At 45.3% G+C, this 110,564-nt stretch overlaps 8 protein-coding genes and 3 long non-coding RNA genes across 18 annotated transcripts; 7 read left to right on the forward strand and 4 right to left on the reverse strand.

Moving 5' to 3' along the window:
* The first annotated feature begins 23,863 nt into the window (after positions 1-23,863).
* Positions 23,864-25,656, forward strand: LOC124689000 (F-box/FBD/LRR-repeat protein At1g13570-like). Its single transcript, XM_047222608.1, has 3 exons — positions 23,864-24,814; positions 24,988-25,131; positions 25,236-25,656. Exons 1-3 carry the CDS (start codon positions 23,864-23,866, stop codon positions 25,599-25,601), a joined length of 1,461 nt encoding a protein of 486 aa, XP_047078564.1. The 3' UTR covers positions 25,602-25,656.
* A 1,292-nt stretch (positions 25,657-26,948) lies between these two features.
* LOC124691083 lies at positions 26,949-28,427 on the forward strand. Its single transcript, XM_047224363.1, has one exon. The coding sequence runs from the start codon at positions 26,949-26,951 to the stop codon at positions 28,425-28,427; it is 1,479 nt and encodes a 492-aa protein (XP_047080319.1).
* Positions 28,428-30,265: 1,838 nt separating this feature from the next.
* On the reverse strand, positions 30,266-31,985 carry LOC124691084 (remorin 1.4-like). Its single transcript, XM_047224364.1, has 4 exons — positions 31,805-31,985; positions 31,632-31,719; positions 31,455-31,536; positions 30,266-30,582 (listed from the first exon to the last, which is right to left on the reverse strand). The coding sequence occupies exons 1-4, from the start codon at positions 31,983-31,985 to the stop codon at positions 30,382-30,384; spliced, it is 552 nt and encodes a 183-aa protein (XP_047080320.1). The 3' UTR covers positions 30,266-30,381.
* A 1,232-nt stretch (positions 31,986-33,217) lies between these two features.
* On the reverse strand, positions 33,218-34,693 carry LOC124689002. Its single transcript, XR_006998687.1, has 2 exons — positions 34,569-34,693; positions 33,218-33,488 (listed from the first exon to the last, which is right to left on the reverse strand). It is a non-coding gene; the product is annotated as an uncharacterized LOC124689002 (long non-coding RNA).
* A 2,085-nt stretch (positions 34,694-36,778) lies between these two features.
* On the forward strand, positions 36,779-38,374 carry LOC124689003. Its single transcript, XM_047222609.1, has 3 exons — positions 36,779-36,935; positions 37,058-37,119; positions 37,886-38,374. Exons 1-3 carry the CDS (start codon positions 36,878-36,880, stop codon positions 38,006-38,008), a joined length of 243 nt encoding a protein of 80 aa, XP_047078565.1. The 5' UTR covers positions 36,779-36,877; the 3' UTR covers positions 38,009-38,374.
* A 731-nt stretch (positions 38,375-39,105) lies between these two features.
* On the reverse strand, positions 39,106-48,652 carry LOC124691085 (cadmium/zinc-transporting ATPase HMA3-like). The gene is made up of 7 exons (XM_047224367.1): positions 48,382-48,652; positions 47,930-48,285; positions 47,593-47,848; positions 47,370-47,507; positions 46,139-46,466; positions 42,391-42,599; positions 39,106-40,256 (listed from the first exon to the last, which is right to left on the reverse strand). The coding sequence occupies exons 1-7, from the start codon at positions 48,650-48,652 to the stop codon at positions 39,319-39,321; spliced, it is 2,496 nt and encodes an 831-aa protein (XP_047080323.1). The 3' UTR covers positions 39,106-39,318.
* Positions 48,653-52,441: 3,789 nt separating this feature from the next.
* Positions 52,442-57,396, forward strand: LOC124691086. The gene is made up of 8 exons (XM_047224368.1): positions 52,442-52,530; positions 52,948-53,204; positions 53,691-53,846; positions 53,928-54,027; positions 56,323-56,404; positions 56,751-56,782; positions 56,878-56,929; positions 57,183-57,396. Exons 1-8 carry the CDS (start codon positions 52,442-52,444, stop codon positions 57,255-57,257), a joined length of 843 nt encoding a protein of 280 aa, XP_047080324.1. The 3' UTR covers positions 57,258-57,396.
* Positions 57,397-62,391: 4,995 nt separating this feature from the next.
* Positions 62,392-66,236, forward strand: LOC124693594 (AT-hook motif nuclear-localized protein 9-like). Its single transcript, XM_047227078.1, has 5 exons — positions 62,392-63,075; positions 63,836-63,903; positions 64,561-64,689; positions 65,202-65,363; positions 65,549-66,236. Exons 1-5 carry the CDS (start codon positions 62,433-62,435, stop codon positions 65,966-65,968), a joined length of 1,422 nt encoding a protein of 473 aa, XP_047083034.1. The 5' UTR covers positions 62,392-62,432; the 3' UTR covers positions 65,969-66,236.
* Positions 66,237-74,106: 7,870 nt separating this feature from the next.
* LOC124689004 lies at positions 74,107-76,006 on the reverse strand. Its single transcript, XR_006998688.1, has 3 exons — positions 75,685-76,006; positions 75,210-75,280; positions 74,107-74,844 (listed from the first exon to the last, which is right to left on the reverse strand). It is a non-coding gene; the product is annotated as an uncharacterized LOC124689004 (long non-coding RNA).
* Positions 76,007-84,073: 8,067 nt separating this feature from the next.
* On the forward strand, positions 84,074-85,691 carry LOC124693595. 7 transcript variants are annotated; one of them, XR_007000101.1, is made up of 4 exons: positions 84,074-84,316; positions 84,454-84,498; positions 84,581-84,622; positions 84,797-85,592. XR_007000101.1 is itself a non-coding variant. In XM_047227079.1 (4 exons), exons 2-4 carry the CDS (start codon positions 84,528-84,530, stop codon positions 85,273-85,275), a joined length of 501 nt encoding a protein of 166 aa, XP_047083035.1. In that variant the 5' UTR covers positions 84,074-84,248; positions 84,356-84,527; the 3' UTR covers positions 85,276-85,592. The 7 variants fall into 7 exon arrangements, 1 of the variants encoding a protein (XP_047083035.1); XM_047227079.1 differs by having other exon boundaries at positions 84,074-84,248; positions 84,356-84,622; positions 84,797-84,892; positions 84,966-85,592; XR_007000096.1 differs by adding an exon at positions 85,624-85,691 and having other exon boundaries at positions 84,074-84,622; positions 84,797-85,558.
* LOC124693596 lies at positions 85,691-87,559 on the forward strand. 2 transcript variants are annotated; one of them, XR_007000103.1, is made up of 5 exons: positions 85,691-85,751; positions 85,843-86,084; positions 86,158-86,338; positions 86,505-86,921; positions 87,005-87,559. It is a non-coding gene; the product is annotated as an uncharacterized LOC124693596 (long non-coding RNA). The 2 variants fall into 2 exon arrangements; XR_007000102.1 differs by having other exon boundaries at positions 85,697-86,084.
* Positions 87,560-110,564: the final 23,005 nt, after the last annotated feature.

The following is a 110,564-nucleotide window of genomic DNA, read 5'->3' on the forward strand; positions in this document are numbered from 1 at the left end:
ATAAAACAGTGTCTAAGTACAAAGCAATCAATAGGCATGTGTTCCAATTATAGTCGTACGTGCTCACAATAAGAAACTTGCACAACATCTTTTGTCCTACCAGCCGGTGGCAGCCGGGCCTCAAGGGAATCTACTGGATATTAAGGTACTCCTTTTAATAGAGTACCGGAGCAAAGCATTAACACTCCGTGAACACATGTGATCCTCACATCACTACCATCCCCTCCTGTTGTCCCGATTTACGTCACTTCGGGCCATTGGTTCCGGACAGCGACATGTGTATACAACTTGCGAGTAAGACCATAAACAATGAATATCATGATGAAACAATAACATGTTCAGATCTGAGATCATGGCACTCGGGCCCTAGTGACAAACATTAAGCATAACAAGTTGCAACAATATCATCAAAGTACCGATTACGGACACTAGGCACTATGCCCTAACAATCTTACACTATTACATGACCAATCTCATCCAATCCCTACCATCCCCTTCGGCCTACAGCGGGGGAATTACTCACACATGGATGGGGGAAACATGGCTGGTTGATGTAGAGGCGTCGGTGGTGATGGCGGCGATGATCTCCTCCAATTCCCCGTTCCGGCGGAGTGCCAGAACGGAGACTTCTGGCTCCCGAGACGGAGTTTCGCGATGTTGCGGCGTTCTGGAGGGTTTCTGGCGACTTCGACTTCTCCCCGTGCGTTTTTAGGTCGAGGCCGATAAGTAGTCCGAAGGAGGGCGTCGGAGGCCGACCGAGGGGGCCACACGCTAGGGCCGCGCCCCCCTCCTGGGCCGCGCCGCCCTAGGGTGTGGGGCCCTCGGGCCTCCACCTGACTTGCCCTTCTGGCTCCGTGAGTTTTCTGGGAAAATAGGGCATTCTGTCAAAATCCCGAGGTTTTCCTGAAAGTTGGATTTCTGCACAAAACGAGACACCAGAACAGTTCTGCTGAAAACAGCGTTAGTCCGTGTTAGTTGCATCCAAAATACACAAATTAGAGGTAAAATAATAGCAAAAGTGTTCGGGAAAGTAGATACGTTTTGGACGTATCAACTCCCCCCAAGCTTAGCTTATTGCTTGTCCTCAAGCAATTCGGTTAACAACCGAGCGATAAAAGAACTTTCACGAACACATTTGTTCATATGATGTAAATATTCTCATGCTATGGCTAACACTTAGGCAGTTCATAATAAGATACATGCAAATAAGATCATCTAATAGCTATGTCAATCATGGAAAGGTACCAACAATTAATAATAAGCATCATGAATAATGTATATAAGCAGGATTGCAATGTTCATAAAAGAGTATGATAGAGTGGTATCTCGCTTGCCCATATTTGATCAGCAAAACATAAATGCTCGAGCACCTCCGAAGTTCATAGAAAGACTAGAAATAGTGATTGTCAAAGATAAAAGCATCAAAGTTATACCACAATCAATCATATTTTGAGACAAGCATATTACACTAAGAATGACAGTTGTGCTCTCAAGAAAGTGCTCAAAGAAAGGATGGAGACACAACATAAAAGTAAAAGATTGACCCTTCGCGAGAGGAAGCAGGGATTAACATGCGCTAGAGCTTTTCATTTGTAAAGCAGGAGTAAAATTATTTTGAGAGGTGTTTGTTGTTGTCAACGAATGGTAATGGGTACACCAACTACCTCGCCAACCGGACTTTCAAGAGCGGCTCCCATGAAGGACGTTATCTCTACCAGCAAGGTAGATCATCCCTCTTCTCTTTTGTTTACACATGTATTTTAGTTTTATTATGGGTGACACTCCCCCAATCTTTGCTTACACAAGCCATGGCTAACCGAATCCTCGGGTGCCCTCCAACAATCACATACCATGGAGGAGTGTCTATTTGCAAAATTAAGTTGCTTACTGATGAATCAGAGCAAAACATGTGAAGAGAATTATTAGTGAAAGTTGATTAATCGGGGCTGGGAACCCCATTGCCAGCTCTTTTTGCAAAATTATTGGATAAGCGGATGCGCCACTAGTCCATATGAAAGTCCGTCAAGAGTAAATGACAAGGTTGAAAGTTAAACACCACATACTTCCTCATGAGCTATGAAACATTAACACAAATTGAGAAGCATTTTGAAGGTTTAAAGGTAGCGCATGAGAATTTACTTGGAATGGTTTGAAATGCCATGCATAGGTATTTATGGTGGACACTCTGGAATAACTTGGTTTTCATGTGTTTGGAAGCACGAGCAGCGTTCCCGCTCAGTACAGGTGAAGGCTAGCAAAAGACTAGGGAGCAACCAATCAAGAGAGCAATGAATCGTCATAATCATGCTTGCGGCAAAATAAATTAACCGAGGCATAAAAGTGATACCGTAACTCCGAAGCAATGTAAATCATTGAGGCTTAATTGACTCTTGTTCAGTCATATGCATGCGTGAGCATGTGCCAAGTTAATTCAAACGAATTATTCGGAGGAGGATACCACAATATCATACCTATCTATGAATAAAACAATGCAAGCAAACATCCATGACATGCTACTCATATTAATAAATTGGAGCTAAACATGAGAGATCATGAACTACTAGACTTTCTTAAATGACATATACCTCACATGAACCAACTAAGCATGCTCACATGGATGAGTATATGTACAAAAATGAAAACAAATAGAGTTCATACCAGCCTCTCACCACAATCAGATTGTCGTAGATCGTCATTATTGCCTTTTCACTTGTGTAGCTTGGATAATATGAAATGAAAACCACGCTCCAGCCACCGAAGACCATTTAACTCATAATGAACTTTACAAAACCAAAGAAGAACAGCAAATATTTTTGGTGTTTTCGAATTTGAGAACAAGAATAAAAGGAAACAAGCAAACAAAGAAAAAAAAATAGGTTTTCTTATAGCAAACTAGCAATAGCAAGTAAAGCGAAACAAATGCAAGAAACCAAAATAAACAAATGGTGAAGAGAAACAACAGAAATATTTTTGGTCTTTTTGTGTTTTAGGAAAGAAACAAGGCAAAAACAAGAAATGGCAAACTAAAAGAAACACAGAAAAGCGAGATGGCAGAAATCTGCCAAATTAACCTGACAGCAGTACAGAAATCGATTTTTACAAAAATCTTCTGTTGCTCAGATCGAAAAGTGTTCAACTAATGAAAGTTAGATAACAACCTGGGGAACATGCACAAAAATTGGCAGCTCAAAATAACGTTCTGGCTGTGCGCACGAATTTTCTAGTAACAGTCCAGTAATCTGTTTTCAGCAGCACTTCCCCAAATATCATCTCCCGCTCATTAGAAAACCACTCAAAGAAACTAAACAAGTATGTACAAGTATCCAGAAACCATAATATGCAAAGAATGAGTGATGCCGGTATACCTCCCCCCAAGCTTAGGCTTTTGGCCTAAGTGGAGTTCAATCCCATGGTGTCCATGAAGTGGCACTTGGTTCAAACTTCTAAATAACTAAAGCATCTTGCAAAACAAATAGTGCTACAGCAAGTAAAGCAAATGAAGGAAGAAAGAGATGTTTTTTAGTTCCTCTATGCATATAAAAAGTATTTGTTAACAAGGTTGATCAAGTCTTGCCACCAAATAAATTTTACATAGCATAAGAAGAAATAAACCTCAAATCAATCATGTTACCTTGCATTGTATTGATATGGATCCAATCATAAGAGTTTGATATTCTTCTTTAGGCTCATATATTGGACAATCAATAGTTCCCACTTTGATAGTTCTCACATTAGAAATAGTATTAACTCCGCATGCTTTTTCAATCCTCTTGGGGAAATAGACGGTGTGCTCCTTATCATCAACATTGAAAGTAACCTTTCCTTTATTGCAATCGATAACAGCCCCTGCGGTGTTAAGAAAAGGTCTCCCAAGAATAATAGATATATTATCATCTTCAGGCATTTCCAACACAACAAAATCAGTTAATATCAAGCAGTTATTAGTAACTTGAACAGAAACATCCTCACATATACCAACAGGAATAACAGTAGATTTATCAGCCATTTGCAAAGATATATCAGTAGGTATCAACTTATCTTAGTAAAGTCTCTTATAAAGAGAAAAAGGCATAACACTAACACCGGCTCCCAAGTCACATAGAGCAGTTTTAACATAATTATTCTTAATAGAACAAGGAATAGTAGATATACCTGGGTCGCCCAACTTCTTTGGAACTTTGCCATTGAAAGAGTAATTAGCAAGCATAGTGGAAATTTCCTCATTGGGGATTTTCCTTTTGTTAGTAACAATAATATCTTTCATATACTTTGAATAAGGAGGCAATTTAATAGCATCAGTCAAAGGGATTTGCAAGAATAAAGGTTTCATCCAATCACAAAATTTATTATAGTGTTCTTCTTCCTTTGATTTTAGTTTCTTAGCAGGAAAAGGCATTTGCTTTTGCACCCAAGGTTCCCTTTCATTACCATGTTTCTTAGCAATAAAATCTTCTTTAGTATACTTTTTATTTTTATCTTGCTTTTCAGGTTCATCTTCAACTTCTTCTTTATCAGAAACATCATTCTTATCATTATCATTATTATTATCATGTTCATTACAACTTTCAGTTTCAGCATCAGAAATAGAATACAATTAGGATCATTAGCAGGTTCAGAGGATTCTACAACATTTTTATGTTTCTTCTTCTTTTTCTTAGAAGGAGCTCTAGGTTCAATGCGTTGAGAATCTTGTTCAATTCTTTTGGGATGCCCTTCGAGATAAAGAGGATCCTGGGTAGAGACACCACCTCTAGTTGTTACTTCATAAGCATGTTTCTCTTTAGAATTATTTTGTAATAAGTCATTTTGCACTTTAGTAAGCTGATCAATTTGAGTTTGAACCATTTGAAAATGTTTAACAAGCATCTTAACATCATTGGAGGTTCTCTCCACAATATCATGCAAATTGCTAATAGCTTGAGAATTTTCCATTAGATGATTCTCTACTCTCATATTAAAATTTTCTTGCTTAACAATATAATTATCAAACTCATCTAAGCATTGCGCAGGAGGTTTTGAATACGGAATATCTTCCCTAGTAAAGCGCTGTCGCGACCCCGGAGGTCAGGGCTAGACAAACCCAGATATCAGATCTGGCATAAGCCTAACCTAGATCTCTAGGGCCTACAGGGTGAGAATCGGTAACACAACAGTGACTCTACGACTGAAAGGAAATATATTACAACTCTTAGCAGAGTTAAGATCCAAAATTATTACACGCAGAGGTCACCGACCACAATTCAACAAGCAACGGAAAGCAAATTATGTTATCTAGATAACAAGATCGCAAAGGGCCTAAGAGGCCATAACATAAGGCGACGTCCCAGCCCATAAGTCTCAGTGCTGCCGCCCGAGGAACTCCAAACTACTCGTCGACGTCAAGGTAGAAGCCACCATCTGTTGGAAGGACTTCGTCTGAAACAAAGCATGCAAGGCTGAGTACAGGGACTCAGCAAGACTTAGTACAACCTCTTAGCAAAGCGGGTATGCGAGGCTTTATGTGGAGCTTATTTTGCGGAAAGCTAGTTTTTCTTTGTAAACGGGAGGGAGCAGAAGCTCGTCTATTCAGATCATTTTAAAAAGAGGTAAGAGAGCGATATCAACTCTAGCTCTAAGATCATCATGTTGAATCCACCGAATCTTCATCATCACCTGAACCTATCACCTAGGATCACCCCCTCGACACCCTGAGAGGGGATCCTTATCACACATTGACATCAAGTTTTACGATTAAGTTCAAGTTGTCTATGATCACAGAATCCATCACCAAGTCGTCCATAACCGTGGACACGGCTTTTCGAAAAGATTTACCCTGCAGGGGTGTACAACTTTACCCACACGCGCCGACCGACTCTTAATGCCACTATAGATTAACACACTTCCTTGGTGTGCTAGCAGAGGGTGGTCGACCAAAACCTTTCCCTTACTTCGCCTATTCCATGAGTCAAACTAACTGGGGAACTCCGTCATCGTAGGTAGCCACTCTCCGAGGCGGTCCCGGTCATTATGCGCGGGGATCCAGTTCAATGCCTCCGAGCATCCTTCACCCTAGCCACGCCCTGTATGATGCACTTTGAAAACCTTTTCCACCTTTCCCCATGCGTATGGCAAATGGAACTCGCAAACTAATTGACTCATGGGTAAGCTAGGTAAGTTCGGGCCAAGGGGTTCCCATGGGCCCCGTGTGGCTGTACGCTCGGTCTTGGTTCCGAAGGCGAGAACTCAGGTCCTAGTATCGGCGAGAACGAGTCAAATCACCACATCCCCATGTGGCGGCCCATCCAAGCCTTTAGCATGTTTATTAACATCATCACCGATCTTACCACGTCATCCCGTCAAACTAGGTTCATTCGTAGCTCGATTCATCAACCGGATGGATCGGACTTCAACGACTAAGCATGGCTAAGCATAACACATAAACGGATCTAGCGATGCGAACAAGCTCGGACCTAGTTTTGTTGGGAGCGGTGGATCGATAACTCCGGGCTACAAGGATGGAATTATGCACACATAGGATATCTACAACTCGCCGATAAAACATATTTGAAGCGGATGCAATATGTAAGAACCAGAAGTAAAGCATTTCGAAACCATATATGAACCAGGTTAGGGCTTGCCTTGTCCCTCGTTGTTCCGACGTCGCTCTTCGGTGGCGTTGATCTCAGGCTCGCGTTCGGTCCCTATCGAGAAGAACCAAATACCGGAAAGGAAGAGCACAATCAAGACAAGGTACAATGCAATGCACATAAAATATGATGACATGTCATATTAAAGGGGTTTGGGTAACCCTAGGTGCATCGATGGAAATTAAAGGGGTTCGGCTTCGACTCCGACATAAGAGAGGGGTCGGTTTAGGGTTTCTACAAAGGCTCACATTTAATTGGTTCAAAGATGTATGAAACATGGATAAACAATTAGGAAATGTTTTTCTGATCATTTTGATATATAATTTTATATTTTTCTGATTTAAAATGAATTACTTATGAATTTCCAAAATTTAATTCATTTTAAATCAAATTCGAAAAATTATATAAATAATAATAAAGTTGGACCCACATGTAAGAATTTTATTATTTTCTAAAATATTTCCTAAATTATTAAAATCCTGACATATGGGGTCCACATGTCATTATTTTTCTATTTACAGAAATTACAGAAATTATTTACTGAAAATACAGAAAAAATGGAAAAGGTATTTATGGCGTCAGCATGACGTCATGCTGACGTCATCATGGCCACGAGCTCACAGAGGAGCTCGGCCCGAGCTCAATCGAGCGATTTGGGCGCGATTGAGGGCGCGCGTGAGGGGGAATCGGCGCGGGGCGACGCGCTGAGGCGATTGGTGGTGGCGCCGCCCATTATTGGCCGCCTGAGCGTGGCCGGCGGCGAGGTGCGGCGGCGGCCGGGGCAGTAGCCCGTTGCGGGCATGGCTACAGGGCGAGAGGGGCCAAGGCGAGGGCATGGGGAGAACGAGGAGCTCACCCCGAGCGCGTTGGCGGGGTCGGCGACCGCCGGGGAAGCTCGCCGGCGGCGAATCGAGCGGCGGCCGGCCGTCTCTGTGGAGCTAGGGTTAGCTCTGGGAGGGCGCGGGAGAGCGTCGGGGAAGGGGAAAAGGAGGGCTAGGGTTCGGGCGGCGGCCGACGAGGCTTTATAGCCGCCGGGGGGCGGCGGGGAGCATCTGGGCCGGCCGGAGAATCGGGTGGCCGGCCGTGCGCCACCCAGCTGCTTGGAGGCGCGGGGAGACGACGGCAAAATTGCAAAAACCCCCCTGGGGAAGTTTGGGCTGGGGGTGCGGCTGCTGTTCGGCCACCTGGGCCGAGATGGGCTTCGGCCAGAGAGGAAAAAAGAAAGGGAGGAGGTGGGCTGAGCCCAGGGAGAGAGAAGAGAGTTCTCTCTCTAACTTTTCTGGTTTTATTTCTCCAAAACTAAACCAATTTCAAATCTATTTTTGAATGGAGTTTGAAACTCAAATTTTTCCAGAGAATTTATTAAACACACATGACTTATTGTATGACAACAAGTCTATGTTGCCTAATATTAAAAACTTGCAAGATTTGAATGAGGAAGAAATAGAGAAGAATTTGCACATTAGAAAATGGAGATGCAAATTTGGCTCAAATTCAAACTATATGCATGCAATGCTCATGAACACTCATTTATTTATAAACACAAGGTTGGGATGTTACAACTCTACCCCCTTACAAGAATCTCGTCCTCGAGATTCCTAGATTTTAGAAAAGAAGGAAGGGTACTCGGATCGTAAACGATCTTCTCGTTCCCAGAGTTGCTTCTTGCTCGAATGATTAGACCACCGAACTTTCAGGAACTTGATGCTCGACGTCGAGTTTTACGCTCGGCTTCATCAAGGATACGAACAGGATGTTCTCGATAGGTTAGATCCTCTTGAAGGTCAAGAGTCTCGTGATCAACACCACGGATAGGATCTTTGAAGCAACGCTTGAGTTGAGACACATGGAAGACATCATGAACTTCAGGAAAGTTGGAAGGTAACTCCAACTTGTAGGAAACATTACCACGCTTGGCAAGGACGCGGAAAGGACCAACATAGCGAGGTGCTAGTTTTCCTTTGATACCGAAGCGACGGACACCCTTGAGAGGAGTGACTCGAAGATAAGCTTGATCACCAATTTCATACTTCACTTCTTGATGATGGCGATCAAAGTAGCTCTTTTGACGTGATGGCGAGTTTTCGGACGCTCGCGAATGATGCGAACTTGATCTTACTGCTTCATTAATTATATCCGGTCCAAAGAACTTTCTTTCTCCGGTTTCGGACCAGTTCAAAGGAGTTCTACACCTTCGCCATACAAAGCTTCAAAAGGTGCCATGCCCGAGCTAGATTGGAAGCTCGTTGTTATAGGTGAACTCGGCAAATGGAAGGCACTTTTCCCAATCTTTACCGAAGGATATAACACGAGGCCCCGAGCATGTCTTCAAGAATTTGATTCACTCTTTCGGTTTGACCACCGGTTTGAGGATGATAGGTCTGTGCTTGAAGGAAAGACGAGTTCCCATAGCTTGTTGAAAGCTAGACCGGAACTTTGAGGTGAAAAGACTTCCACGATCGAGAGATGATCTTCTTAGGAACACCATGAAGATCGACTATCCGTGAGACATACGGATCTCGCTAGTTGACTAGCTTTTATGTCTTCTCGGATAGGAAGGAAGTGAGCAACCTTGGATAGACGATCAATGACTACCCATATAGCATCTCTTCCATTTTTGGTCTTGGGGAGACCGGTAATGAAATCCATGCCAATTTCATCCCATTTCCACTCCGGAATTGATAGAGGTTGGAGAGTGCCAGCAGGTCTTTGATGTTCAGCTTTTACGCGACGACAAACGTCGCATTCAGCAACAAACTTAGCGATCTCTTGCTTCATCCCAGACCACCAGAATCTTTGTCGGAGATCCCGATACATTTTGGTACTACCAGGATGGATGGAGAGGGGTGATTCATGAGCTTCTTTAAGGATTAGCTCTTTGAGATCCGATTTATCCGGCACGACTAGACGCTTACCGAAATAAACGGTACCTTGATCATCGATGGAGAAACATTTAGCAACTCCGCTAGCAATGTTCTTCTTGATCTCGGTAATGCCGAATCTTGCTTCTGAGCCTTATTGATCTGGTCTTCAAGAGAGGGCTTCACCTCAAGATTAGCAAGGAATCCACTAGGAACAATCTCAAGGTTGAGTTTTGCAAGTTCCTCATAGAGAGAAGGTTGCGCTTGCTTAACCATCAGATTGTTGCAATAGGACTTCCGACTTAGCGCATCAGCAACGACATTGGCTTTGCCGGGTTTATAGTTGAGACCCAGGTCATAATCTTTTATGACTTCCAACCATCTTCTCTCGTCCGTTATTCAGATCCGGTTGGGTGAAAAGATACTTCGGACTTTGATGATCTGAGTACAACTCGCAACGATTACCATAAAGGTAAGGTCGCCATTGCTTAAGAGCATGGATCACAGTCGCAAGCTCGAGATCATGAGTAGGATAATTGAGCTCATGTGGTTTCAAGCTGTCGAGAGGCATAGGCCACCACATGGCCATCTTGCATCAACACACATCCGAGCCCTTGGAGAGAGGCATCGCAATAGACAACGAAGTCTTTGCTTGTGTCCGGAAGGACGAGCACAGGAGCAGTAGTCAGCTTGGTTTTCAAAACCTGGAAACTTTCTTCAGCCTTTTCTGACCATTCAAACTTCTTATCTTTCTTGAGAAGATCGGTCATTGGCTTGGCAATCTTGGAGAAATTTGCAATGAATCGGCGGTAATAACCCGCCAGACCGAGAAAACTTCGAATTTCCTTAGCTGACTTAGGTGTCTTCCAGTCAAGAACGGCTTGAACTTTATCTGGAATGACTGCAACACCTTTTTCAGAGATAACATGGCCAAGGAATATGAGCTCTTTTAACAAGAACTCACATTTGGAGAATTTGGCGTAGAGACGGTGCTCACGAAGTTTGGTTAGCACCAGACGGAGATGTTCATCATGTTCATCTTCGGTTTTGGAGTAGATCAGAATATCGTCGATGTAGACCACGACGAACTTGTCAAGATACTCCATGAAAACAGAGTTCATGAGCCGCATAAAAGTGGCAGGAGCATTTGTAAGGCCAAAGGACATGACAGTGTACTCGTAAAGACCATAACGAGTTGTGAACGCTGTTTTTGGAATGTCCTCCTTGCGGATTTTGATCTGATGGTACCCTGATCTCAAATCCATCTTTGAGAAGACTGTGGCACCGGACAACTGATCAAAAAGATCATTAATTATAGGAAGAGGGTATTTGTTCTTGATTGTCACTGCATTGAGCGGACGGTAATCAACAACCGACCGCGGAATGTTGGTATCTCTCTTCTTGACAAAGAGGGCGGGGCAACCCCGGGAGGAAGTACTTGGGTTGTATGAAGTTCTTCTCTTCTAACTCCTCTAACTCGCTTCTTCGGTTCAACCAACTCTTCCGGAGGCATACGATATGGTCTCCGGGAAACGGGAGCGAGTTCCGGGAACCAACTCAATGACAAAATCCACACTTCGATCAGGTGGCATGCCAGGTAACTCTTCAGGGAAGACATCTGGAAAGTCACGGACCACCCAGACATCAGAGATTTCGTGTTTAGGTAGGGCTTCAATGGCATACAACTCGGCTTCAGGGGTAAACCTTGCCGATGGAGATATTGCGGATGAAGCCCAGTATGCGAACACTTTTGCCGGAAAGATTGGTCGAGTACAATAGACCTAGCCGAGCAATCAATGACGAGTCTTATGCTTTACTAGCCAATCCATGCCCAAGATGACATCAATGTCGGTTGACTTGAGGGCAATGAGAGAGGTGGGGAACCACACCGGCCCTATACCGATTATAACCTCGGGGTAATCCGGATAGTTTGCCAATGAGAACCAGGAGTTGTGATCTCTAGAGGGGAGGGCATTGTCTCGAAGGGTATATCATGCTTTCTTGCAAACTCTTGAGATATGAACGTATGCGATGCTCCGGAATCAAACAGAACTGTAGCTAGGATTGAGTTTATATAGAGCGTACCCATTAGGACGCTTGGATCCTCTTCAGCCTCATCGGCAGAGACATGGGTCAGACGAGCACGACCAGAGGGATATTTGTCATCCTTCTTGGGCTGAGAATATCCACGACCAGCAGACTTATGGGGGCACTCCTTAGAGTAGTGGCCAGGCTGACCACAAGAGTAGCAAGCACCACTAGGCACAGTACCCATGGCAGGACGATAGCTTGAACCACCAGAGGGTGGCTTTGAGTTATTGCCAGAAGACCTTGGTGCATAGGGAGCACGAGGTACGAGCATTGTAAGGGATCCGGACTCGGCACTTCTTGTTGTGAGAGGAAGACGCACGAGAATCACCTTCTTCACGCTTCTTGGATTTTTCCATTTCCTTTCTTCCGTTCTCCATCGAAGAGCACGGTTATGCGGGTCTTGGAATGACTCGAAGGTGAAAGGAAGCATCTCATAGCGAAGCTCGGGATTAAGTCCCTTGCGGAACGGATCTTGCTTGTCGGCATCATCAACCACATCCCGTGGTGCATAGCGAGACAAGCGAGTGAACTCACGTCCATATGTCTCCACATCCAGCCTTCCCCCGACCGAAATCCAGGAATTCCCTCCTTTTGATGTCCATGACGAGTCTTGGGGATATAGGTCGCACGGAAAGCTGTGACGAACTCCTCCCAGGTAACATCATGTCCTGGCGCTTGAAGAGCTAGAAAACCTTCCCACCAAGAACCAGCGACACCTTCTAACTGGTAGGTGGCGAAGTTCACGCGTTCACCTGGTGGAACATGAAGAGCATTGAACTTGCGCTCGATGGTGCGAAGCCAATCATCAGCATCAAGAGGCTCCTTGGGGTGGGTGAAGACAGGAGGCAATGCACGGATGAAGTCCCCAAGTGTGACACAGTTGTCGGGACGACGTTCTGTGTTTTGAGCTACACGCTCCAGGAGTTGTTCATTCCTCAGGCGGTTGGTCTCAATGTTGTTAAGAACCTGCGCCATTGTGGGAGGTGGCGGCAGTTCCTGTTCAGCATTGTTTTGTCCACGTCGGTTACGACCACGACCACGACCAGCCATCCTGAAGAGAAAGACAAAGATCATGAGAAACAGATTCCTTAGAAAGAATTCAACGGAATGATAACATTCACTGAATGAAAGGAGCAAGATTCCGATCAACTGATGTAACTTTAGGAACACTGAGTTAAGCAACCAAGTACGGAGTACTTTTAGAGAAAACAACCCAAACCCGTAGATCCTATAATTTTGGAAACAACAGGGTAGAGGTAAAACCTTTTTCAATCAAAACAAGGTAAGTGACTCAGCATTAGAATGACCCAGATAAGGAGTAAAAAGAATCCTATTCAGATGCTTTTACAAATACTTTTAGGTTTCAAATAGTTTTCACAACTACTAGACTCAACATCGACCAGTCGAAAGGGTTTCCTATAGGCAGTCCTGCTCTGATACCAAAACCTGTCGCGACCCCGGAGGTCAGGGCTAGACAAACCCGGATATCGGATCCGGCATAAGCCTAACCTAGATCTCTAGGGCCTACGGGGTGAGAATCGGTAACACAACGGTGACTCTACGACCGAAAGGAAATATATTACAACTCTTAGCAGAGTTAAGATCCAAAATTATTACACGCAGAGGTCACCGACCACAATTCAACAAGCAACGGAAAGCAAATTATGTTATCTAGATAACAAGATTGCAAAGGGCCTAAGAGGCCATAACATAAGGCGACGTCCCAGCCCATAAGTCTCAGGCTGCCGCCTGAGGAACTCCAAACTACTCGTCGACGTCAAGGTAGAAGCCACCATCTGTTGGAAGGACTTCGTCTGAAACAAAGCATGCAAGGCTGAGTACAGGGACTCAGCAAGACTTAGTACAACCTGTTAGCAAAGCGGGTATGCGAGGCTTTATGTGGAGCTTATTTTGCGGAAAGCTAGTTTTTCTTTGTAAACAGGAGGGAGCAGAAGCTCGTCTATTCAGATCATTTTAAAAAGAGGTAAGAGAGCGATATCAACTCTAGCTCTAAGATCATCATGTTGAATCCACCGAATCTTCATCATCACCTGAACCTATCACCTAGGATCACCCCCTCGACACCCTGAGAGGGGATCCTTATCACACATTGACATCAAGTTTTACGATTAAGTTCAAGTTGTCTATGATCACAGAATCCATCACCAAGTCGTCCATAACCGTGGACACGGCTTTTCGAAAAGATTTACCTTGCAGGGGTGTACAACTTTACCCACACGCGCCGACCGACTCTTAATTGCCACTATAGATTAACACACTTCCTTGGTGTGCTGGCAGAGGGTGGTCGACCAAAACCTTTCCCTTACTTCGCCTATTCCATGAGTCAAACTAGCGGGGAACTCCGTCATCGTAGGTAGCCACTCTCCGAGGCGGTCCCGGTCATTATGCGCAGGGATCCAGTTCAATGCCTCCGGCATCCTTCACCCTAGCCACGCCCCGTATGATGCACTTTGAAAACCTTTTCCACCTTTCCCCCATGCGTATGGCAAATGGAACTCGCAAACTAATTGACTCATGGGTAAGCTAGGTAAGTTCGGGCCAAGGGGTTCCCATGGGCCCCGTGTGGCTGTACGCTCAGTCTTGGTTCCGAAGGCGAGAACTCAGGTCCTAGTATCGGCGAGAACGAGTCAAATCACCACATCCCCATGTGGCGGCCCATCCAAGCCTTTAGCATGTTTATTAACATCATCAACGATCTTACCACGTCATCCTGTCAAACTAGGTTCATTCGTAGCTCTGATTCATCAACCGGATGGATCAGACTTCAACAGCTAAGCATGGCTAAGCATAACACATAAACGGATCTAGCGATGCGAACAAGCTCAGACCTAGTTTTGCTGGGAGCGGTGGATCAGTAACTCTGGGCTACAAGGATGGAATTATGCACACATAGGATATCTACAACTGCCGATAAAACATATTTGAAGCGGATGCAATATGTAAGAACCAGAAGTAAAGCATTTCGAAACCATATATGAACCAGGTTAGGGCTTGCCTTGTCCCTCGTTGTTACGACGTTGCTCTTCGGTGGCGTTGATCTCAGGCTCGCGTTCGGTCCCTATCGAGAAGAACCAAATACCGGAAAGGAAGAGCACAATCAAGACAAGGTACAATGCAATGCACATAAAATATGATGACATGTCATATTAAAGGGGTTTGGGTAACCCTAGGTGCATCGATGGAAATTAAAGGGGTTCGGCTTCGACTCCGACATAAGAGAGGGGTTGGTTTAGGGTTTCTACAAAGGCTCACATTTAATTGGTTCAAAGATGTATGAAACATGGATAAACAATTAGGAAATGTTTTTCTGATCATTTTGATATATAATTTTATATTTTTCTGATTTAAAATGAATTACTTATGAATTTCCAAAATTTAATTCATTTTAAATCAAATTCGAAAAATTATATAAATAATAATAAAGTTGGACCCACATGTAAGAATTTTATTATTTTCTAAAATATTTCCTAAATTATTAAAATCCCGACATATGGGGTCCACATGTCATTATTTTTCTATTTACGAAATTACGAAATTATTTACGAAAATACGGAAAAAATGGAAAAGGTATTTATGGCGTCAGCATGACGTCATGCTGACGTCATCATGGCCACGAGCTCACAGAGGAGCTCGGCCCGAGCTCAATCGAGCGATTTGGGCGCGATTGAGGGCGCGCGTGAGGGGGAATCGGCGCGGGGCGACGCGCTGAGGCGATTGGTGGTGGCGCCGCCCATTATTGGCCGCCTGAGCGTGGCCGACGGCGAGGTGCGGCGGCGGCCGGGGCAGTAGCCCGTTGCGGGCATGGCTACAGGGCGAGAGGGGCCAAGGCGAGGGCATGGGGAGAACGAGGAGCTCACCCCGAGCGCGTTGGCGGGGTCGGCGACCGCCGGGGAAGCTCGCCGGCGGCGAATCGAGCGGCGGCCGGCCGTCTCTGTGGAGCTAGGGTTAGCTCTGGGAGGGCGCGGGAGAGCGTCGGGGAAGGGGAAAAGGAGGGCTAGGGTTCGGGCGGCGGCCGACGAGGCTTTATAGCCGCCGGGGGGCGGCGGGGAGCATCTGGGCCGGCCGGAGAATCGGGTGGCCGGCCGTGCGCCACCCAGCTGCTTGGAGGCGCGGGGAGACGACGGCAAAATTGCAAAACCCCCACGGGGAAGTTTGGGCTGGGGGTGCGGCTGTCGTTGGGCCACCCGGGCCGAGCCGGGCTTCGGCCGAGAGAGGAAAAAAGAAAGGGAGGAGGTGGGCTGAGCCCAGGGAGAGAGAAGAGAGTTCTCTCTCTAACTTTTATGGTTTTATTTCTCCAAAACTAAACCAATTTCAAATCTATTTTTGAATGGAGTTTGAAACTCAAATTTTTCCAGAGAATTTATTAAACACACATGACTTATTGTATGACAACAAGTCTATATTGCCTAATATTAAAAACTTGCAAGATTTGAATGAGGAAGAAATAGAGAAGAATTTGCACATTAGAAAATGGAGATGCAAATTTGGCTCAAATTCAAACTATATGCATGCAATGCTCATGAACACTCATTTATTTATAAACACAAGGTTGGGATGTTACAAGCGCTGAAGGGAGTTTACCTCAATCATGGATGAAGAGGGAATTATCTCACATATATCTTCTATGGGAGGTAGATTCTTCACATCTTCAGATTTAATACCTTTCTCCTTGAGAGACTTCTTGGCTTCCCTCATATCTTCATCATTCAATTTAATTAAACCCCTCTTCTTCAATATTGACGTTGGAATTGGTTCAGGCGTAGTCCAATCATCATGATTCCGGCCTATTTTAGCCAATAATTCTTCGACTTCGTCCGGAGTTCTTTTCCTGAAAACACAACCAGCACAACTATCCAAATATGCCCTAGACTCAATGGTTAGTCCACTATAAAATATATCAAGTAGATCATTCTTTTCTAAATCATGCCCAGGTCGAGCTCTGATAAAAGAACAAAATCTTGCCCAAGCCTCAGGCAATTTCTCTTCATCTCCCTGGTCAAATCTATAAATTCTCTGTAAAGCAACATGTTGAGCACTAGCGAGGAAAGTATTTTCGAAAGAAAACATCACGCAAATCAGTTGGATTTTTAATAGAACCAGGAGGCAAATTATTATACCAAGTTTTAGCATCATCCTTTAATGAGAAAGGAAAAATTTTAACGACAAAGTAAGTACGCATCTTGATATCATCGGAAAACAAACTACTCATAGAAGAAAGTTCAATCATGTGTTCTACATCACTTTCTTTTTCACCACAAAAGGGTGCTTTCTCTACAATAGCTATATGAGATAGATCAAGAGAAAAATCATAATCTTTATCCTTAATGCATATAGGAGATGTTGCAAATTTAGGATCAGGAGATAACTTATGTCTAACGAGTATATTGTGTGAGAAACTTTTAATTTTACTTGCATCAGCAGTAGCATTGCATCTATTAATAAGATCATCATTAAGCTCCACATAATCTTCATCAGGATCATCACTAGAATAATCAAGTTCAAGTGAACTAACAGGTGTAGTAGCATCAAGAGTTTCAGCATTTTCAATTTGTCTAGATCTAGCAATTGTAGCATCTAGAAAGGATCTCAATGAACCACTATCATCAAGCACAGCAGAAATATTATCAATATTATGAGAGTTTTCAGATTCAGCAGAAGTACCAGCATGTGAAGCATGTGGTGGTGAAACAAGTTTATCAATCACGAGATGGTGAATCAAGAGCAGCGAGAGGTACTCGAGTTGTACATTTTCTTGTAGTGGATGGTAATATGGCGACTTTAGGATCGCGAGATTTACCCATGATGGAGAATTTGCAGCGAACAATATCAATCCAAGTGAACTTCCAAATAAAGCTATGCTCCCGACAACGGCGCCGGAAACATGATCTTGATAACCCACAAGTATAGGGGATCGCAGCAGTCTTCGCGGGTAGTAAAACCCAATTTATTGATTCGACACAAGGGGAGACAAAGAATACTTGAAAGCCTTAACAGCGGAGTTGTCAATTCAGCTGCACTGGAAACGGACTTGCTCGCAAGAGTTTATCGAGTAGTAACGGTTTTATGCCGATAGCGATAGTGAAATAACGAGCGAGCGGGGTAACGAAACGAGCAGTAGTGATTATAGTAAACAGCGAGGATTAAAATACTGTAGGCACGGGGACGGATAACGGGCGTTGCATGGATGAGAGAAACTCATGTAACAATCAAGCGGGGCATTTGCGAGATAATAATAAAACGGTGTCTAAGTACAAAGCAATCAATAGGCATGTGTTCCAATTATAGTCGTACGTGCTCACAATGAGAAACTTGCACAAGATCTTTTGTCCTACCAGCCGGTGGCCGCCGGGCCTCAAGGGAATCTACTGGATATTAAGGTACTCCTTTTAATAGAGTACCGGAGCAAAGCATTAACACTCCGTGAACACATGTGATCCTCACATCACTACCACCCCCTCCGGTTGTCCCGATTTCTGTCACTTCGGGGCCATTGGTTCCGGACAGCGACATGTGTATACAACTTGCAGGTAAGACCATAAACAATGAATATCATGATGAAACAATAACATGTTCAGATCTGAGATCATGACACTCGGGCCCTAGTGACAAGCATTAAGCATAACAAGTTGCAACAATATCATCAAAGTACCAATTACGGACACTAGGCACTATGCCCTAACAATCTTACACTATTACATGGCCAATCTCATCCAATCCCTACCATCCCCTTCGGCCTACAGCGGGGAATTACTCACACATGGATGGGGAAAACATGGCTGGTTGATGTAGAGGCGTCGGTGGTGATGGCGGCGATGATCTCCTCCAATTCCCCGTCCCGGCGGAGTGCCAGAACGGAGACTTCTGGCTCCCAAGACGGAGTTTCGCGATGTGGCGGCGTTCTGGAGGGTTTATGGCGACTTCGACTTCTCCCCGTGCGTTTTTAGGTCGAGGCCGATAAGTAGTCCGAAGGAGGGCGTCGGAGGCCGACCGAGGGGGCCACACGCTAGGGCCGCGCGCCCTCTCCGGGCCGCGCCGCCCTAGGGTGTGGGGCCCTCGGGCCTCCACCTGACTTGCCCTTTTGGCTCCGTGAGTTTTCTGAGCCTTCTGTCAAAATCCCGAGGTTTTTCCTGAAAGTTGGATTTCTGCACAAAAACGAGACACCAGAACAGTTCTGCTGAAAACAGCGTTAGTCCGTGTTAGTTGCATCCAAAATACACAAATTAGAGGCAAAAAAATAGCAAAAGTGTTCGGGAAAGTAGATACGTTTTGGACGTATCAAGGCGCCGCGCGCAGCTGCCGGCGGACCTCCAGGAGGACCCCGCGTACGGCGACGCAAGTCCCAACTAGGACTTGTGGTTCGAGGTGGAGCACGATGCGCGCCGGCACACGTGCTTCACGTCGGCGACGGCGCGGCCTCGCGCGCAGCCGCGCACACCTGCAAGGCGGGCTGGCCGCCGCCCCGGCGGCCTCGTACATCGACGAGCCGCAGCCGCAGCCCTAGCGGCAGCCCCTCGCCGCAGCCCCGCGCGCGGGAGGACGAAGACGACCCGGAGCTGCAGGCGGCGCTCGCGGCGTCCCGCGAGCAGTGCGACCTCGACGAGCTGGCCAAATGGCCGCACCTCGCCGAGACGCTGCGCGCCTCCGCCCTGGCGGAGAAAGCCAGGAAGGCTCACGAGAACGCCCAGGCGGAGGCGTGGGCCTTCCTGGAGATGTTGCGCCGGCAGGAGGAGGACACGCGCCAGGCGGCGCTCCGGGAGGAGGAGGAGCGCCATGCCGCGCTCCTGGCGGAGGAGGAGCGCCGTGCCGCGCTCCGGGCGGAGGAGGAGGAGCAGCTCCGCAAGGAGTCCGCGCGGAGGGCGCGGCTCGCGCGAGCCGGCGAGCCCGCCGAACCCGCACTCCGGCTGGGAAAGGGCGCGGTGGTCGCCACGGCCGGAGTCCCCGCCGCCCTCCGGCGTTTCTAGCCGAACGGCCGCTTCGCCGCCGGGGGCGTCGTCGTCATCGACGCCGACGACGACGAGTACTACTGCGGGGTAGTACGCCGGCGGCCACCGCTCGCTCGCAAACCCTCGCTAGGGTTTGTTTTTTTTAGTTTAAAGCCCATATAGGGCTTTCTTTTGTGTAAAAAATGCTCAAAATAGGGCTAAGTTTAATTACCAACTAGTTTAAATTTATGTTTTGTTGTTTTTCCTTTTTCATTTTAATTTTTGTTTCATTTAATTTCATATGCGTTGCGTCCGCGCGTTGGGCGCAGCGCGCGACCCAAACGGACACGCGGACGCGGTCCGCTGTCCGCGTGTCCGCTCGGCCACCCAAACGGCTAAAACGGACGGCCCAGCGCGTCCGTTTGGGTCAGCCGGTTGGAGATGCCCTTACTTTATCAGTTGTGTGGTGTACTGGTGTATCGTATTTAGACGTGTGGTTAGTCCGAAATAAGTCCATGTCTTGTCCTCCCTATCTATTTATCTTGTGTTAGGTGTGTAATCCGTATTGTTCCAAAAAAAATGAGTGTGTAAACCGTATGAAGATTTCCGTGCTCCACGTATGTTAATCCTCACTTACATCTTGTTCTTCTTGTTGTTAATTATTTATGCCGCTAGAATGTGCAACTCTTCCATTTCAACTTCTGTTTCAATTCAAGGAAAAAAGAATGTGTATCTGCTTATTGGTTGCCATGATGCCAATTTTGCCAAGCTCGCATCACCAGATTTTGAAAGGGTTGTTGGTATCCCAGGACGGTGTACAAAGTTTACGCTGCTTATGTTCTTGTCGCGACAAGAAAAAACCTTACACTAATTTTCTGCATTAAAATGATTTAGAAATCAATCAGCAATGACAACCACTTAACTTTATATTATAAATGCCCATGCATGTTTCAAATGGTATGATTTTGGTAGCATGTAGATGGCCACCTATCTCTTCCCCAAGAGAACAAGGACATTAGTAAAAATTCCCCGCAACAAAGGACATTAATACAAACCGCCAACGAGCGTGAATGAAAGAAGGGATGTAGGACTAACAACTTCTTGCCATCTCAAACACTCTGGGCTCTTCTATTTAGTTGTAATAAAGCTTGATAGGATTACGCTCCATAAAAACTATCTGGTTTCTTTGACAGATCTGTTTGTTCTAAATTAATGTACCAAAAAAATTATATATAATTAAGGATATCATGGATAAGTGAGCATTTAACACACTACATTGTACTGAGTGTACTGTTTATTTCTGCTGCAATGTGATACTACCTTTAGTTTCATTCAATTTAGAATGAAACCCATTTCAAAACAAGCTTTTCTTAAATATATCTCTAACTATTTTAAAATTTTAAAAAGCTTTTTAAGAAAAGGCACTTCCCTTTCAACACAAGAAAATGGAAATGAAGCTAAAATATTACATTGCATGATAAATATGCATGTTGATATGTATTTAATATTGGATATTATGTTAATTATCTATGACCAAAATTATTGAAGATATTATATCAATAGATGTATTAACCAAAATAGCATTAATTTATTAGCAACATTAGTTGTGATGAAGTAAAAAAGTTAAATATAAATTAGCGAGAATGATATATTGTAAATTAAATTAGGACAAAAAAATCAACTGCCGTTTGTAACTAATATAGCTAATATGAGTTAATTCATTCATATTTGAAAAACACATATTGTTTCAGGGATGAAAACTTAATAACATTGTAAAAGTAAAGAAAAATCATTCGGACAAAAATGCACTTCCAAATCAACACACAAAATGCACTTCCGTGTGTGTGATAGATATGCACCTTACTATGTATTTACCATATTTTATATTATGTTAATTATGTATGACAAAACTTATTTAAGATAGTATATCAATATATGTATGAACCAAAATAGCATTAATTTATTGGGAACATTAGTTGTGATGAAGCAAATAAATTCGATATAAATTTGTGAGAACAATATATTATAATTTGGCTTAGGCCAAAGAATCAACAATTTACTATTAGTTTGTTATATAAACTAATCAAGACAACTCTTGAAACGAGAACTGGCTTAAGGGAGGAACATTCAACTAACAATCATAATTAACTATAATTTTAATTCTTAAATGTAACTTTTATATAGGGTTTAGAGTAAAGCACAATATATCTCCAGTGAATCGAGGGTTAATCATTGATCAGGTGTTCTAGTATTCGGATTCCTTATCGGTATCTCAAAGTGGCGGTATCTTAGCATTCATTTAATGTCCAATGTTTAGTTGCAGCGGTAGATCTCTTGTTCACTAACCTCACACTCTCTCCACTATCTATTTTATTGTTTATTTTGTAAATAGTGATATGAATAGAGGTTATAGAATGAATTATGAACAAAACAACGTTGATATACTTTAGCGCAACATGGGGATGGGCTTGGTGCTTTAACTCTCAACCAAAAACACATGTGTAGTTAATCTCTTACACCTTATCGGTCTCCCATATTTCTCAAGTTCCAACCTGGTGCGACATGAAACATTTTGAAATTCGGAACTAAATAATTTTGTATTCTATGTTTGATTGAGTTGTATGCATGATGATGATATCCGTACTACATTTAAAAACACAACATCTACAACTGCACATACCAAAGGTATCTAAACTAAAAAGGACCAATCACTAGTGTTGCACACGGTAACTCAGTAACGCACTTCAGTTTCTAGAAAATGTTGGAAATGTTCATGAGAATATGATGCTAACTAAATAACTTGTGTTTTTCTTATCCGTGAATGAAGTATCTTGCAGGGACAAGTAGAATAAAATTAAAACATGGTCAACCATGGAGATTGAAGCAAGCACACATGGAGTTGGAGACTTTCGATCAACAATAATGATGCATGAAGGCATGCACAAAACATACATGATGTCACTTTATAATTACAATATTACATATAAATGAGATGTATATTTAGGAATTTCGTAGGTAAATTAAAATGAAATGACAATGTTCTAATCATGGCGAAGCTATAGCAACAGATTATTGGCTTCAGCTCTATTTTTTATGGTGCAATCTTCCACTAAAAATAAATAGAATACTAATTTAATGAAGGATTTGGCAAAATGTGTTGGGTTCATCTTCACCCAATCTTTGTAGACCAGCTCCGCCAATGGTTCTAGGACTAGTCACAATGCATAGTATCATATACTAGTATCATACTCTTCTTATATTAATTGATTTGTAAAATCTCAATGCAAATATATGTATAAGATTTACTTGACATTAATTTTTTCTAGTAGTATGTGTTATGATACCGTATCTACCTATGATACTAGTATCATCTCTCATCCTTAATTGCACTGCCACATCAGCATTTTGCATGCATGAAATGCATGATACTACCCATGATACTCCCATTGTGGGTAGTCTAATGACACTTGAACTAGTTAGGGTTGTACCATGGTCCTTAATTTTTTTCCTAAGCGCTAGTAATCCTTTAGTGATACCAATGTTCCAATGAATAAGGTTCATATTATTTTTTAAAACTCAAATCATGTAAAGTTTGATCATGTAAAGAAGCGCGATGTTATTGATGTTGTAATCTCTCTCTCGCCTGAGTCCAACATGAGACGGTTCTTCGTGATGATGGGGCTCCTAAGTCTGGATTGTTGTCAGCGGTGTCTGGAGCTATCGTCGCCGGGGAAGTTTGCGATTTTCTTGCCACCTTAGCTATTGCCTACCATAGATCCGCAGTTGGTTGATGGGTGCCCCCAATGTCGTAGTCTGTCCTTCACGGCTTGGTGTTGGAGTGTCTTGCATGAGTGTTTATTAGTGTTGCGGTGTTGAAGTGTTGGAGCGTCTTGTTTGTCGGTGGGTTCTTTGTGTGGGCTTAGCCTTGTCATTGTAGGTTTTTGCCCGGTTTTCTCCTAAAAACTGGGCTATCTCTTCTTAATTAATTGATGAGGCAAAGCTTTTGCTTTTGTTTCAAAAAAAATACAATATAAAAAATCTAATAATTATAGATGTTATAATGTAGATGTCAATATTTTTCTATAAATCTTTTATCAAACTTTATAAAATTTAATTTTGACTAAACCAAAAATGCGGAGTAATTGCGAATGAACGGATTACCTATGCTTTTTATTAGCAGACATTATTAGCGCATCATTCTATTACCATCTTTCTTTGTTTTTGAGCAGACATTCCATTACTCTTCCCGGTGGTCGGTGGAGGCATGCAGCTTCACGGGCCCAACAGGCCCATTCCCTACACCTCCACGCCGCCGCGTCGCCGCTCCCCATTCCATTCCGCCATGGCCGGCAGCGTCGAGCAAGTCCTGGGCTGGTTCCCCGGCGGAGACGCCATCGCCAGGTGCAGCGCCACCTCCCTCTCCTTCTCCTCCGCCGCCGCGTCCCACGACGGCGAGGACCGCATCAGCGCCCTCGGCGACCACATCCTCTGCGACATCGTGTCCCGCCTCCCCGTCAAGGACGCCGCCCGCACCGCCGCGCTCGCCTCCCGCTGGCGCCACATCTGGCGCTCCACCCCGCTCGTCCTCTACGACGCCCACCTCCTCCCCTCCGACCGGGACCGCGTCGCCGCCGCCGTCGCCCGCGTCCTCGCCAACCACCCGGGCCCCTTCCGCACCGTCAGCATCTCCTCCTGCGACTTCGCGTCCCGTGAGCCGGAGCTCGTCGCCGAGTGCGCGCGCCTCCTCGCCGCCAAGGGCGTCGAGAACCTCGTCCTCGTCAACGACCTCGACGACTGCAGCCGCCTCCCCGCCGTCCCTTCCGACGTCCTCCGCTGCGCCTCGCTCCGCCGCCTCTTCCTGGGGTTCTGGAGGTTCCGCAGCAACTCCGCCGCCGGCCCACCCCCACCCACCGATGGGTTCCCGCACCTCCTGGAGCTCACCGTGTTCGGCACCCACATGCCCGGCCACAGCCTCGACCACCTGCTCGCCTCCAGCCCCGCCCTGGGCACCCTCGCCCTCGTCCTCAGCAGAACCCGCGAGCGCGTCCACCTCCAAAGCCTCAGCCTCAAGTGCGTGCTCCTCTGGCATTACTCAACGCAAGAGGTCGTCATATCCATGGACTCCCCGCTCCTTGAGCGTCTCATCCTGTGGAAGACACTTCACGATGGCGACGACAATGTGGTGGTGCCTATGAGGGTCAAGATTGATGGCCCGACCAACCTACGGTTGCTTGGCTACCTGGATATGGATATCAGAGTTCATCAGCTGCAGATTGGCGACAATGTCATCGAGGTACTACCCTTTTCTGCAAGCATCTCACCTTCAAGTTTCTGTAATGTAATCACATATACTACCATATGCTCATCCACATTTCAGAAGGATCATGGTCTCTTCATTATGCAATGCAAGTTGTGCATCATCACGTATGTGCCAACTAAGTATGATCTCTCTTTCTGTTGGTGCAGCCTGACACAGAGGTGAGCCCAAGCACCGTGGTTCCAAGTGTAAAAGTACTAGCCTTGCGGGTGAACTTTGGTGTCTTGGAGGAGGTCAAGACCATGGCCAACATCCTCAGATGCTTTCCCAATGTTCGCAAGCTGCACATCGAGGTGACATTTCAGTACCTGTCTGGCACATTCAGTCACTCGATTCACATTCATATCTTCAATTGTTTATCAGTCAGGTGATTGAACAAGTAGGTGTGATTTTGCAGTCTGTCCTAGCCGCAGATGAACCCACTGCAAGTCACAATGCCAACTTCTGGCGAGAGCTCCGCCCCATCGAATGCCTCAAGTCGCGTGTCAGGAAGATATTCATCCATGAATTCCGCGGGGAGCAAAGCGAAATGGAATTCCTTGGGTTCGTTGCCAGGAGTGCCGTGAAGGTGCGGAATCTGCTTTTTGGGGTTACCAAAGAAATATTTGCTTCGGGGCCTATGGTGAATGAGGCGATAAGTAAGGTGGCGGCTCTGTCGCGTGGATCATGGAACTGCGACAACTGTAACGTGGCGGTGGTGAGGCCCAACGGTTGGAGCTTCCACACAGCATCTGATCTCTCCATTAAGGACCCTTTCCACTGATGCACCTGAAGCAGCTTGTTGATTCTAGCCTCATGAGGTATCATGTATGCACACTTGTATGTGCGCTGAACACTTATTCAGCTTGTTGGCATGGATGATTTTGACTCTTGAGAATGGAGGTTTCAGGTAGCATGAGGAGCTGCTGAATGTATTAGCAGAAACTGAGATTTTATCATGGTATCTACTGTTTGTGATTGACATTGATCTGTGTTTTACCGATGCTGCTAGAAGTAAAGGACATGCAGTTAGTCCTGTCATATTGCTTACAATCCCATCGTTTTTTTTTTGGCTGTAATGCTCTTTCTATTTTCTGTTCCATTCAGCAGTACACAGCACTATATGACATGCACCTCTGCCAAGTCAACTATCATCTAAAATTGAACTTACTAATTAAGTACCAGGAAAATGATATGGATTGTGTACCACATATCATGGGATAAGCTGCAGTTTTGTTTTTAGTTGTATCGACCATAAGAGAAGCGATGATTGAAGAAATCACTGCTAACACATAAAATCCAACTTGGTATTAAAAAACGATTAGTCTTTTTGCTGCTATAAAATAAATTAGATCCCGGGAACACACCGAGGATAAAGCTATTTCAGCAACTGAGTTCAGATAAGTCTGAAGAGAGGAGAAGAGAAAGGTTCATGTACAAGTTCTTCGATGACTCTAGCCCATGCCACCTTAAAAGGTTATACAGATACACAGTGGGCCGACTTACACACATGTTGATCTTGTGAACTCTTCTGTACATTTGCTCCTTTGGTTCTTCAGGACCTCAATCAGGAGCAAATATACAGACAAACTGACCAAGAACAGTTCTCCTGCCGATGAGTGGTGATTGTCATCACTGACCAAGAACAGTTTTCTTGTCGACAAGTTGCCGCGCACTGCTTCTCCACCGATGTGCAACTGGAAAAGTCCAAATAAAACTCCAGGGTTAAACCCTGCTACAGTAGAGAGCACATTTGCGGGGTAGCATTTCCTGATATGTAAAATGTGATAGGAGCAACGCCAAGATAATTATGTAAACATTTAGCAAATAATTAGTGTGAACCTACCTACTACAGATATTGCTAATACTGGTCAATGTTTTCATGCTGCTTGGACAGTTGGCTTGTCCTTGTCACAGGTTTGGACGTTTACACAGGTATCTAACAAAATGAAAGACGATCTAGAATCTACCCAAGAAAATAGAGAGTCCCACGTACGAGAAAAGGTCAGTGTGTCAGCCAACCACATTCGCATAGTCGCAGTCAACAGTTTAGTCATCGTTGGAGACTTGCTCCGTAGAGGCCATACAGACCAACCAGCAGCTTCCCACATCAATCATCTTCTCACTAGCCATGGAGGTTGCCATATCTGCAGTTACAGGTGAACTCGTCACCCGGTTCATCTCCTTCCTGATGAACAAGTACAACTCCTCCTTGGGCCACGCACAATCAGTGGAGGAGAAGATGGTGGTGGACAGGTTGCAGCACCTCCTGATGAGAGCTAGCACCATCATTGAGGAGGCCGACACGCGATACATAACCAACTCCAGGATGCTGATGCAGCTCAAGATGCTCTCGGAGGCCATGTACCGAGGACACCGCATGCTGGACCAATCAAGGTACCGAGCCCTCCAAGATGGTGCAGGCTTCAGTGAGGTTAGCAGTAACGACTTATTTAGCAGCAGCTTGTATTCAGCAAAGCGTTCTAGAGCAACAACTCATAAAGCCACGCACCTCGAGTCACATGGTGCCTTGGAAAGCTTAGAAACTGCTTTTGCTAACATGAAGGAATTTGTTGTGCTCCTGGGTGGATGCGAGCGCATGTCTCGTAGGCCGTATGATGTTTATCTTTACACCGATAACTTCATGTTCGGGCGACACGCCGAGAAGCAAGAGCTCTCGAGCTTCTTGCTGCACCACAACAACACTCCTGGTGATCATGCACCGGCCATCCTTCCGATCATAGGTGGCGCTGCAGTTGGGAAGAAAACTTTGGTTGCACATGTGTGTGGCGACGAAAGAGTTCGCTCGCGCTTCTCCTCTGTTTTGCATTTGAATGGAGGCAACCTTATGAGGATACTTGACCATGGAAAGACCATGGAAGAGATGATGTTGGTAATTATTGAATTCTCCTCTGATATAGGCCAAGATGACTGGGAAAAGTTCCACTCGTTTGCCACGAGAATGCACAGAGGAAGTAAGATCATCATCATAAGTAGACATAGAACATTAGCCCAACTTGGATCGGTGAAACCTATTTTTCTAAGTGCTCTGTCTTACGACGAGTTGAGGCACCTTTTCAAGATGCTTACATTCGGGAGTGTAGACCCTGCAGAACATCCAAGACTAGTACGAATAGCAGATGAATTTTCCAAGGTGTTGCAAAATATGCAAGGTTCACTAGTCGCAATGAATGTGCTAGCAGATTTGTTGAGAAGGAACCTCGATGTTCAATTTTGGCTTCACATATTGGACAAGGGGATAAGAATGGTCAAAAGAAACATCTCCATATATGGTGTGCACCCGAGCATGCTTTGCCTCCATATAGGACAAGGTCGTCCAATCGACATAACAGACCTTGCTTTGCATCCACTTAGCATGACACCTTATACTGCTAATGTTTCAATCAAGAAGGAATCGCCAAGTGTGACATTTGGGGACCTTATAACAGATCCTAGTGTTAGACCGAAAGGAGACTTCACTCTAATTGCATGGGAATCAAGGATGCGCCCTCATCATTCATTTGCTAATTTTGTTACAAGTTGTGCTGAAGATACAAATGAAGGCAATAGTGCCTTACCTGGGAGGAAGCGACGAGGAGTGCCATTCTAATTTTTATTTCAAAACTCGTGTAATGTGTAACTCTTCTTGTATTTTCTGATACATGAAAAATGGATGTGTTCACGTGGCCATGGACAAATCTGTTTTAAGTAGTGATACTTGGGGAACTTCTAGCAGATCCAAGTGTTAGGCCAGAACAAGACTTCATTCTCGTTTCATGGGAATCAAGGATACCCCCTCATAATTCGTTTGCTTATTTTGTTACAAGTCGTGCGCAGGATGCAGATGAAGGTAGTTCCTTGCTAGGGACGAAGCGATGAGGAGTGCCGATGTAATTTTGTTGTAAAACTTGTGTATGTAACTAATCCTGTATTGTTTGATACAGGATAAATGGATATGTTCATGTATACCATTCAACTAGATGTATCATGGATCTCAATTAATGTTAAAATTGTTTGTTTGATCATATCCAACAGCCCCCCCTGATCTTCCACCAAAAATGGCAATCCCTACTACCACTCCTCGGCAGCTCTAATCAGTTTCAGTAAGGTGGCTATTAAAATTCTGTGTTTCATCATATCCAACAGACCCCTGTTCTTCTATCAAAAGTGTCAATCCCTACTACCACTCATCAGCTGCTCTAGCCAGTTTCAGACTTTCAGTAAGGTGGCCAAGTAATTAAACAGAAATTGAACCAACAGAGTAACAGGACAGAGGTCCATGCATCAACATAATCATTACTATCAATCTATCATCATAACATAGTTTCTGATTAGCAATTTGTTTTTGTTGATACCATGAAGGTGTACAAGCTTGAATGGACGAACGGATCAAGAATATATCTGTGTAACTCCATGATACAATTCCATCCAATCGGCAACGCTGCATATAAAAAGAGGACGAAGTTCCATGTGTGTTGTGGTGTTTTCTTGTGTGGATGCCAAAGAAAACCTCAGTTCAGATCAGACTACAGTTGCATACACAGGACAAGTGCTAGTGCTAGGCACCGTGGTCCTTCCCGGACCAGCGCCTCGCGTTAATATTTAGCGAGTTTTGGGAAATCAGAACAGGTTTAGATTCGAATTACCGAGGTTCCCGAAGAACTAGCGGAGCACCGCGGCCGCGCATTGCATCTGTGAGGCGCAGATTGCCGCCAGCGAGGCTCTCGCGGCAGCGCTTCAGGCACGGAGGCCCCGAATTTGACGCCCGGCATTACCCTGGCTCCAACGACTTGCGAGTCTGCGACGGGGGAAATTACACGCTGGGCGGAGCGGTTCGCCGGCGGCCTTTGCAGGGGAGAGGGCCTCGGTGGCTCTGGGGCAGAAGGGGATCGCTGGTAGACACTGCCGATAGTTTTCTGTTTTCGATCTGAGACACTGACGATATGGTCCCACTGGAAAACAGCAACGGTATGGTTTGGGATAAATCATCTGCTGGCTAGGTCCGCACTCAAGGATCAAGGGTGTTTAGAAAATAAATTATTAGTTTTATACAAATACTAATGCTTATTCATGCTTGTTTGAATAGTGCATAGTAGAAGAAAGTGGTGAATATGATAAATCTATTTACATGTTGTACTACCTAAAGAGTCTTAACAGACTATAGCATACCAAACATGCTAGGACATCTACAACTTTATTTTATGCCCGCTAAAAAAAGAGTTGTTCATCCCTATATGTACTTTCAGATAGTTATAAAATAGATGAGAGATACAACATATTAATAGCAGCAGGTAGAGGGTTTGTTCTCGTGTATTATAATACTCCTACACTCCTCCCAATTATAGTGATATACAGGTATTACATATGTCCATTACACTACACAAGAGCAGCATACATAACTCGCCCAAGTGATCCCAGCTAGTATACAATATACAACCATGATCTCTTATCATGTTCCAACCAACCAAACAAAGCCAAGAGCACATCTTCTAGCTAGCTATATATAGCAGACAACTTCACTCGTGGTATATATATTCATTCACTTATCTAATATGTGTATGCGCTTAGCCGAAACACTGGAGAAATTTCTTCTTGGGCGTGGTCCCTGTTGACCGGTGCTTGGCCGCCGTCTCCTGGTACTTGAGCACCTCCTCCTGCCGCTTCGCCTCCACGGACGCCCTCTTCTCCTCAGCCTCCTTGTGGATCGTCGCCATCCGGTTCCTCATCTTCTCCGCGTACTCGGCCTTCTTCTTCTCCAGCTTCTCCTGCATATTGATCGATCAGCGGGTTCAGAATAGGCGCCATACTGGACCATGATCCTTTTACAAAGCGACAGCTTGAATGAAATGAGCCGCACACAGGACTTAACATGACCTTTGTCCCACTGCTAACTAACGTGTGCAGGGCCGGCCCATAGGGTGGGGAACAGTTAGGGCCCTAGTCCAAGATTTATTTGTATACTTACTACACTTATATTTATACTCTTTAGGTAGTAGATTTTGGAATAATTCTAGAAAATATAGAAGGTTGAAGTTGTAACTTAATGTGCCTATACTCTGACTCCTTCTCAAACATGCAAAATAAAACCGACCCTCATATATTTTTCTCTGATTATTTTTATTTCTCGCAAACAATACACGTGTACACAAGTAGCCATTGGTAGAAATAATAATCATGGTATATAGTTCGTGCGATCAATAGAAATAAATTGTTTCAAACATCTTCACCAATATTCTGAAGACCATTCAAACGTAAATATTATTTCGTTTGTTATTGCATTACCCTAATATTTATCGTGCTGAATAATAATTTTTTAGTTTTTTTGTGTGTGAGCAAGCGGTGAAGCTTGACTGAGATTGTTAAGGGGTCTAGAAACATAATCATGCTTAAAAATTAAGTAAGATATATAAATTTAACATAAATGAATATTTTTAAGGAATTTTTCAGAGTAGGGGGGCCATCGCCCCCGCCCTAGAAAAGCTTAGCCACTATGAGAAGGGGTCCTTGGTGTCGTTTCGCCCTAGGGCCCCCGAAATCTATGAACCGGCCCTGAACGTGCGACAACACCGACTGAATTTTACAACTAAAGGGTCACTGGGTTAGGACTTAGGAGTAAGGCAGAGTTCAGAGCCGAGACCTCCCGTGTTCGCAGCTTGGCTTCGATCGAAGCCTTCTTGGTGTTCTCCCACGACAGGATGGAGGACATCTTGTGCTCAGCCCTGAAGCGTAACGATCTCCACTTAATTACATTGCGGCCAAACATACATGGGGAAACAGGATATTCTTGTGCAAAATTCAGTTTGAGTTGGGTCACCTGTTGTCGACTTTGCTCCTCTCGTGCTCCTCCCACGCCTTGACCATCGACAGCTTCCTCTCCATCTCCACCTTGGCGAGCACGGCATCTGCGAGTTAATCAGTTTCTTGGATGTGACTAAATTGATTTATCGCATCGCAGGGGAAGATTACTGAAAGTTAACGATACTGTACCTCGGTCAGTTGCTGAACTCGCTGCTGCTGGTGCTGGTGCTTCAGGGTGCAAGCGGGACGCTCTGCGGGGGCCCGCTGGTGCGCCGCAGATGACCGCAACTTTATGTTGTGTGCCGCGTATGAGCCGCGTGCCTACGGAGCGTTTTTGCGGCGCCGTGCATACGCCGCGTATGCCGCGCATTGGCTGCGTCGCGCAGCCAGCGTGCGCTAGCTAGGCTAGCTCGTTTTTCATCCTGATCACTAGCTAGCACCCTGATCGCTAGCTAGCTCGGATAAAAAAAAAAGTCAGCTCTCTTTATACACTAAAGATCAATTAGTTTAGCAGTAATATTTCGTCACAACACAATATTAATATTTCTGAATATTTTTTCTGAACAATCCTATCCAGAAGCTGCCTTAGAGCACCAGTCGCGTCCCCCAAACCGTTCCCCAAAGCAATTTGGAGCGCATCGGACCAAAAAACCGTTCCAGCCGCGTTCCCCAAAGCTAATTTTGTCCGGCGCGGCCCGATACGGTGTCCGGCGCCCCGAGCCCGTCCCCGTCCCACAGGGGACGTTCCGGGCACGCCGGACACACCGAAAAGCGAGGCGAAGCGACGCGGGCCCGACGCGTCGGCCGGCTCGAAGGCTAAACCCCGTCGCCTACCTTTGGTCAAGCGACGTTAATGGCGTCCCTGTTTTCCCAGGCGACGCAGGGACGCGTCTCGTCGTGCATGGCCGCGTGGCCGTCCGCGCCGGCGTTATTGCGTGCAACCACCCGCTGCCGCCGATGTACATTAAGACGCCCTGCAGTTCGTCCCAATTTCTCACCGCTCCCGAACCTTCTCGTCTTCCGCCGCCTCCCCCCTCGCAGATCTTCTCCTCGCCGCTCCAAAAATGTCGAGTTCGTCCTCCCGTAAGATCGCCGCGGCGAACGGCTTCGGCCGCGGCAGCCTAACCGTGGTGGAGGCGTGGGCGCTGTACCACGCCCGATATCCAGTCCCGTCAGACATGCGGCTGCCAAGCAGCGGCGGCTGGAAGATGGCCGTGAACGGCCTTGGCGTCCCGCCGCCGCCGAAGCCGGGCACGGACCAATGGAGGGACGGCATCCAGACGTAAGTTTAGACGAATCTAATCGAATCTCGCTTAAGTTTAAAATTTCCGAAATTTTGTTTGGGGGGTGCGACTGGGGAGCGACGTCCCCCAAACGCGGCACGAACGAAACACGTCCCCCAAACACTCAATCCGGCGCGTTTTAGGGGACGCGACCGGAGATGCTCTTATTTCTTCAAGATCAACATCACAATAGCAGATGAACATGAAAATTGCTTCTTCATCTTGACTGAAAATAAGACAATCTTGTGCATTCAAACATGGAAAGGCAACATTACAGTACCCCTCCCTGAATTCAAACATCCAGAGTTGCTTCTTCATCTTGACTGAAAATAAAGCGATCTTGTGCATTCAAACATGGAAAGTTGCCATTGTCACTTGCTACCAAAACATGGAAATTAGCTCTGCTCTTATCTAGCTAGCTCAAATGCAAAAAGAGTCAACTCTCATACTGCATTACAACACAACAATAGAAACCAGTGGCTGATAATGTGTAGTAGCTCCCAGACTTACTCGCCATCCTCCCTGAACAAGTGCTGGCCATCCAGTTGTTGTTGCTCCCTTCAGGTCGTCGCTGAAGAAGCACATTCAGCCTGAAAGAAAATTCAGGTTAGATAGTTTCCTTTCTCAAGATACTCTACTGCCTGTTGCAAGTAGACCAAGTGTTCAGGGAATGGTGGATTTGCACACACTCCTAGAGAGGGTTGTTAAAACAAGGAATTTGCTGCTACTAGTTCAAGTAGACCAAGTGTCCATGCTCTATTACACAGTTACAGAAAAAAAAAATTAGAGGAACAGTTACAGAAATTTTAACACATAAATATTGCTGCAAACATTTCTAATGATGATTAAATTTCAAGTAGACCAAGTGTTAGAGAGGGTTCTTTCAAACAGTGTAGGATCCATGAGCACCACATGTTTAAAATCACAGAAAAACAAGTGTACATCCTTGCATAGTTTACTAGAAGCTTGATCAAAAATACTGATTAATTGTATGCACAGGTAATTGTCAAAATCAAAAATAGTACTGTAGAAGCTAGGAAACTAGAAGCTTGATCAGTTTGAATGGTTATCCTTGCATAGTGTACTATGCAGTTGAATCTCACAGCTGCACCCCTGGGCACTCAAACTGAAGAATAGCCATGCATTAATTCAAGCTGAAGAGTGAGCATGCAAATAATTTCAGTTCAGTGGTAAGGTTCAGACATAATTGAATTGGCCAAAGTTACTGCTGAAATCAATAGGTATAAGTACACCCTTCCATCTCGAGAAAGATGTCTGATTTCAGATGCAACAGTCATGCAAGAACAATGCAATGCACTCAAGTTAATATGATGTCATTTTTTTCTGCACCAAATCGATCAAGCAATGCAATGAACAATGCAAACAGTCTGATCCATCAATCACCCATAATCGATTCATTGAGAAAGATAAAATCACATACACATTCAGAGTTCGGAACCACGGGATTACTGTTAATGAATGAATTGTCATATTTATACCAGGGATCAAAGTCTATGCTTGTCGTTTATTCGCAGACAAGGTAGCTACTTTATTTCTGTAACCTCATTTTTACAAGAATTTCATGATCTATGCCCGGTACATCAAACTAGTCTAAGGGCTTACAGCATGATCATGGATGCATGGCAATTGGGAGGATTGGTAGTAGTTACCTTGATGAGGGAGCTACCGTTGAGCTTCTTGCGCTGATTTTGCTTCATGTTCTTGCACTGCGTCCCCTTCCCGCGGCCGGCGTGTGTGCCCATCTTGAGACCACCGTCATCGGCCGTGGCCGCGACCCTTGACCAGTGGTGCTGCCGCTTTGTCTGCTGGTGCTGGTACTGGTTTTGGGGGCACGCCTGCAGCAAAACGGGTTCAGTTAGAACCGAAATAAGGTGATCCCTGGGTTTCGAAATGCTTGACCAACTCTTGCGTTAATTAACCACCATGCTAGGATACTAAGCTAAGTGAGACCGGAATTCATCGTAGCGACTGAAATTTTAAGCAAAGATCGAAGACACGCACCGCCGTCAGTCACTGAACCCGGCGCCTGTGCTGTCCGTGCTGGTGGCGGAGGCCCATCTGCAAAGGTCGATCGGTTTAGCAAATGAATGGCGATCTACCAAAATCCCAGCACTCTGGGCGGGTAAAACTGAAGCAGAAGGAAGATGGGTTTCTTTCTCACTCTGGACAACTCCACCAACGCCGGCAGGCTTGCCGGCCTCAACGGCAGTCGGCGGCGGCGCCACCGCGTGCGCTCCCTTTGGCTCCTGCATCTCCATCTTCTCCCTGGCGAGTAGTACCACACTCTCCTGCCGCTCTTCGAACTTGGAAGGTTGTCGAATCTGGCTGAGCCTGAGCTGTATTAGTAGCAGCACGCCGAGCGTACGCTTTCCCCCTAACAAGGCGTCTTTCTCCTGTGCGACCTGCCTCGCTGGCGCCGGCGGGCAGCGGCTAATGAGCTGAGCTGTGCTGCTAATCGCGTGCCTAATCGCGAAAGTTTACTTGCTAAGTCCTCGCGTCCTCGGTGGTAGGGAGGTGCGGCGAGGCGCGACACGCCGGCGGCCGGTCACGCAGCACGTGTCCGCCGTGCTCGGTGGTGTGTCTCTCCCGGGCCACGTGTCCCTGCCGGCCGCCATTTTTTTTTTGTCCCACGTCGCCGTCAAGTCTCTCGGTGGCGGACATCATCGGTACGGTAATCATGAGTTTCACAGGGCATCTCCAACCGGCGACCCGAACGGACGCGCTGGACCGTCCATTTTACGCTGTTTGGGTGGCTGAGCGGACATGTAGACGGAACCCCGCGTCCGCGTGTCTGTTTGGGTCGCGCGCGGTGCGCCCAACGCGCGGACGCAGCGCATAATCAAGGAAATAGAAAAAGAAAAGTAAAAATGCGAATTTAAACGAAATTTGATTAAACATATACCCTATTTTGGGCAAATTTGTACATAGCCCTATTTTGGGCAAATAACTAAAAAGAAGCCCTCTATATGGGCTTTAACATTTAAACTAAAAACCCTCTATTAGGGTTTGGTCGACGGCGGTGGCCGCCGGTGCGCCGCCTAGCCCCTGTGGGCGTCGTCGGCGTCGACGACGTCCCCGGGCGGCGAGGCACTGTTGTGGCTCGACCTCGCCGGGGACTCCGGCCACGGAGACCATAGGGCCTCCTCCCAGGCCGAGTGAGGGTCCGGAGCCACCCGAGGATGCGGCGGCGCACGGAGCAGCGCCTCCTCCCTGAGGCGCTGCTCCCTCTCCTGCCAGGCGCGGCGCTTGGCCTCCTGCCGCCGCTGCTCCTCCGCGCGGCGCCTAGCCTCCTACCGCCGCTGCTCCTCGCGCCGCTCCTCGTCGGCGCGGCGCCTGGCCTCCTCCCGCCGCGCCGCTTCCTCCTCCTCCCGTCGCGCCTGCGCCGGCCCGGGCGTACAGCCTCCCGAGCCTCGGCTTCCTCGACCTCCCGCAGGGCCGCTTTCTCCATCTCGGAGGTGCGAATGGTCGCATGGAGGTGCGGCCATTTCGCGTCCTCCTCCGCCGAGATGAGCAGCGCGGCTCGGAGGTCGGGGTCCTCCTCCGAGGACTCGGACTTGGGCTCGAGCAGCGGCGGCGGTTGCGGCAATGCCGCGCCGCCGCGAGGAGGCCTCGGTTTCCTCCCGATGGCCGCAGCGCCGGCGGACGATGGCGGCTGAAGCCTAATGATCGAGAGAGCTTAGGCGGTGACACGAGAGGGCCGCATTGTAGTCGAGACATTGCGGCCCAGTGAAATATTTGTAGATGTGGGCTAGAACTTGGGCTGGGCTCGTAGATGGGCCCTAAGCCAAGTTTGTCTTAGATCGTCGGTCAAAAGTCTATCGACTAGGCCCGGACAGAGCCACAGAGGGAAGGCGGAGGAGAGAAGAGAGGAAGAGAAATCTTGGCTAGGGTTCGTCTGTCTGCGCGGCCGGCGGCTAGGGAGAAAGCACTCGCTCGATCGAGGAAGGAAGGGAGGGCGATGTCGAAGAAGAACAACCTAGCCACGAGGAGGAGGGCGCACGAGTTCGACCTCCAGAGTAAGATTACACACACTCTCTCTCTCTCCATGGACTTGTGGCTGCCGAGAGGGACGAGCTCTCTGGATCAAGACGGGCACCTGATATTATTCTGTTTTGTTCACGTGTGGTGTGTTAACCAGGGGAGAAGGCGGCCAAGGAGGAGCGAGCCAAGAAGCTGCAGGCCAAGAAATCCAAGATGAAGGTATCCGCCATCCACCCCTTATTATGCTCTGCTCTACACTAATTGGTCTTCTCGGTTTCTCAAACGGCGCCACGATGCGGCTGGATGCCTCTGTCCGTGAAATTTGCATATCGTGTAATGGTGTATTTGTACATGGAGGTCTCACTGGTAATGGTTCAGCTTTGCCGTAGGAGTCTGCCGTCTGAATATCATCGGGTTGTTTGGGTGTTGGAAAAAGAATAGCAGAGCTGTTAGGTCTTATACTACAACGGCCTGAGATACTATTTTGCTGGAGTTAATAGAAAATAAACATGGTAATTTGGTAGGGCATTTTATTCCAAGCCTGAGTCTGTCTATTAGACGGTGGGTCTAGGCCTCAGGGCAGATACAGCTAACAATTTATCTCTCTAATTCTTGTCCTTTCCAACACGAAGCACAAGAAGAGATGCGTGAACTGTTGGAGGTTATTGGTATTATTTTCAGTTCATAGTGCCCTCACTTTTCCTTTCCTTCACAAGCTCACCCTTCTGGAAACATATTTTGGTTCCTAGATTTTTCTCCCGATGCATAGGCTTCCTGGAGTTCGTAAGGCACCTGACCGTGTAGTCCCCGTTGTCATCTCTTAAATTATGTTGGGCTATGATACTGCCACTGCACTTTGTTTTCCCCACCGGCTCTTCAGATTTCATCCTCTATCGCTTGGTGCTGTAATGTGGCATGAATTTTGATCTGAATAACCAAAATTGCTATATTTGTGCTAACACTATTTTTTTCTCTGTCTGTTCAGATTGATGGCAGTGATAAGAAAAAGAAGGGCAGTAGTTTTAAGGTCGGCAAGAAAAAGGTCAAGACAAAGCTTTCAGCCTTAACAAAAGCCAAGGCCGCACAAGCCATGGAGGTTGACAAGTGATTCCATCGTCTGAACTGTTCGACTCATGCTGGTTGTTTTGATGCAATCATGGAAGAAAGGAAGTAGTTCCATGCTCATATCAGTAGCATTTGCTCTGTCCGAGTCCCATGTGACCAAGCAACTCCTTTTCTTTTGTGATGCATGGCTTGTACGCCTGCAATGTTAGAGTTTGGACTTAGTATCTCCAAAGATATCCTTCAAATATAATATTTTCTGTAGCTGGAATTTGCAGCTGATGTGTCTGATAAATTACATGTTTTTGCCTCTGCATACTGTATCAGATGCATCAGCAGGAAGAATCTGTTCTTACCTAGTTGTCTGACCACCAGTAACTCTGTGTTGAGAATGAGCACAAGCCTTCTTTTCTCTCTAGTTTCCATGATGCTTCTGAATTTTATCAGGCTAGACAAAGTTTGGCAAGCACATTGTTTGCATATTCTGCTGGCTTAGTTCCGCTGTACATGCACAGTATATGAGCACATTGTTGCTGCTACATTTATTAAAATTTTGTTTCCTGGTATTTGTGACAGGACGTCAAAACTGTACTGGCGCATCACATGTATACATCTTTAGGCTGTATATACTCCTCCGTTGGAGCTCATTGGTGGCCTCTTTAGAATTCAGGTATAACAATTTTGAAGAGCTGGGCAGATTCCAGAATGTGTTGAAAGTATGTATAGGTTATTAACATTCTAGATTTTCCCACCTCCAGCTTGTATTATAGAATTTCTGAAGTTCAACTCAGCCTAACTGCGCAAGATAAGTTTGAACCAGCCAGCGCAGAGCAAATGACAAACTAAAGGTTATACTGCCACTGGCATAGCATCGAGAAGTTATGCCCAAGCGAAAAGTGGCGCATAGAGTGTGTACTGAACAAAAGGATAGGCAGCACTATAGCCAGCCAAGACTGATAACCGCATATAATACAAGCACCTTGATAATGACCCGAGGGCCGAGGTTTTCTGGTAGTGAGAAGAAGAGAAAAGTCCATATCAACACCTTCATCATAATATAAAGTATAACTAAAGATAGAAAACACCGTACTTTCTTCAGAAAAGGAAGGGACAGAATATGCAAACTAGCCGCGACATGTGAATTGTGATTTGTGAAGGCGATCAAATTCGACTCGAGACATGCGTTAGCACACCTACGGAAGTATACACAATGCATCGGTTGAATTTTGAGAGTTGTTGTAACACCACCCTAGAACTTTACACAATGCATCAGTTGAATTTCCGGAGCTCTTTGCGACACTCATGCTATCTGATCAGCGATCGCCATTTTCTTGCACTTTTCCCATGCTACCTGATTCATTCACCAGAGCAGCATCCTTGGGACGCGCAGCTCGAAGAAGTAGGCATCACGGAAGGGTTAGATCCGGTGACTTGTCCATTCGTTGGCGCACATGTCAGCTCTTCCTGGCGGTGCTCGTCGGCTGGTATGTCGATGGCAACCGAGTCCTCATTAGACTCGCTTTGCTTCTGACAGCAGTGGCAGTCTTTCTCGCCGCTAGCAGTGGCAGGGGCAGCAGTGTTGGATGATGCAAGGGCGGCGAGCTGAGACCTTCTCATGTCCAGCGACCTCGCCGTAGCGCGGCACGCCTCCTCCTTCCCGCGGCCCGTGGTCCCCTCTCCAAGCAGCAGCATGCTGTTGAGCACCACGAGCAGGCACGTGCCGACGTCGGCGAGCACCGCCGCCCACAGCAGCGGGCGCCACGCCAGGGCGAGCACGAGGACGGCGGCCTTGGCGGCCACCGACGCCACCACGTTGACGAGGATGGTCCGGCGCGCGCGCCTCCCGAGCCTGATGGCCTCCGGGACTCTGAGGATGTCGCTGGACATGAGCGTGGCGTGGCTGGTCTCCATCGCGGCCGCGGAGCCGGAGATGCCCATGGAGACGCCCACGTCCGCCATCGCCAGCGCCGGCGCATCGTTGATGCCGTCGCCGACCATCATCGTGGGGCCGGCCCTGGCCTTCAAGGCGGCCACGAGCCGGACCTTGTCCTCCGGGAAGAGCGCGGAGTGGAGCTCCTCCAGGACGCCGCCGAGTTGCTGCTGCGCGTGCCTGGCTGCCTCCGCGCTATCCCCAGTGAGCATCACTGAAGTGATGCCCATGGATCTCAACTCCTGAATCGCTTCGGACGCGCCGGTCCGGCAGTCGTCCGAAAGCGAGAACACCCCGACGAGGTCCCCGTCGCAGATCACGTAGCCGATGGACACGCCTTTCAGATCGTCAATTTTCTCTGGAACTGGAAATTAAACGTCACAACAAATGAGTTGAACTTGTTGTGAAGTTTCATTTTTTGCTGTTCAGTGCTTGCTATAGACTCACCTGTGGGGAACGGTTTTTCTAACGCATCCGGTAACTACCGGACAAACATCTACCGCAGAAAGTTTCATGATTCGTGCAAACAGCCACACCCTAGGGTCAGTATTCCTTACGTAAACAGCGTATTTTAATTTGTTGCTATTCGGTGGATCCCACCCATGTGGCTCTGTCGGCTGCAACTTGCAAGCTGACCGGATGTATGGGCGTTCTCTCTCTCATCGCTTATTGCGCTGACTACACCACACCTAGCTAATATTCTTCAATTGTTTTGAGTAACTCAAATCAAACGAAAAAGTTTTCTATTATGTATGGGTTCATACAAATTTTTAAGAAAATTTGGTAAAAGTTTACTTCATTTTTCACGCATACTCTGTTATTTTTCCTGTTTCTCATAAATATGATTCACACATATTATAGTTCTATATTTCGTGTAAAAATAGTTTAAGTCTGTTTCAGGATTTTTAAAAAAAATTGTTAGAAATTCAAATCAAGCGAACAAGATATTTGTCTAAGTATGGGTTCATATAATTTTTAAGAAAAATTTGTAAAAGTTCAGTTTGTTTTTTCACACATACTCTAGTTATTTCGTGTTCACACAAATGTAATTAGATCATTTTTGGTATGACTCAAATTTTAGTAAATAGAAAAAATATATATAATATGTGCCATATTTCTTTGGCATCAAGACGTTACTGATCCCATACTTAGGAAATATATTGATCATACGATTTGAGTTGCTCACAAAAATTTGGACATATTTTAAATGGACTAAAATTATTTAAATAAATCACTACTAGAAAAAGGCCTAGCCGTAAGATCACTAGTAGTGGCGCACCCCTCTAGTGGTGCTCCACTGCTATGAAAATACTAGTGGCGCAGCACAACAACCATGCGCCATTGCTACTTGAGTTAGCAATGGCGCATGAGTGGTGCGCCACTACTAATCGCTAGCGTGGCGCACCAAAAACAGGTGCCCCACTGCTATGAAAATACTAGTGACGCACCACAACAACCATGCGCCATTGCTACTTGAGTTAGCAATGGCGCATGAGTGGTGCGCCACAACTAACTGTTAGCAGTGGCGCACCAAAAACAGGTGCCCCACTGCTATGAAAATACTAGTGGTGCACCACAACAACCATGCGCCATTGCTACTTGAGTTAGCAATGGCGCATGAGTGGTGCGCCACTACTAACTGTTAGCAGTGGCGTGATAGTAGTGGCGCACCACTAGTGCGCCCGGCGCACTAGTGGTGCGCCACTGATGGAAAACTGATAGCCTGTTTTCTAGTAGTAAACTATAATATATGTGAATCCCGCCGCCGCGCGGGCTTTGCCCGGCGACGCTTGCCGGCGGCGGCGAGGGAGGAAGGTGGAGGCGGAGCTTCTCCCGACGGCTAGCTAGGTTAGCGCCCAGGTCGCTCGCGGGGAGCGACCGAGGCGCCTCTAGGTCAGGTGGTGCTCTATGACACAATATTTATTGGATACCAAAATATTACTGAACTCATACTTGATAAAAATATCTTTTTGTTTGATTTGGTGAGCTCGCAAAATTTTGATTGTATTTTGATTTTGTCCTAAAACGAATTGATTTCTGAAACCTAATTGGCTTCAGTTCGGTATGATCTCTTTTCCAGTAATATAAGAGATATATGCCATATCTCTTTGATTCCCAAATATTACTTAACCTATACTTGAAATATTACAAACTTCCAAATTTCTCGAAAAGTTATTACTATTTTTTGTGGAAATCTAACAAAAATATATTTCATAACTTCAAATTTGTATTGAAAATAGTTAGAATATATTTCACCATCAAATGTGATACAAGTTGTGTGGTGGGCGTGGAGATCAATAATTAAGGAGAGAGTATGGAAAGCAGATGGGTGAGAATGCAGACACATCCACGTGGGTGGGCTCCACAGACATGCAGGAAATCAAGATACAAAGATTTCAGAAGGAATACCCATGTGATACTAGATGATGTGGCAGTAGTTGATTGGTGGGAGAGACTCCGGTAGTTACCGGTTCCGTTAGAATTCACTTTCCGCTCACCTGTGTCTGTGTGGCATGATCTCCTTGCCAATGCCCTGTTGTTCCCAATGTAGATGTGTTTACCGTCCATCTCTCCGTAGATTCCCTCCCCGGGAAGGATGCGAAACTCGGCGACGTTTTCCGGCTTGGGCTGGATAGATTTGGACTGGGCGTACTCCACAAGTGCAGCTGCCATTGGGTGGCTCGACTTGCTCTCAATGCTTGAAATCCTGCATTATCAGTGAAGGAAGCTTTCTCAGACAGAAGAAATCCATTTTTATGTCGGGTGGTTTTTACACTTGGTCAAATAGACAAATTAACCCAACTCTTGAGGTTCGCAAAAAAAAAAAAAAAAAAAACCCGCAAGTCTTGAGAAGTTAGACAGAGTTCTTATGTTTTCTGATTGGGAAATTTTATTTCCTCTTGTGCAAGTTAAGAAAATTGTACGAGAACTTTCTGATCATAATCCCCTGATACTTGATATACTGGTGATATTATGGCTCAAAATAAAACAAGGGAATTCAAATTTGATGTCTTGGCTAAAAAATTCTGATTCCTTATTAATGTGGGAAAATTTTGGCAGAAAGAGGTGTGTAGTGGGGATCCTATTGATGTTTTGAACATCAAAATAAAAAGGATAAGAAAAGTATTTCAAAGGTTGGGGTTCTAATATTTTTGGACATAAGAGGATGAAAAAAAATGAGTTAAAATCTGAGTTGGACACTTTAGATCTGTTGGAGGAAACGGAGCCTTTGTCCCCTGATGATTGTTGAGGGTATAATGGTAGGAAAATAAAAAAAATACCATGCAAACCCTTACAGCTAATGGAAATATTGTTGAGGGTACCAAGAATCTCCTGGAACATGCTACAACTTATTATAAGGATCTTTTTGGTCCCGCTCCTGGTATTATGTTTCAAATATCCCCTTTTTATGGAACGAAAATGACAAAATGAATGATATGGATAATCCTGATATTATTAAACCTTTCGAGATGGAAGAGGTCAAAAATTCTTTATTTGCCATAAAAAAAAATAGGGCGCCAGACCTGACAACATTCCGGTTAAATTTTTCAACACTGCTGGGTAGTGGTTAAAGGGGATGTTATGCATATATTTGAGTGCTTCTTTGCTGGGTTCTTAGATGTTCAATGACTGAATTACGAAGTGATAACTCGTTTGCTTAAAATGGCTAATGCTGACAAGATCCAACAATTTAGACCCATTTGTATGTTGCGTGTATAAGCTGATAACTAAAACCCTCGCTCATAGGTTGGATCCATATGCTGACAAACTTTTCAGCATACAGCAAAACATGTTTATTAAGAAACGTAGTATAATGGATGGATTCATGACTTTGCATGAAGTGATGCATCATACTCGTGTAAAAAAAAGAGATTAGCATTATTTTGAAATCGGATTTCGAGAAAACCTACGGTAAAGTGAATTGGGATTTACTTTTGGAGTGACATAAATTGAAAGGCTTTGTGAACTGTGGTGCAAATGGGTGATTTTTTTAATTCAATGGTACTGTGAGTGCTAAGATCAACAACGAAGTGGAGCCCTATTTACGAAGTGTGAAAGGTGTTCGACCCTTTGTCCCCTACTTTTTTTAATATGGCGGGTGAATGTGTGACGAAAATGGTCTTACAAGCTCAAACCAATGGTGTTATATCACTGGTTTAGCTTCAGATCTAGTTGAAAATGGTATTGCGATTTTGCAATATGCAGACGATACATTCTTATGTTTGAAACATGACCCTGTTCAAGCTATAAATATAAAACTCCTTTACATGTTTGAGATGATGTCTGGTTTGAAAATTAATTATATTAAGAGTGAAGAGTTTTCTATTGGTGGGGATTATTCTATATTAGATTTTTTACTCTAAGTTCTTCAATTGTCAAATTGGCAGTCTTCCTCTTAAATACCTGGGGGTACCAGTAACCTTCTCGAATCTCAAAAATAATAATTGGGATTTTGTTGATGTGAAGTTCATAAAAAAAACTCGAATCTTGGATTTATGATTGAGGTTCTTCCGAAGCGAGATTAACTTTATTAGATGTGTGTGTCTCATGTATCACGTCCTATTATATGTCTATGTTTCTTTTAAATTTGACCTTTATTGAAAAGTTGTACAAACGTAGACGAAAGGTTCTTTTGGGCTGGTATAAAGAAAAGAAGAAGTGTCATTTAGTAAAATAGAAAATGATTTGTAGATCCACGGAAAAAGGTGGTCTGGGTATGAAGGATTTGCATAAACAAAATGTAAGTCTCATTTGCAAATGGTGGTGGAAGCTAGATACTCAAAATGACCTTTGTCACAGTATTGTGAGACCTAAGCATCTGAGGAGAAGTAGTTGGCTTCGGTAAAGATGAAGGCAAACGATTCACCTTGAAGACAAATATTTTGAGGGGAGGAAAATTATTCTAAAAAGTCTTAACATGGTTCGGTTCTGGTTAGATCCATGGTTGGATGAGAACCCTTTATGCATTAGTTGCCCTTTGTTGTCTGATATTTCTCAAGAGGTTACCTTTGATAAAGTGTTGGAGTCGGATTGCAATATTCTTATCAGGCGGAGGTTGTTCCCCTTGTTGCTATTTCCATGGGAGGAATTAAAAAATAGGGCGAGGGGTTTTGTAAGAAATTTGGAACAGACAAAATGGTTTGGTCTTTGCCATCGAATCAGATGTTCTCTTTCAGCTCCATGTATTGTTTCTTGGAAAAAAATCTAGCTGGGTCATATAATAAGTGGATTTGGAAGGCTAAACTCTCTCTTAAAATAAAGAATTTCCTCTAGCAACTTTTTCAAGATGCAATTTTGATTAGAGAAAACCTAAAGAAAAGAAATTGGCCTGGATGTCCGCTATGCTCCTTCTGTTGAAACTGCCAACCATATTTTCTTTACTTGCAGTTTTGGTAGATGTGTTTGGGGTCTTTTGGGGTTATTTTTTTGGTTCTAGTTTGTGCTATGCATGGCTTTATTCTTTTTTCCTGATGGTGAAAGGTTTTACACTTTCTTCATTGGGGTTGTTTGTTGGTCCATTTGGACAGTTAGGAACAAAGTCACCTTTGATGGTTACTAGTATATGATGAGATCCCCTTCAGTGATAGTGTTTACTATGTGCTCCTTCTTTGTATACTAGGTGTGTCTGCACAAGGGAACATATGGTGAGCAGCTCAAGAACGGAGCACAGCAGGCGATGATGATAACGGCGAATATGGTGGCTTCTTCTCAGGAGAATTTGCTTCAGATCGCCTGTCCGTAATCATGCAAATCTAACGCTGACGGAAGCTGAAGGATTTGTAACGTGCTCGCCTGTGTGGGTCTGTTCTTTTGTCTAGGTTTCGGAACTGTTGAGTGGTGGTTTCATGTAATTCGGATGTTGTTCGCATGCTCTGTTTTGGGGTTCTTAGTCTGTAGTGCAGGCACGTTTTTGCCCCGTAGCGGGTGTTTCAATGCCTAAACGCTCACATCAGATTTCCTGACCTGTGCGAGGGTGTCCCTTCTTTCCCCTCTCCTTTCATAACAAAATGCCTGAACTTCGTTAAAATTTAGATGTATCTAGACCTATTTTGGTATCTTTTTTTAGGTGCCTATTTTGGTATCTAGATACATTCAAATTTATCAGAAATTGAGATATCTTTTTATAGACGGAGGAAGTAGCAAACAATGTATTTCCGTTATGCTGAGTAATGGAAAGTAGAGTAGCCCAATTTGAAAAAAAAAAAACTGGACAGATCGATGTGAGTGAATGAAAGCGTAACGTACCAGTAGAGAAGATTGGTCACCTGAACCTTGTCCCCAACCACGCGGAAGGCGTCGATGGTGAACTCCCCTCTGGTGATGGTGCCGGTCTTGTCGAACGCGACGGCGGTGATCTCGCCCAGCGACTCGAGGATGTCCCCTCCCTTGACGAGGATCCCCATCCTCGCCGCCGTCAGGAGAGCGCAGAAGGTGGCCACGGGCGTCGACAGCACCAGCGCGCACGGGCACGCGCTCACCAGCAGCACCAGCGACAGCCTGAACCATCGTTCCGGATCACCCGCTCCCAGCAGCAGCGGCAGCAGGGCCACCCCTGCTCCCAGAACAACCACAGCTGCCCAGGCAAAGAACGGCAGAATCATTTAAAAGAAAACAGAGACAAAAGATTTTCACTCTTTTCATTAATTAAGGAGAAATAAGTTTTGGTGCACAGAAAGTAAAAAAAGTTCAACAAAGAGATTACTCTCTCAAAATTACAACTCTCAATTTTTTTTTTTGCATCCGCAGTGATCTAAATGTTTGCCTCCCTCTTCTTTAGCAAGAAGGATAGTCGGTGGCATGGCTTTGTTGCGGAGGATTCTCGTGTTACCGCTCGTTTCGAATTGTCCAACAAACAAACATGGTGATAGAAGCCATGCCTCTACGGTTTGCCACGGTTCTATTGGACATACCCGTCCACCACTCCATGATGGAAAGCTAAGGCATCCAAGTGAAAGTATGAACGGAGGGAAGCCCAATCCGTTCTTTCATCATCCCGCATGCTCTCTTGAAATACCAGCAATAGACAAAGAGGTACACCGCTAGCTTTTGGGTTTGCCTACAAAGGGCATAGCCGACAATTTGTCCATCCTCTTTTCTCAAGATGGTTCGGAGTTCATAGCCTATTTTAAATTTCTAACCAAGCAAATAATTTTATCTTTGGAGGTACCCAAAATTTTTAAGCTGACTCGTTCATGCATGTGTGGGATGACCCAAAGAATTGCGCTTTGTAGGTCGAATCAAACCCGAAATCCTGATTTATCAGAATGACATGATTAGTTCTACTATGTTAGGCTAATTTAATCCCCACTCCAAGTGCATTTTTTCCCCTATAACTCAATACACTACCTCTATATAGTGGATCAGAGATTTGGAAAGATTTGGTAAAGCAGTGGTTTCACTCAATCCCCACGGAGATTATCCCTGCTAATCCACAAATATTCATTCTACTACCAGCAACAGCAAGGCCTCAAGGTACCTGGCGTGTAGTACTTGGCGCAGGAATCGATGAGCCGCTGCGTCTTGGACCTGCTGTTCTGGGCCTCTTCCACCAGCTTCTCCATCTTGGCCACCGTGGAGTTCTCGGCGAGCGCGGTCGTCCTCACGGCAATGTAACCTGGAATCGAAGCAGAGAAACACACATTGCTTTCAGGCATTTATGTGCAACAAATTGCAGCTGAGGAGGCAGTTGTTTGTTGTACCGTCCAGGTTGAGCGTGCCGGCCCAGACTTCGGACTGCGGCTGCTTCGGCACCGGGTAAGACTCCCCGGTGAGGCTCCTCTCGTCGACCTCGCTCTGCCCGTCGACCACCACGCCATCCACCGGGACCACCTCCCCGGCCCTCACCGCGATGACGGCGCCTACGCCGATGTCGCGCACATTGACTACCTCACCCGTCTCAGCGAGCACCGCCTTGGGAGGGATCATGCTCATCAGCGACGACATCCCGGCGCTGGCCTGGCATCACATTCACATCACTGTGTGTTAAGGAAACTAACTGAAAATCGCTCAGGTGTTTGTACTGTGTGTGTATGGTACCTTGGTGCAAGCCAGGGTCTCGAGCCATTCTGCGGTTGTGAAGAGGAAGACGATCGCGCCTGCCTCCGTGTAGTCCTTGAGCGCCACGGCTCCGGCGACGGCGATGAGCATGAGGAGGTTGATGTCCAACGTGAGCCTGCTGGCGGCGGCGAAGCCCCGGAGGATCATCGGGGGAGCGCCGGCGCAGGCCGCCCCGAGGGCCAGCCACCGCAGGGCAGGCAGGAGCCAGCTGAAGGAAGACGCGAGGAGGAGGACGCCGCAGGCGACGATGTACGGGCTGGGCCACCGGCTGATGATCCCGCTGCTGCCGTAGGCGCGCACCGACGCCTCCAGGCCTGCCCCGTTCAGAACCTTCACTGAAAATCCATGCCGGACCGGGCAGAGCAGCACGCTGACAATCGTAAGGTTTCTCGATGGTCATGGAGATTTTGGTCGAGAGGAAGAGGGGTTACCGATGCGGGACTGCGAGGTGGCCTCCGGGTCATGCTCGACGATGACGGTCCGGGAGGGGACGACGACCGACACCGCCCTCACGCCGTCGAGCGGCGCCAGCAGCCTCTCCACCAGCGCGACCTCCGCCGAGCAGCACACGCCCAGCACGTCCAGGTATGTCTTTTCGTACTTGCTCGTCGTCCTCGCCGCCGCGGCTTCCTGGGGCAGAAGGCTCTCCTCGAGCGCCGCGTCCGACGTCGCTCCCCGCCGGTTCTCGCCACCGTCCGACATCGGTCCGATCGCGGATCGCCCGCGAGCCTACCACGCTGATGCAGCTGCCCAAGAAACGCAAGCAGAGGAACAGCGAGAAACAAAGCCAACAGCCCAAACGAGAATTAACAACAAGTCAACGGGAGCAGAAATGATTTGGAGAAGGAGGAGTAGAGGTTTGAGCTACACGATGCACGCAACCCCGTCAACGAGAGCGAAGAGCTCAGGGCGCACGAGTCAGGACAACTTAGAGCATCTCCACCATAGGCGCTATACTGCAGCGCGCTGGATGGTGCTGTAAGGGCATCTCCAACCGAGCGATCCAAATGGACGCACTGGACCATCCGTTTTGGGCTGTTTGGGTGGCCGTTTGGGTTGCGCGGTGCGGCAACGCTGCAGAAATGGGTCGCGGCGCCGTATGGTATGTTTTTGCTTGTAAATTGACTATAAACGTCAAATAAATTATAGAAAATATAGAAAATAGTTTAAATGCTCAAAATTTATTACACAGTACATTGTCCACGTAATCAATGATAAAGTATTATTCAAATAAAATGTAAAAACGTTACAAATGCTTTAGGCTTCGGGATTTCCATCATCATTGTTGTTTGCAGCATTGTTGCCTACATGCTGCCACACGTGCTCGATCAAATCAGCCTGCAGTGTGGTTGTGTACAGCTAGATCTCGAATTTCATGGTGTGCATGAAGAATGTCCTGGAATGATGCTCGGACCACCTTGAGGAGTAACCAACTCTCCCCGGCCCTCCCGGTCATTATCAAAGAGTGAATCATCCTGCTCTACCTCAACAATCATGTTATGCATGATTACACAAGCGGTCATCACCTCCCACGAGTTTGCACATCCCAGGCTCGCGGCGGGTGTCCGACGATAGCCCAACGAGTTTGGAGGATGCCAAACGCCCGCTCGACATCTTTCCGGGCTGCCTCTTGCTCTTTGGCAAACCTTGCCTCCTCGCTCCGAGTTGGGTTTTCGGATTGTCTTTACGAGTGTAGCCCAAGGTGGATAGATACCATCAGCAAGGTAGTACCCCTTGGTGTAGTGGTGGCCATTGATCTCAAAATCCACATCAGGGGACTGACCGTACGCCCTATCAAACACCGGAGAGCGCTGCAGCACATTGATGTCATTGTGCGAGCCAGCCATTCCGAAGAATGAGTGCCAAATCCATGTATCATGTGAAGCAACAGCTTCAAGAATGACTGTGCACCCCTTAGAATGACCGTTGTATGCCCCCTGCCAACCAAAGGGGCAGTTCTTCCACTCCCAGTGCATGCAGTCTATGCTGCCAAGCATCCCAGGAAACCCCCTGGAAGCGTTGATTGACAACAGACGAGCTGTATCCTCTGCATTAGGTTGCCGGAGGTATTGTTCTCCGAACGAACCGATCACTGCTCTGCAGAACCTGTACATCGCTTCCAAGCCGGTAGATTCACTCATGCGCGTGTACTCATCTACGAAATCACCGGCAACGCCATATGCGAGCATCCTAATCGCTAACATGCATTTCTGGTACGAAGAGAGGCCTACCTTGCCAATTGCATCCACTTTCGTGTTGAAGTAGTCGTCGTAGAGCTTGACGCCATCCATTATCCGGTGGAACAACGGTCTGGACATCCGAAAACGACGGCGAAACATGGCCGGCGTGAACAATGCCTTTGGTTGGAAGTAGTCGGTGAAGAGCTGGTCGTGGCCGCGTTCTCTTTTGCGGTCCAAGGCGGCCGCGCGCCCCGGCAAGGACCCCCGGTGCACGGGGATCTGCGAGACAATGTGCTCGTGGATGATCAACGCAGCATCCGTGAAAAATTCGTCGTCGGAGTCCTCGTCTGACGACGTGTCGATGAAGTTCTTGAAGAAGTAGTCGTCGTCGGCTGTCCACCATGATCTACGGATGAAAACGGACAAATTTTAGTATGCCCATTTCAACGAACACCTCGCAGGCGGAGGCCATCCAATGTGTCCGTAGGGACCTGCGGAGCCATGGCCGTCTCGGCCGACTTGCGGTCCGCAAACACGGTGCACGAGAGCTCACCTCCGGTGGCAACGGCGCGCGCTGCGAACGGCGGGACGTCTCGAGACGGTGGGAGGACAACAGCGACGGCGACGGCGTCCTCCGACTCTGCTACGACGCGGCGAAAGCAGCGCGGGGCCGCGACCTATGCTTCCGCCCCGCTTGCCGGCGTCTCGACGACGGTGGCCGGCGTCGACGCCGCTCACAAATCGCCGGTCCTTGGCTGGCGGCGGAGCGGCGGGAGATGTATGCGAGGGGTTTGTGTTTTGGGAGACAGACAGGCGGGCAAGGGGTGACAAGGGGAGGACGCGAGCGACCAGCATTCGGCGTCCGCGGCCACGCAAACTCGTCCCAGATTTGGGCCGGGGTTTGGGTCGTCCTGGACGCCGCGGCCATCCGTTTTAGGGATGGGTCCACGCGCTGGGACACGCGGCGTGATTTAGGTCACCCCGTTGGAGATGCCCTAACATACGACACCTGCTGATTCTCCACGGGAAACGCTAAAATACAGCCCGAAAATTTCCTCAGCAAGCGTGCTAAAATGCAGCGCGTTGCACGGACGTGACATGTTTTGCAATACGATGAATGAACATCTCAATGATCAAACAAATCAAAATAAGAACATCAATTTGTTCAAATCTCAACCTAGATAGTTCAACACACGTGGACATAGTTCAACTGACATAGTTTAAATGCAAAGGACAAGTTCAACACAAATGTAATTCAAACACAAAGAAAACACATCACTTGCCGCTATTTTGTTGTTCCTCTTCTTCGGAATCTTGGACAACGGTGCTGGCATGAACCGTTGAAGGTGATGGATCTATCAACGAGGCCATGAATCCTCCCGGTGGCGCACACGTGAGCTCTATATGCCACCCATGTCGTTCATGCCTCCATACCCACCAATACCTTCAAATCTTGCTGGTGCCGCTCCCATGCCGCCCATGCCATCATACCCTCTGATGCCTCCAAAGCCTCTCATCGTTTCACTTTGAGCTTTCAAGTAGTTTGTCATTATCCTTTTTTGGCCAACACTTTATCGCGCGCAAGGTTTATGTACTCATTTTTTCCTTTCATCCATGTTAGAAGTGTCAATACAAAAGAGATTCCTCTCTTCATCCACTAGGTGTTCATGTTCAACATTTGCCACCTTCTTCTCCTCCAATGCCGCCATCCTCTCCTCCAATGTGATCCTACGTGCCTCGGTCGCGGCCTCCAAACTCCTAGGCTCCTTCCTCTCCCCGTTTGCTTGTTGTGTCGGCAACCGAGTGTGGAGCGGAGCTTCTCCTTTTGTTGTCATCACTTGATCCATCATCAACTACACAACCCCTACAAGAGTGAGGCTGGCAAAGGATGAGGCCGGCGAGGCCGCCACGGGCCAGCCGAGCGCGGGGCCAGTGACGGTAGGGCGAGGGCGGTGCGGGCAGCACATGCATGCAGGTGGGCACACGTCGCGGCCAGGGGCGTCGCGTGGTGTCCAGGGGCGGGGCGGCCAGGGGCTGGGACGGGGCAGGTGCGGCTAGGCGAGGTGCGGGGGCGACGCTGGGCAGGGAGCGACCGTGCGTGCCATGGCAAGGCGTGGGGGCGGGGGGGCTTGGGCGAGTGCTGCTAGCTCGCGTCGACGCACGCGCATGCTGTTGCTGCTTGCGCGCCATGGTGATGCGCTTGTTGTCGCACGCACACTAACGAGGAAAAGCGTCGCTGACACGTGCCACACGTGTGCGGGAAGACGAGGCTGGCGAACCGCGACACCGCAAGACGACAACAACCTAGTCCATGGAGGCGAGCGCGGCGGCCGGCGAAGCTGGCAAGGCGGATGGCGGACGTGGGCACTGGGGCAACGTGGTGCAGCTGGCCCCGGGACGGTGGGGCCGGCCAGGCGCATGGCGAGCGAGGGCCGGCGAGCAGTCCATGGCGGAGCTCCTTCATAGCCGACACCATGTCCATGGCGGAGCTTCTTTGTGGTCGAGAAGCTTTCTTGTATAGCCATGGAGTAGATTAAGGAGAGAGATTAAATAGGCTCCTGAAAACATACGTTCTGCACGTCAGCTTTTACGTCGTGGAGCCAAAGTTTGCATCAGTGGAAATAAAAAGAGACAACAACGGAACATACCCGCTAGAAATTACCGAACTAAAATGCTTTAAAATCCGTGCCATGCAAGAATCGAGTGAGCCCAGATAACCAAACATCCCATTTTTTTCTTCTCCACTCATGCATGAAGGCTACCAAACACGCCCATATAGGCCCACCTGTACGCGAGGGTGTTATTTTCCTCCCGTAGACAGACAGCCAACCCGTTCTTTTCTTCCACGGGCCGCGGTGCCCCTTCTGCCAACCCGCCGGAGGCGCGCCGCCTTCCTGACCCTACGCTGCTCCGCCTTCCCATCTCCGCCAGCGTCCCTACACCGAGACCTGGCCCCGAGCTTCCAGCGCCGCGTCTCCGACCAGGAACTGCGGGCGGCACCTCAAAACCCCAAATCACGGCACTAACCGTCGGTCGACAGGAGCACCACTCTCCTCAAATCACTGGAGCTGCAGGTTAATCTCTTCCAATCACATAATCCCTCCCTCTAATCTCTGTCACGAGGCCACGATCCCCCTTTTCCCCTTTTTGTTCCTTGCTGTTGCACACGCTAGTTGTTTGACGAAATGCACATAAGCACTTGCAGGCTTTTAACAGTTCAACATCGACTCTGCTCTATGTAGTTTCACAAGGAGTAAACGTTCTCCCATTTCAGCAAATTTAATTGTACGGATTTTAAATTGATTTTTTTCACGCATTGTCTATGTTTATCAGCCCGCTTCATCTAGCCAGAATGCGTGGCACTGTAACCTGATTGCAATTTGAAAGGGGCACAATAACCCCAATGGCTTTGTCCCAGGGTTTGCACATTAATAAAGAAAGAACATCTAGCTTACAGTAAATGATAGTTATGTTTGAGACGTACGGAATGAACATCTAGTTTTTGCAGTTTCCTGATGTGTTATTACTTTTTTTTTTTTTGCCTCTGCATGCTGTATCAGATGAATCATCAGCATCTGCAACAAGAATATGTGCTTGCATGGTTAACTCCCTGCTGACAATCTGCACAAGTCTTTTGTTTTTTGAAGAGGTTTCTAAATGTATTACGACTGGACAGAGTTTGCCAAGCACATTTCCTGCATATTCTGCTGGTTCTGGTACGCTGCTTATGCACAATATAATATATTTGTCTCGTTGTTGTATTTATTATGATTTTATATTCCCTATATGTGCGACAGGACGTTCAAACTGTACTGGCGCTGTGGTGCATCACATGTACTCCAAACATCTTCAGGCTGCACTCCGTTGGAGCTTATTGGTGGCCTTCCAAGAGTTCAGGTATGAAAATTCCACAATGTTGAATAACCTCTTCGCAGTCTGACACTAATAACACGGTCGTAGCGGGTTGATTCCTGCCAAAAGTGTGTATTATAATTCCTGAAGTAGAGCAAATTGCACACGCTGATGAGTCGCTGCAGATCATAATGATCAGCTGAAGGTATGCTGAAGCGGAAATTGGAGCAGCGAGCGTGTAAATATAAAGGAAGATGACACCGAGAACTGTATTGTCTATAATAATGTTTATATGACATCACAGTTGCAATCAGGTAGGGAACACTGTAGCCAGCCCAAGATTAACAACATGATACAATGCAGGTAATTGACCAGAAAAAGTCCATCACAACACCTAGATAATGAAAATCGTAAAGAAAGACGGAAAACACACTTCAGAAGGAGGGACGAAGTATGCACCATACATCTACGGAAAAATCTTCTGGCACGATTCGGTGGTGGAAAGAACATTAACTGTAGGAAATCGGTTCCGTTATCAATATCTATACCTTCCATTTTCCGTTCAGAGCCGACCTTTTCCCTTTGAAGGATGATTAGTGCCATCTTTGTCTGCCGTCTTGTCACCAAGACTTCCGCTTTCTTCTGTAAGACACATCTCTAAGCTCTGGAGCACTTCCCTCATCGAAGGACGATCGGCATGAAGTTTAGCGACACATTTCTCAGCAGTCTCAGCAAACTTGTTGAAGCACCATGGAGCAATCTTTCCTTGAAGACAGGGATCAACCAGCAGATCAAGGGTGCCCTTCTTCTTAAAATATAGAGCATATTCCACCAGGTTAAATTTCTCTCTTACAAAAGTAGGATCCAAAGCAGCCCGAGCAAACAGGACCTCAAACAGCATGACTCCAAAAGAGTACACGTCAGATTTCTCTGTTAGCTGCATTCCGGGGTTAAATTTAGGATCAAGGTAACCGCACTTTCCGATACTGCGTCGTGTGCTCATATCCGTGTAACCTTGACGCGGTGAGACTGCATGTGTTGATAGTACACGCGGAAGTGCTACCATGGCGACCAATCTCTTGTCTAGGAGAATGTTTGTCGTTGTTAAGTCACAGTGGACGATGGAACACTCGTGAAGGTAGTGCAGGGCACGAGCTGCACCGATGCAGACGCCTAGACGCTGCCTCCAAGTAAGCGGTGGCTTCTCTGTGTTGTAGCTGTAAAGTCTCTTGCGCAGGGTGCCACCAGCCATATAGTTGTAGATCAGTATCATCTCGTCATTCTCTTTGCAGTAACCGATCAATGACTCAAGATGATCGTGGCGGAGATTTGCCATCTTCTTTATTTCTTCCTGAAACTTATCCACATCCTCCTCAAATCTGCGACGACGTTTGATAGCCACCCTGACCTTGGTTGCCCCGCTGTCTATCACTCCATCGTAAACTTCACCATATCCGCCCACTCCAACAAGGCGTGACTTATCAAAGTTATTTGTCGCAGATTTCATCTCCGGAAGTGAGAATTGGCGACACGAGTAGGATGACACACGTTGAATTAGTGCAACCTGGATCCCACAGGCGACAGAAGATTGCCCTTTTTCTTGAGCTGCTGCCTTGTTCCACCATCCCCAAGAAAAAATAGTTTGACTTTGTTTTCCTTGAACATGAGTTTTCCTGAGCGCCCGAAGACGTTCTGCCACATCGATCATCTCAGGGCGTCTATCCATTTCCATCCTCAAACATTCTCCTGCTAGCTTTGCAACCCCTTCAAGAACCTTCATGTTGTTCTGGCTTGAGATATCAACATCGAACAACTCTCTCACCCTGCTTATCCCTGTTGTGAGAGCTTGGGTGAAACATTCAACAATGCCGATCTCCCCCTTTTTTAGTGATGCCTTTTTCTTCGTGATCAGTTCGAGCAGAACGATTCCGAAACTGTAAACATCACTCTTCGAGGTAAGACGCCCATAGCGAGCAAACAAAGGGTCCATGTAACCTATGCTCCCTATTACATGCTCAGTGAAAAGGGTTGTGTCTGTGTTGACAAGTCTTGATATTCCAAAGTCGGATACTTTCGCATTCAAGTTGTCATCTAAGAGTATATTGGCAGGCTTGATATCGCCATGAATGACCTGAGTATACATTTGTGAATGCATGTAGCACAGTGCCTCTGAACACTCCACCGCGATCCGCAGTCGTGTATCCAACACGATGGGAATGCAATCATGGTGAAGAACCTCGCTAAGGTTCCCTTTAGATATATATTCAGTGACTATCATTAGGGCATTTTCCTCCGCGCAGTAGCCTATGAGCCTAACAACGTTCTTGTGGTTGATTTCAGAGTGGACTTTCAGCTCTTTGGCAAAATTTTCTTCTATATTACACAAAAATCTCTTGACCGCAACAGTACTTCCATCTTCAAGGTAACCTCTGTACACTTCTCCGAAGCCGCCTTTTCCAATGATAGCTCTGTAGTTGCTGGTAATTCTTCCTATCTCGCCCTCTGTGAAGCATTTTATATTATGATTATTATATGATAACCACTTTGGTCTGTCATCCGTTTGGATCATTTCTGTCACCCTACTTTCTCGAAGGTCCATCTTAGGAAAGTTAAGTAGCAAAGACTCACACACTGAGTATATCGACTTGACCTGAAAAATAGTTTCTGAAATTCTTAATCTTTTAGGATTGAACAGAGTTGTCAATAACAATAAGGGTACACTGCAAGAATCAAATGTTGGTAAACTGATCGATGTATGCCTATTTCAGGTGACCTATTTACTGTCGAAACCATTGATGTGGTAAGAGCGCACAGCTTTAAAGATAGTTTGTCATATAAGATCTACTGTAGCTGTTTCTAGGATGGGAAGTTGACCAAAAGATGAGTCTATTGCAGTTCAACATATAGATCAAGAGAATGCAAGCGCTTCCATGAACATATTCTCAAGGTAATCAGAGAGAGCTCAATCATAATATTTTAGTTCTTTGGTATTAGCTGGAGCTTCATGACAGGAAAAGAATAAGGACGGGTAGAAACCTACTGAAGCATATAATTGAAAAATTAGCATGTCAAAATACGAACCTGTAGAAAACTGTCTGCGGGGAAATATAGGATATAAAAATGGCCACAGTTGAGCCCAACGTACCTCTTAAGAATCAATTCAGCAATACAACTAATGGATCATCTCCTCATATCTGTAGCACAAATTGCCATGGAGTGGATCTGGAAGAGGAGGAAGAGATGGTCAACTGGGGAGACTTATTTGTGAAGGTTGAGGGGTAGCCATGCTTATGCTTTTCATCGGCATAACTCCATGTATGGTCTTATTGTCTCAACAGATTGATGAATTGTAAAGTCCATGTTGCTAAACAATATTCGAGAGAAGCCTGTTTAATCCCTATTGGCTTTGGAGCAGTTCTCCCTGAACTTAATTTTCGGTCTAGTTAACATCCCTAATGTAGCAAACCAGGTCAAATGGTCTCAACAGATTGATCAGTTGACATGGCTCATATTCAAGGTTGTTTTTGCCACCTAAGCAACTGACATCTGACTATTTGAAGATTTATTCCTTTTTCCCTTTCCTTCTTTCATTATTTAAGTTTCAGATTTCTATGATCCACTACATGTTTGTTTGCCTTGCCATGCTGTTTCAGATGCTTCATAAGCATCTGCAGCAAGAATATGTTCTTGCCTAATTGCCTGACCAGTAACTCATTGTTGACCAGTGGCGGATCTAGGATTTTACTTTAGGGTGGGGCAAATAGACATAATAAAATTTATCAATTCTGTAATTATTTTGAATATATCTAGTAATGAAAAATCTCATCACAATCATATAACAATCATGTAATAGAAAGAGACATGGAGCTAAGCTAGCACCTCATCTGATCGATTGGCAGATTGGAAATTGTGGAAGCTACCAGCAGACTCTCGGCTGGGAGTTGTCCTTGACTGCAGACTGCATGTGCCGTGCGACCTTCCTGCAGTGGCGCCGGCCGCCGCTCTAGACTTGCTCACTGCTGAAGCCTGAAGCCGCCGGCCATCAACTGTTGCCGTCCGTATTGATTTCTTTTGTTCGTGTTGCGATGAAGCGAATCAATGGTAAGGCCCCGTGCTTCTGGCAATGGATGAGGAGCCGAGAATTGAGATCGATCACGGCTCCGCGAGACGGAAGTTCGCGGACGATGGAAGGAGGAATCGAGAAAGGGATGAGCCTGGCCTATGGCATCTTTTTTCTCAGATTAAATACAGTAATATAGGCTAACGGCTAAATCATTCCACCCTGCTAGCTCCGTCCATGTTGACAGTCTGTATGGATCTTCTCTGTTCACCAGTTTTCAACATGTTTGTGAATGTTTTCAGATTGGACAAAGTTTGGCAAGCACATTCTCCGCGTACACTGCTGGTTTCCGTACGCTGTATGTGAACAGTGTGTAATATACGGTCTGTCTCGTCCCTGCATTAAAATTATGATTTTGTTTCCTTGGTCGCTGTGAGCCTGTGACAGGACGTCCAAACTGTATTGCCGCATCACATGTACTGTGACGTACGTACATCTTCAGGCTCCACTGCGTTGGATCCTATTGGTGCTCCCCCCTTGAGATTCCAAGTACATGCGAGTACGTGTTGATGTGATCGCCTCTTGGGAGAATGGAACTTTTGGACTCTTTCCAAGCCAAAGTTCAAAAAAGTGTTCTCGCTGTCATCTTTTTTTACAGATTTCTTTGTCATTGTCGTGAACATCTTAAAAAATTCTTGAATAACTCATCTGAATTTTTAGTTATGCCTGATTATATGATTTCTAAGGACATATGAGCGGTTCGACGCAAACGGAGCAAAAGTGTATGTTTGTGTTTGGGTGGTCAGAATTAGGGTAAAACCTTGACCCAGAGACCCGACGGAAACTGACCGCTGTGTCCGCGCCAACGCATTCGTCTCTCAAATTTTGGGAGAGAATACGTGGACGGTGAGGCACGTCAATACCGTTTTGCTGTCCGCTCTAAGCCTTTTCGAACCTGCCAGTCATTCACAGTGATAATAACTCTTGTTGATTAATATTTGTTGGCCAAAATGACCATCTTTGCACAGATGGTTAGGATTACATAAACTAAATTAGGACGATCGTATCTATTCGTCGTTGTGCCGCCTACAGGCCGCCAACATCGCCTGACGGTTCAGCACCGTTGGTTTGCCCTGATGGCTAGAAGCCATCGTTGCTCAAGCATCGGGTGTAAACCATGCACTCGTGCCGAGCAAGATGCATGGCGTGGACGGCCTCCCAGCGGTGCATGGTTCAATTTGCGGTCGTCACGAGGATATAGCGGGCACGTAGATGCACCTCCTCCTCCGCCCGTGCGCCGCGCCTGGCTTTACTCCAGAGCGGCGTCTCAGGGCCTCGTGCGACTGCAGTAGCTAAAGCCATGTGTCGCCGAGTCTGGTCTACACCTTCGCTAGTCTCGCCTCGGCCTATGCTCGGATAACCATCATGTTAGCCATTTTTGGGACAGAACCTGCCGGATCGTGGAGTAGCGACTCCGCGAAGGTGTTCGCGATCGCCGCCTGCGTTCCGGCCTCCGCATCGTCCCCATCCCCTCGACGTAGGGGTCGTACATCTCGTCCTGCCGGGCGTAGGCATCAGTCTCCTCGGCCTCGTACGCCGCCCTCGCAGCAATGTCGACGGAGTCGGGGTCGTCGGGAAATGGGCGCGCGCCATAGCGGACAGGCGGCTCCAGGCGCGGCTGTTTTCAGCCATAGCTGCTAGGTTTTTTGACAATGGGGAGCTAGGGTTTCAGAGGCCCTCATTACCGGGCGTCGCCGCCCATTTATAAGCTTGCCAAAGGGTCGGAAGTGTTGGGTGCACGCCAACTTCCCTCCGGCAGGAATCGAGGGGCCGCTACTTGCTATTAACACTACTTGATGGTGCTCGATTTTTTTTTTTGCGTCAAGCCACTGGAACTGCTCCCGATGCAAAGGAACATACGAACACATTCAATCGATTTTGATTTCCGCCATCCAACCCAAACAAATCAAAAATATCTTTTTTGTGTTCATTTTCTGTCGGGCCGCTGGAGATGACTAAGGGCATGCCTAATGCACTGCCCTAGTGGTAGTGCTTCACAACTTTAGCTAGGTTTGGGTGGTCCAAAGTATGTTCGGGTGAGGAGGCAGCCTCCTCTTCAAGAAGTGGGATCTTAAGCCTTAAAAGCATGATTTTTAGAGAGAGAAAGAGATACATAGTGTTATATTTGTGGGATCCATTCTCTCTTTTTTCAATTAAAATTGTAGTTTTCATTGGAGAGATAAATTCACCATGTTGTTTCTGACAATTTTTTTACATGGAGCAGCTAGTTGTGTATGCCACCATTGCTCATGTATGCCACCATTGCTCATGCTCTAAGTAGCTCAACACGAAATAACAAAATATTATCTTTAGTGGCGATAAAGTTAATCTTTTCTCGTATAATTTTGGGCTCAGGAACCAACCAATAATTGCCATCTCGGCTTACCCGTCAGCAAAACGAACAGTCCCTTTCTCCGTACCTGGTCAAGGCTACGTTAGGATCCTCTGCGCTGGTTGTTTGGCAAAAACTGTTTTTGTCATCCAAAGGTGTCATCGCAATGTGAACTGTAAGATACACCCATGCCACTTCAGTGAGATGAACAAGTAATGGTGTGTGTGTTTTCCTAGAGAATATCATCCACGGAACCATTTTTCTAGCTAGAAACGAAAGAAGTGTAAAACGTTTACACCACTCCTCAAAGAAAAGCAAACTTACATTATGCGGATATTTAGCAATTGTGTGACACTTTGGAAACAACCTCATTATTTCTTCACAGATAGAGTACAGAAGTAGAATACTCAGGAAAACATGCGCGTTCCTCTCAAATCAATTTTTTTCATGAAGTAAACACCACTAAGAAGACAACAGGAATCAGCACTTGCAAAGGACACACGATGCATATTATATCTCATGCAAACTTACCTAAACCGTCATTTTCGCATTGTTTGTGATGAGGCGGTCGGCCGTCCACACTCAGTTCTTCATTACATGCACATAAAGGATTTACACCTGGTTGATGCCTAGTTGCTCGAAATCAGCGGTTTCATCATTATTGTCAGCGTTTTCCGCAAACTAGGGCATGTAGTCGGAAGGTGCCGAATATGAACCCTCATTGTGAAGTTCCATTCAATGTCGTCGGCAACCTCAACATCAAGGTCTTTAAAGGTCATATACACCATTGTTGTAGACCTGTAATGCAATTTTTTTTTTGTTAAGAAATGATTCTGCCTCTACTCAAAACGTATCTTTAACGAATCTCAAACCTCTAAAGAATGTACACAAAAATCTCGAAGTTGTAGAAAAGATACCAGAAAGTGTCTTTGACACATGGGCACCGGTGCTCCTTCCAATTTCAGATTTTTGGAAGTTTTAAAACCTCACACTTCTATGTCTCTAAAAATTATGGTGTTAAATGTATAGATAGATATGTACAGTATGGGTGTATGCAAAAAAGTCCCGTTAAAAATACATTGTATTCGGGAAATATAAAAAAAACAAATCAGTGACAGTAAGTGGTAGTACAATAGTATTAAAATGGTATATCTTTTTGTCAGGAATTTGTTTATTTTGTATTTCTCAAAATTTAAAGTGTTTTTTATCGGGATTATTTGCGTAGACTCCTCCTGTACATATCTATCTACATATTTAACGCCATAATTTTTTAGAGAAATAGAAGTGTTCGGTTTTGAAATTTTTAAAAATCTGAAAGTAGAGGGAGCACTGGTGTCCATGTGCACCAAATTCCTATCCAAAAGATACAGACAATAAAAAACAAACTTTTGGAAGATGAATCCCTATGATGATAAAAGCACCCAACCACCCACACAAGGTATGAGTTGTATATTCAGCTGTGCCTACACTTCACAAACAATCCTGGCCATGCTTCTCTCTCCTGCAACACACACAGACTACACCACACAACACATGCTTCGCTCTCCTCTTCGGTTCTTCCCCCCACTCCTCCCTCCCCTGGCCGCGAGCGATCTCCCCCACTCTCCCCCATCTCTAGGGTTTTAGCGCCCCCATTCCGCCCGCCCGCCATTCGATTGGGATCGCCTCCCTCCTCTCCGCCTCCGCCGCCGCACAGATCCCGCCGCCACCTCCGCCTCCGCCTCCACCGCCACCTCCCCTCCCCGCTCCACTAATCCCGGCCCATTCCTCCCGGAAAGATCGGTTTTTTCCGTCCCTCCCTCGCGCCTCACCCGTCCCTCTCTCCTCCGGCGGTTCCACCCCAGAAGATCTCGCCCTACTCTCGATCTGATCTCGCGGCAAGAACGGCTGCTCTCTCTGCGTGCGGTGCGGGAGTTGGTGGGCGAGATCTCCGAGGCCGCCCGCGTGCGCGCTCCGGTAGCTCCCCGAAACGTCCGGTCTCGGGTGCCCATTCCATGAATGGATGGGCGGGAGTCCACCGCGACGTCGGGGCCCAACTACTCGCCCTTCTACGTGCAGCACCGCGGGATGGGCTCGCCCCCGGCGCCGGGACCGGCCGCCGGCGCCTTCCACGCCGCGCCGCCCGGCGGCTACCGGCAGCAGCTTGACGCCGTCTCGGCCGGGTACGCCTTCCAGCAGCAGCCCTTCGGGGCCCCCGCCCACATTGGGCAGGGAGGGTTCCACCACCAGAACGCCTCCTCGCCCCACCTGCTGCCGCCGCCCCCGCAGCAGCAGGAGCAGCAGCAGCACCAGGGCGCCGATGGCGGCGGCATGGGTGGTGCGGCCGCCGACGGCAAAGGGGATCAGCAGGGGAGCGAGGGCGGCCAGGACGAGCAGGTGAAGAAGAAGCGCGGGCGGCCCAGGAAGTACAAGCCTGACGGGTCGGCCACGGCGCTGGGGCTCTCCTCGCCGTCCCCCTCCACGCCCCACTCGTCCGGCTCCGGGATGGGGGCGATGGTAGCCACGCCGGGCTCTGGGTTTGGGCCGGGCGCGATTGTTACCACGCCAGCTTCAGGGGGGTCTGGTTCGGGCGCGCTGGCAGAGAAGCGGCCCAGAGGGCGCCCGCCTGGGTCCGGGAAGATGCAGCAGCTGGCTTCGCTTGGTGAGCGCTTGCATCCCATCCTTGTGTGTTTCATGATGATGATTGTGTTGCGCGCTTTATGCTGATATTAGTATGTCGAGTGTCCTAGTGTTTCTGTTAATGCTACGGAGACGATCGCTTTATGGCATTGAGGATAATGCATTTCCTATATGTTTTCGGCATGTATCTGGTAGCCATCTGTGTAAACATCGCAATTATATGATGCCGATAATGCTATAGTATCATTTTTCATGATAGCTTTCCATCATAGATATGGAAACAATCTGGCTTATACTATCTAATATCTTGATAAAATCCGGAAACCATGTTTGTATTGTTTCTCTACTTTATGCTTTTCCTATATTGCTCCCCAGTACCACAGTACCTGTCCATGATTAGTTGGTTGTTACTCACCTTTTTCTATTGTCAGTTGGGATATGCTGTTAATTCCAAATACGATTATCCACATTCTTTTTATGTAGTCTCCTGCTACACACTACATGTCTTGAGTCTTGACCTTTCTCTAAATGTTATGTTTTTTTTCTAATAAATGTGATTTTTAACTGTTAAGATGTTCAAACTGAAAGAAATAACTTTACTCCCTGAGATCATGTTCCGTATCTCTTGTATCGATGAATTACTCAAGGTGTATGTTGACTCCATTCTGTTAAGAAAGCTGTTTGCATCTGCCTTTTCCTTTAAAAACGAGAAAGAGGTACACATTTGCAGTACAGCCATTTTCTTCTCTTTGTCATGTTTGCTTTTATTTTATCTTTTTCAGGAAAGTGGTTTCTTGGCTCTGTAGGAACAGGCTTTACTCCTCATGTGATTATTATTTCAGCCGGAGAGGTAGGTTCAGAGTGATCAATAAATTTTTATCAGTTCTACTGTTTTCTAGTAGTGGTGTGCAGATGTCCTGACAAACGTTTTTATTTATTTTGGTGTTATTATACCATTAAACTGCTGGACTGTTGGTTGCCACAAGCGATGCAAGATTCTATCTAATAATGCAGTAAATTGCCTTCAAATAGATTTGCCATGTGTTTTATATCGGTTCAGTTTCCTGTGGAAGTAAGATGAATGTGACAGATGACGTAGCAGAAAAGGCAAATGCTTAATTAATCAATTGACTAGTGTAAAGCTATTATTTGTTTTCCGTAAAGGAACTTCTTTTATAGCACTTGTCAATTTGTCATATAATTATTTCCATAGGTCGCATTTAGTGTCTGTATACATTAATTCCAGCCTTTTGCACAGATAATTAGATGCTATGGTCAAATCATGTTGAAACTTAAAATGCAAGTAATTGGATCACACCAGCTATAGTAGCATCCATGTGGTGACGTGCAAGCTAAATTATCTGGACAAGTAGATAGCTTTTTTGTTTGTTTGTTGAGAAACTGCAGTGTATCTGGCTCTTTTTTTTTTCTACAAAATACTTCATAGTTCCTCGAATTGTTGTATATGCCTGGCTGTTTTTCGATTTTAAGTTTCGTATATGTGCAGGACGTTCATGCCAGAATAATGTCTTTCTCTCAACAAGGCCCAAGAGCTATTTGCATCATTTCAGCAACAGGAGCTGTCTCCACTGCTACCCTTCTGCAGGATTCAGATTCTGGTTCAGTGACATATGAGGTATCGTGCTCTAGGTGTCTTGATACTTAGTGTTGTTATAGTATCCTACTATGGCATGCAAGCTTTTGTTATTCTCACGCACTCTTATTTACAGCAAAAGATCTACTCCCTCCTTTCCAAATTAATTGACGATACATGCATATAGACAAAGCTGTTTCAATTAATTGAAACCGAGGGAGTACCAACTATCCTGTACTTTTCCGTTCAGAGTTAAATATACCTCTGTCCTGTACTTTGGCCCAGGTCAAGAGGGCTGAGCTCTCTCAACTTGTTAAAATGATTTACTGATGGTTGTTTCAATAACATGTTTGGGGGTACAAAGATTTTGACTACACATTGTTTTTTATATAAATTACATCATTTAATGTCTAAATCGCAAATGTGCTTTAACTAGTCGCTCCAGATTTAGTTTTCATTTTTTTTCATTGAACAGCTGACTTGTACAGTTTTACCCTTGAGCCTCAGAAGAACTATTTTGTCCGCATTTTTATGTGTTGCCGTTGCTTTGGCAGGGTCGATTTGAAATCCTGTGTCTTTCTGGATCATATTTGGTGCTAGAGGAAGGCGGTACCCGCACTCGAAGTGGAGGCCTTTGCATAGCTTTGTGCGGTCCTGACCATAGGGTTATTGGTGGGAGTGTTGGCGGAGTCCTGACAGCAGCTGGAACTGTTCAGGTATTGCAGTCTATGCATGACATCTCATCCAATCAATCTCAGAATTTTGGTTATTTTATGTGTCTTGTCTCCTGTACGTAGTTACTTTTCCCAAACTAGGAGCCTGTTATGAGTATTGTATATTCTGATTTATTGTGGTTAAGTTAATCTGTTGGTTCTAACCGATCGATCGTGCATTGCCCCAGGTGATAGTGGGAAGTTTCATGTATGGTGGTGGATCAAAGAAAAGCAAAGCCAAAGCAGAGCAACACATGGAGCAGAATCAAGAGCAGAATGGTGGCGAGGAAGATGCCCCCACGATGGCGCTGTCAGATCACAACATGCCGCCTAACCCGATGAGCGGATGGCCACCTGGCCTGATGAACCAGATGGACTCTGGGTCTCCTATGTATGGGGGGCCACAGAAAAACCAAGCCAAATCTGAGCAAGACATGGAGAATGAGGAGCATGATGGGGGTGGCAGTGAAGAGCCCCTCGCAATGGCACCTCCCGAGCACAACATGAACATGCCGCCCCACCCGATGGGCGGATGGGCACCAGCAGGCCTGATGAGGCAGATGGATTCGAGATCTTCCAACATCGACATCAACTCCATCCGCGAGTAGGTTGTTGCCCGAGAAACTAGTCTTGTTAGAGGAGTTGCTGCGGATTCCTGATGCGGCAGTCGTGATAGAAACCCTGCTTATCGATTGTACTGCGAGATGTTGTATTAGAATGATGGATCCTGCGTATTATATAGAAGAAGAAAGAGAAGAGACCTGGGTATTGAGTTGGTACTTGCAGCTGCTGTTGTTTGTCTCTGGGTTAACTGATCTCCCAATCCTATTTGTTTTGATGGAATAATGCTGGAAAAATACCAATGTACTCCTTGTACTCTGCTGTAATGCCACCTCATCCACCTACCTTCTCTACCCATGTATGCTAGCTCCCTGCCAAAGATTGTAAGCTTTGAACATGATGGCTTAATTCTCTAGAGATGCTTAGTATTAAGGGTATTAAACCATCATGTCTCCATTTTCTCCACCAATCCCATGTTGGCGTAGTGGCTTCACTTGGTGAGAAAACAAATAAGAAGAACTCGCTAATAACGTTATCCGATCTCTTTTTCTGGAAGAGGATCCCAATCTATTATAGAAGTTCTCTCTTTTTCTGGAAGAATCTATTATAGTTCAGCAGAATTACAAAGCACACCAAGCATAATACAAATTACATCAAAGTTCTTAAACCACGTAACGACCACTACCGTAACTAGAGTAAGCCAGCCTGGCGTTGTTGATGACAACTGGGAAGCATCGTGCACATGCCCCTAAGATTAGGGCATTGAGCCCTTCAATTGAGTCATTGACAGGAAACATGTAAAGGGTGTAACGGATCGAATTGGATATTGTCGTTTCCATATTATTTTTAACGGATTTGGATTGGAGCTGATAATGCTCGATTATATCGGATTGAAGATATGGAGCAGATTCGGATCGAACTCGGATTGGAAGAGGATATTTGATAAAATACATACATAAAATAAAGAAATATGATTCTTTTATTTAAAAATTAAGTAAAATACGTGTAACATCAGACTATATCCAAAGTTGCACACTTGTTTGTACAACAAATCAACTTTCCTGCGGACACAATATGCATAGTTGAACCCATAGACTAACTCTGTTATCTAGGTATTTGGGGTTGGACAAATTTTATCGAATTATCCAAAAAGTATCGGATATTATAAATACCATATCCTCTACCGTATCCATTAGATATTCGCTTGACCAATATCTGCATCCGCATCCATATCCGGTGAATTGCTAAAAATACATATCATATCTTCGAAAACGGATGCGGATATGGATATGGATCGGAAATTATCCCTATCATTTACATCACTACAAACATGCAACACACACAGGCTAAACGAGATCCACACCATTCGGTGGGAGCAGCGACCCTACCCTCTTCAACGCCATCGGTTAGATCGCTGCCGACGAGGTGAATGAGGATGTTGGTATTACCTTATGGTGAGACCGAAGTCTCCACCCCTCCCGCTGCCGGAGCATTAGACTGGGGAGGCGGAGACTTATCGATTACCTGATGGATATGACGACAATGACATGGAAGATGGCAACGCCGTCTAGGATGCAACCCTAGATTGTGGCATTGTTCTTCTTAACCACGCTAGATCTGAATGACTAAGGAAACACAAATTAGTCATAATCTTGGATGAAAAGACACCAAAGACGCAAGTCAAATATGGAATTCAGAGTTGTTCGAATCATCAAATATATTATTATTACACAACCAAGGTCTGGTGACCACGGAATAATATAGGATGTTCCAGTGAGCAGTTTTTTTTTGATAAAGGGTGCTTCATTACTCAAGAAGTTTAAGTAGTACACCCAGCTTCTGCATAACTAAAATGCACACAGCCGCTCAAAGTATCAAAAGGATCAAACAAAAAAGTTCAAAGTCGAAAAAGGTAAAACACTAGGATGTTCCAGTGAGCAGTTACACTTACTGTTGAATTGAGCACCGCCATAATGCCGGCCAAAGAGTTGCACGGTAGGGGAAAATGCAAATTAACATGGCAATCAACAAAGTGCTTGTAATGGTACAGTAGATGAAAGCATCCATCCCTTTTTTGTGTAGTTATGATGTCAAAGCCTTTTGACGGAAGATGTGAAGAAAACGCGGAAGTCTGAAGAGGTTCTCCGTTGTTGACAATAGTTGTCTGTCGCACAAGAAAGGAGGAAGAAGAACTGTGGTTTGTTAGTGGTAACAGGAAGCACGACTGACAGATAAGCTGCTACGATGAAACTCCGAGACAGAATATTTACCCTGTATTTCGTTGATCGGAAACACGATCAGTCAATAAAATCATTCGGGGAAAAACATGATAAAATTGGGATGCTCCCGGGCTTCTTTTGCTACTGCCTCTATCATCGCGATAATGCAGGGGCTGTCTTCTCGGTACCAATCGTTGCAGTCGAAGCTGACCGACTCGATGCTCGCGAGGTGCTTGATACCGACAGGGTCTTTATTCGTTAGGCCAGCGTAGAACCCGAAAATGAACGAAAGGCCATGCAGCATCGGCATAGCTCCTTCCTGGAAGATAACCCGTGGCATGCGGCTGTGAACATAGAAAACGTTGAGGCTTCTGAACCCTCCACCGCTGATGGCTACCGTCTCTCTCGGGACGACCTCGAACCTTAGATGGAGAATGGACAGGTTTGGCATATCCTGAAGAATCTTGAGACCCTCCTCTTGTAGCTTGCAGATCCTGATATCCAGGTAGGTGAGGTAGTTCAAGTGATCCTTGATCCACAGCGGGACGTGCACATGTATACTCTCAACAGTTAGGCCCTCTTCAAAGGCTCTATCCCAGATCGAAGCAGCCATTGGGAAGGTCAGGATCTGCCCGGCTAGCAAATGCATCAGATCACTCTTCTTCCAAGCTTGGCGGGCGCACTCGGGCAATCCCGCCAGTTCTGTAAGCTTCCCAAGTTCCCATGGTAGCGTGAGTTTGGTAACTCCTGGTTGCAAAATCTTGAGTTTCTTAAGCCTTCTTATCTCTTTTGGTACCTTGCGCACTAGTGAACGATTCATGAGTAGTCGCTCCAGACTCCGCAGCTCCCCGATCCCACGAGGCAGCTCCTGGATATCTGTGCCAGACAAATCCAGAGTCTCCAAGTGCTGGAGCTTCCTGATCTCACTGGGTAGCTTTGTAAGCTCTATCCCGGCCAGGAATAGGCTCTTCAGTTGCTGCATCTGCCCGATCTCACTAGGCAGCTCGGTGCATGATACCCGTTGAGCTTACGTCCAGAGTCTTCAAATTCTGCAGCTTCCCGACCTCACTAGGCAGCTCTGTGAGACTTGTTGAGCTTACGTCCAGAGTCTCCAAATTCTGCAGCTTCCCGACCTCACTAGGCAGCTCTGTGATGCCTGTTGACCTTACGTCGAGAGTCTTCAAATTTTGCAGGTGCCAGACCTCATCGGGTAGTCGTTCCACCTCTACTGTACCGAATTCCAGTGTCTCCAAATGCTTCAGACACGCTATTTCTTGTGGGACCCCACAGAGCCCTAACAGATGCCTCAGACGGAGCAGTCCACTAACATCCATGAGACGATCTTCTTCTAGAGTTTGCTTGCATTGAAGGTCTAAGACTCGTAGGAGTTTCAACTTCTCCCAGGGGACGTTGTTGGTATCTTCAAAAACAACCAGGGACCGAATTATTTAGCCGGCTTTCTTTGGAAACACATCTCTTTTCCAGTGTTATGCAAATTTGCTTCGGATGCATCCAAAACGAATCATGTTTGTAATGTGATGCAAACCTGCTTCATATAAAAATTAAGTTTCTTTCACACACATCATGATTGTGCTTCCATACAAAATTTGGGTTTCCGTATCATGAAGAATATGCTTCCATGTGAATAAATTTTGCCTCAATTTAACAGAAATATGCATATAAGTTTGCTTCCTTATGCAGCACATTTTGTTTCCAATGCTACCTTACTTTGCTTCCTACGTAACTGAAGTTTGCTTCTATGAACAAAATACAAATGTTTACGGTGATACTGTTAGCTACTTGCTTCCTCCATTGTTCATGTTAGTGCTCTACAACTTCTGCATCATCAAACTAAGTTGATGCAGATTCTAGTAGACTGCATCCTCATGGTTTGATTTGCCGTATAGCCCTTGACGGATGAGGCTGCACCACACTTTCACTTGAAAGCCGTTTGCCGAAGAATGCACCACAGGGTCGACATCATCAGACCACACGAACCAGTCCTGGGATCAGCAGCATGGCCGCCCAAACATGCCAAAAGTCCATGACGGAGATTGTCTGCTATAGAACAAAAGAATATGCCATAAACATAGGAGCATTGTAGGCATGCATGAAGTAAAATTTAAAATACAATAGAAGCATAATATATGACAAGTAAGCAAATCTTTACTGTGGTGAAGGAAATATGCTACCATGAAGCACTCTAATGCTAGCTAGCGGGAAGCAAATATCTACGTGGTAGAAAACATGTAAAGTGGAAGGAGGAAGCATGTTTCACACCACGGTTTCTGCATAACAAAATGTATGTCAAGCTGTATTGATGTTTGCTTCCTTATTCAGTGCAGCCACGGAAGCACGACTACAAGCAGAGGGGGAGACGAGCCACAACAAGCAAGGTGAGCAAGGAGAGGAGGCAGTGCAAGGGAAGGGGTGACGGCAAGAAGATGAATTTGGTTGCAAGCTTGTGGCCCCGTCGCCGTAATGGCCCTGGTAGGCAGGTGATGCGCTGCCTGTGCGTGGTACAGGAAGGCGCCGCCGTAGTACTCGACAATAATGCCGAGATTGGAGATCTAGATTGCCACATACTATGAACACATGCATGGAAGCCGCACTACTAACATTGCTACTGTGTCTACAACGAACTAAAATCTAGCAGATGCAAAATATACACATATATATGAACTCACGGATTTTAAGTCCTAAAAATGCAGTAAAATGGAAAACATTGGGACCGAGTTCAGCTGCTATTGTCTTTCTCTCGAATCGTGTTGTCATCGGAGAGATCGACAGGGCTGTCGTCAACGGTTGAAACATCAAACGACCTGCTGCTTCAGACGGATCGAAGACGTCGCCGGCTTGGTTGAGACGCCTCCGACGCCTACTTCGGCTGGCCGCCTGCCCCGGCGACATCTCTCCGCGGTGGAGCGGCATGCCTGCCGGCACACGAGCAGGTGAGGTGGAGGTGTAAGCTAGATGCGGCGTTGTGGTGGGAACGAAGGAGCTTCCAGCAAGCAGCGGCGGCGGAAGCGGAGCTAGGTGATGGCGTGATGCTAGGCGGGACGGGAGGGGAGCAGAGCTGGGCGATGCGAGGAGGAGATGGAAGCGGGCGATGTTGACGAGGTGTGATCAACGCGCTTAATTATGGGACAATATCATCTCACATCGGTGCCATTATGGAAAAAATCTGATGCAAATCAAATCGTTGATTTCAGACGATATTGACGGCATCGGGAAGGTCCGACGATTTGCTACCTATCGGACCTCGTTAGATAGTGTTTACCATAGATTAATGCAGAATCGCCTATCATATCACAATAAATTAATGCAGAAAATTAATTGGCACATAATGCAGCAGATATGTCTTGCACATATCGTATCACAATCATATCTTTGACATTATTCTGGTCTCATCTTCCGCTGCTATATATATGTCGTAGCCTATTTGGATGTGCATCAATTGTACACCCTCGCTTACTAGCCTTTGTGCCTGTTTATTCTCCAAGACATGGGAGTCCTCAAGGTGCAAATTCTACTATGCATGCTACTGCTCACGTCGCTTCTTTTTGTTCCCGGTAAGCGACGTCTGGAAATTTCATACTCAATGCATTGTCTTTACACTATTTGTGCGTTTGCCACTCATATAAGAAGACCAAGGCACTCTCTCAGTCCATTATCTATTGATTTGCCACTCATATATTAACTTCTTGCTACATTACACATCTATCTATTTTGCTTTTGTGGATCATTGCAGAACCTGATATTTTTTTCATACACCATATTATGGTGGTTGTTTTGTAGGATCGGAAGCCGAGATCTGCAAAGAAAAGAGCGAGACCTATCAGGAGTATCCATGCTATGACGATGCATGTTTTGAGGCCTGTCAGAAGGAGGGATTTACCCAGGGGGGATGCACCGTGGTCAGCTATAGACCACCTGTAGGGATGTGTTTCTGTCAAAGAGAATGTTGAACAAAAGCACGTAGCACCTGTCGTAATATGTAATATGGCTGAGTAGTACACTGAGTTGACAATGGTCAATACCTGAAGTTAAGGCTTTAATTTACCAAATATTTCTTGAGCTTTTTTAGGTACTCGGTACTCGCGTGTTTTTTTAGCCATTGATTATGACACAATTTATTTCAGCCGTTAACTAAAACACGATGAAGTCTACCGTTAGGTGTCTCTACCAATCTCGATAAAAATTCTCTGCGACAAGGCCGCAGCGCACATACCAAAGAGCCTCATAATCTCCCTTATCAGTACATCTTATATCTTTTTTTTTGAAGGAAGTACATCTTAATTAAGAATTTTTATCCGTCCAATCTAGACGCAATCTGTCTAAAGCCGTCGGATTTACGTAGGCGTGACCCTCCGACGCGATCACGTGGTGATGAGTTCGAATCACGTAACATCCTTGAATTAATTTGTGTCGTCCCATATTAAAAAAATATCCTGTCGTCTGGACCCAAGGATGGTAAACGTATCAGGCCCCACGAGCTGCATTTTTTCTGAGTCGCCGCAGCTCTATACAAATCGCATCTTCTCGGGCACGTCTCCATGGCTCGCCACAGTTCTCGGTTGCCTCGCCTCATCGGCGGCGCCAGCGACCAAGGCAGCGGCGGCACAAAATTAAACAGCCAAGACATCAAAAGCTCACGCGGCTGCTCGGTTGCATCTCTACATGGTACTAGGAAGTTTACGGCGCGGCGCACGCCGCGCCCGTGCTGTCTACCGTTTCTTGTTCACTTGTGGTGATTTTATCGTGCATTGTCATGTTCTCTCAGGAAAAAATAAAAAGTGGATGGAGCTTCTGTCATCTTCCCCTTTCTTCTTCTCAGGAGGATGAATTCTTGCAATAAGATCTGTATGAGAGAGAGACGGAATTGTGCTTGGGTTGGCGGAAGAAGGCGGAGATCTGGAACAGTGTGCTCCCTGATGCTACCTCCGTTTCCCTTGGATTCATCGACGGGTGAGCCGTCAGCAGGTACTGGAGGAGCAGTTGGTACTGCATTCTATACGCAGCGTCCCGAGAGCTGGAGCAGCGGAGCACACAGGGAAAGCGGAGCGCGGCGTGGACCCTTTTCTTTGGCAGAAGCTGCACCTGGGCAGAGGCGGCGACCGTCAACTTCAGCGCAGGCTACGATTGCTGGTCCTTGCCGCTGTCCGACGTGAAGGGATTAATGGTCTGGTACGCTTCTGTTGCTTGATTACTAAGTTGCTGTTATTAGCTTTCCTACTGCAAGTTTGTTGAGGTGTTCCTTTTGGTAGCGGAAATTTGCTAAATTTTCGCATTGTTAGCATAGTACGTAGTGTATTCTGTGACTGAATTATTTGTGCATCTACGTAGCAAAATGTTGCTTCAAATTTGGTTGGAAGAGTGTCTTCTATAACTGTATTATTACTTGTAAGCATCACCATAAGAATGCGCCATGAAAAATGTACATATTTAGATCGACTAACTACAGAATTCCTATATTTCTTATGTAATAAAAAAATAGGTGAAAACAATAAAGAATATGCAACAGGAATATATATAGTTAGTACTTGCTTTCAGGCAAAAGAAACTTTGAAGAATAACTCTATTTAGACTATTCTTATAGATGGGCTGTAAGCATTTTGTACAACCGTAGTTTACTTTAACCTGTAGGCTGGACGCTAAATTTTTCTGTTAGTGATGGGGCTAACATTACTGTAGATTTTCTCTCCTAGGAATGCCCCTCGTATCTGCCAGTTAGGTAAAAGTTCAGAGGTTAAAATCTACTTTGGAGTTTTAGTTTCTGAGTTTTAGTAGCGTACATCGCTCTAGGATAATTAGATATCTTAAACTAAAACAATAGAAGATAAGTTATATTCATACTATGAGATCCCAACTAATAAAAATGCACAATTCCATTAAACAGCCTTGCAAGTCGATATTCAATTCTTTAACTTACCAAGAACCCTTACTTGGAGGAAGTTGAGGTTTCTATTATGTAGTTCCAGCAACAACTCCAGAGCGAGTAAAATCGTGGCATTAATATGATTGATTAGTTTAGTTATGCACAATTTGTTACGGTGAAGATTGTAGCAGCTTTGGCCACTACCTGAACCCCGCAGTACTGTGTTACTGTTTTAACCAGACAGTTTGTGGTAGGCAACCAGAAATATTATAACCATGCTCCATTCCCTCCCTCACAGTCCATTTTGCTCGGAGCAGATTTGCTATACTTGACAACAAATTGGTCAAACCACAAATTCGTGATGGTAATGTATTTATTCCTAGTAGTTCATATGGTAGAGCCGAAAGAGGAAAACTACTCCCATTTAGAATACAAATAAATAGTCATACATGTTGTACTAACGATCTACCCAGATAACATGGACACATGAACCAGCTACTGCATAAGTAAATAGCAGAAAAAAAGTGTGTTCTGTAATAGATCCGAAAGAGGAAAAATTCTCCCATTTACATGATACATACGATTGTCTATCTTGTATATGAAAGCCAAAAGTAATAAGATAGAATAAATGGCCTGCAAGAACAATGCCTTACCTATTTGCATTGACGTCATCTGGATGACTGGATTAGTCACTCATATCTGCTACAATGTCACGTCATCTGGATGACTGGATTAGTCACTCATATCTGCTACAATGTAATCAAATTTTTATTGGGTACCAATGTAACATGCCTCAGGCTTTGGCGGTTCTTCTTTGACTAAATATCTGACCAACAGAAAGTAAACAACAATGCTCATTAAAAGGACCATTTTGACGACTTCATTTGATGTAAAGCATGGGAAGTGGGATAAAAAAAATTAAATCAAGCATATCAAAAGCAGAGCACAAGACTTGATATTACCAGAGGATCCAGCAAAACCTCTAAATTGTCAGGACTGGACACAAGGCATATGTTGGTATCATAATAATATTTCATCAGAGAGCCAGACAGAACATAAATAACACATTTAAATCTGCATTTGACCATCCATTCAAGTAACAGAATCTAGATGAACTGTAACAGAAGCTTTTTTAAAGCTTTCTTCTATGGATCGAGCTACAACAAATCGTATTGGAGTGCCATTATGTACCTGTTCTTGAGTCTTCGTCCTTCGGAGTTCCATCGGCAGATCCCTTTCTAGATCTATTCCGTTGAAGCTTACTGAACAATAAAAAACATGACATGAGTTATAACAGCGAGGAAAAATGTGCCACTTTAAATTTTTCTTCAGCTAGCAGTCGATCCCAAAAGTAGAATTTATTAGCTTAGCAATTCGAAATGAGTTTAATTTCTGTTGGAATGGTAAGGTAGACCACCATTTGAAATATGTAAATTGGTCCTGCTGAATCTTTTACTCTTAAATCCTTACAAAATTCGAAACAAAAACCCCATGTAAAAAAGGCGACACTGTAACTTATACTGACACCTCTCCAGTTCTTTGCGTGTGAATGGTGCAATACTACAATATTATTTTACAACAGATTTGTGAACCCTGTAGGCTCTAATCCATGCTTTAAAAGTTTTGTCTAAGAAGAGTAATAAGATGGGGAGGGGTGCTTGCTCACCTCACGCGACGATGTGGCCGCAGGCATCTTTAGATGCTAGTCAGTGGAGGGTGTCACCCTTGGGTGTGCAGTAGGAGAGGCCGCGAGCTGCAATTCATCTCCGAAGTGTAGGAGGAGCACCTACATTAGTAAGATGTGAGCTTTTTAATGCTTGCATACAATCTGTATGGCGCCTTGCTGGTTGCGTCTTGGGAGAGATGAAAAAACCGTGAAACAGTGAATCGGTACGACAATCAGAGCATGATTAAAGGTGCTTCTACATGAGCTTTTCGAAGGTTGCACACAATCTGGGTAACACCTTATCAGCGGGCTCTTTAGAGAGAAAAAACCTAAGAAACAACAGATCATTAGACCAGTCAGAACATAATTTGAAGTGCTGCTATAGATCAAAGAATGCATAATTTGAGAATCGCAACTTTTGCAAATGCTAGTCCACAAATGCAGTTGTAAGAGGTCACTGCATATTTTTGTCAAACCACTTTCAAGTTGGTCACTGTAGCATATGCCAGGCGCCAGAACATAGGTAGACAGAACAGAAAAATAAGATGCTGACTTGACTGGTGGAGAAGGGAAGACCCTAGACTCACCGAGATGCGAGCCGTACATGAAGCTGGATCGCTAGCATGGTAGTCATCTCCTACTACCTTCAGCCACCGCTGCTCACTGAATTACAGGAAACAGAAGCCATAAGCAGGAATATAATTGTAATAGGCTGCTAATGCATATATAAAATAAATTCAGAAATTTAAGGAGGACATAAAACTTTAGAAATTCAGGGCGCTTAAATAGCAGAAAATTGAGGCACTAACCACGAATTGGTGTCTTCCGTATGAACTGACTGGATAGCAAGCCAGTACCAACCCCTCTTCTTTGATGCATGGCATAATTAAGTAGAGTAGCTATTTTTAGAGAAAATATACAGTAGAGCACGCTAGCGATCTGAGTATGTAATCAATTCTATGTAGAAGTCCATCTCCATTGATATCTGGTGAGCTGGAATCTGCAAAAACAATGAGTGAATTAATTGAAAACAGAGAGACAGGATTAAAGCGCCCCAGATGTGCTGCCCATGGCACCGCAAGCATCTTCTTGCACACTTGCTCGGATGAACAGATGGGCTGTGGGGAGAAGGGCACGGGAGGGGCGCGGAAAGGCTGTGGTGCTTGGACACCCGCTGCACGCCGTCGGGCAGGCGGAGAGGGTGCCGTGGCACATGCTGCTGGATCTCGTCGGCTGGTCCGCCGGAAACCAGCAGCAGGTTGGCCCCGCTCGGCGGGTTTCTCGCCATCTTCTCGCAGGACTCCTCCCAGTTGGCACGGACTCGGACGAAAAAAGTAAGGGGAAATCAGGAACAGAGAAAAAAAAACAGAGAGGGAAGAAGGAGGCATAGAACAAATCAAGGTCGTACCTGGGGAAACCACCTGGAGCGCCCCGTCGCGACGGAAGGCCGAGGAAGCTCAGCCTTACCAACGACGGCGTGGGAGTCGTGGTCCTCGTCTAGGTGACAAATGGGAGGCGTCGACGCGACGACGTTATCCCAGACGACGACGCTGCTGGCCGTCGAGCGGTCGGACGGCGAACCGGCACGCTCCCAGACCAGGAGCCGGCGGCGGAGCTGGCAGCCGCGGAACACGAAGACGACGGGCCAGCCAGCGAGGCCGTGGGGAGCTGCAGCCACGCCACGCCACGCCATGAACCAGCCACCGAGGAGGTCGAGCGGGGGCGGGCCGCAAGGCGGCCGGGCAATGAGGGCGCCCACCTCAGAGAAGGAGGCGGGCCGCAGCGGTGGGGATTTTTTATTTAATCTGAACGATGGGATTAGGGAGGAAGAAGGAGAATAGAGCCAGCAGTCTTGAACTATTCCATAGGTCACACCGCTTTGACCGCCTCTGATTAGAACCGTCCAGGTTAGTCCGTGAGGGCAACCTGTAACTCTGTGGGACTGCCCTCGTGTTAAGATTTGATTGGTTGAAATACTACCGTCAACAGTACCTAAATGCCCAAATGCCTAAGATTTCAGCAAAAAGGGTCAGCTTTAATATATGTAACTAGGAAGTTTGTGGCGCGGCGCACGCCGCGCCCGTGCTGTCTAATACGTGGTTTAGATTTCAAATTACCTTTAATTTTTTTGTTAAGAAACATATAAAACTTATGGCTGAAACAGCCGGCAGCGTAATTTCAAATTATCTTTAATTTTTTTTGTTAAGAAACATATGAAACTTATGGCTGAAAGCCTGAAACAGCCGGCAGCGTAATTTTTTCAGAAGGCCACAGATAGGGTCGTCATTTCTTTGAGGCCCATTTAGACTGTAATGTGCTAATGCTGATGTGCACTGTTGTCTGAAAACTGAAATAAGGAAGTCAGCGGAGGGGAGCCAGTGAATCAGTGAGTGCCTTTGGTGTTGCTTAAGAAGTTAAGAGGAAAAAAAAAGTGGATCGAGTTGCTATCACCTAGCTCTATCTTCTTCCCCGGAGGATGGTTCGGTCGTGCTATGCCTCTGCTGAATCCTTGCAATAGGATCCACGTGAGTGGCGGGCGAAGTTGCGGTGGGATCGGTAGAAGAAGGCGGGGATCTGAGACGGCACCCTCCTCGAAGCTATCTGCGTTCCTCTTCGCTTCGTCGGCGAGTGAGCCGCCGAGCACGAGCTCGCTTCCGCCCGCGGCGGCCCGGGAGCCGAGGCAGCTGAGCACATAGGGCGACCAGAGGGAGGTGACGATGCCTCTCTCGTGACGAAGCTGTGCCTGGGCGGAGGTGGGGCCCGTCGGCTGTGCCTGGGTGGAGGCAGCGCCCGTCGACTTTGCCGCGACCAGCGATTGGTCGTCATTGCCACCGTCCGCCGGGACGGGGTCGATGGTCTGGTATGATTCTGCCGTCTCCGTGCTCGTGTATGTGGGGAAATGTTGCTTTAAATTTGGTTGCAAAACTGTCTTTCGTAACTGAATTGCTTGTGTGCATGTTTTGGAAGTTAAAATGCATAGCATATACGGCAGCATCATCTGGAGGAGTCACTGTAAGAAGAAATCTGAGTATTTAGATCGAAAGAGTAGAGAACTTGGCGATGATAGTGCACTTCTTGCCAACTGTGGCACTAATAGCAGCGGGGACATAATTAGGACGGCATTTAGTGAGTGGAGCAAGAAGATCTGCCTCTTTTCCTGCCTGCTCTCGCCGAGGAACGTCAAGTGGCCAGTAACGGGCACATTGTCAGCGTTTGGTTCCACATGTGTTACGCTAACCTTCAGCTTGTACCTGCGTAGATCAACTGTTGTTTAGCAGGCGCATACATAGGAAACAAAATGAGCATGTGCAGACAGCATGGTGTACAATGTATGCCTTGCTTCTAATAGAAACCTGATAGGAGCATCAAAGGACTTTGCAACGATGTATATAGGGGGAAGTTCACAGTCTCAGGCATGTTCTCCTTACTTTTGTGTTCCGTGAAATCCGAATCCTATAATAGTGATCTCCTGCTCTATAGTTCTTCCGGGGGGCAATGATCATAAACGACTACAGCTTGTAAAGTATGCCTTCCTTTAGTTCGTCTTTAAATTGGTCTATCTGGTCTGAGAGTAGAGAAACTTCTATCCCTGCAGCATCAGTACAGTGTAAATGTACATTTGATGGGACATGTTGTCCGTGACTAAGGCAAATGTGTAACATTGTAAGAATATCAATAGAACGGGAGTGTGAAGCTGATTGCATGCATTTTGAGTGCAGGCGACAATGACTGAATGGACAGCACAAGTGTCAGTGCAGGCAGTGATGATATATATCGAAAAGTAAAGGTACCAAAAGGTAATGCTGAGGAGAATAGAGCAAGTACGAAAAGATAGCTAAATAGGCTTGCATGATGTTAGACAACAAAATTGTTGATGGTTTAATTACTCAGAGTATGTAAAAATTGATAAATAATTGGATCTTAAGGGTAGACTAATTGCATATGTTTCATGTGCAGGAAACAGTAAAGGGATCGGTAATGCATGGTGTGAAGAAAGTACCATATGATCAACGAACATGAAGCCTATCTCATAGCGGTCATGCTGTTTGTTCATATTGTCCCACATCCGTGTGATGCGCACAACAGCACGCCTCGGAGATCCTCGAGGTTTGATATCTCTGACCGAGATTGCTTGCATTGCTACTACTGCAAATTTCCTGCAACATAGGATGATTAGTAAACATCGACACCCATGATAAACATATAGAAATCTGGAAAATCAGTAGCCATGATAAATGTACAGTAAAGTGCAGGGTATTGGACAGATCTAAGTAAGCAAATAAGTGTAAACAATCAGGAATATAATAAACAGCAAGGATCAGACAGTAAGCAAGGGAGTGAAACCAAACCAAAGAAGAAATATAATGCTAAATCCAAGGAAAAAGATAAACCTAGATTCGTAGGAAAACCGAAAAGAACTGATTGAGAGACGGTGAGGAAGAGAGAAGAGGCTGCAGGCCTCACCGGTGGAATAGATACTGGAGGCGTTGAACTCTGCATAGTGAGGTTCGCAAGAATAGGCAAAAAGCAAAACAAATGAACAATCCGTACCTGGACGCAAACTGCGAGATCCTATAGCTAAAGACAATACCGGCGCAGTAGGCATGTTATCAGAAGGCAGAGCCAGAAACGATTCAGCCCCAAAATCACAACCATAGATAGGATGACCAGCAGAAGACAGCGAAGGAGCAGGTGTACCAATATGATTGAAAGTTCGAAACCGTCAGAATGAATGGGTGGAAGAGGGAGTCCAGCGGCGTGAGGCAGGCAGACCACCCTCACCACAGAGGGTATCAGCAGGTGGACACGGCTACCCAGCAGGAGATTCATCGTCAGAAGAGTCCATGTAAAGGCCTAGAAAAAGCAAAACATAAGCAAAACGGATAAGTGAAAAGTAAAAAAACACAAAGAAACCAGAAGGTAGGATATAAAAAGCAAAGCAAGACCAGAAGTAACAGCAAGCAAACCAGGATTAGATTGAAAGTTCGAAACCGTCAGAATGAATGGGTGGAAGAGGGAGTCCAGCGGCGTGAGGCAGGCAGACCACCCTCACCACAGAGCGAATCAGCAGGTGGACAGGGCAACCCAGCAGGAGATTCATCGTCAGAAGAGTCCATGTAAAGGCCTAGAAAAAGCAAAACATAAGCAAAACGAATAAGTGAAAAGTAAAAAAACACAAAGAAACCAGAAGGTAGGATATAAAAAGCAAAGCAAGACCAGAAGTAACAGCAAGCAAACCAGGATTAGAGGAACTTGCCCCAGAAAGCGACGCCAATAAAGGATAAGGAACCGCCTAGCGTAAGAATTAATAAAAGGAGCAAAGGTGAACGAAGAACCACCCGGGTGCATCTGAATAATGCCTACAAAAATAAACAGCACATAACTCTTTAGTCAAAAAGAAGGGTGCATAAACCAGGGCACATTCTTTCTGAAATAAACAGCTACCTCAACCTAAGCTAACATTGGCACGATGAGAATTTCATTAAACTATGTGGTAGGAAAATCTTCCTAATTCATGCAAAGTGTACCTTTCAAACATTACCAGTGTCTCACTGTCTGAGAGACAATGGTTGCAAGTGCATGGTACCACAATCATGCTGAACACGGGAAGATAAAAAAAAGCAAGAAAATAATCAGGGCATAATATCTAACAAAGTTTCATAAAACAGGAGGCAAGCAAGACCCAGGCGAAGCTGACTAAACTTTGAACCAGAATAGACAACCCAGGCATATAAATATGCTTAAATGGCAACACAATTACACCATAATATAATACGGCATATGTTATAAGTAAGTATATCTATGACGCATAAAGCAATGGATTGGGCATCCTATATGCTTATTCTTTTGGTGGACGCTGGTTTTCTTCCATCCATACTGATTTAAATTTTTCAGTAACACAACCATGTGAACACAACATCCTAATTAATAAAACTGGCATCGATTTGATAGTTGAGTAGCTTGATAGATGAACACCCCTATTCCACATCATCTGTACTACTATCCCTAATTTAGCATCCCAGTGTCATGTGTAAGGTGCAATCCTACACCTTTAATCTATTTTGCCTTACGAACAAAAAGATATGAAAAAATGCTATGCTACCTACCAACATTAACATCCCATCTCTTTGATTTGCTCCACCCATCGCTAAGTTAAAAATTCTGAAACTGCAGAGACAGGAGAAACTACAGGCAAGACAGAAGAAGGAATTACCAACGACAGCTGCATCAGGAACCTCTTCAACAGGGTGCTTGCCTAACCCTATCTCCCGCCTCCAAGCCTCTACCTGGAAGAAGCAACAGCGGACAAAGTTGAGGAGGCAATGGAACGATTAATGACAGGTCGACCCTGGCCAAGAGCATGAAGAATCAGCAGTCTGACGACGCACAGGCGAAGAAGAGTGGATAGAGCCAGCAATCAGCAGAGGAACACGAGAGGCAGCAGACAGAAAGGAACACGCACAGCTGGCAAAGAAGGGCCACAGCCAACAGCGGCAGCGGGACCAACACCTTGCAGATGAAGCCGCCGGCGTAGAGGTGGATGAACCGAAGCGAAAAGTGACCGCCCACACGAACAACCAGATCCCCGGTGTACACTCGCACCAGGCCGCGTAACAGCCAGAGAATTAGCAGCAAACAAGACGAAAACCTGAGACGGCAGATGATCGGAAGCAGCAGCAACAACCGAATCAACAACTGGGGCACCAACAACACCAGCGGCGGCAGAGAAGCCTGAGACGGCAGATGATCGGAGGCAGCAGCAACAACAACCGAATCAACAACTGGGGCGCCAACAACACCACCGGCGGCAGAGAAGCCTAGGGCACGCCCGCGGGAACACGATGAGCAATGACCCATCGACCCAAAAGACAGCTCATCCAGGCCACACCGGCTACACGGCGACGAAGACGGATGCAAGGGCATGGATGACGGAAGCGGCGGCACAGACGGCGCAGGCAATGGCAAGAACGGCATCTGAGCATGGATAGAAGTTAAGTCCTCCAACCCATGGGGCCGCGACAGAAGCAAATGCAGAGGCGGCGGCCTCGCCCCGCCATCCTTGCTCATATTGAAACCTGCAACAAAGAAGATGAACTCAGCCAGGACAAAGAACTCAAAATATGAGGACAAAGAACGCAAAATATGAGGCAGAAGCAGAGGGAAACAAAAGATTAGAACCTGGCAAAACACAGAGGCAAGGAAATCCGAATGAGAAAGAAGAAGAACATGATGAAGGAAGAAACGCTGGATTCGCCGACGCAATCCTGTAAGCTAGGTATGGACTCGGAAATTTAGGGAAAAGAAAAGCGGTTGAAAGAAGGATGGAGAAAGAAGATGGACACGTAAAAAAGATACGTGTCAATGAGAGGATGCCCGTGGAAATCCAAAGACATGCACGATCGGTGAAGACCGGGAGCACCGGAAATTAGAGGTAATCAGAAGGAAAGAAAAGAAGGAAACCGGCCCACAATTTATGGATCCACCGGCTGGCTCCCGGTAACCGCGAGTTGTACATACGGAAAAAAAGGAGGAAAAGAAACAAATCTGGCGCATTTACAGGAAGCTCGCGTGTCTACAGTAATAAAAAGAGAGTACGTGTTTAAATTTGATTGGAGGAAAACGTGGAGGGAACAGTACCCAAATTGATCTCCTTCCCGTAAAAGGGTTCAACTTTGATATAGGTAATAATACTAGTCATTTGTACGTGCTTTGCACGTAATACTATTATTCAGAAACACTGTACCAAATTAGTGAAACAATTGAAACACTTATTTAAAGTGAATTTGTTGTGGAATCTTCGCATGTTACTCTCTCCTTACGGAAATGTAAGACTATATAGTCTTTTGTAGATTCATCTACTTTAGTTTATATCTAGTCTAGTTTTAGTTTATCAGTTCACTAATTTTAGTTTGTATCTAGTCTATTTTAAAAGTATCTAAAACTTCTTACATTTCTAGACGGAGGGAGTATATTACTTGTGGATTTCTTTTTCATCCACCAAGCACAATGGATAGACCAATGATATTCATTGTAACGAATATAGAATGAATATAGTAATGCGGACAAGTTTTGGAAACTTCAAATCATATTCAATAGGTTAAAAAAATGAATGTAGTCTATCGTATATGGGAGTGGAGTTTTGGCTCCCGGGTCCAAGTGAACCTGCTATCTGGACCGTTGTATTGTGTATGGGGATTGATGAATGAGGCAGCAATAAATGAGCTACACAGAGAAGTAAATAAAGAATACATCGTGGTTGTAGTGTACGGTTCGTAGCAAACTCCGCAGCAGTAACGATTGCGGGACGGAGAGGCGTTTCGACGATCATCTGGACCCGCGGTACAATTTGCTGGAGGCTTCCTAGACCACGGGTCTGACCTATGGAACTCTGTGTCGTCCTCAAGCAGAGAGTAGGCAGCCTGTTCCACATACCACCGGCAATTCGAGGAGGCGAAGCGGGCGGCGGGAGCTGTTGCGGCGGCCGGGACGGGGAGTATATCACGACTTCGCCGGCGACCTGTATCAACGAAATGGACTTCCCCTTGGATCTAGGGAGCAGGCAGGTGTGTGCGAGTCTTCTTCCCCGGGCATGGCGCTAGCAGCTACAAAATCAGCTCCCGTGATTTGACCGGTAGGCCATGTCTCCTCCATTTTCTGTGCTGATATCTAGGCTCGGTGGAGTAGGATCAATCTGTGATTGGCAATTTGGCATCGTCCAAGCTGCGGCCAGGGGTGGTGAGCAGGAAGCTGACTCCGCACTCTCGACAGGGAAAATGGATCCGAAGTTCCGAGCTCTCCGGGGTGGACAAAAAGGTACAGATTGTGAGATGTAATTCATAGGCATGTTGCGTTGGGTGGTGGCAGGAAAAAAATCTTATCGAAAAGATCTCGTCAGTGGCAGATGCAGGGAGTTCGACCAGTTTTCATTAAGAACAAGGTACATGTGCAATTCAGTTAACTAGTCTGTCTGCGTTCGTGTGATATAGTAGTATCTAGAACTGAATTATGGTTTGTAAAAATCTGGTGTCATTCTAGCCCCCTCGTGCCTCAAGCTTCTCCAATGTCATTCTAGCTTTGCGTAAAACTAACTGCAGATCTTTTCTCACCACAGGTATGTCGGATGCCGGCAGCAACGCATGATCCAGAGGCAGCAGGCATGTCGCTCAGCCAGAGCTCCCACAGGACGATGCAAGCGGAGGCAGCAATGGTCAGTCAACTGAGCACTTCACGTCCCCTATTTCTGTCAAGCATGTGGTTGAGGTACTAAAGGGGATCACCGGGTTCAAGAGATGGCATGTCAGCGAAATTGGATTCAGTGGGATTCTGAAGTTGCCGGTGCTGCAGAAGTTGAGTCTGAAATTTAGTGCATGGACCATGAATAAGGCTTATGTTCAGCGCTGTGTCATATGCATCAATGAAAATAATATTCTCCGGTTCTGGGCCACAGATATACACAAGGTTTTCATTGCACCATGTGGCAACCGTGATGTGAAGGCCAATATTACTGAAGATCAATCGATTTTATCAAGAGCTCGCTCGGCATGGACAAAGCAGGGGCTCACAGCCTACGTGCAGCCGAAAAATTTATAAAGATGGATATCAGAGTAGTTTCAAGCAAGCTGTACAAGGATTGTTTTCAGACTGCATTTGTCATTTTTGTGATGGGTCAGTTGCTAGCACCCTAGTTGCTAGCACCCTCGATGAAGTATTACTACTATCAAATTGATTTTTGGGGAACACAGAGAACATTGGACAATTCAATTGGTGTGCATATGTGTTACAGTGCCTGCTTCATGCCGTCGCAAAACTGAAGAAAGATATGTCCAAGAGGAATGGCACCATCAAGTTGTTCGGGTGTCATTTTTTTCTGCAGGTCAGTCCATTTTTACATATGTTTTCATACGAGGCCCATGGATATACTTCTTGTACATTAAACAGATTTTTCTATTGGATAATCTCAGCCTTGGGCTGTTCACGACTAAAGATGATGTGCTGCCACGGGTTTGAGAATGTTCACTGTGGCTGCCGACATGGGAAAGCCTACAGTTCCCTACGGGTGCTCCCTGGTTAGCATATTCCTCTTTAAATATACCAAACTACAACATGGGTGACAGTCATGATCATTTTACTCCTTTTCATTTGATCTCATTTTTTCAGCTTAGGCATGCCAACAATGTTTGTTGCAACCGTTCCAACTATATAGACTTGGAAGAAGTGCGACCTGTAACTCCCTTACATGGATGGCAGATGACTGCAATCACCCCCAGCTCTGTGGTGACACCCCTGCAACGTCATGTGGTTCTCGGACTGACGTGCCGCCACTGCCAGCTGCTTCGCCGTCTGACTTAGTTGGTCTGAGTGATTACTACCAGTACTCGAGGACAAAGTACCCGGAGCTTGTAAGTTTCTCAGACTCCCTGCTATGTAACAACCGATTTTTCTTTGTTATTGATGTTATGTGTTTGCAAGCAGCAGACCCAATTGCTAAATTACTGAAGGAACAGAATGCAAGAAGCATGTCTCACATTTTCAACCGCCTGACAGAACACACAACTAGACATGTTCTAGCTCAGTGCTCTGAGCGACAAGTGCATCTGCTGCCAGATCCGTGGATCCACAGACTGTCCACTTAGGCCATGGCACCTTGTAACAGGTATGCACCAAATGCAGAACACCTATAGTTTTGCTCATTGATGTTTTTCTTGAAATTACACTATGAATTTTTTTTGCCGGACAAGTAGTCAATATGTCTGATGCGAAGGTCAGTGCCTGTAATAGGTCCCCTCACTGATCATTATGTCACTACGTTTTTCACTCAGCCTGATTCACCTGCAACTTGAGCCATCCCTCATCCTATGTACAAGGCGAGAGTTCGGGTGGTGTAGCATCGCTCAAGGGGAAGCGCCGAAGTTATTCTACAGAAGAAGCCTAGGGAGATCACAGCACAGCGCCTGAAGCAACAATTCAAGAGCAATGTGTATTTGACAATATGCCACTAAGATCAAGGAGTTCTCCTCTAAGTTATGTGACCAACTGAAATGTTTTTACGCCTGTGACCAGAACAATGTTGGCACAACCATCTTTGGCCACACGACACACCCTCTTCCGAAACAGAAGTATTTATGTGGACCTAGTTACGCCAGCAACCCATGGATGAAAGGGTTTGCAACTTCCCATCCCGGTCCAGTGTTGCTGATATGATGGAACAGTATATGCGACGCAGATAAGCTAGAGAGGTTATACACCCTTCAAGTCTACCCTCAAAGTTTCGTTTTGTTAATCTTTTATAAATTCTTTGCTCCGTTATTTCCTTTGTTAGAGCATCTTCACCGGCGCCCCTCCAAATAGGAGCTGACACCTCCAACACGCCAAATCGCCATCATATTCTGGCTACCAAATCACCATTTGACGAAGCTAGAGATGGTGTTGCCTTTGAGGATAGAATGACAGTTCGGAAGCGGAAGGAAATACATGTGGATTGCTCTGAACATGACCCGTCGTTGCTGCTGGAGAACGACAATTCATGGCTTTCAGCTGCTTGTAAGAATGTGAAGGAGGCCTAGTACGAGCAGGGAGAAAGCACCATACAAAGATGCAGGTAGAAGATCAAGGTTTTGCAGCATATGCAAAGAAACCTGGGCACAAAGAAAAACGACATGTCCTGAACGAGGAGACATGGCAAAGCTGCCAAGAAAGGAAGCTAGATGCAGCTGATGTGGTGTAACTGGGCATTTAAAGAGAACTTGTATGAAACATGTGGGATTCACGAATTGTAACTGACGAGCTGTAGATTTGTAGGAAACTAGTTTCAGAACAAATCTGTACTGAAAATTCAGATTTCTTATGGAGGGCAGTGGCAAAACCATGTACTGAAGGAGTGTGCGTCTAGAGAATTGAATACGAGTGCTGTCCAAAACACTAGACTTTGGTCCAGGACGTCAGGGCAAAGTTTGTACTGAGACGGGCCGTTGCAATCAATGCGTCTACTGCTTCTGCAAGTGCACTGTGCAATACTGCGTGTGTGCAATCAAATACGGGATGGAATACCTGGGTTGCTATCAATCTGTCTTCGGCTGATTGGTCCAGCTATCAGGTTCATCTGGACCCGGGAGCCAACATGCATTTCCGATCGTATATACCATACCATGGGCACTCACAATTCTTGGTATTCGATGGTACACAAAAATGAAACTTTTTATCATTTTTGTGTACTGATAAATATAAAGTATTTCTCATTAAGAATTTGCATGGTTATAGTATATATCGTTTGACTACATACAATCACATATTTTTTTAACTTCGAAATTTGATTATTATCGTAAAATAAAAGGCTACATGCAGTTTAAAAAAGAGTATTTTTGTTCTGGGTTATTTCTTAGATTTCTTCTCCTTCTAGTTAGAAAAGTATTTTATGCATACAACAATTATTGACGTCTCATACCCCTTCGCTCGTGAGGGTCTCTGATATGCGTAGATGCACACGTCCGTTGGGAACCCCAAGTGGAAGGTATGATGCGTATAGAAGCAAGTTTCCCTCAGTATGAAACCAAGGTTATCGAACCAGTAGGAGCCAAGAAGCACGTGAAGGTTGCTGGTGGAGGAGTGTAGTGCGGCGCAACACCAGTGAAACCGGCGCCAACGCGGAACCTGCACAACACAATCAAGATACTTTGCCCCAACGTAACAGTTGAGGTTGTCAATCTCACCGGCTTGCTGAAAACAAAGGATTAAACGTATCGAGTGGAAGATGGTGTTTGTTTGCAAAGAACAAGTAAAAACAATGATTGCGAGTAGAATGTATTCAGATGTAAAAGAATGGACCGGGGTCCACAGTTCACTAGTGGTGTCTCTCCAATAAGATAACTAACATGCTTGGATGAACAAATTACGGGTGGGCAATTGACAAATCAAGATTCAATACATATCAACGATGATTACTATGTGATTTAATCAGGGCATTACGACAAAGTACATAGACCGCTATCCAGCATGCATCTATGCCTAAATAATCCACCTTCGGGTTAGCATCCGCACCCCTTCCAGTATTAAGTTGTAAACAACAGATAATTGCATTAAGTATGGTGCGTAATGTAATCAACACAAATATCCTTAGACAAAGCATCAATGTTTTATCCCTAGTAGCAACATCACATCTACAACCTTAGAACTTTCTCGTCACTTGTCCCAGCATTCAATGGAGGCATGAACCCACTATCGAGCATAATTACCCCCTCTTGGAGTTACAAGTATCAACTTGGCCGAGCCTCTACTAGCAACGGAGAGCATGCAAGAACATAAACAACACATATATGATAGATTGATAATCAACTTAACATAGTATTCTAGATTCATCGGATCCCACCAAACACAACATGTAGCATTACAAATAGATGATCTTGATCATGTTAGGCAGCTCACAAGATCTAAACAATGATAGCACAAGCGGAGAAGACAACCATCTAGCTACTGCTATGGACCCATAGTCCAAGGATGAACTACTCACGCATCAATCCGGAGGCGGGCATGATGAAGTAGAGCCCCTCCGGTGATGATTCCCCTCTCCGGCAGGGTGCCGGAGGCGATCTCCTGAATCCCCTGATACGTCTCCGACGTATCGATAATTTCTTATGTTCCATGCCACATTATTGATGATATCTACATGTTTTATGCACACTTTATGTCATATTCGTGCATTTTCTGGAACTAACCTATTAACAAGATGCCGAAGAGCCAGTTGCTGTTTTCTGCTGTTTTTGGTTTCAGAAATCACTACTAGGGAAAGGCCCATTGCCGGCGCACCTAAAACCCCCATTGCCGGCGCACCACGAGCCCGCCGGTGCGAACGCGCCGGTGATAAACGGACACTGCCGGCGCGCCTGGTAGTGCGCCGGCGATATCTCTGCTCTGCCGGCGCACCACCCTGCTTCGCCGGCAAAGATCTATTCCACCGGCGCACTATCGGGTGCGCCGGCAGTAGTGCTTCCAACGACCGGCGAATGCCACGTGCGCCGGCAATGTGTCATTTAGGTGCGCCGGCAATTAATTCGAAAATTCTTTTTTCCAAGCATATTACAATACAATTTTGACAACATATTACAATACATATTTGACAGACAGTATATATTTAAACGCAGTTCATATTTATACAGTATTACATGCAATATGAGAAGCACATAGAGAGCCAAGTTTCATTTCGGTATCGGTACACAAATACGCAAGTCTCGTTTCGGAATGTGTTGATTCATACAACACACATGTGCATATGCAACACCGAACGGCGAAGTTTCACAAAGTTAGAAGTCTTGGTACATAGTCGTCACAAGTATCGTCATACACCTCACAATGTAGGTCCTAACCTAAACTAGAATCACATAGAACATGACCAACATGGTCATGACCATCATCACGAAGGCCATGGTCTTCATCCGGTTCCTCCTCATGTCCCTCATCTCTCCCGCTAGATAACGGGCGTATCTTCCTTCCGCCTCCACCCTAGTGGGGTATCCCTTGTAGCTGTTGCCGCTGAAACGGTGCACCTGTCTCCGACAGTCCTCCCGGTCGTCGTAGACTCCAGGAACCCTCCCCTTGTACACGACATATGTCGTCGGCATCTCCATTCACAAGACAAGTAAAACGTTAGTACCAATGCAATGAACAAGTGCCAACTCAAATAAGAGACAAGTAGTATGAACTAAATAGCATGTGCCTCATACTTTGTTGGTCGAAATAAATAATAACATACAGGGATGGGGTCGGTGAGGCTAGGTAGGATGCACAATAGATTGATATTTGTGGCCATCACACCAAGCCTCACTGGCCCCACCCCGGAGTGTACAAGTGACCGAACATTTTAATCATCGGCCAATGCAATTAAGAAGTGCGAACTCAAATAGAAGACAAGTAGTACGAATTAAATAGCGTGCCGCATACTTTGTCGGTCGAAACAAATATTAACATCCAGGGATGGAGTCAGTGAGAGGCTAGGTAGGATGCACAATAGATTGATACTTGTGGCCGTCGCACCAAGGCTCACTGGCTCCACCCCCGAGTGTACGATTGACCGAACATTCTAATCATCGGCGAACTCCAAATACGAGGCAAGTAGTGGTCGAGTAAATGCAAATAATTATTAAGCTATGTACGCCATAATCTTGAAATATATAGCAAAGTAAATGAAACTACGGACACATGTTCACATGCACATTCATACAACTAAATAAAAGCAACTACTCGATTCTATGGGAATATATAACAATTATTACAGTACGGAAGTTCAAGGACATATCGTTCAAGCTTTAGCAAGTGTTCCCGTCGTAGGATCAGGTTGTACGCCTAGGGGGGAATGGACGGCAGCCCTCAAGCGAGTTGAACGGCCTCTCATCACGCGACATCTCCAAGCGGAGGTCTATCTCGTCATTAGGTGGTAGACCATAGCCGTAGAAGAACTCGCCGGACCTATTGTTGACATCCTGCGGGATTATCGTGCAAATGAACCGCTGGATGCGACCCCAGCTTCTTTCTAATCTCTCTATCGGGGACATCCGCCATGTTTGCAAACCTGTTTCGAGATTATCCGGCAGCAACATGTCATCTCGCGTACTTTATGTACTCCTCGCATCCGAAGGATGGCGTACCACGCGTCCATCCCATTGTCGGGCGTCGACTGCCTGAGGCAGGGGAAGTTGGTTGTGTGGGTTAAGACGAAGCCTCCTCGGGATTTCCTCTCTACTTTGAGGGGGCTCGCCTTGTTGGCGAAGCCGGTGAGAGCATCATTGAGAAGGGCCCCGATGTGGGAGTAGTCTTTCTTGCGGTCCCTACCCGAGTCGAGATAGACCGCATGCGAGTGTTGCGGGTGCACGACGATGAGGGTGCAGAACTTGTCTCTGCGGAAAACACACGGATTAACCTTTGGAAATGCAAATGGAGATATAGGATAGAATGGTGATGGGGGACTAGCGAGTGATTACTTACTCGGGAAGTAAGGGATGAGAATGGCGCCCTTCTTAATGTTCGCCGAGCATGAAATCCTCGACCTGCTGGGTGGCAATCGCGCGATCCCCGGGGTTGCGGATGATGCTCTCCCGCATATAGAAGGGGTCCATGATCGCGATGGTCGGCGTCCCCTCCTTAACAATCTGGGAAGACATGCTAAGAGCAACTAGGCGAACCACACTAAAGTGGAGCGCTTGCATGCGATAGATGCTGAAGATGTCGTTGAACCGGATGAAGCACAAGTCCGCGGGGTACTTCTCGACGAAGTTCATGCCAGTTGGCACCTTCGCCACGAAGAGAGGGTAACCAGGATCTTTTGATTTGAGAAGAAGGTTCTCCACATGCAAGACAGGCCTCATGCAAGCTCCTCATATCCGGGGTGAGTTTCTTCACGACATGCTCCCGGCAGCATCGGTTGACCCAAGTGATGCAGAGGTCGCCAATTGTTTGGCAACTTGTCAAGGAGTGGGACCTTGTCCTTGGATTTGGCCGCCGCCGCCTTGTCTTGGGCGTCCTTCTTATTTGCCCTCTTCCTCTTCTTGGGTTGTAGTGCTGGACCATCCATCGCCGTAGTGGCCGTAGCACGGAGTGTGTTTGGGCTCAACATATTTTTGACGGCGGCGGTGGCGACCTCCTCGGGATTTTCCGCCTCATCGGCCGTTTCTTGAGAATCGAACAGCCTTCTTGGAGCACACATATTTGAAGCCCGGCGCATCCTCATGGACAACTTGTGAAGACGTAGGAATATCCCATTGGAAGTTGTCACGTTCATATTCCTCGGCCTCCGGCGCAGCCGGCTGTTGTGGTGGGGCGCCGACCTCCGGCGCAGCTGGCCGTTCGGTGGGGGCGATGACCACGGCGCCGCCGGCCGTCGTGGAGGGACGCTCGACATGTGGCGCCGCAAGGTGCTTGTCTTTGCTTGCCGTCGACCCCGAGTAGGTGTTGATCCGAATTAGGGTCTTCGGCCATAGCAGTAGCCAACCCTTCGGTGAGGCCGATTCAACGGGCTATCGTCATCGGCACCATGCGGTTGATTAGGAGGAAACAAATCCTCATAGCCCGGTAACGCCCGATCCACTTCAACCCGGTAAACGTCATCCGCCATATCTCGTGTGTGCCACTTCTTATCCAGGGGCCGAATGATGGACCCCCTTCATCGCCGGCGCGGCTGAAATGTGGTGCGCCGGCAATGATTTGCACCGGCGCATGCACAAGGTGGTGCGCCGGTACTACCTGCCTCCACCTATAGGCTTTTCCCTAGTAGTGAATCCTAGTAACGAAATATTCTCGGAATTGAACGAAATCAACGCCCAGGGTCCTATTTTGCCACGGAGCTTCCAGAAGACCGAAGAGGAGTCGAAGTGGGGCCACGAGGCGCCGCCACCATAGGGCGGCGCGGCCCAGGCCCTGGCCGCGCCGACCTATGGTGTGGGGCCCTCATGTGGCCCCCCACGTTGCCCTTCCGCCTACTTAAAGCCTCCGTCGCGAAACCCCCAGTACCGAGAGCCACGATACGGAAAACCTTCCAGAGACGCCGCCGCCAATCCCATCTCGGGGGATTCCGGAGATCTCCTCCGCACCCTGCCGGAGAGGGGATTCATCTCCCGGAGGACTCTTCACCGCCATGGTCGCCTCCGGAGTGATGAGTGAGTAGTTCACCCCTGGACTATGGGTCCATAGCGAGTAGCTAGATGGTTGTCTTCTCCTCATTGTGCTTCATTGTTGGATCTTGTGAGCTGCCTAACATGATCAAGATCATCTATCCGTAATACTATATGTTGTGTTTGTCGGGATCCGATGGATAGAGAATACCATGTTATGTTAATTATCAAGTTATTACCTATGTGTTGTTTATGATCTTGCATGCTCTCCGTTATTAGTAGAGGCTCTGGCCAAGTTTTTGCTCTTAACTCCAAGAGGGAGTATTTATGCTCGATAGTGGGTTCATGCTTCCATTGATACCTGGGACAGTGACAGAAAGTTCTAAGGTTGTGGATTGCTGTTGCCACTAGGGATAAAACATTGATGCTATGTCTAAGGATGTAGTTGTTGATTACATTACGCACCATACTTAATGCAATTGTCTGTTGCTTTGCAACTTAATACTCGGAAGGGGTTCGGATGATAACTCGAAGGTGGACTTTTTAGGCATAGATGCAACTGGATGGTCTGTCTATGTACTTTGTCGTAATGCCCAATTAAATCACACCGTACTTATCATGACATGTATGTGCATTGTTATGCCCTCTCTATTTGTCAATTGCCCGACTGTAATTTGTTCACCCAACATGCTTTTATCTTATGGGAGAGACACCTCTAGTGAACTGTGGACCCCGGTCCATTCTTTTATACTGAAATACAAATCTGCTGCAATACTTGTTCTTTACTGTTTTGTTGCAAACAATCATCTTCCACACAATACGGTTAATCCTTTGTTACAGCAAGCCGGTGAGATTGACAACCTCACTGTTTCGTTGGGGCAAAGTACTTTGGTTGTGTTGTGCAGGTTCCACGTTGGCGCCGGAATCTCTAGTGTTGCGCCGCACTACATCCCGCCGCCATCAACCTTCAACGTGCTTCTTGGCTCCTCCTGGTTCGATAAACCTTGGTTTCTTTCTCGAGGGAAAACTTGCTGCCGTGCGCATCATACCTTCCTCTTGGGGTTCCCAACGAACGTGTGAGTTACACGCCATCAAGCTCTTTTTCTGGCGCCGTTGCCGGGGAGATCAAGACACGCTGCAAGGGGAGTCTCCACTTCCCAATCTCTTTACTTTGTTTTTGTCTTGCTTTATTTGATTTACTACTTTGTTTGCTGCACTTATATCAAAACACAAAAAAATTAGTTGCTAGCATTACTTTATTTACTATCTTGTTTGCTATATCAAAAACACAAAAAAATTAGTTACTTGCATTTACTTTATCTAGTTTGCTTTATTTACTACTGCTAAAATGGCCACCCCTAAAAATACTAAGTTGTGTGACTTCACAACCACAAATAATAATGATTTCTTATGCACACCTATTGCTCCACCTGCTACTACAGCGGAATTCTTTGAAATTAAACCCGCTTTATCGAATCTTGTTATGCGAGAGCAATTTTCTCGTTGTTAGTTCCGATGATGCTGCTGCCCATCTCAATAATTTTGTTGAATTGTGTGAAATGCAAAAGTATAAAGATGTAGATGGTGACATTATAAAATTAAAATTGTTTCCTTTCTCATTAAGAGGAAGAGCTAAAGATTGGTTGCTATCTCTCGCCTAAGAATAGTATTGATTCCTGGACTAAATGCAAGGATGCTTTTATTGGTAGATATTATCCCCCTGCTAAAATTATATCTTTGAGAAGTAGCATAATGAATTTTAAACAATTAGATAATGAACATGTTGCTCAAGCTTGGGAAAGAATGAAATCTTTGGTTAAAAATTTCCCAACCCATGGATCGACTACTTGGATGATCATCCAAACCTTTTATGCAGGACTAAATTTTTCTTCGCGGAATTTATTGGATTCAGCTGCTGGAGGTACCTTTATGTCCATCACTCTTGGTGAAGCAACAAAGCTCCTTGACAATATGATGATTAATTACTCTGAATGGCACACGGAAAGAGCTCCACAAGGTAAGAAGGTAAACTCTGTTGAAGAATCCTCTTCCTTGAACGATAAGATTGATGCTATTATGTCTATGCTTGTGAATGATAGGACTAATGTTGATCCTAATAATGTTCCGTTAGCTTCATTGGTTGCCCAAGAAGAACATGTTGATGTAAACTTCATTAAAAATAGTAATTTCAACAACAATGCTTATCGGAACAATTGTAGTAATAACTATAGGCCATATCCTTATAATAATGGTAACGGTTATGCTAATTCTTATGGGAATTCTTACAACAATAATAGGAATACACCCCTGGACTTGAAGCTATGCTTAAAGAATTTATTAGTACACAAACTGCCTTTAACAAATCGTTGAGGAAAAGCTCAATAAAATTGATATTCTCGCTTCTAAGGTTGATAGTCTTGCCTCTGATGTTGATCTTTTGAAATCGAAATTTATGCCTAATAGGGATATTGAAAATAAAATTGTTACTACAGCAAATGCCATCCAAGTTAGAATTAATGAGAATATAAGATTAATGGCTGAACTGCGTGCTAGGTGGGATAGAGAAGAAAATGAAAAACTAGCTAAAGAGAAAAATGTAGCTAAAGTTTGGACTATTACCACCACTAGCAATGCTAATGATTCACATGTTGCTGCACCTCCTACTACTAATGGTAAAATAATTGGTGTTGGCAATGTTTCTACTCCTAGTGCAAAGCGCGCAAAATTACCTGAAACTGCTAAAACTGCTGAAACTGCTCGTGATAAAACCGCTGAAATTTTTTCCAACCTTGGGGATGATAATCCCATTGCTTTAAATTGTAATGATTTAGATTTTGATGATTGCCACATCTCTGAAGTTATAAAGTTCTTACAAAAACTTGCTAAAAGTCCCAATGCTAGCGCTGTAAACTTGGCTTTCACAAAACATATTACAAATGCTCTCATAAAAGCTAGAGAAGAGAAACTAAAACTTGAAACTTCTATTCCTAGAAAGCTAGAAGATGGTTGGGAGCCCATCATTAAAATGAGGGTCAAATATTTTGATTGTAATGCTTTATGTGATCTTTGTGCAAGCATTTCTGTTATGCCTAAGAAAGTCTATGATATGCTTGACTTGCCACCAATGAAAAACTGTTATCTGGATGTTAATCTCGCTGATAATGCTAAAAAGAAACCTTTGGGGAGAATTGATAATGTTCATATTATGGTTAACAATAACCTTGTCCCCGTTGATTTTGTTGCCTTGGATATTGAATGCAATGCATCTTGCCCCATTATATTGGGAAGACCTTTTCTTCGAACCGTTGGTGCTACTATTGATATGAAGGAAGGTAATATTAAATATCAATTTCCTCTCAAGAAAGGTATGGAACACTTCCCTAGAAAGAGAATAAAGTTACCTTATGATTCTATTATTAGGACAAATTATGATGTTGATGTTTCGTCTCTTGATGTTACTTGATACACACTTTCTGCGCCTAGCTGAAAGGCGTTAAAGAAAAGCGCTTATGGGAGACAACCCATGTTTTTACTACAGTATTTTTGTTTTGAATTTGAGTCTTGGAAGTTGTTTACTACTGTAGCAACCTCTCCTTATCTTAGTTTTATGTTTTGTTGTGCCAAGTAAAATCTTTGATAGTAAAGTAAATACTAGATTTGGATTACTGCGCAGAAACAGATTTCTTTACTGTCACGAATCTGGGTCTAATTCTCTATAGGTAACTCAGAAAATTATGCCAATTTACGTGAGTGATCCTCAGATAAGTACACAACTTTCATTCAATTTGGGCATTTTCATTTGAGCAAGTCTGGTGCCTTAATAAAATCCATCTTTACGGACTGTTCTGTTTTGACAGATTCTGCCTTTTATTTCGCATTGCCTCTTTTGCTATGTTGGATGAATTTGTTTGATCCATTAATGTCCAGTAGCTTTATGCAATGTCCAGAAGTGTTAAGAATGATTGTGTCACCTCTGAACATGTTAATTTTTATTGTGCACTAACCCTCTAATGAGTTGTTTCGAGTTTGGTGTGGAGGAAGTTTTCAAGGATCAAGAGAGGAGTATGATACAATATGATCAAGGAGAGTGAAAGCTCTAAGCTTGGGGATGCCCCGGTGGTTCACCCCTGCATATTTTAAGAAGACTCAAGCATCTAAGCTTGGGGATGCCCAAGGCATCCCCTTCTTCATCGACAACATTATCAGGTTCCTCCCCTGAAACTATATTTTTATTCCGTCACATCTTATGCACTTTGCTTGGAGCGTCGGTTTGTTTTTGTTTTTGTTTTGTTTGAATAAAATGGATCCTAGCATTCAATTTGTGGGAGAGAGACACGCTCCGCTGTAGCATATGGATAAGTATGTCCTTAGGCTCTACTCATAGTATTCATGGCGAAGGTTGAATCTTCTTCGTTAAATTGTTATATGGTTGGAATTGGAAAATGCTACATGTAGTAATTCTAAAATGTCTTGGATAATTTGATACTTGGCAATTGTTGTGCTCATGTTTAAGCTCTTGCATCATATACTTTGCACCCATTAATGAAGAAACACTTAGAGCTTGCTAATTTGGTTTGCATATTTGGTTTCTCTAGAGTCTAGATAATATCTAGTATTGAGTTTTGAACAACAAGGAAGACGGTGTAGAGTCTTATAATGTTTACAATATGTCTTTTATGTGAGTTTTGCTGCACCGTTCATCCTTGTGTTTGTTTCAAATAACCTTGCTAGCCTAAACCTTGTATCGAGAGGGAATACTTCTCATGCATCCAAAATCCTTGAGCCAACCACTATGCCATTTGTGTCCACCATACCTACCTACTACATGGTATTTATCCGCCATTCCAAAGTAAATTGCTTGAGTGCTACCTTTAAAATTCCATCATTCACCTTTGCAATATATAGCTCATGGGACAAATAGCTTAAAAACTATTGTGGTATTGAATATGTTCTTATGCACTTTATCTCTTATTAAGTTGCTTGTTGTGCGATAACCATGCTTCTGGGGACGCCATCAACTATTCTTTGTTGAATATCATGTGAGTTGCTATGCATGTCCATCTTGTCTGAAGTAAGAGAGATCTACCACCTTAATGGTTGGAGCATGCATATTGTTAGAGAAGAACATTGGGCCGCTAACTAAAGCCATGATTCATGGTGGAAGTTTCAGTTTTGGACATATATCCTCAATCTCATATGAGAATAATAATTGTTGCCACATGCTTATGCATTTAAGAGGAGTCCATTATCTGTTGTCCATGTTGTCCCGGTATGGATGTCTAAGTTGAGAATAATCAAAAGCGAGAAATCCAAAATGCGAGCTTTCTCCTTAGACCTTTGTACATGCGGCATGGAGGTACCCCATTGTGACACTTGGTTAAAACATGTGTATTGCAATGATCCGGTAGTCCAAGCTAATTAGGACAAGGTGCGGGCACTATTAGTATACTATGCATGAGGCTTGCAACTTGTAAGATATAATTTTCATAACTCATATGCTTTATTACTACCGTTGACAAAATTGTTTCATGTTTTCAAAATAAAAGCTCTAGCACAAATATAGCAATCGATGCTTTCCTCTTTGAAGGGCCATTCTTTTTACTTTTATGTTGAGTCAGTTCACCTATCTCTCTCCACCTCAAGAAGCAAACACTTGTGTGAACTGTGCATTGATTCCTACATATTTGCATATTGCACTTGTTATATTACTCTATGTTGACAATTATCCATGAGATATACATGTTACAAGTTGAAAGCAACCGCTGAAACTTAATCTTCCTTTGTGTTGCTTCAATTCCTTTACTTTGATTTATTGCTTTATGAGTTAACTCTTATGCAAGACTTATTGATGCTTGTCTTGAAGTACTATTCATGAAAAGTCTTTGCTTTATGATTCAGTTGTTTACTCATGACATTACCATTGTTTTGATCGCTGCATTCATTACATATGTTTACAAATAGTATGATCAAGGTTATGATGGCATGTCACTTCAGAAATTATCTTTGTTATCGTTTTACCCGCTCGGGACGAGCAGAACTAAGCTTGGGGATGCTGATACGTCTCCGACGTATCGATAATTTCTTATGTTCCATGCCACATTATTGATGATATCTACATGTTTTATGCACACTTTATGTCATATTCGTGCATTTTCTAGAACTAACCTATTAACAAGATGCCGAAGAGCCGATTCTTTGTTTTCGCTGTTTTTGGTTTCAGAAATCCTAGTAACGAAATATTCTCGGAATTGGACGAAATCAACGCCCAGGGTCCTATTTTGCCACGGAGCTTCCAGAAGACCGAAGAGGAGTCGAAGTGGGGCCACGAGGCGCCGCCACCATAGGGCGGCGCGGCCCTGGCCCTGGCCGCGCCGACCTATGGTGTGGGGCCCTCGTTTGGCCCCCACGTTGCCCTTCCGCCTACTTAAAGCCTCCGTCGCGAAACCCCCGATACCGAGAGCCACGATACGGAAAACCTTCCGGAGACGCCGCCGCCAATCCCATCTCGAGGGATTCGGAGATCTCCTCCGGCACCTCGCCGGAGAGGGGATTCATCTCCCGGAGGACTCTTCACCGCCATGGTCGCCTCCGGAGTGATGAGTGAGTAGTTCACCCCTGGACTATGGGTCCATAGCAGTAGCTAGATGGTTGTCTTCTCCTCATTGTGCTTCATTGTTGGATCTTGTGAGCTGCCTAACATGATCAAGATCATCTATTTGTAATACTATATGTTGTGTTTGTCGGGATCCGATGGATAGAGAATACCATGTTATGTTAATTATCAAGTTATTACCTATGTGTTGTTTATGATCTTGCATGCTCTCCGTTATTAGTAGAGGCTCGGCCAAGTTTTTGCTCTTAACTCCAAGAGGGAGTATTTATGCTCGATAGTGGGTTCATGCCTCCATTGATACCTGGGACGGTGACGAAAGTTCTAAGGTTGTGGATTGCTTGTTGCCACTAGGGATAAAACATTGATGCTATGTCTAAGGATGTAGTTGTTGATTACATTACGCACCATACTTAATGCAATTGTCCGTTGCTTTGCAACTTAATACCGGAAGGGGTTCGGATGATAACTCGAAGGTGAACTTTTTAGGCATAGATGCAGCTGGATGGCGGTCTATGTACTTTGTCGTAATGCCCAATTAAATCTCACTGTACTTATCATGAAATGTATGTGCATTGTTATGCCCTCTCTATTTGTCAATTGCCCGACTGTAATTTGTTCACCCAACATGCTTTTATCTTATGGGAGAGACACCTCTAGTGAACTGTGGACCCCGGTCCATTCTTTTATACTTGAAATACAAATCTGCTGCAATACTTGTTCTTTACTTGTTTTCTTGCAAACAATCATCTTCCACACAATACGGTTAATCCTTTGTTACAGACAAGCCGGTGAGATTGACAACCTCACTGTTTCGTTGGGGCAAAGTACTTTGGTTGTGTTGTGCGGGTTTCACGTTGGCGCCGGAATCTCCGGTGTTGCGCCGCACTACATCCCGCCGCCATCAACCTTCAACGTGCTTCTTGGCTCCTCCTGGTTCGATAAACCTTGGTTTCTTTCTGAGGGAAAACTTGCTGCTGTGCGCATCATACCTTCCTCTTGGGGTTCCCAACGAACGTGTGAGTTACATGCCATCATCCCCCGAGATGGGATTGGCGGTGGCGGCGTCTCTGAAAGGTTTTCCGTATCGTGGCTCTCGGTACAGGGGGTTTCGCGACGAAGGCTATATGTAGGCGGAAGGGTAGGTCAGGGGGGCTCACGAGGGGCCCACACCATAGGGCCGCGCGGCCAGGCCCCAGGCCACGCCACCCTATGGTCTGGCCACCTCGTGGCCCCACTTCGTTATCTCTTCGGTCTTCTGGAAGCTTCGTGGAAAAATAGGATCCTGGGCGTTGATTTCGTCCAATTCCGAGAATATTTCCTTACTAGGATTTCTGAAACCAAAAACAGCAGAAAACGACAATCGGCGCTTCGGCATCTTGTTAATAGGTTAGTGCCGGAAAATGTATAATAATGCTGTAAAGTATGTATAAAACATTCAAGTATTGTCATAAAAGTAGCATGGAACATAAGAAATTATAGATACGTTTGAGACGTATCAGTCTCCTCAAGCGATTAGGGTTCCTCTGTCTCCCGTCGGCAGCAGCCTCTGTGGCCTTGGCGGATCACGGCCCTCGTCGGCAGGAGGGCTCCGTTTCCTAGTTTTAAGGGCTTTCTTCCACGTCTTTAGGGTTTTTGTTTGTAGGGGCGGCGCTCAGGTGGTGGTGGTGGCGTCTTGTGCAATAATGTCTCCCCAGCTTCAACCCCATCTTGATGGAAACATCAAAAAGCTTGTGGGTGTGGTGTGGTCTTCAAGGATCTCGTCTGGCAGTGGGGATCTTCGGATCATCAAGGAGCTTCATCGGCAGTTCATCCTACTTCTTCGTCTCCGGGAAGGGTGTGGTCTTTTTTATCCGTTTGGCGACTTCCCGTCCGCAATCGACAACGTAGACCGACTCAGGGAGGAGCGGCAGCGGCGTCGCAGTGTCGATACTGTCTAGAAGTTGAAGATGAAGGGCTTCTCAAGGATCTTGTTGTAATTTTCGTATTTCTTAGATTGGTTTGTACTGTTCGATGTTTCTTTTAATGTGAGTGTCCTATTTGCAAAAAAAAAAAAAAAAAAAAACAATACACGATTGTGAACGGAGAAATATCTAGATTGAACCGCTACAAGTTCGCCGCGCTAAAACTGAAATGCAGAAAGTGGGATTCGATCCTTGGACATGAGCACTCACTTGCTGCTTGTCACACCGCGTTTATCGAGACGCTTCTAGCACACGCACCAGAATTGCATGGGCTCCCTCTCGTGAAAAATCTGGAATGCTACACACGCGCGAATCCAAACGATATTGACCGTACGATGGCCTTATCCAACGGCATGCGTGACACCACGAATTCTGTAATTTGATTCAGTCAATGATAGCCATCAGTTTCAATATATCCAACGGTGTAACATCCCAAATTTCAATAAAATAAAGGAAGAAGGATTCCAGAGAGCAAAATTTCAAACCAACAAAAACTTTTTCTTACATATAGTGCCATGTATAGGACTTGTGCATTTGAGTGATATGCCATGATGATTGTTATATTGTGTATGTGCTAAACCCTAAAACCCTAATGTGATCAAGTGAAGATCACAAACCAAATAAAATAAAAGAGAAAGAAATCAAATAAGAAAAACCCTAAAACCCTCACATAGGCTTTATGCCATTTTTATAAATCTTGACCCTCGACCAATTTGGTCTTCACCATTAGTTGGAGTATGTTACTAAACACTTATTACAACTTTTGGAATCATAGAAACACAAATCAAATCAAATTCAAATGCAAAATGGGATCACATAGAATAATGGTCAAATCTGCCAATTATATTCTGCTCACTACTTTGAGCCCTTGTATCTCAAGATTTTTAAACTAAACTTTCTAAATTCTTTGCATGTCATCCAAGAGGACATCAAGGTGAACAACTTTTGTAAAGACCACCATGCCAAATTCATCTGGGATCAAATTCTATGCACATGCAAAGTTGAGACTTTTTAATATGTGGAACAATCTCACACTTAGCTAATTTGCAATTCGTGGAATTTCTAAATTCCACCACCACCTCTCATTCTCTCTGGTCATTTACAACTCAACTAAACTCACCATTTTCAAATTTTGTAACCATATGAACTCAACCAAGTTTGGGCAAATTTGCAAAATACAAATATGGAACAATCCAACACTATTTGAAATAGTGCTCTACCCCCAACCCTACTGCCCCAAACTAACCTACATGTCCCCTTGTCCCCTCTCTTCATCACTCCACCACAGAAACCCTAAGGAGGGCAAGCATAGCATGCTTGTGCATGGCCATGCCGGCCATGCCGGCCATGCCGGCCATGCCGCACCTCCTCTCCTCTCCATCGTCGACCACCCTGGCCCTGGTGTCCACGAGCTCCACCTCACTCCCCTACAACGCCCTACACCGGCCATCGTCGAGGATGAGGCCGACAGTCGCCGCACGACGCGCGCCCAGCACGACAGGGCCATGTCGCTTGCGTCGCGAGTGTGCACGCCGTGGACACGCCCTGGACACGCGCCGTGCCGTCTCCTCGCGCAACCCCTGGACCCCCTGTGAGCGAGTCGAGCGTCGCCGTGCCACCACGACGCCGCCAGACACGCGCGCGACCGCTACCCTTGCCCGCCGTCGCCGGAGACGAGCGAGGAACACCGCCACGGCCACCGCCAGACACGGACGCGAGCCGACCGCGTTAGGCACCGTCTAGCCCCTCTGTAGCCACCAGGAGGACCGCCATGATGCCCTGAACAGCCTCGCGTCACTTCCTAGCCCGCTAGCTCGCCGGAGACGCCGCGCGCTTGTCGACTTGCCGCAGCACCCACGGCACACTTCCGCGCCTATAAAAGGAGGCCTCCCCTCGACGATCTGAGCACACCAGCACCATCCCCTCTTCTCCCTCGAGCTCCTCGACCACTCCCCCTTCTCGATTCACCACCGTAGCTCGCCAATTTCACCGCCGAAGTCCGCCAGTACCTCATCTCGCTGCCGACGATTGGAGCCGCCCCTGGAGCTGCCGCTGGTGCCAGGAGCTTCGCCGTCGTCTACACCTTCCTCGCGCACACTGCCAGCCACCGCGGGAGCCCTGGTTAGCTCTCCGACCCCCTACCTGAGCCGCCGGCGAGCCTCGCTCTCGTCGTCGACGACGACGAGCGTGAGCCGTTGGATCGCGTTCTGATCCAACGCGCCACAGCCCCCGTACCGCTTCGCGTAGAAATAGAGGCTGACGGGTGGAGCCCACCCGTCAGGCAGCCCGCGCGTCGTGGATGCGTGGTGGGCTGGCCTTGGACCGTTTTAATCGTTTAGGCCCAGTTAGTTTTCCCGCCGGCCCTTTTAATTCAAATCTAGTTTAAATGATTTAGTTCAAATTCAATACTGGACCCAACTTTGAAAATTCATAGAATCTGTTTGGCTTGGCCAAATTTAGCAAACTTCATGTTGTTGGAAAGCTAGTGAAAAGTTCTACAACATGCCACTGGTCCCACCTCAAGATCTGTTGTATAAATAAAATGATAAAAAGAAGAAGGCAGAGACTTTTTCATATTCAAATAATTATTAAAAATAAACCAAAATAGATATTTAGTTAATTCCAACTCCAATAGCTCACATTTGACTTACAGTAATTGTTTCTGCAAGAAAATGGTGTGGTCACTTTGCATGATCATGCCCTAGTTTAATTAATGGACAATATGACTAGTTTATTCAAGTGATATTGTCCAAAACTATTATGTAAATCATATGAAGTATTTTACTTCATTTGAATCTTGTCCCAAGTGAATTCATGGGATGTTTGCACCCCTGGTCAAACACTCTTAGATGAAATACTTGGAGATTTAAATCATTTGTAGAAGTATTAAATGGTATGAGGTGGTCTACCTCATTTAAATCATTTTCTCAAATGATGATCATGAATGGTTGACTTAGGTCAATATAAAATTCATGTATGATTGTTGAGAAATTAAATCTTAAGAAGATTCAATGAGAGGAAATTATTTCTCAAGAACCCTATGGAAACTATCATTTACATATGTAATGAGAGGAAATTATTTTTCCTCAAGCAACACAACCAATGCACCTTAATTATATTAATTGTGTGCTTGGAGTAGTTTGTGTGAATATATGTGATGTTTGGAATAGCCATTGAATTAGTTGAGTGATTATACCTCGTATTCAAATTTGGACGCTAGTACCGGAGAATACCAGGAGGAAGAAGGTTGCTACCAAGAGGAGGAGGAAAACTTTGAGAAATATCAAGGCAAGCTAATATTCTTGCAAAGTGCAAAGTTCTACCAAGAACAAGGCACACTCATCTTTTCTTATGCTCATGAACCCATCCCAAGTTTTACCTTTCAAGTTTTCAATTTGAATATTGAAGTTTCCTTTTATAGTTAACTTTGGTCTAAGTCTAGAATACTACAAGAGTAGCAAACTTAGCCTAACTAGCACTACAAGTAGTTAGCACCCCTCATGACTAGATGCTAGTGCTAATATTAAAACTTGACTACTCTAGATGGGAACATGTGACTTGAAATAAAATTGAATACTTTGGAAAGATGATGCATTCCATTGAATGAATTTTGAAGGTGAATATGACCAAGAGAAGATAGTGATTTTTGATTAAAAACTGATATTGGTTTGGATGCGATACCTTTCCAATTCTTGAGTACCCCCACAATACCTGATTATGGGTAAGGGCTTAACTAGAAATTTATGTATCTTAGTATGGGTTCCCTCTGAACACACATCATAGGGGTTATGCCGAGGCTGCCTCCGTTGTTGAGAAATGATGTGAATTGAGGTGAATTGTACGGCCAAGCCCTGTGCAGTTCCCGAGTTGACAGTTGGTCTTCACTGGGAGGCCAAGCTCATGGGGAGAGGTGCTCATACTAGGGTTTGTAAATGAAAGGTTATGGTTGATGATCCGCGTACTGTGTTACGATGATTCGGGGTTATCCCGACGGATGAAATCAAATGTTGTGGCACAAGTGTGCAACCTCTGCAGAGTGTAAACCTATTCGAATAGCCGTGTCCACGGTTACGGACAGTTGGAAAGGCTATACAGTTTCCAGTGTTAGATTCTTGAAAGTGTTGATAAAATGAATGGTGAATGGTGACTTGAATTTGAATCACAACAATGTTGTGGGAATGACACTAATGTTCCCACTTGAGTTAGTTAGCACATGAATAAGTCTTTGATAACATACTTGTGAACAAAAATTGGCTTTATGCAAATAAACTAGAGCTTAGCACCCTTACTAGAATTGCTAGCACTTACATTAGTATTAGTTTGCGAGTACTTAAAGTACTCACGGCTTTGTCTCTGGCTATTCAAATGGCCAGAGTATGAAGACGAACAGAACTACCAAGGCGATGATCAGCAGGACGCCTACGACAACTAGGAGTCTTCTGACGTCAAGCGTTGGCCTGTGGACTAGAGAGTCCATTTATCATTACGCTTCCGCTATGAACTTGTGTTTGTTCGTTGATCAATAGATCACCTATTTGTGTAATATGGATCATGTGATTCAAGTTGTAAGACAATATGGTTTGTAATGAATGATGACTGTGATACTTAACTATTATGCCTCACAACAACAATATTCCTGGGATTGCGATGAATGACATAATAGGCATCTGGACTTAAAAATCCGGGTGTTGACAAGTTGGTATCAGAGCCATTGTTTGACCTTAGGAGACCCTAGTTTAGAATGGACGTTCTGAAAAAGTTAGTTTCACAAAAACAAAGGAAATGAATACTTGCAAAAATTTATACCCCCTCTTTTCCTTGAGATCTTTCAAAAAAATGATATGCCATGCTCTTCCTTATAAAAGTACTTAAAATTTTGACACACTTGTTCACTCTCTAACTTGCTCATCCAATTCACTTTCAGATGGAGCCGACCAACGTGAAGTTTTACCAGCTCGGGAACGGCGGGGACTTGATCTTCGAGAGGGACCTTGACGGTCTGTCGGAGTACCTTGGGCGCCCCCACCCCGAGTTTCACGGAGTCGAGGTCAACGACCAGCACGGAGGGGAGCTTTAGTGGGTTATCACCGCTGACTTGAGGGGCAAGATGGAGCCTCCCACCTCTGAGAGGATCCTCTTTTCCTTCAGGGAAAGCAGCTGGATGGACGGACTCGCTCGTGCTCTTCAGGAGGCACTTGCGCGTCTGTGCGGACAGAACGTGGTAGCAGTACTCGCGTCTCGCTTTGCTCACCATGCAAGGCGTGACTCCCTTGGAGCACCCATGGAGGTACAGATGCACCCCCAGCTGAGGCACCATGTGGACCATCTGGACTACATGCTGTTCCAGACCCAGAAGGAGTCTATTTGGAAAGAAATGAATAATTGGTTTTTCGCAACATTGCATGATACTAATTCATGATACTATACATTGAAGGTGTTGTATAATAAACTTGTAAAATCCTAGGTTTGAGCAATATTTAAACAAGTTTAACATGTGAAAATGAAAAAGGTAAGTCTGGATCCTTCTGTTAGTCACTCTAAAATGAAGCTTTTGGGAGGTTCTTGAATTTACCATGTTTGAAACCCAAAACCACTTCTCTTCATGCTTGACTTCATAAGACAGAGTTTAGGGTTAGGGGAAGATACATGATTTTTCTGGTTTGACTATGTCTAGACCATGTTTTATCAATTTGAATGCTTACTATATATGACATAAGAAGAGGCTATGTGCTTTGGTTTTTCATTCTTTCGATTTTTTCTGAATTTTTATGCCCATTTGAATCTTGGTCAAATCCTAGGTTTGACCAAGATTCAATTGGGCACGTCTCTTCATGCTTGACTTCATAAGATATATAGAGTTTAATTAGGGGTTAGGGGTATAGATACATGATTTGTCTGGTTTGAATATGTCTAGACCTTGTTTAACAACTTGAATGCTTACTATATGCCATAAGAAGACTATGTACTTTGGTTTTTCATTTTTTGATTTTTTTAATTTTCTGCCAATTTGAATCTTGGTCAAATCCTAGGTTTGACCAAGATTTAAACAAGTTTAAGACATGAAAATAAAATGGTAAGCATGGATCCTTCTTAGTCTCCCTAAAATGAAGCTTTTGGGTTTTTTGGAAATTTCCATATTTGAAACCCAAAACCACTTCTCTTCATGCTTGACTTCATAAGACAGAGTTTAGGGTTAGGGGTAGATATATACATGATTTTTCTGGTTTGAATATGTCTAGACCTTGTTTATCAACTTGAATGCTTACTATATGACATAAGAATGCTATGTGCTTTGGTTTTTCATTCTTTTGATTTTTTCTGAATTTTTATACCCATTTGAATCTTGGTCGAATCCTAGGTTTGACCAAGATTGAAACAAGTTTAAAACATGAAAATGAGAAGGGAAGCCTGTATCCTTCTTAGTCACTCTAATTAAAATGAAGCTTTTTGGAGGTTTTTGAAATTTCCATGTTTGAAACCCAAAACCACCTCTCTTCATGCTTGACTTCATAAGATATATAGAATTTGGGTGTTAGGGGTGTAGATACATGATTTGTCTGGTTTGAATATGTCTAGACCTTGTTTAACAACTTGAATGCTTACTATATGCCATAAGAAGACTATGTACTAAGATTTGACCAAGATTTAAACAAGTTTAAAACATGAAAATAAAATGGGAAGCATATGGATCCTTCTTAGTCTCCTTAAAATGAAGCTTTTGGGTTTTTTTTTTGAAATTTCCATGTTAATTTGAAACCCAAAACCACTTCTCTTCATGCTTGACTTCATAAGACAGAGTTTAGGGTTAGGGGTAGATATATACATGATTTTTCTGGTTTGAATATGTGTAGACCTTGTTTATCAACTTGAATGCTTACTATATGGCATAAGAATGCTATGTGCTTTGGTTTTTCATTCTTTCGATTTTTTCTGAATTTTTATGCCCATTTGAATCTTGGTCAAATCCTAGGTTTGACCAAGATATAAACAATTTTAAAACATGAAAATGAGAAGGGGAGCCTGTATCCTTCTTAGTCACTCTAAAATGAATCTTTTGGGAGGTTTTTGAAATTTCCATGTTTGAAACCCAAAACCACATCTCTTCGTGCTTGACTTCATAAGACAGAGTTTAGGGGTTAGGGGGTACATAGATACATGATTTGCATAGTTTGAATATGTCTAGAGACCTTGTTTCTCAACTTTAATGCTTACTATATGACATAAGAAGACTATGTGCTTTGGTTTTTCATTTTTCGTTTTATTTTAATTTTATGCCCATTTGAATCTTGGTCAAATCCTAGGTTTAACCACTATTTAAACAAGTTTAGAACATGAAAATGGAAGGGTAAGCCTGGATCCATCTTAGTCACTCTAAAATGAAGCTTTTGGGAGGTTTTTGAAATTTCCATGTTTGAAACCCAAAACCACTTCTCTTCATGCTTGACTTCATAAGACAGAGTTTAGGGTTAGGGGTAGATACATGATTTGTCTGGTTTGAATATGTCTTTACCTTCTTTATCAACTTTAATGCTTACTATATGACATAAGAAGACTATGTGCTTTGGTTTTTCATTTTTCTGTTTTTTTTATTTTCCGCCCATTTGAATCTTGGTCATCCTAGGTTTGACGAAGATTTAGACAAGTTTAACACGTGAAAATGAATAAGTAAGCCTGGATCCTTCTTAGTCACTCCAAAATGTACCAATTGATAGATGTGTTAACTTTGCTTCATGGAAAAAATAATGTCATGTAAATGAGTTAACTTGGATTTCCTACCCTTGAATCCATAGGAAACTTTGTTCTAATGCACTATAATAATCAACCGAGTTTTTACACCAACAGGTCCGTCACTTACGTGTGGTGCCCACGCGTGTGGTCCCACACTTCAGTGAGCACAAGTCACGTGCAATAGGTACGCAAACTCCCAGCCATCTTCTTTGTCAAGAGAAGACGCATCAGGATGCGTATTGGAAGTCTCTGGGTCCTTCAGGATCCTTCGGTTGTCCCTCTCACAAAAAAAAAAACAAATCTCTCTCATTCTCGGCCTCGCTCGACTCGCTCGCTCGCTCGCACCTCCTGCTCACTGACAAACCCTGCACAAAAGTCAACATCATCACCCGAAAAAGGGGAGACACCATAATGCTCTCCCTTCTTCTCTCCTTCCGAGTGATCCCTCTTCCTCCGAGTTTCACTCGACGGGCAAACACCCATGTGCTGCATAGTAATAATAAAAATGTAGTACTCGTAGAAAAATTGATATACGAATCTATAATTAAATAGGTTAAACTAGGGTTTTGCCCAGTTCTACAGATCAAGGGTTCAAAAAAATCCAACTACGGGGTTCGAACAACACGATTCTAATCCAAGAATTTTTTCGACCTAGGTCACCCAAATGGCCTCAAACTATAGGGTTAGCATCTAGTGCAGTATGTGTGAAAATGTATGCACTATGTGTGCTATAACTTGTATGTCTTTCAAATTTGAACCAAATTTGAATAAGTTTGAAATATTTGAAAAGGGGCTTTTGGCTTAAACGTTTGAAACCAAAAACCACTTCTCTTCATGCATGCTTGACTTCATAAGACAGAGTTTAGCTAGGGTTAGGGGGTAGATGCATGATTTTCCTGGTTTGAATATGTCTAGACCTTGTTTATCAACTTAATTGAATGCTTACTATATGACATAAGAATACTATGTGCCTTGTTTTTTTTT

Source organism: Lolium rigidum, chromosome 2 (genome assembly GCF_022539505.1).
Source record: "Lolium rigidum isolate FL_2022 chromosome 2, APGP_CSIRO_Lrig_0.1, whole genome shotgun sequence".
Taxonomy (NCBI): Eukaryota; Viridiplantae; Streptophyta; class Magnoliopsida; order Poales; family Poaceae; genus Lolium; species Lolium rigidum.

Bases quoted from the DNA above. Each gene is read 5' to 3' on its own strand.
- LOC124691085 (XM_047224367.1), bottom strand. From the start codon at position 48,652: ATGTCGGACGGTGGCGAGAACCGGCGGGGAGCGACGTCGGACGCGGCG. The intron at 47,849-47,929 runs GTACCATACACA...ATGTGATGCCAG, and splicing joins AGACCCTGGCTTGCACCAAG to GCCAGCGCCGGGATGTCGTC. The intron at 46,467-47,369 runs GTACCTTGAGGC...TTGCCTGGGCAG, and splicing joins CGCCAAGTACTACACGCCAG to CTGTGGTTGTTCTGGGAGCA.
- LOC124689003 (XM_047222609.1), top strand. From the start codon at position 36,878: ATGTCGAAGAAGAACAACCTAGCCACGAGGAGGAGGGCGCACGAGTTC. The intron at 36,936-37,057 runs GTAAGATTACAC...TGTGTTAACCAG, and splicing joins GCACGAGTTCGACCTCCAGA to GGGAGAAGGCGGCCAAGGAG. The intron at 37,120-37,885 runs GTATCCGCCATC...CTGTCTGTTCAG, and splicing joins CCAAGAAATCCAAGATGAAG to ATTGATGGCAGTGATAAGAA.
- LOC124691086 (XM_047224368.1), top strand. From the start codon at position 52,442: ATGGAGGCGAGCGCGGCGGCCGGCGAAGCTGGCAAGGCGGATGGCGGA. The intron at 53,847-53,927 runs GTACGCTGCTTA...TATGTGCGACAG, and splicing joins TGCATATTCTGCTGGTTCTG to GACGTTCAAACTGTACTGGC. The intron at 54,028-56,322 runs GTATGAAAATTC...GGTTGATTTCAG, and splicing joins GTGGCCTTCCAAGAGTTCAG to AGTGGACTTTCAGCTCTTTG.
- LOC124691084 (XM_047224364.1), bottom strand. From the start codon at position 31,985: ATGCGCGGCATACGCGGCGTATGCACGGCGCCGCAAAAACGCTCCGTA. The intron at 31,720-31,804 runs GTACAGTATCGT...ATTAACTCGCAG, and splicing joins GAGTTCAGCAACTGACCGAG to ATGCCGTGCTCGCCAAGGTG. The intron at 30,583-31,454 runs GTCTCGGCTCTG...ATCAATATGCAG, and splicing joins CCAAGCTGCGAACACGGGAG to GAGAAGCTGGAGAAGAAGAA.
- LOC124693595 (XM_047227079.1), top strand. From the start codon at position 84,528: ATGTTGCGTTGGGTGGTGGCAGGAAAAAAATCTTATCGAAAAGATCTC. The intron at 84,623-84,796 runs GTACATGTGCAA...TTCTCACCACAG, and splicing joins CAGTTTTCATTAAGAACAAG to GTATGTCGGATGCCGGCAGC. The intron at 84,893-84,965 runs GTCAGTCAACTG...GGGGATCACCGG, and splicing joins TGCAAGCGGAGGCAGCAATG to GTTCAAGAGATGGCATGTCA.
- LOC124691083 (XM_047224363.1), top strand. From the start codon at position 26,949: ATGGAGGTTGCCATATCTGCAGTTACAGGTGAACTCGTCACCCGGTTC.
- LOC124693594 (XM_047227078.1), top strand. From the start codon at position 62,433: ATGGATGGGCGGGAGTCCACCGCGACGTCGGGGCCCAACTACTCGCCC. The intron at 64,690-65,201 runs GTATCGTGCTCT...TTGCTTTGGCAG, and splicing joins CTGGTTCAGTGACATATGAG to GGTCGATTTGAAATCCTGTG. The intron at 65,364-65,548 runs GTATTGCAGTCT...GCATTGCCCCAG, and splicing joins CAGCAGCTGGAACTGTTCAG to GTGATAGTGGGAAGTTTCAT.
- LOC124689000 (XM_047222608.1), top strand. From the start codon at position 23,864: ATGGCCGGCAGCGTCGAGCAAGTCCTGGGCTGGTTCCCCGGCGGAGAC. The intron at 24,815-24,987 runs GTACTACCCTTT...CTGTTGGTGCAG, and splicing joins TTGGCGACAATGTCATCGAG to CCTGACACAGAGGTGAGCCC. The intron at 25,132-25,235 runs GTGACATTTCAG...GTGATTTTGCAG, and splicing joins TTCGCAAGCTGCACATCGAG to TCTGTCCTAGCCGCAGATGA.